Below are 123,397 nucleotides of genomic sequence, written 5' to 3'. Positions count from 1 at the left end.
TTATTATCATTATTATCATTATTACAGATGCTATGGAAGTACAGCACTATTTAAATAATCTCACTCTTCCAAAATTAACACCAGATCACCAATAATATATGGATAGACCCTTTTCATCAGAAGACATCCAAGCTGGAATAAACAGAATGAAACTTCATAAACAGCCTGGTATTCTTTATAAGACCTTTTCTGAACAACTGGCTTTTATTTGAAAGCTTTTTTAAGACGTACAAAACAAGGGGCAAACCCCAGAAACATTAAAAACCTGCACTTTAAGAGTGTTGCCTAAACCATATCAAGACTGTGAACAAGGAGGTTCCTTCTCTGTTGTCCTGGACTCCCTCCGAAGCGAAGGGTTATGTGAGGATGTATGTGCTTGGGTAGAAAGATGAGAAGTCTGCCACTCTATTGGGCTAACATGTGTAATGTCTGCTCCCTGAAGGCCTTAGAACACAAACTGGGTAAACGGGAAGGGCATGGAATCGTGAGAAGAAAAGTAAGAGCAAAACCCACGAACTATTGACACGTGCTTTGGATAAGACCTGGAAATGTGGGTAGAGAAAGTCCAAGCCATTTATTCTTACATCTATAGACAGTTTAAACCATGGGTAGGCAAACTAAGGCTGGGGGGCCGGATCCAGCCCAATCGCCTTCTAAATCTGGCCCGCGGACTGTCGGGGAATCAGCATGTTTTACATGAGTAGAATATGTTATGTACTGAAGTTCTCACCCTGGGTCAGCAGGGGGATACTGTAGATAGTTATGCAAATAAAGGATCGAAAGTGACATTCAGTGATTGGATAGTTTTAGAAAATTGTTACAGTTACGTTGTACTGGAGCTCTATATAAGCAGGCTGGCTGAACCCTTCAGTTCAGTTCTGTCCTGGCCTGTGAATAAACAAGAGCTGTTTGAAGAATCGCTGTGTCGTCCGATATGTTCACCCACAACTTAACAGAATGTGTCCTTTTATTTAAAATGCATCTCTGGGTTAATTGTAGGGTCTGCCTGGTGTTTTTTACATGAGTAGAATGTGTGCTTTTATATAAAATGCATCTCTGGGTTATTTGTGGGGCATAGAAATTCATTCTTCTTTTTTAAAATATAGTCCGGCCCCCCACAAGGTCTGAGGGACAGTGGACAGGCCCCCTGCTGAAAAAGTTTGCTGACCCCTGATTTAAACTGACACACCAATTTAAAGCAAAATCGTAGGCTGAATCCATGGGCTGAAAACCTGGCACAATGTTTCTTCACAATTTGGGGCTGCGTTACTGGGTGTTTAAACATTTCTGACAAACATTGTTGAGAAATTATGGATCTCTTTTGCCTGTTAGTATTAAGGAGTCAACTCAAAAAATATCAGAGTCATTCATTCTTATGAAAGTATGCTTGTTGGTTTAAAATAAAATAAAAAAAGTTATTGATTTATGCACATTTGCTTGCATGGAGAGCCTTGAATGTATTTCGGAAAATAAATCAATATATTTCTGCTCCCCATAAATATATGAAAATGTATTCCAGAGCTTGATAATTCACTTTAATCGACAACTCAGGGATGCAGAGTTAATAGTTTAATAAATACTGTACTTTGCCGTGTATAAGACTAGGGTTTTGTTTGTTTTTACTAAAAAATAATGTTAAAAGGGGGGGTTAGTGTTATACACAGAGACAATCTCCCCCCATTTTCTTGAGTCCCCCAAAATAGGGGGCATCTTATACACAGAAAAATACGGTAATTCAGGCAGCTTATTCATTGCTTGGGTGAGACTTTGTGGGGAACTTTCTCCCTACTTTGGATCAATATGTGTAAAATAAACCATACTTCTTAAAGACCCGGCAGTCTCTAACCACATCACTGCAAGCCTCTTGCCACCGAATCATGACACAACAGCTTGAGCATTGAGTTTGCTTTATGATCCTGTAAAATCTGCTCCTTTTCCCTTTGGGGGTATCCAAGAGCCCATATAGAACCCTTAAGTGGGTTCCCTATCAGTAGGAGAAAATAACAGAGGCCAATCAGAGTATATTGAGAAGCAAAGCGGCTAGTCAGCCTGATCTTTATTCAAGGAACTGTTGCAACAGGGTCCCCACTCCCCACACGCAGGAGGAAGGAGAGAACCCAGAACAATGGTGTGCAAGCCCTTATATAGGCTTTTGAAACTGTCCGCCCTGTAGCCCAAGACCACCCCCCAAAACATCATACATATATCGCAGAAGGAGGTGGGTCTACAGCAGAAATCCTGTCTGCCAAGTTACCTGATAATGGTCACTGATTGCGTAACCTGGGTAGCCTGGCCATTCTTTTGTGATGGTCAATACTTTAGTTGCTGAATCCAGGTCACAGGCTCACCCTATTCATGCACAAATATGCCCTTAAGACAGGATTTGTAAGCAAAATGACAATGGGAAGCCTTTCCCCATTTGCCTCCCTTACTGCAGAGAAATATCTGAGGTCATTGGGAGAGTCAAAATGGCTTCAGGATTGCTCTTCTGTACTATTTCAGACACGTATTTTATATAGTTATGTATGTGTTTGCCTTGTACATTTATGAACATTTATTTTATATTTGAGACCTTAGAATTCTTAAAACAATCCAAATGAAGGTTCAAGCTGATGTTTGTTGGTCACGGACAAGGAGACCTCTAGGAGGCTAAGGCATGTCAAGGAGGTCTACTGATGAGTAAATTATTTATTCTGTCAATAGCTTCAGGGAAGGGATTGAAATTACCAGCTTTTCTGTATCACAAGTAGTTTTCATCCAGTAAATAAAGGACTGCTAAAGAAATGTGTTCTGGCACATCACACCACTGACTTTATGGCTTCTGTAGCCTCAAATGTGCATTAGGCTATTCCAGGCGATCTGTTTCCATGAACTGAAAAAAACAAAGCCCAGAACAGTCTACAGGGAAGAAAGACCTTCAAATAGTGTAGGGTGGGGCTGAAAACTATTATTAATTATTATTAATAATAATAAGCTTGTGACTTCCCTCCTTCCGTTCAACTGGTTTTCTATTTTCGAGTCTTTATATCAGACTTTAAATTTTTGACTTCTGACCTGTAGGTATGATCGCGGGGTCCGGAGGGAGCAAACTCCCCAACCACAGGCAGCCAAAGTCTGCCTACACGCGTGACCTTGGGGTGCGGGGCACACACCCCCCCCTCACAGACAAAGCCACAGCTGTCTGAACATCGTACCCTCTGTCTAACCTTTTGCGGTCTCAGTAGTCTGTGGTGTCCTGTCTGTGACCTTTGTCTCTGAGACCTTTTGTCTCCTTCATCATACACTGTGCAAGGGGAAAATTTCGTGGTGGAAACAGGTGCCAAAATAACCTTGTACCACCCCACGATATTGGGACTGGAAGATGTGTAAAGGTCACAGCCCAAAATGTATCTGCCTGGGTTTGCATATTTGTGTCAATAAAAGAAGGCTCCACAGAGCTGGCCAGCAGCTTGCATGCAGCCCACCTGTACGCAGCTCACCTGCTTTATCAACTCCTGCCTCATGTCCTTCACTTCACTGACCTTTGTATCCTTATAGGTCACTTCACTGACCTTTGTATCCTTCACTTCACTGACCTTTGTATCCTTATAGGTAATCAGCTCTGTCTCTTGGGTCTAAAAAGTTTTAAGATTTTTTCGTTGGATTTATTTCAATCCCGCTAGTGTCTTCGCATTTTTACAGTAATTATTCATATACCAGATAAATTTCCTCTAGTCCCTTTGAAATTTTTGGTCATCTTGGTTTCCTGATTCTACCGGTCAGCTTGGCTAGTTCCGCATCGTCCATCATCTTCGTATGCTACTCCTCAATCGTTGGTAATTCCTGCAATTTCCACCTTTGGGCTAATAAAGTTCTTGCCGCCATCATGCCGTACATAAATAATCTTTGGACTACCTTTGCAATTTCCTCTTCCATCAAACCCAACAAAAACGCTTCTGGATTTTTGGGGAAGGTATATCTAAACATCTGTTTTAACTCATTGTAGATCAGTTCCCAAAATGCTTTTGCTTTATCACAAGTGGGTGGGGCTGAAAAATAAGTTTCTACAGGTTTGCCATCCCTAAAAGTTAAGTTCTTGAGCTGTATGTTTTTATAGGATTTATTCTACTGGATTTAGCTGCTGGCTTACAATCCCATGTCCTTCTTATAGTATTAGCCAATGCTTTAGTAAATTAAATAAACAAATGGGTGGTGATTATCCTCTCCTAATCTTTTGTTAAAAAAACTTTGACACTTTGTCACTGGGGTGGAGATGCCTTGTCAGCTAAATAAGCCTCTCATACCTGACTAAACTTCTGGTTTTCTCAAGGCCTTCAGAACTGAAGGCAATGTTATGCCTCCCAAGTTGAAAAGGGGCTTCTGAGTCCTTAGGCAAACATCTTTGTGGGAACCACAGCAGGCCTGTAGCAAAGCTCTTCTCAACAGGAGCTTAACAAGGCCAAGTGGGTGTGCGCATGCAAACATTTGCAGATCTCCTCTACAATACACTTGACACCTTCTTTAATACGATAAACGTTTTGTTTTGACAAGCCTATTTTTATTATCTGCTTACATGCAGCTTGCTGACAAAAACTCTTGGAGTCGGAACAAAATTCCCTATCAAAATCTAAGCGGTGAAAACATTGACGTACATGTGCGAAGAAAGGCTGGCTCCTGTGCTACTCCCCTTCTTGTTTCTTGCAAATGCTGATCCATCATTCTTGGTAGCTCGGCTATGCGGGAAGGAGGTGGGGTGTAAAAGAGTTGAGGCAATAGCCTCCTTCTCGGAAGAAACTTGCCTCGAACATGCAAATGGGGCTGCATTGACCAGCGGCCCCTTTGGCATTGCCTAGGCCAGCTTGCCACTGCTTCTGGACACCTGCACAGAGAGGAAACCTTCCTAGAAATGTCAGGAATTGAACCTGACCTCTCTAGGAAACGTTGCTCCATGTGCAAGTGCCATGTGTGATGTCAAAGGTGGGGAGCACTAGCCAATGCAGCCCTGCTCATTGTGGGAATGTTGAGGACAGTAGGAGAGGAGAGGACATTCCCCTGTATATTGCAGGAAGCTAGCTGGTAGATGTGGGAAAGTTCAGGGATGCAGGAGAGGACATATTGTCTGATTATATCCTTATCCAACAAGTTATGTTAACAAGTTCCACAATTTCAGCAGAGTAACATTCCCCTTATTTTAAACTTTGCAACGGATTTGTTTGCTCAGGCTCGCTAAAACCTCTATAATAACTGTTCTGGTAATTTCCTCTTATTCCCTCATAAAATATAAGAGACGACACCGTCTTTTACAAAAGTATAAAAAGAGTTTACTCACGTTCTGTTCACAATCTGATCCCAGAAGGCAGACTTAGCTTAATGAAGTAACATACACTTAGAATCTATCTTATCACAAGACAGTCCCTTTGTCCTCTCTTGGCTGGAAGCCAAGAGGACCTCTTTGGCTAAGCAGATGTTGCTTCTTTGGCGAAAGTAGTCACAGAGAGAGAGATGGCTGCCCTGCGCTGCGCTTTTGTCGTTACCTGCACAGGTGAGGCCACACCCACCTCTAGTCACATGCAGAGGAAGTCTGTCCCAGCCCAGAAGGAAACAGGAAGTTTACCTGCTGGCTGGACAAACCTTTATCCCCATGTGTAAACATGTTCACTCTAGAAATGTTGTACTTGACTGCTCTTGTGTTTCACATCCTACAGTAGATTCGTTTGAATCTCTTGAGTTACGCAATCCAGTGTGGCTTGTCCAGATTGGATTTGTTCCTGTTAAATCCCCTTTATTCCCTCTTTAAAAATAAATAAAGACACAACAGTCTTCTCTTAAAAGTAATAAGAAGTTTACTTACCATATGTGGTGGACGTGTCCAGAGATCTGAGAGTTCTGGGACATGATCCACAAAGAAATAAAAAAGTTACTAAGAACTTCACATAACAAAAGACCAGAAACATACCTTTTGGGAACATTGAATAGTGATATTTCTAGAGAAAATACTAAATTCTTTCTGTACGCAACACCAGCGGTGAGAATCCTGGTGGCTAAGTACTGGAAGGGTATCCAGGTACCGACCAAAGAGGAATGGTTATGTAAATTAAGTGAATATTTGGAACTGGCCAAATTGACGGATATAAGAAGACTAAAGCCAGTCAAGAAGGAATGGAAGTGCTTGAATGATTATTTAGAAAGACAAGGTTCTAATGTAAAAATCTAGAATGACCTCGTGAATGGAAAAGGGGAAACATACATATATACATATCTATATATTAAGATGAAAATAATACTGAAATACAGATAAAATATGAAATGTGAAAGGAAGTGTTGTGAGAGTGATGGAAGTCTATTATTACTATTTTTTTGGTAAAATAGTGTTTATTGTATTGAAATATTATACTTTACTGTCTACTTTTCTTTGCATTTTTTCTGTTTTCTTCTTTATTCCCCCCCCCATATATTATTCTTTATGTATGGTTTGGTATTTATGTATTTACTTTCCAATTATATATATATACAGTATATATGTGTGTGTGTGTGTATACTTACATTCAGTTCACAGTTTGATCCTGAAGGCAGGCTTTAGCTTACAGTTACAGAAGAGAGTGTGGGTTCATCCCATCCTCATCATCATCATCATCATCATCATCATCATCATTTTATTTGTATGCCGCCTTTCCACAGTTAAAACAATGCTCAAGGTGGCTTACAATATGAAAAGATTTACATAGTTACAAACATAGCAAAGTAGTCATAAAAATAAATAAAACACATCAAAAACTACATAACCAAACTGAACAATTTCCACACAAAAATAAAGATACAAAAAATTAATATCAATAACAGCAAAAACGCCCAACAAAACTTTCCCCAAAATACCCCAGTCCTTGCTGGGCAGCAGCAGCAGCAGTTCTTATGAAGCCTGTCAGGCCCCGCTCTAGGCCAGATGGAGAGAGGCAGGAACAGGGCCCTCAAGCTCCCAGCAGGTCAGACTTCCCAGATGGGGACTGAGCCCATGTGCTGCTGGCTGAGAGCCAGCAGACAGCAAAAGCATAAAGAGAGCCAGCAGACAGAGAAAAGGAATGGCTTCAAGAGAAGATGGCTGCACGACCAGCCCTTTTATGGGGTCTCGCAGGGTCATGCCCATCTACCCGGTCATACGCAGGGGGAGGATGCTCCAGACATGAAGTCCTCCTGGCTGGAGCAACATCCTCCTGTGTGTCCACTCTGGGCAAACAGGAAATGTTGTACTTGATGTTACATCCCACGCCCACATGTTGATTCAAGGCATGTACAGATTGCATGGATGTCTACCTGCATGGGTGATGCAAGCATGGATGCCAGGGGATGCAGCAAGCCAGCATGTGTGATGATGGAGACAGGGATTCTTTTACACACACTAATGGAGTCATTTGCTTCTTATAGGAGAGGCAAAAGAGGCTGGGAGGACAAAGAGGGGTGGTTTGGGGTGGTTGGGAGCTCACCCACTGTGGGTCCTCTGCAGAAGATGGCCTACTGTTTCGCTGTTCTTGCCCCTGAGGTTTCTTTATTTCCCCCTATCATAGCTGTCAACTTACAGATTTGAAAATAAGGGACCAGCAGCCTCGAAAATAAGGGATCAGCAGCCAAAATAAGGGATTTTCAGAACACAGCTATGTTCAACTTCTGAGCCCCTCCGAGCCAAAGGCAGAAAGCCCAGCCAGCAGCCAAACGAAGCCTCAAGTGGTGGTTCCCACAGCACAGCAACCCGGCAAAGGGGATGCAGTAAGGAAAACCACCGTCACCTCTCTGCTGGGAAGCGCTGATCAAAGGCGAGTCCCCAGGCAATGCGGCCAATTTGATCGGCACAAGGCATGCAAGCTCCACCCCCCAGTCATTCTTAGACTCCTTATTGGGTGAGCAACGCAGCCAAGCAACACAGTTGGAGCCTCCCTCCTCCCTGGCCGGCAGGGAGGGAGGGAGAGGAGCTGCTTCCTTTGAAACCCGGGAAGTTTAAGGGACATCATCAATAAGGGACAGCAGCGGGACACAGCGCTGGGATAAGGGACTTTCCCGCCAAACAAGGGACGGTTGACAGCTATGCCCCCTGTTAAGGAGCAACGTTGTAAAGGAGCAGCATCGCTTTCGTTGCTCCCTCGGAGCAATGTTTATCTCCCTCCCCCGAAAATGCAAGTGATTTATTTACACACCCCACTACATCAATGAATTATCTGGTTTGCCTCAAGTTCATGCTCTGAACAACGTCGTTTGCAGGCCAGAAAAAAATTAGGGGCTAAAGCAAGTGTACACAGCGATTCACTAAACCGAATGCATCTCTCTAACCAAGTCAGATTCCTGACATATCCACTCACCTACTTTGTTTTTGCTGTCCCAGGCAAACAGCTAAAGCTAGGTGTTTATCAAACTCCTGATAGCTAGAATGGCTAGAATGCTGTGCTGAGTTCGTTGTACAATCTTAGATTGATGCCTCTTCATCCCCACCCCAGGGCCCAAATAGCATCCTCCTGTGCAGCTCTGTGAGGGCGTGGAAGGCAATGTCCCACTATATTTAAAGACACATGCTACAAAAATACACACACTGGAAATCAGCAACAGCTAATCTGAAGGTGAAGTTGTATTCTCAGATTTGCTTGTTGGCCTTTATGTCTGAATCTACTTGCCAAATGAGGGAATGGCAAACTCTGAGGAAAAGAGAGAAAATATGCTTTATGTGAAATAGTTTTGTTTTGTTAAATATGTTTCAGTAAAAGAGTACAACTGGCTTCCTCCATCAATTCATTCAGCTTTACGCATGTGTAGGGATATTGAAGGGGTTGCCTGAGTTAATTTGCCCCCTCTTCTGTTTATATTTGGCAAGCTGGATACTTCTATGGTGGTTCCCTGATTGCTTCACTTAATGTTTATTTCTATAAGCATTAGCATTGTATATTTGTGGGAGGTGTTATGTTTTTGTATGTTCTGAGTTTTTGTTGTTTCTTTGCTTTCACTTTTTTTACATGGAAAGTCTTAATAAACTGTTCTTAAATAACATTAAGTACTGGCTGAGAAATGCCTTTCCAAATAGAGGCACAGTGGTACCTCTAGTTACGAACTTAATTCATTCCAGAGGTCCGTTCTTAACCTGAAACTGTTCTTAACTAGAGACATGCTGTTATGTACTGAGCTAATAATAATAATTATTATTATTATTTATATCCCACCCTTCGCAGCCAAGACCGGGCTCAGGGCGGCTAACAAGTTAATAAAAACAAGTTGATTGAAATACAGCTTAAAAAACAAGATTAAAATACAACATTAAAACATTAAAATTAAAATTAAACTTTAGCATATTCAGGAAGTTTTGCGTCTCTTTTGTAGGAAATGTTTGCTTTTGGTGCCTTCAGCAATTTCCTGACTAGTAACTTGCATTGACACTAGAAGTTTGGAGATATTCCTTGTTATTCTGCACTGTTCATTATTGTTCTGTGGGCTTGCAAACAGAACAAAATCTGGTGTAGCAACGAGGACAGAAGAATGCTGCATCACTAAGGCATTGGTGTTGCTCCAAACCCCACAATCAGGTAATTTGGACCAGGGTCCCTGGAAGAAACGTCACATACTAAACACACCAACATCTTTGCCTTTTTGAGACAGCCCAGTCCTGCACATATCCCAAGATGGAAAACAAATCTGAAAAGGATATATTTGTAAAGCCAATTTGCTTCAACAATGTCACAGAAAGAAAAATGTTTTCTTTCTTTGATTCCAACCTACTTAAGGACAAATCTGCTTTTCATAAGATCCATAACCGCAAGCAGAGAGGGCCTTCCCATTTGGAAGCAGACAGCGTGTGGGTACTGTATAATTCATATATACACTACACTACAACACACACACAAAATAATTAAAGAAATATGTGCTGGCATCGTCAAATGCTGTTTTCAATTACAGCCGTGGCCAGGACATTAAGGAGAAATATTTTAAACAAGGCCACTGCAAAAATAGATTTTGTTTGTCATTAGCTTTGAAACAACGTTTGAGCTAAAGGGCTGAAATTTCCATAGGCCAAGTTTCCTGATTGGCCATCAGGAGAATGTGGTTTGTTCCGGTACTGAAGTTCTGAGCAGATCTTCCTATATAAGGACTTATTTTTGAGACTTGCTCAGTCTTTCTGGGTCCAATGGGAATTAAATTATGGCCCTGTGATATTATTCTTAACTAAGCAGTTTGGCTAGCTAGTAATATAATAAAAGTGCGGGTGGGTTTTTGCCTCCCCCCCCCAAAAAAAAACCCCACAGCCCTACCACAAGGCAACATGAAATGGCCTCACCTCTCAGGGAGCAAATTTGGGCTGTATTAAAGGTGAGTCAATGGGAGACTGGTCTGACCTGCTAGGATGGAGGTCTACAATGCAAGCCCCATTTAAGTGACAGGGTGCTGTGCAAGAGCATGGCTGTACTCTTGTAGAACATCACCCCAGGACAGAGAACAAGTGGTGCTGGCAGTGGTTCGTCCTCCTCAGTGGCAGCAGGTCAAGGGATGGCAATGGATGTCCTCATTGTACAGGAGCCTCAGCTATTGCTTGAGAACCCCAGTCCCAGACTCCAAATCTGGGCCAGTTGTTTCCTCCTTCCCTAAGGATTTGTGCCTAGAGGTTGTGGGACAAGCAGAAGACCTTGTCAGACTCAGAGCCTCTAAGCAGTTACTTTACGATCCATTCGGCCTTTAGCCCCATGAGATCCTTGAGTTTATTGTGAATCGTCTCCTCTCCTTTACCAATGGGTTAGATTCCGAATTAGTGTAAATTTGATGTGATATGCCTTTTCTCCTCCTGGTGGAGCTCTGATAGGATTTCCTCAGCATTGTTGTTGTTGTTGTTTAGTCGTTTACTTGTGTTTGAGTCTTCATGACCCCATGGACCAGAGCACGCCAGGCACTCCTGTCTTCCACTGCCTCCTGCAGTTTGGTCAACCTCCACCTCCCCTTATGCCCTCAATCTTTCCCAACGTCAGGATCTTTTCCAGGGAGTCTTCTCTTCTCATGAGGTGGCCAAAGTATTGAAGCCTCAACTTCAGGATCTGTCCTTCCAGTGAACACTCAGCTCTGATTTCCTTCAGAATGGATAGGTTTGATCTTCTTGCAGTCCATCTCAAGAGTCTCCTCCAGCACCAGAATTCAAAAGCATCAATTCTTCGGCGATCAGCCTTCTTTATGGTCCAGTTCTCACTTCCATACATCACTAATGGGAAAACCATAGCTTTAACTATACGGACCTTTGTCGGCAAGGTGATGTCTCTGCTTTTTAAGATGCTGTCCAGGTTTGTCATTGCTTTTCTCCCAAGAAGCAGGCGTCTTTTGATTTCGTGACTGCTGTCACCACCTGCAGTGATCATGGAGCCCTCAGCATAGCTATGGCATTTCAGCACGCAGGCATCTCCATCCCGCTATTTTCTGGTTCTTTGTCCACAGGGTGGTGCTGCAGACTGTCACTGCAACCCTGCAGAAAAACAGGAGATCTAAGTGCTTCCCTTGACGCTCATTCAAAAAGCAGTTCTCCCTCCACACAACTATTAACTTTTGTAGGATAAGCACATAGGCCAGATGCTTCTCTCTGGAAAGTCCACAGGCAGGGTGCAAAGGCAGCAGCTTTCATCTTCCACTTGCATATGATATTCAGCATATGATATTCAGGGGTGTACAGCCTCTTAATGTGGAGGTTCTGGTTAGCTATTACAGTATGGCTAATTGGCGTGGGTAGATCTACTTTGCTATACAGTGGTACCTCTGGTTACAGATGCTTCAGGTTACAGACTCCACTAACCCAGAAATAGTACCTTGGGTTAAGAACTTTGCTTCAGGATGAGAACAGAAATTGTGCTCTGGTGGTGTGGCGGCAGCAGGAGGCCCCATTAGCTAAAGTGGTGCTTCAGGTTAAGAACAGTTTCAGATTAAGAACGGACCTCCAGAACAAATTAAGTTCTTAACCCGAGGTACCACTGTATTAATCTGCCTGTTTAAAGCCATCTAAGGCATCAACCTTCACCTCATCTTGCAGCCATGAACACCAAACATTGGTTGTATATTGTGCGAAGGAAATACTTTTATTTGTCATACCTGGATCTACTGCTAGTCGTTTTCCTTGACAGGGTGATTTCTGGTATGATGAAATCACAGAGTCTTAAAATTGTAAAGTTGGAAGGGACCCTGAAGGTCTTCTAGTGAGTGAGGGGGAAAACTCCCTCTTTCTCTTCATAAGGGATAGTTTTATGCAGTGCCCTTTTTCTTTTAAAAAAATGTACTCTCATCTTAACTCAAGAAAATCACCGTTTTATAGTTCAAATTAGGGAAAATAAACACAGTAAATGGACAAAAGTACAAAGATTCACAAAATGTTCAGGGGTTTGCGTATCCCTGCGTCCCCCCCAGAAAAAATAACCTGGTTTTCTAAACCTCTTATCAATTTACACCCTGATCTCAAAAATTCATAAACCTCTATTAAATCCAGAAGCTTTGATTCAGCACCAATGCTTCTGTATCTCATCTCCATGAAATGTAATGAAGAGAAGACAAACATTCTCCACGTTGGGGGCGGGGGGGGGGGGAGAGAGACCCAGACACGGAAGGTAAACTTGCTAAGAGATGGTAGTAAAATGCTGCTGAAATGTCTTTGCTACCGTGGTTGCCAGCTGGGTGGGACAACATGCATTCCCCCACATAAAAGAGTATTCATCCAGGATAAGAGTTTGTTTGTTTTTGAAGCAGGTATAAAGATGGGGAGCAAACTCTGGTGCATCTGATCAAATGTGATCATGGAAGGTGGAATATAGTAGCTTAAGGTAAAGGGACCCCTGACCATTAGGTCCAGTCGTGACCGACTCTGGGGTTCCAGCGCTCATCTCACTTTATTGGCCGAGGGAGCCGGCGTACAGCTTCTGGGTCGTGTGGCCAGCATGACTAAGCCGCTTCCGGCGAACCAGAGCAGCGCACGGAAACACCGTTTACCTTCCCACCAGAGCGGTACCTATTTATCTACTTGCACTTTGACTTGCTTTCGAACTGCTAGGTTGGCAGGAGCTGGGACCGAGCAACGGGAGCTCACCCCCTCGCGGGGATTCGAACCACCGACCTTCTGATCGGCAAGTCCTAGGCTCTGTGGTTTAACCCACAGCGCCACCCGCGTCCCTATATAGTAGCTTACATAACACAATTTGGTGCATTTGTGACAATGGAAAGGTTTGACCTATGGGTGTTGTGGTTTGCGGTCCTGTTTCTTGACCGCTCCATTATAAGAGCTCTGTAACTAACATAGTTAATAAAGCTCTCCCAACAGCAATCAAGCTACAGTGGAAAACACAGCAAATGAAACATATCGGTGTACAGAAACACCAGCAGTTCCTGCACTCAATGCGTCTGGAGACGGCATGATTTTCAATCTGATCCAGGTCTCGCAACATCTCTCCCAGACGCTCGCTGTAACCCTGCCTCCCTTGGGCCAAAGAAACTTTTCTCAGATTGCCGTGGGACATAAATCTTTCTGAGGAACCACCTGACACTTAAGGAACATTATTGTATTATTAAGGCATAAATCCCATGTCATCGCAGCAAAAAGTCTCTGGCTGTTGGGTTAAATGAATCAAGATGGACACTTAACTATTCCCAAACATGATTGGAGGGAAGTTGCACATGATAAGCCAAAAGAAGGGAGGGTTCTGAACAAGCAGTTATCATGTTTCCTCACATCATAAACTGATCTGCTGAACTGTAAATCAGAAAGTTGACAGTGGTCTCAAAGGTCGTCTAGTCGAACGATGCCTCCCTCCAACTGTGGCATTATTTTCCAAATCAGAGGATTTTTTTTCATTGCATTCTGTGGGAATATATTTAAGGGCTCAGCGATGGTTGACCACTTTCCTTAAAATTCAGCTCCCCTTCCCTTCTCCCTGCCCTGCTATTGTGCCTCCCATTGGGCTGAATGTGTACCTTCAAACATTTCCCAGAATTCTCTGCAGTACACTGTGGTTCTGTGGCAACTGTATAGGGGTTTCTTGACAGATAATTTGACATTGAGTCTTTGGGGGCAGGATGTGGGTGGCACTGTGGGTTAAACCACAGAGCCTAGGACTTGCCAATCAGAAGGTCGGCAGTTCGAATCCCTGTGACGGGGTGAGCTACCGTTGTTCGGTCCCTGCTCCTGCCAACCTAGCAGTTCAAAAGCATGTCAAAGTGCAAGTAGATAAATAGGTACCGCTGCGGTGGGAAGGTAAACGGCGTTTCCGTCTGCTGCTCTGGTTCGCCAGAAGCGGCTTAGTCATGAACTCACCCCATCGCAGGGATTCGAACCACCGACCTTCTGATCGGCAAGCCCTAGGCTATAAAACAAGGCTTTGTGGGATAAACAGCCTCATATAACTAACATGCTTAAGTCTACTTAATGCATGAAGGGGTTAATGCCATAGAGTAAGCTGTCCTGAGACCGCATGGCTTTTACAAGCCATTCTTGTGTTCCTATACCAGGCTGGCCAGGCTCCTCCCCACACACATTTGGGGTGCCCAGTGTGTGTGTGTGACATCGCACACATCGCACGCATGACATCACACAGTGTGGTGCAGCCAGACGTGTCACGCACATGATATCTCATGATGCGACGGAGCCCGTCAGACCCTCTCATGGCTGCAATGAGCCCCATCAGGCCCCAGTGCATCATGTGAGCTCATACACATGATGTGTTGTGTTGCCTAGCCAGGAACCCTCAATGAAAAATTTGTGGGTGCCTTGGTACCCAGGGCACCCCATAGATGGCGCCTATGTCCTAAACCAATAATTTAGGAACCTTCACCACTGCAACCAAGCCAAGTTTTTCGGCTTGCACAACTTTTTCTGAATGCAGTATGGAAAAGCACATGAATCGGACCTTTGGAGAGTTTGTAAGTCAACCATTTTTAACTTGATCTTTTTCTATGCTAGGGGAAGAGGGAAATTTTGGAACTCACAATGGCATGTTTTAAAGGTCTAGCAGACTGTATTTCCACACTTTACTTTGCGCATGTTTTGTGATTTTAAATCTCTGCTGGGGTTCTCTCATCCAAGTGTACCTGCCCCAAACTTGGATCTTGGCATCCAAGGAATTTCCTTTTAATACCTACCGTATTTTTCACTCCATAGGATGCGCTTTTTCCCTCTTAAAAACTAAGGGGGAAAGTCTGTGCGTTCTATGGAGTGAATGCAGGGGGGAGGCAGGCAGCCCCCAAGAGCTGCACACAAGCTTCGCCTGGCTCTTGAGGGCTTTTCTCCAGGAGGGAGAAGGGACTAATACAGCCAGTCAGTCCCTTCTCCCTCCTTGTAGAAAAGCCCGCAGGAACCGTGTGCTCCTTAAAGTGTGCGCGGCCCCTGTAGGCTTTTGTGGGAGGTGGGTGAATTGCCATAGCCACACGCAGCCTCTCCAGCCAGGAGAGGCTGCGCAAGGCTAAAGAAGCAAAGGCAGCGAGCACGATCCGTCCCGCTCGCTGCCTTGGCTTCTTTAGCCACGCTTCTGTAGCCACGCTGGAGGGGTTTAGCTCCCGGCTGGAGAGGTTGCGTGGCTATGGCAGAAGGCAAGACAGCCAGTGGGATGGATCCTGCTCACTGTCTTGGCTTCTTTGCTCTTTGGGGCTGGGGGGGGGGATATTTTTTTTTCTTGATTTCCCCCTCTAAAAACTAGGTGCGTCTTGTAGTCCGGTGCGTCCTATAGAGCAAAAAATACGGTATTTTTCCCCTTCACACCAACCGGCTTGCCATGAAGCTCTCATTCCGTCGATTCCAGGCGATTGTACTGCGTTTCATCTGTTACATATTTAAGTGTACACTTAAAAACCATAAACATATGCCCCAGAAACATAATGTATAAAGCGATGCTCTTGTGTCCTGAGAACACTGGTCCATTTCCTAACGCTGGTGTTAATGTCTTCATATTGTGATGGGAAGCATGTAGTTGCACTGTGGAGCCAATATAAACCAACATATTTTCACTAATACGAAAGTTCCTATTTTAATAACCTTTTCACATTTGTGGTGTTTGGAGAAGGTCCTTGGGGAAATGGCCTGCCAGTTGAAGCACAGTTACAGCTTCATGTTACACTTTACTTTTGGGCTCATAGAAGGTTAGGGAACTGTGTGTGAGCTTCAGGGCCAGTCCTTGCCATTTTTGCAAGTGTCGTCTCCTCAGTTTGTTCTTCCTTGTTTCCACATTAACATGCATTTTTTAAAAAAATCCACATGAAATTTTGTATTTAAATGAGGGTCCTCAGCAGTGCCACCTGCCAAGAACCAACAGCCAGTAGAGAAAACATGCACCCCAGACTACAATTCATCTGGTGTGTTTTATTTTCGTTGGCTCATTAACATTCTGCGTCCTTTTAAATGTGTTTGGGGGGCGTGGGTACAGTGGTACCTCAGGTTACAGATGCTTCAGGTTACGGACACTTCAGGTTACAGGCTCTGCTAACCCAGAAATAGTACTTCGGGTTGAGAACTTTGCCCCAGGATGAGAACAGAAATTGTATGCCGGCAGCGCAGCAGCAGCGGGAGGCCCCATTAGCTAAAGTGGTACCTCAGGTTAAGAACAGTTTCAGGTTAAATACGGATCTCCGGAACGAATTAAGTACTTAACCTGAGGTACCACTGTACAGTCATACCTAATGGTCAGGGGTCCCTTTACCTTATGTCCCATACAGTGGTACCTCGGGTTACATATGCATCAGCTTACAGACGCTTCAGGTTACAGACTCCACTAACCCAGAAATAGTACCTCAGGTTAAGAACTTTGCTTCAGGATGAGAACAGAAATCGTGCTCTGGCGGCGCAGCGGCAGCAGGAGGCCCCATTAGCTAATGTGGTACCTCAGGTTAAGAACAGTTTCAGGTTAAGAACAGACCTCCAGAACGAATTCAGTTCTTAACCTGAGGTACCACTGCATTGGCTTGTTTTTGCTTTTGTTCTTGTTTTTATGCGGGGGGGGGGGGGGCGGTGACCCATCCTGTGATCTTCAGATGAAGGGTGGTGTCGGGGCTGCCTCTAGGTCCCAGCTCACAGAGGACCAATGCTAGGCTGTCGTAATGTACAAAAGTCTTTATTGAAGTTCAGTTTCCATTTCAAAGCCGCAGCGTGCAGCCCTACGTCTTAAACTCTAGATCGGCGAAGTCCCGTCTGAGTCTCCTCCCCTCTGACACCAGTTTAAGATCCTAGACCTGCTCCACCTTTTCCGCTGCTCTCTCCTCCTCTGGGTCCTCCTGCCCGCTGGGGCATTGCCCTTTCTGGACTCTTCCGACGCTGAGTCGCTTAGCTCCTCCCCCTGCCTCCGTCGGGCTTTAGGACCCGGTTCCCAATCCTCATTCTCTGCTGTCCCGCGCTCCTGTACATTTGAACTTGCCTCTCGCGCCAACCCAGTGACCTTTCTCCTAACCGTTACACTACTTCTGTCACTGCTTCCCTCTTCCGGGACACTAGCCGGATCTGACCTCCCCTCCGTCGCCCGACTCTCCGACGGAGGCGTGGTCAGCTCTGCCTCGTCTTCTCTCCCTGGTGGGGAATGCACTGTTCCCGATGCTTGGGACTCTTCCCCCCCACTCTGCTCTGGTGGGGAAGCTGGTCCTGATTTCCAACTACTGCTCTGGGAGTCCCTGCTGCCCCCTTGCTCCTGGGGCGTTCCCCCTGGGAACCCCCTGCCCCTGGCCACTGGCGCCCCCTTCTGTGAATCTTCCGATTCGCTGGAGAGGCTCATGGAATCCCTCGGACCACTGTCTTCTTCTCCTACGCTCCCCTCGGATTCTTCCCCTTCGCTCTCCATTTCCCCTCTTCGCTGTGCCTCTGCTCCTGAGCCCCTGACAGGTGGTATACAACTTAAATAAATAAATAAATAAATAAATAAATAAATAAATAATCCCATAATGCGCTGAGTGCAGGGGCAAGACACCCTGTATCGCTGCTTGAGGCAAAACAGGGAATGTGTTGCGCTAGATGACTAATAATAATATATCATTTTATATCCCGCTCATCTGGCTGGGTTTTCCCAGCCAGATGGGCGGCTCCCAACCGAATATTAAAAGCACGATAAAACATCAAACATTAAAAACTTCCCTAAACAGGGCTGCCTTCAGAAGTCTTTTCAAAGTCAGATAGTTGTTTATTTCCTTGACATCTGATGGGAGGGCGTTCCACAGGGCGGGCGCCACTACTGAGAAGGCCCTCTGCCTGGTTCCCTGTAACCTCCCTTCTTGCAGTGAGGGAACCACCAGAAGGCCCTTGGAGCTGGACCTCAGTGTCTGGGCTGAACGATGGGGGTGGAGACGCTCCTTCAGGTATACTGGGCCGAGGCCGTTTAAGGCTTTAGGTCCATTAAAACTCGATTCTATGATTCAATGACTATAGGAATCTTTCCCCTGATCCAGCAGGGATCTTCTTGTGTTCTTTAAAATGTCGCATCTGGGTAACATCAGGGCTTTCTGTTTTCCAGATTGGGATCTACCGTTGCTTCTTGGTGTAACCTGATACCTGCAAGGGGCTAATCCAGTCCGCAGTCTCCATCCTCATACTTAGGCCACTTTTAGATTGTTGCTCTTTTGCAGGTAGGGTTCAGTCTCATGCCGGCAAATTCAGATCGTGCCATCAAAGTGGATTTGATACTGTTCCAACCAAGGTTTTCTATCTCCTGCTCCACTACACTTGACCATGATTGTATTGTGATACTCTTTTGAACTCCTTTGAGAGACTCTTGGTGCTCTAAAGAGGGATGTCAAGTGTGTGTGTGTGTGTGTGTGTGTGTGTGTGTGTGTGTTGGGAATTGGGTAGCAGTGAGATCACAAGAGGAGAAACTAAATACCGTATTTTTTGCTCTATAAGACTCACTTTTTCCCTCCTAAAAAGTAAGGGGAAATGTGTGTGCGTCTTATGGAGCGAATCCAGGCTGCGCAGCTACCCCAGAAGCCAGAACAGTGAGAGGGATCGCTGCTTTCACTGCGCAGTGATCCCTCTTGCTGTTCTGGCTTCTAGGATTCAGAATATTTTTTTCTTGTTTTCCTCCTTCAAAAACTAGGTGTGTCTTATGGTCTGGTGCATCTTATACAGCGAAAAATATGGTATATTATATTTCAGAATGTCCTGAAGTCTAGAATATTTTATTATATTTCATACCTTCTGGTTAGCTGGAATACTAAAAGGGCAGGAGAAAAATCACCACAATTCTCTAATTGTTACTTGGCATCCAATCTTCATCCCATGTCATTATATGAAGAAAAATACACGGGCCTCTGATTCTGGGTAGGTTTCTGTTTCCCCGCTCCATATTATTTATATGGCTAGTTTTATATAAAATAGAAATGCACTTACTGAAACGTGAAGGCTCTTTTTCTCATATTCTGCCTGGGAACTTCTAGCTTTCAAAAGCTTTAGGGTATCATACTAATTCATTGGCTTTGGAAATTTCCCTCTATCACTGCATCAGGGGAATGATGATTAAAATAGAAAGAGACAACCCTGTCGCAAGTCTGCAGTCCATTTAAGTATTCAGAAGGTAATGGAAGAAGCTTCTGGAAACTTAAGATTAGGATTTTGCCTTGGGCAAAGGATCTCAGGTTACATAGAAACATAATGGGACACATAAGCAAACGGAAAATCCCCTTCTGGAAACAAAACAAAACAAAATATCCATCACGTCGCCAAGCCAGTCTCCAGTAATCTTGGCTACCTGCTGGAGTTTGTATTTCCAAAAGAAGATACAGGAGAGGTAGGCAGGACCAAGGTAAAAGATAAAGGTACCTCAGGTTACAAACACTTCGGGTTGCGAACACTTCAAGTTACAGGCTCTGCTAACCCAGAAGTAGTACCTCGGGTTAAGAACTTTACTTCAGGGTGAGAACAGAAAGCACACACCAGCAGAGTGGCAGCAGCAGGAGACCCCATTAGCTAAAGTGGTACCTCGGGTTAAGAAAGGTTTCAGGTTAAGAACAGACCTCTGGAACGAATTAAGTTCGTGGCCAGAGGTACCACTGTAAAGGTAAAGGACCCCTGAATGGTTAAGTCCAGTCAAAGGCGACTATGGGGTGAGGCGTTCATCTCGCTTTTCAGGCCAAGAAAGCCAACTTAAATGAAAGGGGTGTGTGTGAAGGTTTTATAGTCATATTTGCAGGGCTGGACTCGATGACCTTTGGAGTCCCTTCCAACTCTACTATTCTATGATTGTATGGTATTTTGGGAGGAGGGGATAATCCTGATGTATATTTTGCTCTAGGGGTTTGGTCAGAATTGAGCATACACATGGCAGCTGCCATGTTTTTCAGTTGTTGTCATCATGTTGTTGATTCAAAATGCTTTGGAACCCTGCTGCATCCAGTCATTTTGGAGTGAGTGAAGAAAGAAAGAAAGAAAGAAAGAAAGAAAGAAAGAAAGAAAGAAAGAAAGAAGCCACCCCAGCCACTGGTGCAAAACATAAGGGGTAAATTTTTAGCCCCCAGCCTCAGAGAAATAGCCCCCCATTTTGGAGCCTGCAAAACAGGGCTGCAATATATACCGTATTTTTCGCCCTATAGGACGCACTTTTTCCCCTCCAAAAATGAAGGGGAAATGTGTGTGCGTCCTATGGGGCAAATGCAGGCTTCGCGGACCTCTCCGCAAGCAGCGGGAGTGCTCCGGCTGCTTGCGGAGAGTTGCCTGCGTGCTGAAGCCTGTGCGCGCTGAGCTCAGCGCGTCCAGGCTTCGCGGACCTCTCCGCAAGCAGCAGGAGCCAGCGCTGGGCTCCCACGGCTTGCAGAGAGCTGCCTGTTTGGGGGCTGGGGTTGGGGGAAGCTCGGGCGGGCCTCCCCCACCCCAGCCCCGCGCCTGGGGGGGGGGAATAATTTTTTTCCCTTTATTTCCCCCCAAAAAAACTAGGTGCGCCTTATGGGACGGTGCGTCCTATAGGGCGAAAAAAACGGTATGTTGGCAATTGTAGCACAACCGTCATATTACAAAGACATTCTGTTCTTGCACCATTGTGACCCCAAGCCAGCAAAACCAGGGGAGGGGCTGAAATTCATATTTATGTTAATTAACCGTCCAGTTTGTTTGCTGCTGGCTTCTCAATTTGGGGTGTGTGTGGTTTTTAGGGTGTGTGTGTTTGTTTGTTTTTGGCATGGGCCATTCCCAACATATGTGATAGAAGTTTCTATAAAACTTTAACATCATGGCTGTGCCCAGGATTCTGTAAATTTCTCCCAGGTTAAACTTATCCATGCCTTGTGGCTAGGCATTGGGAGCGAAAGTGTGCAGCAGCTGTGTACAAGAAAGGCCCAAATGGTTTTTTCTCTGTTCCAAAGCAGGTTGGAGAGGAAGCACTTTGCACTGGGGAAGGGGGGAGGAAGATGTTAACCCTTCCCTTGTCCACTCGAAGTGTTTTTCACACACACTTACACTCCCACCAGTGTCCTGGACTCTCTCACCTCTCCCCCCCCCCCTCGCTCCAATGCAAATCACGCTCTCCCATGGGCTGCATTCCAGGTATGGGATGTAATAATTTTAAAATGCATTGCTTTTCCTTCTTCTGGAATGTTTTCCCTCTTGTATTCCAAACAAAGTACCCTTCCAGTTCATTCCAGCAATAGATTTGATGAAGGATGTAGAGGCTGCAGCCCCGCCTATTCCTTCTTCCTTGTCAAACAATTGCCTTTCACACTCCGCTTTTCTCTCTGGTGAGAAGAAACGGAGCCTTTTGCAAATTCCTTCATGAAAGTGTTAGCTGAAAGCTTCTGCAGTCGCAGCAGCGAAAGGGAAATAGCTCAGGCTTTGATGTAAATGTCTGAAATGTCTGATGACAGAACAGATTGACCAAAAGTATTTCTTTCAACAATAAACTGTAGGAGCTTAGAAAAAACTATACATTTTAGAAGTATACCATCGCAACCTTTGGACACAAGGAACCTGTTGCAGATGTTGTCTGAATAACTCCAAATGACTTCCACTTGGAGCACTAGAAACTAAAAGTCACGTGCCACAAATGCCTATGATTTTCCATTCCCAAACTAAAAATGACTGCTGTGGACGAGTGTCCCAAACAAACTACAAATCTGTGAATAGTTTGCACAGATCACAGGGCAGGGAAAGGATTGGTGAGTGAGACGCTGAGCAGTGAAGGTAGGCCTGTGGTTTTTAAAATAGGGAATAATGTACAAGCGAGACAACCATGCCTTTGATGTACAACACATATTCATAAGAAATTAGGAAATGACTTCACGATTTAATTCATATGTATTTATTTCATAAAAATTACACACCACTTGACTGTAAAACAACTCAAAGCAGTTTACAAAAGACAAAACAGTAAAATCAAGGGGGGGAATCACAAGCCTACTTTAAAGCATACAGAAGTTAAAATACTAAAATGGATTAAAATTACCTCAACTATCTAAACATCTTAGCGGGCTTGTCTGAAAAGGAATGTTTTTGGCAGGTGCTGAAAGAGTACCATGAAGAGGCCCGCTGGATCTCCACAGACAGGGAGTTCCAAAGTGCAGGCGCTGCCACACCAAGTAATCGAGTTATGACAATGTGGAACAGGTCTTATGTGGCACCTGTAGCAGTGCCAATTTCGACAATCAAAGCAGTCAAGAGTGTGGGATGAGACCCATGAGAGGCAGTCAAGTACAACATTCCTTGTAATGCTAGAAAAGACATGTGAGGGAATGTTTGGTCCAGCCAGTCAAAAACTTCCTGTTCCTCCTCGCTGGAGCATCCTTCCTTTTGCATGTGGGCGTGACCTAACCTGTTCAGGTAACAAAAGGACGAGTCACACAGCTCACCTCTCTTTTTGACTTCCTTCTTCGTTTGACCAGCTTTTAGCTAGGACTGCTCTGCTAGCTCTTAGCTAGCAGAAGCACTGGGATTATTTCCCCATATGGGGTAGATCCACATGTACATATTTGTAACTAAGTCTGCCTTCAGGAATTCAATTGTGAACTGATGTGAGTAAACTTCTTTTATTGACTTTGAATAAGATTGTTGTGTCTTTATTCTTTTAAGAGGGATTCAAGGGAACTTACCAGAAATGTACAATTCAATCTGAGACAGATTGAATTGTATAATAGTGAGAGGCTCACACGAGCCTGCAACCAGGTATCTGCTGTGCATATAAAAAGGGGGAATGTCACTCTGCTACATAAAGGAACTTGCTAGCACAAGTTAGGAAGGATATTAATAAACGGTATATGCTCTCCTGTCTCCATGAACATTCCCACAAAGCGGGTACAAGTTGGGTGAGACGATCTTGCAGGCAAACTGGACCCAAGTTGTTAATGGCTTTGTACAAATAGTAATACCTTGAGCCTGGTCTGGTAGCAAATCAGTGCAGATCTCTGAACCCAGGGATGGGCCTACTGTACCCACATGTTTTTCAACATTAAGGAAGGGTATGGAATGGTTTTCATAACACAGATGGACACATGACGTCCTAAATCTAAAAGCATTGGAGCAGTCCTTGCACTCAGCTACACAGGTCCATTTATAATGTTATAAATGCGTTATAAAAATGTGACACCAGATAGCACTGTAGAGCAGCAAACTGAAGTCAATGAAAATTTCTATTGGGAGCTGTATTTTTATAGTGTTTTCTTTCATGGTTTTTTTTTATAGATCCTTGTGTAGATCCTTGTTGAAGCTGATGTGACAACACTGGAAAACCAAACACCACAGGCAAAAATATAATAAAGGCAGAGAGTTATGGTGGAGCAGTCCATGGACATAAATGGAAGCGTTCCACACATTTCTACCAGAAATGTTCTGTAAAAGACAAGCTAAGATTCTTGAGATGCTTTGTTCCATATCAGGGGAGGGGGGGGGGATGCACTTGGTTCACATTAAGCCAGCCAACTGCCCTGAGGATAGAGGATCATCCTCTAAATGTGTTGTAAAATAAAAGCCGATAAAATGCTTTTGTGCAGTAAGAGGACAGGACTCGATATGGCAGTCAAAGTTTCTTTTCATATTATGGCTTAGAGCTCTCCTGATGTGCTCCAGAGAGCAGCACTACTTCAGCCTAGCAGAGAATGTGCTCAGGAACTCAGCCAAGGTGGTAATTGGCAGTTTGGCAACATCTCAACATCTCCAGAACATGCTGAAGCAACGCTAGAGCCACATTTTGTTTCCTAATCTCCATTTGTATAAATGTCCTACACTTTTCCATTGGCCCCAGAGGTGAGGACAGATATACAGGCCCAGAGACCGGGGTTAGTTAAAAAATACACCCACCCCAGAGTCTCAAGTAGATGCCAAACCATGGCGCCTGGAATGGTTTCAGCCTCCTCCTTCCATTTCCCCCAAAAGCTTCTTCTCTTCTTCATTTCAACTCAGAGGCAACAAAGCCAACAGGAGAACAAACAAGTCTCTTTGTCACGCTAGGCTGTGCCTATTATGTCCTGTGATTTTGGGTCCTGAACATAATTGATCCCCAACTAAGAGGGGGTTCACGCATCTGATCTCTGAGCACCCTCCTCTTCATGCTTTGTAAAGTCACAGTTTGGAGTCATTTTTTAGTGAAGATTTTAGAAGGAATGTACATACAGTGGTACCTCGGGTTAAGAACTTAATTCGTTCTGGAGGTCCGTTCTTAACCTGAAACTGTTCTTAACCTGAAGCACCACTTTAGCTAATGGGGCCTCCTGCTGCCGCTGCCCCGCCGGAGCATGATTTCTGTTCTCAACCTGAAGCAAAGTTCTTAACCCGAGATACTATTTCTGGGTTATTTCTGAAGCGTCTGTAACCTGAAGCATCTGTAACCTGAGGTACCACTGTATATGATTCCCATTAAGTTTATACTCTGCCTATTTGAATGATACTAATCAGCTTTGTCATATTGCTCTCTCCTGCAGCCCCAGAAGACATTTAGGATACATACTGAACACCAGTTTTATATTGATTCATCACCCTTTGGCTTAGCCCCATATATTTTTTTTAATTTTAATATAAAAAAGGGAAGGGAAAGAAAGTAGATGGGGAGATTTTATAACAAGCAAACTCCAAATCTGCACTCAAGATAAATTAAAACAAATAACCATTCAAGGACTGATCGTGTGTTACAAACTATGCCAGAATGAGTGATACTTGATGGTGGAATCTGCTCTCCAGAGAGGGAGCTTTTCATTACTGGGACTTGTAATTTAACAGGCGTGGGAACGTTATGCTGCGGCCTGGTCTGCCCCAAGGGGGTGGGGTGTCCCGTTTTGCCGCTTGAGGTGAAACGGGAAGTTCCACCGTACCCCACCACCAGAGATGTGGTGTGGACGCCGGTGCTGATTTCTGGTAAGAAGGCTGGGGTCTTCAGTCCTCGCAGCTGCTTCACTGGGGCAAAACTTACTGGGAAGAGGTGCTGGAGTTACAAGGCCTGCACTGGTTTGGTTGTTTTGAACGAAGAGTTAACTTCACTGGCACCATGTTTTTATCGCTGATCTACACTTGACTCCAGCTCCTGACCCTCCAACCAAATGAAAATCCATTTTCAATTTAGGACAGAGGAGAAGTAATCTCCTGATGTGGAGAAAATGAGGCATTCGCTGTGTGCTCACTCAGCGTTTATCTCCACTTTCCAAACTTCATATTTCCATGCCAGGGCTTGGATTTTTAGGACAATTTACAGGAGGCTCCTCTCCAACAGCAACAGGAAGGCAAGAAGAATTTGGCATCGTCCCTCGCTTATCTTGGAGGCTGTCTGTGCTCACACAATGCGGTCACCCCGCCCCAGTTCACACATGCAGGGGGTTGAAAATGGGGTTGTGCCTTAGAGTCAGATCCAGATCAAATCCTGCCTTGGTGCTTCACAAAGCAGGTCAGTTCAGTTTGGACTGCTTTGGAAAACATCCACTTTTAGACTCAGCTCTACAGTAGAACTGTGCTCTGGAAAATCTGAGGCTTTGTACATCTCCTGTTAACGTACATGGGAAAACGAAGAAATGGCTCTATGACTTATAAATTTCCAGAAGGAATTACATGGAATCTGCAGGCATCATGTGCCCCGGTGGGTGAATGAAGGCTGCCAAATTTCAGAGAGACAGGTGCAAGGAAGGCTGTTAACATTGTTTGTGTGGGAGAGGAGATATTGTTTAATAATATCCTTCCTAACATGCATTAGCAAGTCCCTTTACTTAGCAGAGTGCATTCCCCTTTTAAACACACAGTGGTTAGCTTGTTGCAAGCTCGTTTAAGCTTCTCAATATAGGATTCCTGGTAATCCCCTTTTCTCCCCCTTAAAAAGATTAGACACTGCACCATCTTGTGTAAAGTATTATAAAAGACGTTTACTCACACATTCAGTTCACGGATGGATCCCTGAAGACAGACTTAGGTTACAAAGTATATACACATGGAACTGCCCCATATGGAGGTTAGTTCCAGTGACTGCAGACAGGCAGTCACTGCTGCTCACACGGCGAAAGCAAAATGGAGAAGAGAGAGAGAGTGGCGCCTGCCTTGCCCCTTTTGCCACCTGGGCAGGTAAGGTCACGCCCACCTCTAGTCACATGCAGAGGAAGTTTGTCCCAGCTCAGGAGGAAACAGGAAGTTTTCTACTGACTGGAGCAAACATCCCCTTTCATGTCCACTCTAGGAATGTTGTACTTGACTGATATCTATGTGTCACATCCCACAGTTTGTTTGTTTGTTCACTTATTTGCCTCATAAACTTTATGTATCACTTGAGTGTAGCCCTTTGGTCACCTGAACAGTCCAGGTTAGAGCTTAGTAAACAGAACACATTGCTGTGCCTTGAACAGCCATTTGATCTGCAAGAATTACCATATTTTTTGCTCTATAAGACTCACTTTTTCCCTCCTAAAAAGTAAGGGGAAATGTGTGTGTGTCTTATGGAGCGAATGCAGGCTGCGCAGCTATCCCAGAAGCCAGAACAGCAAGAGGGATTGCTGCTTTCACTGCGCAGCGATCCCTCTTGCTGTTCTGGCTTCTGAGATTCAGAATATATTTTTTCTTGTTTTCCTCCTCCCCAAACTAGGTGCGTCTTGTGGTCTGGTGTGTCTTATAGAGCGAAAAATACGGTAACAGCTGATGTGATGTTTGCCTTGATTTTATGGAAAGCTTCTCCGATTGATTTGTGCATCTCATGTGGCTACTAAGAGTGGACCATGCAGGGTTTATTTTCCTGGTCAGCTGGCAATTCTGCTGCCAAGTAATGTTGACCATGGGTTGACAGATCTCCAGAGGCTCAAACACTGAGAGGGTGGAGACTGGCAAGACAGGAGTGATGCCGAGAGATACTTGATGAGGGCAGAAGATGGTACAGGACCAATCAGAGGAAGAGCTTAGCTTTGCCTGCTGCCTTGGGGGCTGAGCCTGATGGTCATAGGCTGGTAGGAAATCAAATAGCAGGAAGCCAAGCAGAAAATACCCTGCGCCCCTACATTCTGACCTTGAGCTGTTACTTCTTCCTCTGGAAATCCCAAAAACAATGATGCTGAAACCCTGAACGCCTAGTCATTAGTCACCTTTTGACACCAACTGCAGGCACTTTTTATTCAGGCTTATGGGGAATAGTAATGGGAGCCATCGCTGTGAAGTTTTTACGCTGTTCATTGCATATAATGTTTTGATTCTGCTCTAGATTTTATTGCTGTAGATTTTAAGAGTCCCTCCACATTGGTGTGTTTTTTTATTGTGGGTGTATTCTTCAACATTCCTGAAAGTTGACACAATAACAGGGCATTAATGGTGGATTTATTTTGATTTGATTTGTTCTGCAATGCTTCCCCCAATACAACCCCATCATGACTGCCTAGAGGGGCTATGGCACCACAAAGGCAGGAGAAAACAGGAGAAAACAGAACATTAGTGATATAAAAAGTTACAGGATTTCAGGAGAACGTTACAGGATATGAACTGATTAGAAATTTGTGCTGGTCCCAAAACCTTTGTAGGCACATGCGTTATTAAAAGTGGGATGGCATCATGAACAAAAATCATCATGTGCATAAAAAAGGAGGGACCTTGTGCTATATTTTATGAAATGCATCTGAGGGATTGGTACTGTAAGCCTCAATGTGGTCTGGTGAAGCATAGCATAGAAATAATACTGATGCCTCTGGCCCAGGTTGACACACATTTCCTGTCCTGCCCCCACCTTTGACTCCCAGGACACGTCACCCAATAACCCATTAAGCTTTATGACATACATATTGGACCAGTTCCTCCACCCACCAGTACCAGATAGCTGTCCATGAAAGGTGAGTCTTCTTCACTTGTTGATCCTCATGCTGCTCATTCACCAACCTCTTGGTACACTGGGTCAATCATCTGGGGTTGCTGATTTTTTAATTATTATTATTTATTTTTGATATCCCGCTTTATCACTACCGTAAGGAGTCTCAACGCGGCTAACAATCTCCTTTCCCTTCCTCCCCCACAACAAACACTCTGTGGGGCTGAGAGACTTCAAAGAAGTGTGACTGACCCAAGGTCACCCAGCAGCTGCATGTGGAGGAGCGGGGAAGCAAACCCGGTTCACCAGATTACGAGTCCATTGCTCCTAACCACTACACCACACTGGCTCTCCTTTTTGATGGCATAAATATTTCCTTGCCCAGACAGGACACAAATCAGAGCCTGAGGGTCCAAGGCATAGCCATAATAGTACTTGGTGGTCTGTAGGTATCTCAAAACGTGACTCAGCAGTCTCTAGTAATGCAAGGGAACCAATAAAGGGAACCCTATAAATCCTCAGGTATGCGGGTGGTGCTGTGGTCTAAACCATTGAGCCCAGGGCTTGCCGATCAGAAGGTTGGTGGTTCAAATCACCGCGACGAAGTGAGCTCCCGTTGCTGTGTCCCACCTCCTGCCAACCTAGCAGTTCAAAAGCACGTCAAGGTGCAAGTAGATAAATAGGTACTGCTCCGGCGGGAAGATAAATGGCGTTTCCATGCGCTGCTCTGGTTTTGCCAGAAGCAGCTTAGTCATACTGGCCACATGACCCAGAAATACTGTCTGTGGAAAAACGTCAGCTCCCTCAGCCAGTAAAGCAAGATGAGCGCCGCAACCCCAGAGTTGTTCATGACTGGACTTAACTGTCAGGGGTCCTTTACCTTTACCTTTTTATAAATCCTCAACTTCTGGCCTGTTCTGGGCAATTCAGCTTTATTGACAAGAGCATGTTGCTGTCAGAACATATTTCCCGCTTACCTGTCAGAGATTAATCTACACTTCTTTGACTACTAAGTGAAACCTTAATGGGTCCTCTAGATACATGATAAATGTGGGGTCAAGGCTGATGATATCTGGCTTGTCATGCCTGAATCCTTGGGGATCTGAGGATGGGCTCAAGAGCAAACAAACAACTTTGCTGAACCAGCTCTCAACTTTTGTGGGTTCTAAACTTGACCCCTATACTACATATATTTGCTGCACACAACTTACTAAAATAATAGATAGCTCGCAGTCTTGCCATCTGTTTGCTTAATGCCTTCAGATTTCTTATAAAATTCAGATAATTGTTTATTTCCTTGACATCTGGTGGGAGGGTATTCCACAGGGCGGGTGCCAATACTAAGAAGGCCCTCTGCCTGATTCCGTGTAACCTCACTTCTCACAGTGAGGGAACTGCCAGAAGGCTCTCGGAGCTGGCCCTTCAGGTATACTGGGCTGAGGCCGTTTCCCTTGAGTGGTAAAAATGACTGTCTTAGTCATCGCAAAGCATTGGAAGACACAAGATCTACCCACTCTGGAAGAATGGCAGATGCAAGTAATGGAATATATGGAGATGGCGGAAATGACTGGCAGAATCCGAGACCAGGGAGAAGAGTAGGTGGAAGAAGATTGGAAGAAATTTAAAATTTACTTACAGAAATATTGTAAAATTTTTGAATGTTAATGGCATTGAAAGGAACTGAAGGGGTTCTAGCAACGAGGTTAAAAATAAGATTGGATGGATAATTAGACAAATTAATTGGATATGAATTTGCTGAATTAATTTTTAACAGGGATACAAAAAAGGGAGATGTGAGGAAGTCAAGAAAATAAGTGAATCAAAGATGAGAAGTAAAAAGAGGGATTTTTGTGGGGGTTTTTCTTTTTTTAAAAAATGTGTTTTTTCTTTTCTTTTTTGAAACTATATTTCTTTCGTATGTACTTTATAACTTTGTATTTTTGTGTATTCGTTTTTCTTTTTCTTGTTTGTTGTCTTTTCTAAAACTTAATAAAAATATTTATAAAAAAAAACAAAAACAAAATGACTGTCTTAAAATTTTAGAATCATAGAATTGTAAAGTTGGGAGGGATCATGAGACTTATCTAGTCCAACCCCCTGCAGTGCAGGATTTTCTTGCCCAACATGCATTCTAACCCACAACCCGGAAATTAGAGTCTCACGGTCTACTGACTGAGCATCCTTAGTGCTAGACTGGCATGTAGCTTAGTGCTCCTGTACGCATGCTCTGCCATAAGGAAATACCATGCTGGGGACATTGTGAACATCACAAACATGGGATGACCTCTACCAGGAAATCAAGTCAAGAGTAAACCAGCAGAGCAGCCCTATATGTTAATAAATGTGCTAATTGAAAGTGTAAGTGGAAAAGGAAGGCATTTCTTCCCTGGGACATCTGATGTGACCTTCAATAATAAGGAACGTGCAGTGTGACAGTGAAGATCTCTCAGGCAAGCTCCATTATAGTTGGAGTGAACTGAATGGCCCCAAAGGGGAGAGCATTTGTTTTGTCACCTTACACAGAGGGAAATTTGAGGTCCACAGAGGGACTGCAGGTGAGCAGGGGAAACGGAGGCCTGGTAGGAAAAGTCAGGAGATGCAGAAAGACAGGCAGAGTTACAGAACTGAGTAAGGCAGGGAGTCAGGGAGCAAAACCTTCTAAGAATGGGAGGGCTGATGAACCCAGAGACATCAAAACATAATCTGAGCCACTGGCTCCTTCGTCAACATATGAAACTGAGTTAGACCATCTGGTCTGGATTGTGCCGTGTGCTAATATGGGTTGAACTAGTGGCATTGATTTAAAACAAACAAACAAACCAGCTGCAGAGCAACAGAAGGAGTGGGAGAGATTGGGTGCAATGGAAGGCAATGTTCCTTTATATAACTAAAGAAGAACAGCTGATAGCTGCACCTGCCAAAATTCCCCCTTTGGAGAACCAATAGAGGTGAAAGGTGGTCGGCTGCTCTTCTCCCTTGCAGCTCATCACCCTGGAGCAGCGAATTCATTCACACCTCTTCATTCACAAGAAGCCTGTCTTTCCACCAGCAGAGGTGGAGAGGTAAGGGAGTTCCAGAAAGTTCACTATTTGCTCTGGCCCTGCCCATCCCCAGCACATGGCCCCTAGCAGATCATCCTGGAGGGAATGCAGCCACCCATAGAAAAAGGTTGCCCATAGCAAAGGATGGACTTAACTTGGAAGGTGGGTGGAATAAAAGTGGGTCTCATGTTACAAGATGGAGTGGAGGTTGGATCTGAGAAGGCTGAAGGCCTTGCACAAATGTGTCTTCCTTCCTGGTCCTTAAGAAGATCCTTCCTTGAAACAGATGCAAAAAAGGGACTCAGCCTGGGGGTTCCTACATATAAAGCATGTTCTCGTCCACTGAACTACAGCCCTTTCATGGTGTGGAGCGATGCACTCTCAGGTAGGTAGTGAGAGCACAGCTGACCGTCTCTCCTTTCTTCTTGAGGAGGGGAATCCCCAACTCTTCAGCAATGTCCTGAAGCCATGTTCAAATATATAAAAGGATGTCACATGGAGGAGGGAGAAAGGTTGTTTTCTGCTGCTCCAGAGAAGCGGACACGGAGCAATGGTTCCAAACTACAAGAAAGAAGATTCCACCTAAACATTAGGAAGAACTTCCTGACAGTAAGAGCTGTTTGACAGTGGAATTTGCTGCCAAGGAGTGTGGTGGAGTCTCCTTCTTTGGAGGTCTTTAAGCAGAGGCTTGACAACCATATGTCAGGAGTGCTCTGATGCTGTTTCCTGCTTGGCAGGGGGTTGGACTCGATGGCCCTTGTGGTCTCTTCCAACTCTATGATTCTATGATTCTATGATTCCTCACCTCCATCCAGGGCGAATATTCTTCCAAAACAGGCCTAAAAGGATGGGAGTCCCAATGGTCAGGGTCCTTGGGTAGAAGAAAAGTATCTGTTGATAGGAGCATGAGGGGTTCTTGGGGAGAGAGGGACAGCCTGCAGAACGCCCTGCTATGTTTTGCAGTTTGGTGCATGACCACTTACAACCAGAATGCTCTCTCATTTCATTTTATTTTGTTTAATAAAAAAAAAGAAAACTCACAAAGCTTGCATGTATATTTTATATATATAAATATATACAGTATATATAAATCAAATGATTCTGGACAACACTGTTGAATGTGGCGAGAAACAGAAGTAGCAAGAAAGTTACGTGGGGCCACAATCCAACAGAGGTGCACACATTTAAGCCCACTGAAATCCAGGGATGCAAGCATGTGTAACTCTGTGCCAGATTAGGCTTCCAATTTTTAAACAGAAAACTAATTCCCATGGACAGCACCTGCAAATCTGGACTCTGCTCTTCTTTGGGTTTTCCAAGAAGCTGGAAGCATACACAGGCTTTTGAGTGCCTCAAGTGCACACACTTACATTCTCATAAAATGAGTTCTGTGTGACTTGAAAACTTGCATATTCCTACATCTGTAAAAATGGGTTCAAAATAACATACTTTCATATCTGGCATTTTTAAATCTCCTGCAACCAACATAACAGTATCAAACAGACTGTGGCAGAACAAACGGTGACACAGACACACAGACACACACACTTCTAAATCAAGGTTGGCCTCAAATTACTAACAAGAAGAAGTAAAGAAGAAAAATAATTTCCAGGCAATGGATATAAAGACTTGAACAAGAAGGCACCCAGGTGTGTGCTGGCAGTCACAACTTTAAATGTGATCCACTATTGCTTTAGAGTGATGGAAGTGATGATGAACAATGGGGTCTTTGGTTCCAGAAATCCATTTTTTTCCCCAGAAGGCCTATGAACAAAAGGGGTGAGTGGCTGGCACAGAAACTAATGGTCCATGGGTCAGGTGGGGGAAGGAAATGGATAAGTTTAAGTGCAGTCATAAGCCTTGCATCCTTCACTGAAGAAGCTCGTACTATATTGAGCTACAACAGACTTGCTGGTACTTTAAGTGGCAATATTTTCCAGGAGAGAGAAGAGTCACCTTCGAAGCTATTTCCTTTGAATTTGGATCCTGCTGTTATTCCCAATACTGAGTCCTAGTTTGGGCTGACTGGCTTTCTGGGCATGGACAAATTGCCAAGCAAGATGGCGGCCCTTTGACCTGTTGCTTTCCTTTCGGCAACGGGGGCCACACTCCTCTGTTGTCTCTAATTCACTGTTGGCACCTGGTTCCTCTGTAAACTGTATTCCTTTGCCTTCAGTCTCAGGTTAGCAATGCTGTTGGCCATATTCATGCCCTGAGCAGGGCTGGCATTGGTACAGGAGGCAGAATAAGAAGCCATGGCACTGCTGGAAGAAGAAGAAGGGGGGGGGAGAGAGAGAGAGAAAGACATCAGAATATGGCCTTTGTAAGCCACCAGGTTGCATTAGATGTCTTCAGGTAAAGGAAAATGCACAGCTAGCCTGATCTTGTAACTTTTAACTGCAGTTTGAATTTTCAGCAGGCCCAGCTTTGTGATGCAAATAGTCATAGATTAAGCTACCGTATTTTTCGCTCCATAAGACGCACTTTTCCCCTCTTAAAATCTAAGGGGAAATGTCTGTGCATCTTATGGAGCGAATGTGTGGTTCCTGGGGCTTGGGGGGGACCCGGGCTTCCCCCCCCAGCCCCACAAGCCCTGGGGAGGCTTTGCGTGGCTATCCCTGGCTTTTGCGGGAGGTGGGGGAAGGGACAGAGCGAGCCTCTCTCACTTCCCCCACCTCCCGCAAAAGCTCCCAAGAGCCGCGCTCCCTTTAAAGAGCCGTGCGGAGTGTGTAGCTCATGGGGGCTTTTCCCTGAGGAGGGAGAAGCCTGCAAGTGCCGCACACACACTCCACGCGGCTCATGAAAGGGAGCGCTGAGCAGAGCCTGGGATGCATACAGGCTCCGCTCAGCACTCCCTTTAAATAATATTTTTTTCTTGAATCCCCCCCCCAAAAAGGAGGTGCGCCTTATGGTCAGGTGCGCCTTATGGAGCGAAAAAATATGAAAGGCTAAAGACCAGGGGCAGGTGGAAACGTTTGCAGATACTTGGCGATTGTATCTGCCAATATTTGCAAAGCTTGGAGCGGGCTCATGATTTGAAGCATGGAAAGCAACCCTGGAAAAAAGTAAATATGGTTTCTGGGACACTTTACACACACACACACACACACACACACACACACACAACTTTTCACCATGTCTCGGTCTCAAGGCAACTACCTGAGAGCAGGAATAACTGAAGTGGTCCTCTACAGGTGTGGTGGACTATAGCTTCTATCATCCCTGGACCCTGGACCATTGGCCCTGTTGTCTGGGGCTGAAGGGAGTTGGGGTTCAAAGCATTTGGAGGGTGGGTGCCACATTGACAACCTCTGTTTGAGAAGGTGGGGATTTCAGGAAGCGGGCTTCATATACTGGGCCTCTATCTTTCTGTGTTGGATAGTCAGACCAGTGTGGGCTAGAATGGGACCGGTCACTTACAGGTGTGAGGCTGAGATTTGGGAGCATGGAGGAGCACACTACCTGGGCACACCTGGAATGAGAGCTGTCGGGCAGCTTCTGTCTTCACTTGCTGAATATAAGGGCAGCGAAGTTGATTAATCTCTTTTAAGGGCTCTCTGATGCCATTGCTAGGGCAACAGTAGGAACAGCACAACTCCTGAACAGGTAGGATGTAATTTAAATAACTACTGGGGGGAGGGGGGAGATATCACTGAACCTAAACAACTGCCACTCCTTAGACTCAGTGACAGCCTTCTTCTCCCACAACACACTTCCATGTGGTAAGGAAATGCATATTGTTATAAGAGTTGAGATGTTCCTGCTGCACATTCAGAAGGATGACACGGGGTCATCTCTCTTGGGTCTGCCTGATTTGGGAATACACAATACAGATGGTAGACTCTTCTTCCTTGAAAGCTTTTAAGCTGAGGTTTGATGGCTATCTGACAGGGATGTTCTAGTTGAGATTCCTGAGTTGCAAGGAGCTGGACTACGTGACTCTTGTGTCGGGATTCACAGAATGCTGTGTGAGATAGTAAGTCTGCAGGCTTGAGTTTGCTAGCTGATGCAACGGGCTGATGCAGTCAGCCTGCAATACTTTCTATGGAAGTGCTGGGTCAGAAAGACTCAGCAGTAATGTGCTGTCAGTTGATTGGCTGTCATCGGTTTAAAGGGGAAACCTATCCAGCAGTAAATGGGTGGTACAGAGGAGTGTGGTCAGAGAGATAGAAAGGTCTTCCTATTTGCCTTAAGGTGCAGCCAGGTACTCTGTTTGACTGTATGAACTGCTCATGTATTATAGCCTGTAGATTATTGTATATACAGTGGTGCATCGCAAGACGAAATTAATCCGTTTTGCAAGTCTCTTCGTCTAGCGGTTTTTTCGTCTTGCGAAGCAAGCCCATTAGCGGCTTAGCAGCTTAGCGGCTATTGGCTAAGCGGCTATTAGCGGCTTAGCGGCTTAGAAAAGGGGGGGGAAGGGGAAAAAACTCGCAAGACTCGCAAGACGTTTTCATCTTGCGAAGCAAGCCCATAGGGAAATTCGTCTTGCGAAGCACCTCAAAAGACGGAAAACTCTTTCGTCTAGCGAGTTTTTCGTCTTGCGAGGCATTAGTCTTACGGGGCACCACTGTACCGTATTTTTCGCTCTATAAGACGCACCAGACCACAAGACGCACCTAGTTTTGGGAGGAGGAAAACAAGAAAAAAATATTCTGAATCTCCGAAACCAGAACAGCAAGAGGGATCGCTGCGCAGTGAAAGCAGCAATCCCTCTTGCTGTTCTGGCTTCTGGGATAGCTGCGCAGCCTGCATTTGCTCCATAAGATGCACACACATTTCCCCTTACTTTTAGGAGGGAAAAAGTGAGTGTTATAGAGCAAAAAATATGGTATTTGTGTATATATAGCTCACAATAAATATACTGCACTGAAGAACCTGGAACTCTGAGTAGTTCTGCTAAAGTGCCACAGAGAATTCGCGACAGGGTTGCGGGGTCCCTTTTAACTGTACAGTTCTATGACTCTATGTTCCACTGTTGTGTGTTGACATTGAAAATCAAGTTCTAAAGCAAAGCTTTAGTAGAGGTAATCTATCAATCAAAGAGAACAGAAGTTGCAAGTAAGTCACTGCGGAGTCCATAGATACTTACGGACTGCATTGTTTAATTCCCCCTCCCTTGCTGATTCTGTTGCTATTATTTACTTTCTTTATTAAATTCAAAGTATGTCATGGAATCTTTCAAAACAACACTTTTAAAAATGAAAGGATCAAGCCACTAACAACAACAACAACAAAATTAAACCAAGCACTAAGTATCACCTTTAAGCATGGGCACTGATTATAGTCATACCTTGGAAGTCGAACGGACTCCATTCCAGAATGTTCAAAATGTTCCAAAATGTTCCAAAACCAAAGTGTTTTCCAAAATATCACTGTGTGGCTTCTGATTGGCTGCAGGAAGGTCCTGCAGCCAATCGGAAGCTGTGGAAGCCCCGTTGGACGTTCGGCTTCCAAAAATAGTTCGCAAACTGGAACAGTCACTTCTGGGTTTGCGACATTCGGAGGCCCAAACATTCGGGAACTAAGCTGTTCAACTTCCAAGGTACGACTGTACTAGGAAAATCGCTTCTTTCAGTTTGTACATGGAGTTTGGCTAAGTATTCTTCAAAATAGCCCTATTATTCAAATTTTATAGATCAGATAAGATGAGAAATGATTATTTGCACCTGGCTATTATAAGACAGGAAGACAGATATCACATATTAGTAATATTCAGAGTTTCACTCAAGCACCTGCATGTTAATGCATAGTTTTTTAGAGCACCCCCACCTGCTTAAAAAAAAAAGTTAAGAAGGTGGGAGTTACATTCTTGGCTCTAGGACAGGCACCCCCAAACTGCAGCCCTCCAGATGTTTTAGCCTACAACTCCCATGATCCCTAGCTAACAGGACCAGTGGTCAGAGATGATGGGAATTGTAGTCCAAAACATATGGAGGGCCAAAGCTTGGAGATGCCTGCTCTAGATCTTTCCCAATAAATTTATATCTACAGTGCATTTAGCCAGGGTAGCCCAAAGGAACAGGTGAGAGTTGATGAATTTGGGGTGATATCAAACACGGTTGATGAGGATATAGAGAGATTGTCCACATGGCAACAATCTGCAATTTGGATTAATGATGTAATAAAACATTTAGAACTAAATTGGAAGGTATTGGAAAAAGCAGGTGTCTTCCTTTTCTCCTGGAGCAGCCTTCATCAATGTTCTGCAAAGTGTACAGACCCATAATTGCTGTCTTCAAATGTGTGGATTGGTATGTGTTACAAATCAACACTCGCTGCAAAGTTGGAGATGAACTAGGTGTGCACATCAGCTCTGTGCAGGTGTTGGAAGATAATTGTCTTATAACTGGATATCTGGTGGTGTTTCTAGAGTCCTCTATATTTTAGACCAGGAATGAGGAATCTGTGCTTCCCCCCCCCCCATGTTTTTGGACTCTGGTTCCCATCATCCCTGACCATTGTCCATGATGACTGGGGCTGATGGGAGCTGGAATCAAACAATTTCAGAAGCAGTGCTTTTTTCTGGGGGGACGCATACCTCTAAACATTTTGTGAATCTTTGTACTTTTGTCCATTTACTGTATTTATTTTTCCCAATTTGAACTATAAAATGGTGATTTTCTTGAGTCAAAATGAGAGCACCCCTAAACATTTTTTTTTAAAGAAAAAAGCACTGATCAGAAGGGTCTAAGGTTTGCCACCCCTGTTTTGGATGGTAGAAGGTTCCGATGGTATCTATGAACCAGAACTCAATCAGAAGTCCCTTCCCCTTGCTCATTGCAAAACTGTTTTTGGAATACACAACCTCTTTGGGTAAGAGTGGCCATTAAGCTGTGATGCTTTCTGAAGCCAATATGGAGCTGGGCTACACATTCATAATATAATCATTCAGTTGCTCTCCTCTGAATTCCACAATGACTGGCAAGTTGAACATGTCAGCTGTCTCCATTTTGAAAAGCACAGAGTCTTGAACTAATATAAAACTTCTATTGCCTGTTTGTTCTGTGATGACTCAAACACATGGAAAAGAATCTTAACTCCACAAGTGTCTTAAAATATTCTGGGAAGGCTTCAGTAACTGAGTAGCATTTTGCAAGGCTGAATTTAGGCAGCCATCATTGGAGGGAAGGGTTTTGATACAGAACGCTTTGACTGCCACCGCTGCCATAATCCTTTCATATTCCACAAAGCAGGGGAATCAAAGTACAAAGAGGTGAAGGCTGCTTCTACAAAGTTCTCAGAAAACTGAGCTAAGCCTACTGCCATTGACCTAGATAGGAACTTTGACGCAGTCTAAGGACAAAACAAAATAAAAAAATTCCTTCCAGTAGCACCTTAAAGACCAACAGTCTTTAAGGTGCTACTGACTGTTGAACCAGAGTCCAACAGTCTTTAAGGTTGGTCTTTAAGGTGCTACTGGAAGGAATTTTTTTATTTTGTTTTGACCATGGCAGACCAACACGGCAGTCTAAGGACTCGGCTAGATTGGTTTTATATGCATTGTATATGCATATACACCACCAGATGGCACTGTGGAGTCTTGTCTTTCCCTACTGGATTCCCCTGTATGAGTTTACAATGCTTTTAACTGAATCACTTCTTTGACATGTCTAGATCCAGCCTAAGAGACTAGCAATTTGTAACGTAAACTGGAGTTGATGTCTTCACATACATGCATGAAGGACCTAACTAGTGAGTTAGAAGCTTGCTGGTGGTCCGGGAAGGGCAAGGGGGGAATCGTTCACTAAACCCACCCTCGGGGGTCATTTTATTAGGCTTTTTCCTGCTTTTATCATTATTGTGCGCTCTGTTGCGGTGACTTCATTGGAGGCTAAGGCAAAGAGGAGGTAAGCTTGAGGCTTCTGTTACACACTCCTCTTTTGTATCTCCTCATCCTGTCTAGCACCTGACAGAGTTGAGAGACCCTACAAAATTGGCCTGGGAGTGGAGTTGGCACCCTTTTCCCAGAAGAACTCCAGGCGACTATGGACAGCCCCACAACCATGACACTTCTGCCCAGAAAGTTACCTTTGTAGAGTCTTCGCTTAGAATCCATTAGGGACCCCCTCGTGCAAACAACATCTTAGGAGGGATGAGGAGCTATTTTAGAAAGTGTGAAAGGAGGGAGAAATAATAAGGCAAGTGAGTTCATCAGATACCTTGTACTTGAGGGCTCACCCACCGTGACATTAAGGTGCCCTTGCAAGATGGTGGCACAGTCCAATGGCATTAAAGTATGATGATGTCACCCACCACTTCTCAGTAGGACTTGGGAGCAGCCAAGATGGCACTCTTTAGATGTTGTTTCCCACCATCCTTGACTATTGACCATGCTGGCTGGGGAGGGTGGGAGTTTGGTATCCAGGAACTTCTGGGGGGGCACCAAGTTGGCTATTCCTGGTCTAGCAAGAGAGTGTTGGAACTATATGTGTTATGTACTGAGTTGAATAGGATCCAAAATGCAGCAGTCTAGAACAATAGGATTCAGAATGCAGCAGTCTGATTGGTCCACAGGAGCCACCCTGTCCAGCTCCAGGTGGAAGTGAATCCGCAACCTGATTGGCCTACAGGAGAATCCTGGAATTAGCCAATCACGTGGGGCCCATTGTGTAAATAATGTATATAAAGCAGACAGTCTGGGGGGACTTCCATTCCTCCTCACCACTATGAGCTGAATAAAGAGCATGAAATCCACTCTTGACTCCGAGTACCGTATTTTTCGCCCCATAGGGCGCACCAGCCCATAGGGCGCACCTAGTTTTTTTGGGGGGGGAATAAAGGGGGGGAAAATATTTTTTCCCTAGGCACGGGGCTGGGGTGGGGGAAGCCCGAGCTTCCCCTGACCCCAGCCCCCAGAACAGGCTGCTATCCGCAAGCCTAGGGAGCCCAGCGGGAAGTCGTGCCGGTCTCCCCAGGCTTCCAGATAGCTGCCCGAAGCCTGGAGAGCAAGAGGGGTCAGTGCGCACCGACCCCTCTCGCTCTCCAGGCTTCAGTGAAAGCCTGCATTCGCCCCATAGGACACACACACATTTCCCCTTCATTTTTGGAGGGGGAAAAGTGCATCCGATGGGGCGAAAAATACGGTATATTTCAATATGGGAGGGAGGTACTGAACTGGGGCTCTGCAGAGGGCAGACTTTAAATGAATTGGCCGTGCTTCTCTCTTGGCCCAAATTAAGGCCAGGGCCGTTTCACACCAGCTTGCTGTCAAGGGCTTCAGAGTTAGGACGTAGCTTGTTGAAAATAAGCAAAAGTGAGCGAAATCAACATAGCACACAGGAGCCTTTTGCTAGCAGAAGCAATGCGGAGAGCTGACAACAATTTAAATGAAATCAGATGAGTCTGTTTGAGCTCAATGACTGTTGAGTCATTCTTTCACTCCGTAATGCTAAGCAGGTCCCCAAGGCTTCTTCACTAGGAGCACATGAGGCCCTGCAGCCCAGGGCCTCCCTTTGTTACTGACCCTGGTCACTTTTTCCTACATCAGCCCAAAGGTGGATGGAGGGCTCCTGTAACTGCCATTGAACATCAACAGAAACCCTACGATCCACTGTTCTTTCCAACACACAAGCTAAGCCACTAGCAAGTGGAAGTGAGAAGCTGAGAGGCACAAAGGGAGAGCTTCTCTGAAGTCTCTTGTTGTGGTTTGCACTTAGAAGAAGGAGGTTATTTGACTGTCTTGGCTCATACAGAAGTGATGAGATGGAGCCAATATCGATGGCTTTTCGGTCATTGCTCAGCTCTAATTATGGCCTCTCTCAGATATGAGTTGCTCACCAGGGTGGTGTCTCTTTTGTAAAATGGCTATTCACTATCTTACTACAGTGGTGCCTCGCAAGATGAAATTAATCCGTTCCGTGAGGCTCTTCGTATAGCGGTTTTTTCGTCTTGCGAAGCAAGCCCATTGACAGCTTAGCAGATTAGTGCTATTAGCAGTTTAGCGGCTTTTAGTGGATCAGCTGATAAGCGGCTTAGCGGCTTAGGAAAATGGGGGGAAAGGGGAAAAACCCTGCAGGAACTCGCAAGACATTTCGTCTTGCGAAGCAAGCCCATAGGGAAAATCGTTTTGCGACGCGCCTCAAAAAACGGAAAACCCTTTCGTCTAGCGGGTTTTCCGTCTTGCAAGGCGTTTGTCTTGCGGGGCACCACTGTATATAATATACAACATTATAAAGATCCTTGTGAAACATCCTGCCTGAATTTAGCTGCGGGGAAAATATTGTTACATCAAATGAGTGTATCTTTTTGCTCTTGGACCAGGAAAATTAGGTTACCTTGTGTCTTTCTCTATTCGTGTTGGCTGCCAGGAAATTAAAGGCCAAATTTGAGGCTCAACTCTGGATGTTTTTTATCTTTGCTATGGCTTACAGCTAAACAAATGAAATAACTACTACTATTAATGGTAACACTTCCTACATCAAATGAGTGTATCTTTTTGCTCTTGGACCAGGAAAATTAGGTTACCTTGTGTCTTTCTCTATTCGTGTTGGCTGCCATGAAATTAAAGGCCAAATTTGAGGCTCAACTCTGGATGTTTTTTATCTTTGCTATGGCTTACAGCTAAACAAATGAAATAACTACTACTATTAATGGTAACACTTCCTAAACTGCCCAACTCCAGCCACTCTCGCAGACCAGATTCTGGTCTGTGTGGACCATTGCTTGACTCATTAGAACATCCTTACATCCTAAGTCAAAAGCTACTATTCATATATTGAAGATATCCCCATCCTCTTTGACCTCAGTACCCCAAATTGTACAACACTCCTGATCACAGCCTAGGACCCTCGTACCTACGGGACTGCCTCTCCCGGTATGCCCCATGGAGGACCTTAAGGTCCATAAATAGCAACACCCTAATGGTCCCGGGCCCTAAAGAAGTTAGATTAGCTTCAACCAGAGCCAGGGCCTTTTCAACACTGGCTCCGGCCTGGTGGAATGCTCTGTCTCATGAGACCAGGGCCCTGCGGGATCTGATTTCTTTCCGCAGGGCCTATAGGACAGAGTTGTTCCGCCTGGCCTTTGGCTTGGAGCCAATTTGATTCCCTCCCCCTCTTTCTTTTTTCCTTTCTCCTCCTGTGAAGAGGCTGAATTTTAATATTTTAATGTTTGAATATTTTAATGTTGTATTTTAATCTTGTTTTAAGTTGTATTCATTCAATTTGTTTTTATTATTGCTTGTTAGCCGCCCTGAGGCCTGGGGAGGGCGGGGTATAAATAAAAATTATTATTATTATTATTATTATTATTATTATTATTATTATTATTAGACATCACAGGGCTATTGTAAGGATAACTTGTGTTGGGGTATTGTTAAGGGTTTTGGTTGTGGGGCAGTTGTTGCTGCTGTTGATGTCAATTTTTTGCAGCTTTGTTTTGGATCTTATTATTTATATGAAAATTGTTTTATTTGGTTGTGTACTTTTTGATGTTTTGTTTATGAATACTTTGGTTATGCTTGTAGTTATGTAATTTTTTAATACATTGCAAGCTGCCTTGAACATGGTTTTTACTTTGGAAAGGCAGCAACAACAACAACAAAAATTGATTGGTTGGCTTGCAAAGTCCTTTGTATACTAAAAATATTATAGAAGTGAAAATGTGGTTTTACATCAAGTAGATGGTGGACTCATTGCCTCGTTTTCTAATGGAATTGCAAGAAGCCAGATTGGATAGAAAGCCTCCGTCTGCTTAGTTCCACAGAGCTTTGCTCCTATGCTTGAGACATCTGTAAATGGCTAGGGGGAAAGTTTCATATCTTGCAGCACAACTTGTGTCTCCTTCCCTCTCCCTCTTGCCTATGTTGTGAGGTCCCTAGGAGTCCATCATGCTGGTTTAGATCAGGCATAGGCAAACTCTGGCCCTCCAGATGTTTGGGACTACAATTCCCATCATCCCTGACCGATGGTCCTGTTAGCTAGGGATGATGGGAATTGTAGTCCCAAACATCTGGAGGGCCGGAGTGTGCCTATGCCTGGTTTAGATCAAGCTTATACATGTGATGTCTATGCATACGAAATATCTCTGGGAACTGGTGTACTGAACTTGAGTTTCAATGGTTCAGGGTACTTCTTTGAAGAGGAGTAGCCATTAAGTTTACAATGCCCTCAAAATAAACCATGTATTTCAAAGAGGCTGGTACAGGAGAACTGGTTTCTTTTTCTTTTTAAACATTTGGATCCTGTCATTCTCCAGTATAGAATACAAGAATAAATCTATGTGGACCTTTAGCCAGTCACCCATTCCGGCACTGACAACAGCCCTGCTTCGCTTCTGCAAGACAGTGGAACCCAATGAATTTAAGCCCTCTGTTTGATTGGCCCAGCCAATGCAACTTTAGGAACACATGCCTTGTCTTTCCCCATTCTTGCTGGAAATAAAAAAAAAAAAAAAGGTAATTACGTACCAAGCAAAAGCTTTTGATTTCCCACACGGTCCACATTTGTTATGTTTCACTCAATTGTACAGGGTTTTGCCAAGAGAGTTTCCCACAAGTTTTGCGCAATTTTCCCATTGACTTTTTTGTGTGTTGTTTTTTTGGAAGAAATCAGAAAAAGTATTTCAAAGGATGACCTACAATGGTGGCTGCCAGTGATGTGGGAGGAAAAAACAACAATGCTTAAGCCTGGGAACAATCTTCCTTTTGGCATGGGTTGCCCATTGCAGTGGACATAGGGAATTTGCTTATAATTTGGCAGTAATTAAAGGAGATTGTCAGATACAAATATGATATTGATGCTGGGACCAAAAGAAAGAAGGAGCCGTTTTGGAAAAAAATATGTTGATGTGAAATGAAAGATTGTGCTCCCCATCTTTGCAATTTGCCAAGGGTTGTTGTAAAAGTACTGAGAAACCGATTCTTAGAGTGTGCTCCAACTGGCTAAACTCATTTACCCTCAGCAATGTTGGCACATAGCTAAATGTTTTTAAGTGATTTATTGGTTTATCTTTTTTTGTAAACCACTTTGAGGTATTCTACAATCAAGTGGCATATAAATTTTATGAAACCAATAAATCAATCTGATTGGCGGTGTTTGATTCAAGTTTTGAACTTCCATTCCCACTCTCTACAAGCTGCTTTTCCCACACTGAGTTAACCTCTACACGGCCATTATCACCAGTTACCCCTCCTCTTGTTCCTCATCACATCTACCACCGATTGCTCGCTAGCTCAATGCAGCCAGATGATCATGAACTACAACTCCCATAATCCCTCACCAGTGGCCATGCTCACTAGGGAGGATGGGAGTTGTAGTCCAACAACATCTAGGACTCAAAACATTTAGAAAGGCTGAGCTAGAGAGTCAACAGCCAGCCAGACCATGATGTGATCCCCTGATTCTGCTTCTCACCACCACTGTCGTCTGGGCCAGAGCAAATGGCGGGTGAACAAGCAAGCAAGCTCCAAAGGTCCAGGAAGCTCTTGCCTGTGGCCCCCAGCAGATACTCAACCATGCCACCCTTTGACAGCAGCTCTGCTGATCGTCTACAGGGCAATGTGGTCTAGTCTTGCCCAGGATGAAATTCCTAACTGGCTGGGATGAATTGAGGATGGATAAAATTGTGGGAATCTTCAGGGAGGCAAAAGAGGGTATATTGTTTATTAATATCCTTCCTAACTTGGCACTAGGAAGTTCCTTTACTTAGCCGAGTTTCACATTCCACTTTTAAACACATAGCGGGTAGCTGGTTGCAGGCTTGTGTATGCCTCTCGTTATTAGGTTCCTGGTAAGTTCCCTTATATCCCTCTTAAAAGAATAAACATGCCACCATCTTGTGTAAAGTATATAAAAGTAGTTTGCTCACATTCTCTTCACAGTTGGATCCCTGAAGACAGACTTAGTTACAAAGTATATACATGTGGAGCTATCCCATATGGGGATAATTCCGGTGTCCTCTATTGGCTGAAACCCAATAGAGAGCATCTCTAGATAAGAGCTGCTTCAACGACAGAGGAAGTCAGAAAGAGAGAGGGTGCTGCGTACCTTGTCCCCTTTGTTACCTGGACAGGTAAGGTCACATGCAAAGGAAGTATGTCCCAGCCAGGAGGAAACAGAAAGTTTTCAACTGGCTGGACCAAAAATTTTCCTGCATGTCCACTCTAGGAAAACAAGGAATGTTGTACTTGACTGCTACTTACGTATCACATCCCACAAAAACAGGGAAATGGCTGCCAAAGCAGCAATGGGGAAATGAGTGGCTATGAACAGCATTCCAAATTCTCCCCGCCCCCCCCCAAAGGTAGGACCAGGTGTTTTTCAGAAGATGGCCCCCCATTTCCCCCAAACCACTACTTCTAGAGGGGCCGGAAATAAAATATGGAGAATGTATCTTAGTATATGGCAAAGTGACACTCATAGGAGGTTATATATGTGAATAAATGTTTTTCAGCCCCTGTTATTCATCTCTAGCAGCTTCACCCTCCTCCCCTTGGTGGCTCCAGTGTCTGAGGTGAAAGGCGGGATTAGCCACCTTTCCACTCTCTCCTGGATGGTAGACGCTTGACTTTGTCTCAGATGGGATTCACTGAAAACATACCTGTCCATTTTGGCTTCCCTCCATTTCTCATTTTTCCAACATTACATTTCTGCACTGATTTGTGATATACGTTTTTAACAAGTCCTCACAAACCATCGGCATTTTAGCACACATTTCTCCCAATATTCACGACTCGTTCCTAGTATTTCCCAATATAATGTGTTTTTGTTCATTCTTTTCCCAAATACATGCATTTTTATGCATAAAGGTAAAGGAACCCCTGACCATTAGGTCCAGTTGTGGCCGACTCTGGGGTTGCGGCGCTCATCTCGCTTTATTGGCTGAAGGAGCCGGCGTACAGCTTCCGGGTCATGTGGCCAGCATGACTAAGCCGCTTCCGGCGAACCAGAGCAACGCACAGAAACGCCATTTACCTTCCCGCCGGAGCAGTACCTATTTATCTACTTGCACTGTGTGCTTTTGAACTGCTAGGTTGGCAGGAGCTGGGACCGAGCAATGGGAACCCACCCCATTGCGGGGATTCGAACTGCCAGCCTTCTGATCGGCAAGTCCTAGGCTCTGTGGTTTAACCCACAGCGCCACCTATTTTGTATACTTTTTTCTAGAATTGCACTTCAAAATTCAGATAAGTACAAATTTTGAAGGATAGCTGTGATTTCGGTTCACATGTTAGTTTGGGACGTGTGAATTAGATTGCACTGAAGTGTGGACTGAACCTGCACGACCCTATTCTTTGTTTGTTCTCTTTTTCTGTGTGTGTGTGAGAGAGAGTGAGTCATGATGAAGTATGATCCTTTCTGAAGAAAAAGTCTCATCATCAGGAATGTGTTTATTTCATCCACAAGTAGTAAGAATGGATTAAAACAAAGTCATTTACTTAAGCAAATGCACATCATGTCAAGTATTCCGCCTGAAGCTCCAGCTCTGCCACCATCTTGTCTCTGCCTTCTTGGTTTTCCAGAAAAGGCTACCAAGGCTCCTTAGAACCACATTTCTTCAGGGGTGATTCTTTCACATGCACAGAACAGATTTGGTATCTAGGATACCATCTTTTTCTAGCTGCCCCAGCTGTATTGGGTTGCTTTGTTTTGAAGAAATGCATTTCCTGATGCTTTAACCACCAACAACCCAGCCCTCCGGATATAACTAATCTACAAACATATGCTGCGTTGAAGCTAGTTTGTTAGCCATGACTTTCTCCAAAGAATCCTGGGAATTGTAGTTTGGCGAGGGTGCCGAGAAGTCTGTCAAAGATCCACCTTCCCCCTTCCCCATGCACATACAGAGAACAACGTCCCAGGGCTCCCTGGAGAGAGAAGGAATGGTTTGTACACCAGGTTGACAATGCAATCCTATTCACACTTCAAGAAGTAAGTCCAACTGTCTTAAATAGGGCTTACTCCTGTGAGCAAGCATGGATAGGATTGCAACTTTGGTGTGTCCCTGTGTCTGCATTGCCTACTTGCTCACAAGAGTCAAGGAGATCAGATCTAAATTGTTCCGAATAGTTTTCTTCTGAATAGATGAGAGGCAGTGGAGAGTCTTGGCTCAGGCCTTCGTTCCATTCCCTTTCCTCCCCAGAGGAAACCGGCCGGACATGGCAAGAGAAAAACTGGCAGTGTAATATGGATGTGTTAGGGTCACCTGTAAGGAGAGGCAGTCCCCCAGGAGAGATAGTCGGTGGGCCTTGGAGCAGGTCGTGGTACAATCGGCTGCTCCACTGCGGTCACATCTCCAGAGTAGGACTTGAGGAGGGATGCGTTCTTGTTGGCCAGCATGGCTCTCTCATTCCTGCGAAACTTTGCCCGTCTGTTTTGAAACCACACCTAAGACAGGAGGACAAACAGAGCAGTGTCAGCACCACAGTCAGTGTCAAGTGGCAGAGGGACCCGACCCCCAAGGCAGGTTGCCAGGAACGGAGAAGACAAGGAAAAGTCCTTACTGTTATGTACTGAAGTTCTCACCCTGGGCCAGCAGGGGGATACTGTAGATAGTTATGCAAATAAGGGATCGAAAGTGACGTTCAGTGATTGGATGGTTTTAGAAAATTGTTACAGTTACGTTGTACTGGAGCTCAATATAAGCAGGCTGACTGAACCCTTCGGTTCAGTTCTGTTCTGGCCTGTGAATAAACAAGAGCTGTTTGAGGAATCGCTGTGTCGTCTGATATGTTCACCCACAACCTAACACTTACCATCAGCTTTTTATTCAATATCTACAGAGCGAGAGGCTTGAGAATGCAGTCGCTTGGATTAATGACGTTGTCCCAAGTAAATCTCCACCCCCCTTTTCTCCCGCTTCCTCATTCATCAACAGCACCCCCACCCCTACAGTTGCCTCTTATAGTCATCTGTCTCCGAGTTCTTTGCTCTCCTACTTTTATTTTTATATATATATATATATATATATATATTATTATTATTTTCTTTTTTAAACATAAAATATACGAACATTGCAATAACAATTCATACACTTTTTGCTCCGCCGAGCTTGTGACTTCCCTCCATCCCTTCAACTGGTTTTTTATTTCCACATAGATTATATGCGCACTTTGACTGTAAGTTCCTGACCTTCTTTACACTTGAAGATACTATTTTCACATTTCGTTCCAAGGTTTATTTCAATCCTGCTAGTGTCTTCATGTTTTTACAATGATCATTCAAATACCAAATAAATCTACTCCAGTCTCTTTGGAATTTCTGGTCACTTTGGTTCCAGATCCTACCAGTCAGCTTGGCCAACTCCACATAGACCATCATCTTCATCTGCCACTTCTGCTCTCCTACTTTCAAGGCTCGCCAGGTTCTGGGAGATGGAGGGTCTGGAAGGCTTTCTAGTGATAACGTGTCAGCCAGCTGCCCTGGTTCTGCCTCCTCCTCCTCTCCCATTATTTCCCAACTTTCCCCCTCATCTTCCCCTGAGTTTTGACCTCCCTCAAACCCCTGTTGTAATTCTGAACTGTCTTCCTCTTCTCTGGAAGGGTCAGGCCGGGGAGGTGGTCTCCACCATCCCTCTTCTGCCCAGTCCCTGACATTCTAGTTCTATGACATGAGCGGGGCTTCTTGAACAGCCAGTTATTTTAATTATTTCACCCATCAGTCACAAGCAAGAGATAACAGACCAAGGCAACAATTAAAAGGCGAATAATGGCAGAACAAGAACTAATTACAGTGGTACCTCGGGTTAAGTACTTAATTCGTTCCGGAGGTCCGTTCTTAACCTGAAAGAGTTCTTAACCTGAAGCACCACTTTAGCTAATGGGGCCTCCCACTGCTGCCGCGCCGCCGGAGCACAATTTCTGTTCTCATCCTGAAGCAAAGTTCTTAACCCGAGGAACTATTTCTGGGTTAGTGGAGTCTGTAACCTGAAGCGTATGTAACCTGAAGCATATGTAACCTGAGGTACCACTGTATAACAAAAACCCTGCCTAGAGACAGCGGCATAGCTAGCCGCTCAGGTGCCTGGTGTGGGGGCGTGTCCTGCAGCCAGGGGCGGGGCTAGCTGTCTGTGGGGGTGGGGCAAGACTTTCTGGTGCTTCAAGCCTCTCCACCGTCTCCCCCTGAAGCTGCAGGGTGGCGGAGGGAGAGGCAGTAGGCAGATGCAAATCCCACTTTGCCGTTTTAGGCACCTAAGCTACCGCATCACTACTAAAAAGTTTTGTGAGCCCAATTTTATTTTTTTAAAAAAATACATTTTGTCACCCCTTCAGTGATGACACCCGGGGCGGTCCGCACCCCCACCCCACCCCTTCCTCCGCCACTGCCTAGAGAAGCACATCCTGCAACTGAAACTCAACCTGAATTCAGTTAGCATCTAGCCCCAAATGCCCAGATTGCTCTCCGCTACACACAAATCAAAACGGTTCTGTTATCGCTTTGAAAGTCAGCAAGGCAAAGGTAGCTTTGGTTCAAGTGACCTCTTTGTTTTCACTGGCCACAAGAAAATGCTTTATGTCATATCTGACTAGAGGTGATGATCTTTAACGATGAGTAAAGAGATCCTGTACATTCATTGGGCCAAATTAGATGTGCATGTGCTGGTCAATTGGACAGTGTTCTCGAAGCTACCAGCATGAGCCTGACCAAACTGCGGGAGGCAGTGGAAGACAGGAGTGCCTGGCGTGCTCTGGTCCATGGGGTCATGAAGAGTCGGACACGACTAAACGACTAAACAACAACAACAACGTGCTGGTCAATGCGACTATAAAGCAGAGATGTGGCTGTGCTTCTTCTATTGCACTGAGCGAAGCCCACCTCCTCCCATCCTCTTCAGCAGGTCTACTCTGAACAGGGCTAGAACTGAATACAACCTAACATGGACAAATATACCAGAGGGCATGCCTTGTTTATTATGCAGGTATGCTTCTTGTCACGGAGTTGAGAATTCGCAACAACACGCTGTTTAATAATAATAATAATAATAATAATAATAATAATAATAATAATAATAATTTATTATTTATACCCCACCCATCTGGCTGGGCCTCCCCAGCCACTCTGGGCAGCTTCCAACAAAATATTAAAATTCAATGTTTATCCATCAAACGTTAAAAGCTTCCCTAAACAGGGCTGCCTTCAGATGTCTTCTAAAAGTCTGGTAGTTGTTGTTCTCTTTGGCATCTGGTGGGAGGGCGTTCCACAGGGTGGGTGCCACTACCGAGAAGGCCCTCTGTCTGGTTCCCTGTAACTTGGCTTCTGGCAGTGAGGGAACTGCCAGAAGGCTCTCAACACTGGACCTCAGCTTCCGGGCAGAACAATGGGGGTGGAGACGTTCCTTCAGATATACTTGAAGTGTGTGCTAAGAGCTTAGCTACACATTGCATACAGCTGGACTCACATACAGCTCCTTATACAAAGGTCTGCCTCGTACAACTACCCCAAAAAGGGGGCTCATCTAGACTTCCTTTTGTGCTGCGTTTCTAGGCACAGGTCCGGATTTTAAAGCTCCGTGCCCAAGCAGCTTCGTTGTTTGTTTTTGTCTGGGAAAACTCACATTTTGCTGCTCAATTGGAGCAAATGGCAATCAAGTTTCCTGCAGATTGCTGTTTGCTCCAATTCAGTAATAAAATGTGGATTTTCCCAGGGAAAACCTTCTCGAGCAGAGAGCTTGTCCATGTTTTTCTGCAGGTCTTGTTGGGTTTTCTGCTTCTCTCGTGTTGTCTAGAGACAGGTCCAAGCCTTTGCCCTGGAAACCCTGCTTTGTGGCCGCTAAATCAGAACCAGCAGCAATCTGCAGAAAACCCAATTGCCTTCTTTTCCCTGATTCAGCGCTTAAACTGCAAGTTTTCCCTGGGAGAAAATGTTGGGACAAGAGGAAGTGTAGATGAGCACACAGCTTTAAAGTGTGGACCTGGAAAAGGTAAAGGGACCCCTGACCGTTAGGTCCAGTCGTGATCAACTCTGGGGTTGCGGCGCTCATCTCGCTTTATTGGCCGAGGGAGCCAGTGTACAGCTTCCAGGTCATGTCGCCAGCATGACTAAGCCGCTTCTGGCGAACCAGAGCAGCACACGGAAACGCCGTTTTGCTTCCCGCCAGAGTGGTACCTATTTATCTACTTGCACTTTGACATGCTTTCGAACTGCTGGGTTGGCAGGAGCAGGGACTGAGCAACGGGAGCTCACCCCGTCACGGGGATTCGAACCGCCAACCTTCTGATCGGCAAGTCCTAGGCTCTGTGGTTTAACCCACAGTACCACCCGCAGCCCTGGACCTGGAAAGCACGGTGCAAAAAAAAAGTCTGCATGAGCCCAGGCAGGGAAGGCTAGAGTGTCTTGAAGTCTCACTCTTCACGAAGGAGAAATACTCTTGGTTAATCAAAGGAATAATAGCTCATGGCCCAAGGATTAAAGGAACTATGCAATGATATGGTTGCTTGTGTGTGCACACACACATCCTTACTGGGGAAGATACGCAGTTTGAGAGTTAACCACTCCTTCTCTACCAAGTTATGGAAAGCTTGACTCCTTCCCTCAAGCAAGTGCCTATTTCTGCTCTCTTGAGTTGCTGGGGCTTTTCCTGGAAAGAGAAGGAGACAGGAAAAGCATCAGGAGTGAGCCATTTCAAGCCTCTCCAGTCTCCCCTGTCAGGTTAGCGGTAGGAAGGGGACTCTTGGATAAACAGTCAACCCTGTCTGCTTTATACATGAGCAACTGCAATGTGTAGCTAACTTTTGGCATACGCTCCATCTACAAGGAGGCACGGCTAATACCTGCTCCCAGACAACTTGGACTTCCCTGCTCTCCCGTTGTCACATGAGACTTCAAACATCAGAACAGGGTTGAAGTGTGAAGTAGTCAAAAATACCAATCTATGACGGGTGAGGGGTTCTGTCTCTCTCTCCACCCCCGCCCCCTGCCCAGGGTAGTTAGGAAAACGCATCTCTTACCCCAATGCATCAGTTGCTATTTTGACTGCTGTATGGATTGTTCCTCTTGGCCCCTGTCCCAATTTCCTAGCAGTTCCAGAATGTTTTCCTGCTCCTCAAAGACAACCGGTATACCATTTCTCCAGCACATTCACGAGCCTCTGCTACCTACTGCTACTTGCTTTAAATCTCCTAGATGACAAGCCAGCTGCGATCTGTTCAAGTCCATGTTAACACTGCATTGACTTGGGAAGCAATCGGGAATTATAAAGCCTTGAATGGTGCAGGGGCACAATATCTCAAGGACCCCTCACTTCAGATGAACCTACCCAGACTCTGAGATCATCCTCAGAGACCCTTCTTCATGTGCCTCCTCCACAAGAGGCTCGGAAGGTGGCAATACAACAGCGGGGCCTTTTCTGTGGTGGCTCCCCATTTGTGGAATAGCCCTAATATACATACTAAAGGACCCCTGACCATTAGGTCCAGTTGTGGCTGACTCTGGGGTTGCGGCGCTCATCTCTCTTTATTGGCCAAGGGAGCCAGCATGACTAAGCCACTTCTGGCGAGCCAGAGCAGTGCACGGAAATGCCATTTACCTTCCCGCTGGACCGGTACCTATTTATCTACTTGCACTGGCATGCTTTGAAACTGCTAGGTTGGCAGGAGCAGGGACTGAGCAACGGGAGCTCACCCCGTCGCGGGGATTCGAACCGCTGACCTTCTGATCAGCAAGTCCTAGGCTCTGTGGTTTAACCCACAGTGCCACCCGCGTCCCTAATATACATACTATACCGTTTTAAATGTGTTTATAGGAGGGGGGTGGGGGTTATTGGATTGTTTAAAAAAAATTATGTATTTTTATGTTTTGAAGTGCCCTGAGATCTACGGATGAAGGGCAGTGTCTTATTATTATCATGGAATAGGACATCCCTGTTTTCATTGGAGAAATGTTGGAGGGCGTGCAGTTATTAAACGATGGCTGCTGGGTCAGGATTCATGCTGCAGTGGCAATCTACAGGAAATAACTCCTGTAACCCACAGAGATGCTTGCTTGTCTGCCCACACCTGCAGGCAGCCTTCGTCCCCCTTCTTTAAAATATAGTTGACAGTCTAGGGAGGCCCCTGGCTCTCACCTTTGCAAGCATATGTTTCTATGATTAAAAATAGATAGGGCACCTCTATGAGAACTCCAGCAAAGTCCATGGCCCTACAAGATTTGTTTTGGCAGCCCTACTTGGCTTAGAACTTTGCCTATGCCGTAAATTCAACTCAAAAAAAAAGGAGGAGGCATAAATTTTCTATGCATTTTTCCTATTTCCACAGAGTTTCTTCTGATTGTTAAAGCAGAGAAAACCCGCAGCTGCCTCTAGACTTTAATAGCTATCCCCCCCCCCGCGCCAACTCTGGAATTTCATATGTTAGATTTAAGTCTGCTGCAGAAAGAACACACCTCTCTGAAAAAACATCAGGGTTGTCAGTTCCTGAGAACAAAGACTTGGAGCGCAATTCAGCCCAAACTGAAGCCCTTTTCATTTCCAGTGGGACTGATCTAAGCATTGTTTGATTTTGCCTCACTAAAATCACAGGGGACTTGGGTTGGATTGCATCCTCTGCAAGCCTTGCCCATTTACGCATGAGACCTCCCTTCTAAATGGGTCTTAATTGTTATACAAATTCTTTTTTATTATTGTTAAAACAATTCTTTATTACAAAACAATTTACATATAACATAGATGATGACAACACATAAACAAACATAGACACTAACTAACAACATATCATTAAGTTCCAATTCACCTAATTGTACTTTTTACACCTTATTAATCTATATGCACTTCATTATTATTATTATTATTTCTATTACTTATCACAAGAATTTTTACTTTTATAGTTTCCTTATACTTCAAGATTCAGTCTAAATCTGTCAGGAGATTTGCATTAGCATAATACTTTCTAAGGTATCATCCAGTCTTTGTTGACTTTCTCATTTGAGTTTCCTCTTATTCTCCCAGTCATTTCCGCGAGTTCTAAATATTCTATCACCTTCGCTTGCCAATCAGTTTTTGTGGGGATTAAGTCTCCTTTCCAATTTTTGGTTATCAAATCCTAGCTGCCATGGTTATGTACATAAAAAGGGTTCTTTTTTTTTTTGTATTTCAGTGGACATAATACCTAACAGAAAGGCTTTGGGTCTTTTTTTAAATGAGAATTTAAAGAGCTTTTTGAGTTCATTATATATTATATCCCAAAATTCTCTCCTCTTAACATAGTCCCACCATATGTGCATAAAGGTACCTATCCCTTTTTTACATTTCCAGCAGGCATCTGAAATTTTATTGTACATCTTAGCCATTTTGGCTGGAGTCAGGTACCATCAATACAGCATTTTCATTACGTTTTCTCTCACATGCTGTGAGCCTTATGTCTTTTCTCCACAGCCTTTCCCATTCATTCATTCATATACGGTATATATTATCCAATGTCTTGGGCCCAACAGACCATAAACGATTTTACCTCTTCCTCCTTGACTTCCCAGTCAAGGAGGAGATTATACATCTTAGGTGGATATTTTCCCTAAGTCTGTATTAGATTTTCCTCTAGTTTTCATATTTCTCCAGCAATCCCTTTCTTCTTGTCTGTACTTTATCTTTCATTCAGTTGGAAGTATTGTAGCCAGGTATACAAAATTGTTATACCAATTCATTGGTTAGGATTGGGCTGGGCTGGTATCGACAAAATGCTATTATTTTTTTAAAGAAATTTATCCCTTCACTTCCAGGTGGCCCATCCCGCTTTGCCACTTGAGGCAAAATGGGACTTTGCCACACCATGCCCTCCCTTCCCCTCCCCTCCCCCCCGCCTCCCCACTTCCATCACCATCGAACTTGCCCAGGGGCCAGGAAGGTGAATAGCAATACAGTTGTACCTCGCAAGACGAATGCTTCGTAAGACGAAAAACTCGCAAGACGAAAGAGTTTTTCATTTTTTGAGTTGCTTCGCAAGACAAATTTCCCTATGGGCTTGCTTCGCAAGACGAAAACGTCTTGCAAGTTTGTTTCCTTTGTCTTGCAAGTTTGTTTCCTTTTTCTTAAAACCGTGCATTCAGGGGGTGCAGTTGCGACTTGACTTCGAGGAGCAACTCATAGCACGCGGTGTGGTAGCCTTTTTTGAGGTTTTTGAAGACTTTGGTATTTTTGAAGCTTTTCCAAAGTCCGTGCTTCGCACGACGAAAAAATCGCAAGACGAAAAAACTCGCAGAACGAATTAATTTCGTCTTGCGAGGTACCACTGTACTATGCTTCCTTCTCACTGAAACTCACCAAAGTGAGGCATCCCAGCAGCAGCAGAAGCGCTTCTGCCACTGAGGCAACTTGCTTCACCTTGACCCATGGGTCAAGTATAACTTTCTTGATTTAAAATAAATACATTTATGGGAAAACAGACAAACGAACAAACAAGCAAACATACAATCAAACAAATAACCACAATATAAGAAACAACAAAATTAGTATAACTAACATCATTTATACTCCCGATACTGAAATCAATTAGAAAACTTATAAAGAAAGAAATTAAAAATGACTTCCAATTAATCTCACTGTACTTTATCTATCCTTATACCGCACAGTCTCTTTTTATCTCCCTACTAACTTATATTTATACAATACAAGGATCAGTCTAGTTCTGCCAAGATGTTTCCTTTTATACCATAGTTTTTAAAGTATTCTTTAAAGATTCTCCACTCCTTATAGACTTTTCATTTTGGTTGGCCTCTTATCCTTCCCGTCGCCTTTGCTAGCTGCAGATATTCTACCATTAGGTTTTGCCAGTTTGCCGTATTGGGTATTGTTGTATTTTTCCAATTTCTTGCTACTAATATTCTGGCTGCCGTTATCCCATACATGAACAATGTTCTTTTCGATTTCCCTATTTCTTTTGGCAGGATGCTTAATAAAAATATTTCTGGCCTTTTTAAATGTAAATTTAATTAATTTTTTAAGTTCTCCATATATATTATTCCAAAATACACAAATGACTGTACACTTCCACCACATATGCAAATAAGACCCAATTTCTCTGTTACATCTCCAGCATATCACTTCAATACTGTTTGAGAACCCACTTTTTTGGATACCATTTTAATATGGTAGGATTTGGGGGGTTTTTATATAGATTGGACACTGCCAGCTATAAGCTGGCCCTAGAATCCTGTAGGGTTGAAGATGCAAGGCATAAATGTGAAAAACAAGCGAGTAAATAACTACAGTGGAACCTCTGGTTTTCGAACGTAATCCGTTCCGGAAGACCGTTCGAGTTCTGAAATGTTCGAAAACCAAAAACTCAGTGGCAGACAGCTAGGCCTCAGGATCTTGCACCCAGCGGAAGCCGCGTGGCATGTTCAACTTCCAAGGCTAGTTCGAAAACCAAAGCATTTACTTCCAGGTTTACGGCATTTGTAAACTGAAATGTTAGTCAATGGAGACATTCAAAAACTGAGGTACCACTGTAAATGGATGGCTTTCAGTCTCACTCAGCTATACAGCTGCAAACAAACCGTTTTGAATGTGTTGCATAGTGCAATATACAATTGTGACACTCGGTGGTGATGGCGAGCTATGGCAAATTCAATGCATTTTTCAAAACCATTAAAACAAATAAAGCATTTTCATAACGTTTTTTAACGTGCCTGTAGATTCTACCTCAGACCCATTCCTGACTGACAACGAGTTCCTAAGCCAAGAAGAATGGAGACAAAAACTTATGGAATATGCAGAAATGGTGAAACTTACTGGAAAAATAAGAAATCGAGATAACAAACTTTTTATAAAACAATGGAAATGGTTTATTAAATATTGACAAATAACCTGTAAATAAGGTTATTGTAATAACCTGCAGTTTTGTAAGAGTATGTATTTAAAGTAGATGAATAAATGAACAAATTAAGTTAATTTGGATATGCAGAATTTTTTTTTTAAAAAAAACAAATTTAAGGAACCACAGACAGAGGGGGAAGGAAGTCAAGTTTTTAATTGTTAAAATGATTGTAAAATTATTGAAATGTATAAAATTGAAAATAATAAATAGGAGGAGGAGGAGGAGGAGGAAGAGGAGAAGAAGAATTTTTAAAAAGACAAAGTTCCAAAGCTAAGTGTCCTTTTGAAAGAGTGGCTTTTCATCTGTGAAAGGGGGAGGGAGGGAGGGAGGGAGGGAGGGAGGGAGAGGGGGGGGGGGAGACTAGGGAGAATAAGATCCATCAGATATGTTACTTTCCAGCCTCACAATCCAGGCTTAAAGCAAACCCAGAAAATTACCATCAATAGCAGCCTTGAGCAGAGAAACTAAAATTATTTTTATCCTTTATTTTCTAAATTGGCATATCTGTAGCTCAGGGCTTGTCCATGCTTCCACTTCCCCTGGGGAAAGCTGCTTTTTACTGCTGAATCAGAGCAAATGTCCATCGGGTTTCCAGTGAACTAGCATTTTCTTCAATTCAGCAGTAACTAGCAGGTTTCCCGGGGGGGGGGGGGACAGAAAACCTCTTGGCAGTGACGGAGGAACCCTCTCTGGCAACCAGGGTGGGACACCGAGGGCCGGGGCAAACCGCCCGGTGATGCATGTGCGACGTTTGTACACACTGCGCATGTGTGGCATCCCATACGGTCGCCATGCGAGAGGCAGCCCATACAGACGCCGTGAGAGCAGTGCCCATACTGACTGTGCGTGCCCTCGCTCTACAGCTGGGGGGAGGCAGAGTGGCACCCGGGGAGGACTGCCCCCTCCACCCCCTCCCCACTTCGTACACCCCTGCCTCTAGGACCTGTGCTTTCTAGGCATGGGACAAGTGTGGGTGAGTCCTCATTTGCCAGGAGAAGAGCCCTACTAGAACGGATCACAGGCACACGCAGTCCAGCATCTTGCTTTTCCAGCGGCCAATCAGATGCCTCTAGAAAGCCCAAAAGCAGGACCTGCGTACCACAGCCTTTCCTTCCTCTTCTGATTCTCAGAAACTGGTATTGGGAGACACAGTGCTTCCAAGAGTGGGGCCATTGCAGCCAGTACCAATGGACAGCCTTATCCTCTCCTTAACACATCCACATATATAAAGGTAAAGGGACCCCTGGCCATTAGGTCCACTTGTGGCTGACTCTGAGGTTGCGGCGCTCATCTTGCTTTACTGGCCGAGGGAGCCGCCGTACAGCTTCCAGGTCATGTGGCCAGCATGACTAAGCCGCTTCTGGGGAACCAGAGCAGCGCACGGAAAGGCCGTTTACCTTCCCGCCGGAGCGGTACCTATTTATCTACAGTGGTGCCTCGCAAGATGAAAAGAATCCGTTCCACGAGTCTCTTCATCTAGCGGTTTTTTCGTCTTGCGAAGCAAGCCCATTGAAGGCTTAGCGGATTAGCGCTATTAGCGGTTTAGCGGCTTTTAGCGGCTTTTAGCGGCTTTTAGCGGCTTTTAGCGGCTTTTAGCGGCTTAGCGGATAAGCGGCTTAGCGGCTTAGAAAAAGGGGGGGGAAGGGGGAAAAAACCCGCAGGAACTCGCAAGACATTTTCATCTTGTGAAGCAAGCCCATAGGAAATTCGTTTTGCGAAGCACCTCCAAAACGGAAGACTCTTTCGTCTAGCGAGTTTTCCGTCTTGCGAGGCATTCGTCTTGCGGGGCACCACTGTACTTGCACTTTGATGTGCTTTCGAACTGCTAGGTTGGCAGCAGCAGGGACCGAGCAACGGGAGCTCACCCCATCACGGGGATTCGAACCGCCGACCTTCTGATTGGCAAGTCCTAGGCTCTGTGGTTTAACCCACAGCGCCACCTGCGTCCCTCCACATATATGAGATTGTTCAAATATGGTACTAAATTAAATGCAAAACATTTCTAGTTATTAACAGCATCCCCCTGAGGGTTCTTTATCTATGTTACCACAACTGTTCCTATAGCCTATAGCCCTGATAAGCTATCTCTTGGGTCATGTGTGTTGCGATCAAGGCAAGATTCATTACCTGGACCCTGGCTTCAGTGAGGTTGACCCGGCGCGCAAGGTCTTCTCGTACAAAGGCATCCGGATAGTGTGTCCGCTCAAAAACTCTCTCCAAGGCCTGCAGCTGACTGCTGTTGAAGGTAGTTCGGTTCCTTCTCTGCTTTCTCTTCTTCTTCTCTTCAGAATTTAGCTGGTCACCTGGAAAAACAGAGAGAAGAGAAGATGGTTATCCTGGAGGGGATTTTACAGGCCGAGAGGTCTGTCTTCATTGGGAGCAGATGGTTCATCATCCCTCTTAATTACTTTTATTTAAATACATTCGCCTGTGGCTTGAATAGAGACAACAGCTCTTTTTTTCTCTACAGCTTTCTTTATTTCTGGTATCTGAAGAAGTGTGCATGCACATGAAAGCTCATACCAATAACTAACTTAGTTGGTCTCTAAGGTGCTACTGGAAGGAATTTTTTTATTATTATTATTTTATTCTATTTTATTTTAGTTCGACTATGGCAGACCAACACGGCTACCTACCTGTAACTTTCTCTACATTTGTTAAGTATCCTAGCATTGGGAAGACAATTGCATGTTGAATAGACACCACAGCAATGTTTATGGAATTATTACAGGCTGGACTTTTTGCATTGCCCTCTAACCTCACTGCTTTCGATGTTCTGCCCCCACAACCTTGTATAGCTATTTCTACCAACTTGGGGCAACACATGTATCTCATGAAGCAGACTGTTCTCCACCCAGCAGCGGGGGGAGCCTCTCGGGCACCTGGGGTGGAGCGCCCAGGGGCGGGGCGAACCGCCCACAGGGACAGCCCATCCCTATGGGCACCATGTGCCCCATCCCGTCCTCTGTCCGCCCGCTGCGTCCCCCCCCCCAAGCTGTAGGGCAGCTGAAGCCCCGCGGTGCACCCCATCCCTATCGGCCCAACGGCGTTCTGCCCAGAGGGGGATTTTGTCAACCCACCCTCAGGGATGACACCCGAGGTGGACCGTCCCCACCACACACCCCTTTCTCCACCAAAACTGACATTGTTAAAAAATGGTTAGACTTCAAGGTGCTGCAGAACTTTTTGCTCTTTGTATGTGCATTTAGGTTCTCTGATTTTTTGCATGTTCCTTGACTGCAGCCAAGCTGGTGCCAAACGTATTGCTCTGCTTTCCTTTGGACCACATCAGCCAGGCCAAGAGTCTTGTCATCTGGGCAGCGCAGGATCTCCATACACATTGGCAAAACCTACTGATGTTTTGCAACTTTCTGACTAGTTACAGGACCTTAGCCAGACCTAGCAGAGTACACGCAGAATCCACGGAAGCAATTGGCAACTTGGCTGCAGACAAGATAGACAAAGCAGGAACCAGGAACTTGTAGTCAGGTGTTTATTATATACAGTGGACTATTTACAGGTACAGAACACGGATATTTAGCTTACTCTCCTATACACGACTCACAACTCCTACACTGACACAGAACTCTGAACACTGAACTCCAAACACTGAACTAACACATTCCAGTTAGTAGGCCATTAATTATCACTCCCTTGAGAGAGCATGACCAGTCAGGGAGCTGTCTCCATGCCTCTGTTATCACCAGGCAGACTAACTCCTTCACATGACCTTCTGGCTGGCTGCCAAACCTTAATTGACTCTGTGTGAGTAGCTGCACGTACACAGTTTCCCAACAATACATACTGCCCAGGCTTGTGCCCCAGGGAGGTCACTTCAGTGCTGCTAGCCCAGTGGTTTGACTTCACCCTCGGAGGTGCACTCCATTGTCTTTTGAGATAGATGGATGCCAACAACTCAACAAGCCAGTAATGCAGCATACGATTTGGCTGATTTTTCAAGTCATTGTGTCAGCTTGAACCTTCTGTCGGCATGCAGAGGGCTGGGAGGCCAGCTGGCTAGCCCCGGCTGAGCCGTCTCCTTCCAGCGGCCCTCTGCGAAGACCATCACCTCTGCTCCAACATAAATCAGCGACCCGGGCTTACTCAGTCAGGGCACACTATCAGCAGATCAAACTGTGCCCACAGAATAGGCGTGAGGCTTATGGAAAGATACTACAACTACAGATTTATTAATCATAAATCAGGACAAAGAAACATGTCGTCTCTCTCTCATGTCATCTCAGAGAGAACAGCTAAAGCAAAAGCTATACACACAACAGAAGTTCCCAGCATACTGTGCTGGAATGTAAACAGACATGTGACACATAACAATCCCATGTCTGTTCCTTAAGGTGGAACAGAATTCTCAACACCTTCCTTCCCACTCTGTTCCTTTTCCCTCTGTCCATTCTCTCTCCCATGGCTAATTTCTCACCCATGACTGCATTGTAGATTTGCCCTTAGAAGTCATGAGGAATGCACTGAAAGCCAGATTTTATACCATGAGTAACATCATTGCTACTTTCTCGGATGCTCATGCTTTGTGTACTGTAGTCTGACATAAGGAACCAGGAACATTTATGACAGGGGAGAATGCCTAGAGAGGGCAAGAATTAAGACACAAAAAGGTAGTGGTAAAAATATATATGTGATGCTTATTTAAGCAAGTGCCTTTGCTTCCCCACCTCCCATAGTTAATTTCTTACTCTGTTGAGATGCAGGTGGCACTGTGGTCTAAAACACTGAGCCTTGGGCTTGCCGATCGGAAGGTCACGGTTCGAATCCCTGTGATGGTGTGAGCTCCTGTTGCCCTGTCCCAGCTCTTGCCAACCTAGCAGTTCAAAAGCACATCAAAGTGCAAGTAGATAAATAGGTACCACTCTGGCGGAAGGTAAACGGCGTTTCCGTGCACTGCTCTGGTTTCTCCAGAAGTGGGTTAGTCATGCTGGCCACATGACCCAGACAAACTGTCTGCAGACAAACGCCGGCTCCCTCGGCCTGTAAAGCGAGATGAGCGCTGCAACCCTAGAGTTGTTTGCGACTGGACCTAACGGTCAGGGGTCCTTTACTTTACCTTTGAAAGAAAAGAAAAAAGCCTCTCGGATACAGACACCAGCTGATCTCAGTGGGAAAGCAGAATCCCATTGCTCATTCATTCTTCTTTTTGCCAGTCAACTGAGAGCAGATACCAAAGCACGTCGTTGTGGGTTATTAGTCTCAAATAGCATTTCCTGGCTCATAGCTATACTGTACACCTGGGAATTTTGATGCATGCAACATGTGAAATATAAAGGTTCTTTCTTGTTCAGTACTGTGTACTCAGACTGGTGGTGACTTTCCTTCCCAGTCTTATCATTCAAGATTCTTTACCTGGAAAATATGGATTCAACCCAAGGCTTTTGACTTGGAAAGTTTCCTAACCAATGCAAATACTAGCTTCAGAGGAGGAATTTTCTTCAGGACCAAAGCAGAGGAGGGAAGAGTTAAATTTATTCTCCATGCCTGTTCTCATCCTGCTATCAGCCACCCAGCCCAGATCCTGCCACTGATGAAATTTGCAGTTTTAAAAAACAAAACAAAAAAGAACACCTGCATGTTAAATGCAAAGATGCAGATTTGGTGTCATGTTTAGTTTGGTCTTGAATCATACTCTGTAAGTCTCAGGTTGTCTTTTGCTGAATTGAGTTTTCAAATTCTTCCAAAGAGGAAGATAGCAGAGGGATGAAAATAAATTTAAAAAACACAGAGAATGCCTGCCTTGGAAGAGTCGCCAAAATTCTCCAGCTGTTAATAAGCTTTGGGTTTTTTTAAAAAAAAAAAATTTAAAATCAACTGCAGCTTCTGGGGAAAGTATCATGTTAAAAAGGCACAGATCCCTGAACTGATGAAAGCCTTATGCGGCTGAAAGAAATTACTAAGAAGCAAAATATAGTCAATTGGCCACACATTTGCTAGCAGAGAGGTGTCTCATCTATTAGGCAAATGGGACATTTGTCCTTGGCATCTGTTTCATACCCGCAAGTCAAATCCAAGTTTCAAACTGCAGAGACATGTTCTGCAAGCTGCTAAATAAAATACGAAAATTATACAGTTCATGCAAGTGTTTGGTCTTTTAATCTAATAAAACTACCACAGTTGATTTTTCCAGACCTTTTTTTTTTACTCTCATCGTCAACACTGCTGGAGTGAATGGAAGTGTTTGAAAATCGTTTGGGTGGCTTTCCTTTCCTTTCCTGCTAGAATTTTTCACATGGATATTCTCTCTGGGAGGGGAATAGCTCTAAGGGAGAAAGTTTGACTAGGAAGGCAAGCAACCAGTGGCGTAGAGTGGGGGTGCAGGGGGGGCGGCCACACCGGGCGCAACATCTGGGGGGGTGCGCTCGCCGCCTCCGGAGTCGCCGAAGAGCCTCGGGCGCAGGCTGTAGCAGAGCCCCATGTCTTGCGGAACCGACGAGCTGTGAGCGCGTCCGGGCTGAAGGCGTCCGGCAGGCAGCGGCTCTCAGCGCTCGCCGCGGTCCCCGCGCGTCAGGGCCGCGGAGGGCGCGCCAGGCAGCCCCTCCTCACAGCCCCGCCGCCGCTGCTGCTGCTGCAGCTGCTGGGCCATGTTGCATTTTCCTCGCTTCTCTGCCCTCCTCCTCCTCCGGGCAAGCGGCGTCGTTTGGGCGGCAGCGCCAGCGGCAACTCGCCTCAGATCACCTGACACGGACCCACCCCCGCCGCCATGGCTACCTTACCGTAAATACCCCAGCCCAGGCAGCAGCAAGAAGCGGAAGCGGCAGCAGGTTAGGGGCGCAAATTACTTGCCTTGCCCCGGGTGCTGACAACCCACGCTACGCCGCTGCAAGCCACTAGGCACATTATGTAAGCCAGCTGTTTCTTTCCCTGTACATCGGACACTGCCTATGCCGCTCAGCTCCACTGGAGAGTAAACCCGCTCAGCTAGAATAATTGGAAGAAATATATGAACTATTTGAAGAGCAACTGTAATCAACCAATTACACTAGTAGGACTACAAGAAGTTTTGTAAGGAGAAATATATGAAATATTGCAAGGCAGAGAAAGAATAGAGGTATTAGTTATGAGACTTAAAGGTAATAGTGAAAGTAAGAAATGTATATTGGAAAATTTTCAGATGTGATTGATGGAAGTCAAAAAATTGTATAAGATGTAACAGTATGTTTAACTATTGTTGAAAATGATATGTTTAAAAAACCTAATAAAAAATTATATTTTTAAAAAAGAATCATTTCATTGAAATGGTGGCTTTCACATTCTAAGGGACTTAAATCCGACCACCACACAACTTTATCACTTCCCAAGACAGGCCAACAAATCTTTGATCGATCTTCCCATTCACCCCCCCCCCCCATCTCCACCACTGCTATGTCCCAGACACACGTTTATTTGCGGTTTTCTTAAACTTTGATTGGATTTTATTTTATTTTGAAAATTATCATTTAAAGATTTGACTTTATCAGGTAGGGCAGAGTGTGACTTGTGAGATGGGAGGTGTTATGTACTGAAGTTCTCACCCTGGGCCAGCAGGGGGATACTGTAGATAGTTTTTTACTCAGGTCCACATATGCAAATAAGGGATCGAAAGAGACGTTCAGGGATTGGATAGTTACAGAAAGTTGTTACAGTTACGTTGTACTGGAGCTCTATATAAGCAGGCTGGCTAAACCCTTCAGTTCAGTTCAGTTCTGGCCTGTGAATAAACAAGAGCTGTTTGAAGAATTGCTGTGTCATCTGATATGTTCACCCACAACTTAACAGGAGGAAAAATACAGAAAATGGTTGAGAATATTGGAACACTTCCAGCTAAGTGTAACAGAACCTTTTGACCTTGCTAAAACTTGCCTGGCACTATAACCAGCAAAGAGGGTCATAAAGATTATCCCAGGAAAAATTATACAGGTATCCTGAAATTGGGAAGTGATGTAGCAGTTCAAGGACTGATTTATTGATGAGTCTAACTTCCAAATCAAGGGTGGGGAAACTTCATTTCTGAACTGCAGGTCCCATCATCTCTGGCCATTGGCCATGCCTGCTGGGGCTGATGGGAGTTGTAGTTCAAGAGCATCGAGAAGGCCAAAGACTCCCCACAAACCTTCACTAGAACAGGCTCTGCTGGAACTTCTGGTTTCCTCTCGTGATGCGATTTGCAGACCCCTCTGTTGATTTGTATATTTTGTCAGAAGCACTGACATTCACTTTTCTTGCTGTCAATTTAGGATATTTTTCACGGATTAGGAACAGTGATCATATGCATATACAGTCATACCTCTTGTTACGTTCGGTTCAGGTTACATCTTTTCAAGTTGAGTCCCGCGGCAACCCGGAAGTAACAGAATGGGTTACTTCCGGGTTTTGCCACTCAAGCATGCGCAGACACTCAGAATGACGCCACGCGCATGCTCAGAAGCGGCGAATCGCATGCACAGATGCACAGACACGGGTTGCTTTCTGCTCATGATGTGAACAGGGCTCTGGAACGGATCCCGTTCGCAACCAGAGGTACCACTGTTATTTGCCCTGAAAAAAATCTCAAGTACACTTTTTCACAAGATTAACTTTTTTAAAAGTTCTATCAGAAAAAGGGAGGCACAGTTGGTTGCATCTTTCAAAATGGCATGAATGTTGGGGGAGCAGTGGATGGTTTGCTTTTTGTGGATACAGATGTTGCTCTTTCCCAACTTACGGAATACAGTGGTACCTCAGGTTACAAACGCTTCGGGTTACAAACACTTTGGGTTCCAAACTCCGCCAACCCGGAAGTGGTACCTCGGTTTGAGAACTTTGCCCCAGGATGAGAATGGAAATTGCGTGCCATTAGCAAAAGCACACCTCAGATTAAGAACAGTTTTGGGTTAAGAACGGACCTCCAGAACAAATTAAGTTTGTAACCCGAGGCACCACTGAATGCAGAAATGGCTAAACATACTGGAAAAAGAAGAAATCAAGATAACAAACTTTTTATAAAAGAATGGCAGTGGTTCATGGAGTATTTACAAATAATCTGTAAACAGATAAGAACATTGGCAGGATTATTGTAATAACCTGTGGTTTTATAAGAGTATATATTTAAACTAGATGAATAAATGAGCAAATTAAGTTAACTTGGATATGCAGAAAACATTAAAAATAAATTTAAGGAACCGCAGAAAGAGGGGGAAGGAAGTCGAGCTTTGAAATGTTAAAATGATTGTAAAATTATTGAAATGTATAAAACTGAAAATCATAAATAAAATATAAAAAGGACATTGCTCTTTCCCTGTAAAATCCCCCCCCCAGCAGTTGTTACAAAATGAATGTGCTTCCTTTGCCCCAGGAAATGGAAAAAAAAGACTCTGTAACTACTAGAAATGGCTGGCTATAAACCTAGCCATGCTTTGTGCATTCCTTGATCATTATAATGCAATTTCCCTGTTTTCCAAAATCTTGCTTGCTTTATTCAGGTTGCAACAAAGTCATTTGTATCATTTAGGCTGATATCGATCTATTCAGTATCTCTGCTTTTTCTAAACTCAACATCAGCTTTTTTGATAGCCATATTGATTCGTCCCCCAGATTTTTTCGCTTCCGAGTAATGGGTTATGTCTTTAGCACTTGGATTTTTTGTTCTCCAGGCATCATAGAAATTAAAATTATCAATTAAGTGGAAAAAGGCGAGTGGTAATCTACCTGAACTTGACATTTTGTCTCTTTACGTTCTGTCCATTTCTATCGATGTCACCCCATTAAAATCTCCCATAATTACTATATTTTCGTCGACATTATCCCATAATCTCTCTTCCAATTTTCTAAAAAATTCATCTTTTTTACTATTCAGAGCATATATTCCCACCACTATGATTTTCCCTTCTTTTGTTTGTATTTCTACTCCAAGTACTCTACCTTCATCATCTTGGAATAACATTTGAGATTTCAACACTGTATTTACATAGATGACCACTCCCCTCTTTCTTTCCGGACCAGATGCTATATATTCCTGTCCTAGTCTCATATTTTTTAACACCCTTACATGTGTTTTGGATATATGTGTTTCTTGTATACATATGACATCCATTTTTTTCTTCTTTAATATACATTCTAACTTAGGCTGATTTGGGCAAATGAGGTTTGGTTCACAGGCAGTGATAGACGGACAGATGGAGAGACTAGCGAGTGCATGGAACATGCCACCATGGGCGTCTAAGGGCTGTTCACAAAGCCCCATTGTGGCATCCCATATGTTCACTACAGCTGCCTACTTCTGCTGGCCCTGTAGATCACTCTGCACCAGATGATCCACATGGCTGATCCCACATCACAGGACTGAACACAGTGCCCCTGCTTCCAGAAGAATGCCCTTGATTTACTGGCTGTTTTAACGCTAGGGCAAGCTGCAGTGACAGAGATATGATAAAAGCAGCAATATGAGAGCGGAGTGGGGATGAACTGAGAGGAATCTGGCAGTCGGTCATGGTCAAAGTCCAGATGTGCAAAGCTGTGCCTGAAAAGATTCACTCACAAACTACAGAAAGATCTGTTAAATTCCTTCACCAAGTGCGTTTCCTCCCATAGCTTCCTCCTTTGCGGCAATTGTTGTTGTGGTCGTCACAATTTTCCAAGGGCAGCATCCCATTCCTATTAAAGCCGTTATAAAACGTGAAGTATAGAGCATATAAAGAATTCTGGCAAATACCGCACACATGATTTTACAATCTGCAAGATGCGCGCAAATAAATTATGACATTCTGGGAACATGGTGACCTCATAACCCAGAAGGAAATCTCTGTAGAAAAGCAAGGCTTAAGATGTAGGATGGAAGCAAAGTCGAGGGACACATAATGCTAATCAAGCTTCGGCTGAAGGTGGGGGGGGACAACCACGTCAAGTCATAATTTCAAATCATAATGGGTGGAAATGATTAATTGCCAAGCAAAATTCTCCAGCTGAGCTGCCAACTTTTTTCTGGCAGGGCTCCTGTGCTTTTAATAGCTACAAGACTGACAGTAACTGGAACAGGTCCCTATATTCAGGTTTTGGTAATATGTACATTTATTTAATCAATCAGTTAACTGATTAATTAGTTAAAAGGCTTTAAAATCTTAAGATGAGAGCCCTGTCTTGTATATAGGTTTTCTATCCAGTCATCTTATGACAGGTACTACCAGATTTTGCGGCTACATCTGACAGGCACATGACTAAATTAGTCCATGGAAACAAAAATGCTTTTTTACAAAGCTATTGTACTACCAACCTTACTATATGCTTGTGAAACTTGGACCACTTATAAACGACATCTCCAACTCCTCGAAAAATTCCATCAGCGGTGTCTCCGAAAAATTTTACACATCACTTGGGAAGACAGGCAAACTAATATCAGTGCACTGGAAGAAGCAAAGATCACCAGTGTTGAAGCAATGTTTCTTCAACATCAACTTCATTGGACTGGTCATGTTGTGCGGATGCCTGATGATCGTCTTCCAAAGCAACTACTCTACCATGAACTTAAAATTGGAAAGCGTAATGCTGGTGGTCAACAAAAGAGGTTTAAAGATTGTCTCAAGGCAAATCTAAAAAAATATAGTATAAACATTGACAACTGGGAAAACACTGGCCTGTGAGTGCTCCAGTTGGAGAACAGCCTTTACCAAAGGTGTCATGGGCTTTGAAGACACTCAAACTCAGGATGCAAGGGAGAAACGTGCTAGGAGGAAGGCACACTTGGCAAATCCACACTGTGATCAACTCCCGCCCAGAAGCCAATGCCCCCACTGTGGAAGGACGTGTGGATACAGAATTGGCCTCCGCAGTCACTTATGGACTCATTGGTAAACCCGTGTTTATGGAAGACAATCTTACTTGGCTACAAGTGATCGCCAAAGAAGAAGAAGAAATGCCTTTGGTCATTTCATCCTAGATCTGCCTTTGGGATGTTCCCTTATTACTTAGACCTGGGTTAACTGTAGCTGGAAATTCATTTTGACTTGTTTTGTAGGAACCACCAGGGACATGCATGTGTCATACAGAAAGCAGTCTTTGGAGTGCCATTGCCAGCTGGATTCGCAGATAAACAAAAACAAAATCTCATTTTAATAAAGATTCCATCTGTATGTCATTCAAATGCTCAGTTCACAAATGCAAGAATGTTTGGCTACAGATCGCCTTCCTTTGCCAACTCTGCAAATAGCCAGGGAGAGAGCGGCAATGCTGTAATTCACCAGCTCTGATTGGGTGTTACAGGGTAATGAAAGACATAAATACGAGCTGGAGCAAAGGGTCAGGCCACCAAAGGCAACACTCTTATTATATAAAAGAACAGAAATGAATCTTATTTGCTTAAATGAGGCAGGTTCCCAGGATAATACCAAGATCTTGTTGGAACCATAAGCGGATTTTCATTTAGAAAGTGAGCTCTGAACCACTAATATGCTTTATGGGTCCCTTTGGCAAAATCTGTCTTGACTAGGACTCAAGAAATGAAGGCACGAGATCCAATAACAACACAACCTGAGACTGCTTATTGCATTCCAGGCTCCATTAGTCTTTCAATGCAGACAAGCAGCTCAACACATTCCACGGATGAAGAATAAAGACTCTTTCATCTCGTGCTGGTATGGTGGATCTCTTTAGTTTCTTTGAAATTAGAGCGTTCAGGGCAAAATCCTATTTGTTGCTTTCCTGCAGCTTAATGGCCTTGCCATTTTCAGATAAATAGTTCTGAGACTAGATGGAGACCGTTCTGCTTCTTGGCCCTTTGCTGCCAAGGTCTCCTGTTCCCCCCTCCCACATCTGCAATCTAGAGTCAAGGACACTTGGAAATCGTTTGACTAGTCCCAAAATAGCTCTCTGAAGTTTGAAGGGTGAATGAGCTATGCAGAGATTATTAGCCTGGTGTCAATGGGTATGACCAGTGCTTTTTTTCTGGGGGGACACAGGGGTACGCAAACCCCTAAATATTTTGTGAATCTTTGTACAGTTGTACCTTGAATCCCAAACGCCCTGGAACTCGGACGTTTTGGCTCCCGAACGCCGCAAACCAAGAAGTGATTGTTCTGGTTTGCAAACGTTCTTTTGGAACCTGAATGTCCGACGGGGCTTCATTGGCCTGTGATTGGCTGCAGGAGGTTCCTGCAGCCAATCAGAAGCCGCAATTTGGTTTCCGAACGTTTTGGAAGTCAAATGGACTTCCAGAACAGATTCCGTTTGAGTTCGAAGGTACGACTGTACTTTTGTCCATTTGCTATATTTATTTTCCCCGATTTGAACTCTAAAATTGTGGTTTTCTTGAGTAAAAATGTGAGTACCCCTAAACATTTTTTTAAGGAAAAAAAGCACTGGATATGACTACGCCTAAGGCTGCAATCTTACATACATTTCAGTACACTAACTCAGACATAATAAGCCCCACAGAACTGGACAGGCTTCCTTCTGAACAAAATCACTCAGCTTTATCAGCTGGCAGTTGGAGAGGAGGGAAACTTCTAACATAATTGTGTCATGACCTGGAAGACCAGGGTTCAAATCCCCACTTGACCCTGAAGCTCATTGGGTGACCTTGGGCTGGTCCCTTGCTCTCATCTTAACCTACCTCACAGGGTGGTTGTGGGGATTAAGAGAGTAGGGGGTAGAACCATGTAAGCCAAAATGAGGGAAATAAATGCAATCAATCAATCAATCAATCAATCAATCACATTGAGGAGAGGTGAAAGTCACATGGCAGTTGGTAAAGGGATGATTCAGAGACCTCAATATTGATGGAATACTGCGTGAATGTGGAAAGTGTAATTTCCAGAAAGAAAGAAAAACACAGAGAAATGATATACGTAGATATGAAAATTAATCATGTCAGCTAGTGGTGAAAGCCAAGCCAAACCTGAATATGAAGCCCTCCACAGATATGAAAGTCGTTTTTCAATCTGAGGCAGGAATTAATGACAGTCCAAGGTCAAGACCACATCTAATCCTGGCTTATTTGAGTCAAATGCCACTGCCACCGCTAACACACCAGATAGTGATTGGTCCAGTGGTTGTAGACTGAGCAGATCAAATGGCAAGTGAGGTTATCAGAATACAGTGGTACCTCGTGTTAAGAACCTAATTCATTCTGGAGGTCCGTTCTTAACCTGAAACTGTTCTTAACCTGAAGCACCACTTTAGCTAATGGGGCCTCCCGCTGCCACCGCTGCGCCACCGCCGCGCAATTTATGAAGCAAAGTTCTTAATCCGAGGTACTATTTCTGGGTTAGCGGAGTCTGTAACCTGAAGCGTCTGTAACCTGAAGCGTCTGTAGCCCGAGGTACCACTGTATGCCACAACCATTGGTTTATTGATGTGTGCGCCAGCAAGTAAGTTCCCCACCCAAAACCATGTGCACACTAATTTTGGGAAAGGCAGGCTGGGGCTGCCATCAGCTTGGCCCCACAGAGCCGTGGCATTGTTTGGGTTCCCATCAACACATGTGCTCCCACTTACGCACGTGTCAAAAATGGCGCTGAAAAGGGGTGGGGCAAAATGGGGCAGGGGCAGAACGGGCAAATCCTCACTTGCGCATGTCCTTTACTGGAAGTCCAGGGTAAGTGGTTTCCACAGGGGAGCCGCAGAAAGAATGTGGTCGGTCGAGGGAGCTGTGGACTTGGAAAAGTTGAAAACCACTGGGAGAGAGCACAGCAACTGCTGTGTCCAAATAACATGGCACATTATTGTGGCGCGGCAAACATTCATTACTCCAGCATTGCAATCAAAGAAGTTCTGTACAGATGAGTAAGACTGGAGTGAAACTTAACATCTTTTTGAAGTCAGTGTAATTCCTTGGGAGTAAGCAAACAGAGGCTTTGCAAAGCACTTTCTCTGGAATGTTACCCCAGAGATGGAAACTTTAACCCATCATGAACAACAAATGGATTTCACATTTAGCTAATACACTCACATCTCACATCTCTTAACCTTTTGGTATGACGAATATTTGGAACGTATTGTTCCTGGGTTCCTGCCAGAAATCTAATGACCATCTTGAGATTCGAAATCTCAAGGATGAGTAATATACGTTTCCAAAGACTGCTGTTTAAAACATAATTCCCTGTAGAAAAATAGATGGAGTAATTATTATTTGTATTAATTTAATTTAATTTATATGTTTCATTTATTTCATAGATTTATATGCTCCCCTTCAATATGACTATTTCCAGAATGGCTCATAATAATAGTACTGTTAAGAATGGTCTGTGCTTTTTCTATGCAATTCCACAAACAACTGAGGAATAATTTCAGAGTAAAAAGTGGGGGCATCATCCAGGCAAAGCAGAGCCTGGATTCTGAGTCCCATTAATTTCAATAGCACAAGTTGGCATGCACACATCTCTTCCTCTGGAATTCGTGGCACCTCAAAGTTGGATAGTGCCCTCTTTGATATAACTGCATGTTGCCACCTTGCAGAAGGGCCAAACATCACCACAGATTGTGAGGATTAAGAAACTGGCATTGAATTTATATCTGCTTTTCATCTACCATTTCCACACAAGGGCTTCAAATTCTTGCACTCTACATACAGATCTCCCTCCCTGTTTGAGTGATCCATACCATTAAAAAATAAACAAACCAACCTTAGGTGACCAATTCATTAGTAAAAGCAATCGTCTTCTAATCTGTTCCCTGGATATCTTTCCATTGAATCACATATATACTGCAGAATTGTGTGGGTTTTTATGCCTGTGTACTGCCTTTTCTGTGGAAGAATAAAAGCATTAGTCCTGATAAGAGTGCTGGTAGCTTGAGAACTGAGAAATAAATGAGGGGTGATGAAGAAACTCGTAGCTCCTTATTGCAGCAGTTTCTCCTAGCTTACCATACAATTCAGAGGGAATGAGGGGAGAAACAAGCACGCAAAAAGATTTTTCAGTGTGCTGGAGTCAGGGAGCACACGTTATTCTTAAAGGAAAAATGTATTTTAAAAAAGAAAATGGGGTCTATAAGAATTCTGATGGGAACCACCAATTGCAGGGGTTGGGGTGGAGAGATGTAATATTATTGCAGAAAGGAGACCTGGAAGAATAAGGATAGAATAAAGAGATCACTTTGACACTAACTGCAAGCCCACACTATACATTTAAAACATATTCAATAGATATTTAAAATGCATTACATCCCCCAAAGCATCCTGGGAACTGTAATTTTCCCCTCACAGAACTACCATTTACAGCAGCCTTAGCAAACTGCAGTTGCCACCACCGTTCGGGCAAAGTTGTGTGCTTTAAATGTGCATCATGAATTGTCTGGGTCTGCTCCTGAGTGGGTCAAGGGACGAGACCAGCCATGCCTGGTGCCTCTGGGGCAAGGCTGGCCCAATACATTTTGGCACCAGGGCAAACCACAAAATGGCGCCCCTCTCTGCCAGGGAAGAAGAGGTGAGTGAAGATCTACATTGGGAATGAGGGGGAAATAAAGATCTACCGTACATCAGCAACAAGGATGTGGAGGAAAGCAGTGACTCCTATTCTCCAGGAGGCCACTGAAGAGGTGGCATTGAGGGGGGAGCTACAGCAGATCCAATCTGCAAGTGAGCCTCAGCTCTCAGTGGGCAATGCATTCATTGGAGGCCGGATCTGCTGCTCATGTGGATCTGCCGCCCAAGGCAGTTGCCTCACCTCGCCTCATGGGTGAGCCGGCCCTGCCTCAGGGAGAACATGAGGGACACTGCAGAGGCAGGAGAGAGAGAGAAGCAAAATATTTCCAGCCCAAGCAGAACATAGCCTGCACCCTCACATTTCCGACTCCTTGTTTACTCCTTTCCCTGGATTACCCTGAGGAGGAGACTGAAAACCCGAAACTTCAATTCACACATCCCAAGGCCTGGCAGCCCCAGCCCCCTACTCTGTGCCAATTGGCATGGAGCCCATCCTTCTGCACCAAAAGATCAGCACTACTGGAAGTAGTGGCAGCAGCAGGGAGAACAGAACTGGATGGTATTTGGGGTGTATCTTGTTGGTATCAGGACAGTTCCCTTCTCTGACGTACAAGCACAACAAAACTATAAATCTGTGATGAAAATTTCAAGCTTCTGCATTCCTCTCAGATTCATGAGTATCCTGGGTGTCCTTGTTTTCTCAACTATCTGGGAACGTCCCTCAAACTTATCCCCACACTCTCGTATTCCCCTGGTCAAGAACACAGAGGTTCAGATTCTGGCTGAAACAATAACCGATATTCTCACTTGAAACTTGTTGCAATCCCAATTCTCTCTCTCTCTCTCAATTCTCTTCCTTCTCGTGTTGTTTTTAGCTAAGGGTTTCAAATTCAAAACGAAATTACTCTTGTCTACATATTCCTGTCTCCTGCCAACCTAGCAGTTCAAAAGCATGTCAAAGTGCAAGTAGATAAATAGGTACCACTCCAGCGGGAAGGTAAACGGCATTTCCGTGCGCTGCTCTGGTTCGCCAGAAGCGGCTTAGTCATGCTGGCCACATGACCCGGAAGCTGTACGCCAGCTCCCTAGGCCCATAAAGCGAGATAAGCGCTGCAACCCCAGAGTCATCCGCAACTGGACCCACTGGTCGGGGGTCCCTTTACCTTACATATTCCTGTAGCATATTTCTTAACTTGGGGGGGGGGATATTTCTAAACTTAGGGGGTGTTGCATTTAACCTAGAACAAGATGACCAAACTTTTTTGCCCTAAGTTCATGTACCACACTGGCCCCAGATCAAGATGATACTGGTCCTAGAAATTAAAGGACAGGGTTTCCAGTTAATTGCCTAAAATTAAAAGTATTGTTTTGAAAGGAAAGATATTAGAGGATGAAGAGGGAAAGGACTTCTTGTGTAACAGCTCACTCACACACTGGAAAACTGTACAAATATAGATGCTTTTGCATAATAATTTATGCCCTCCCAATCTAGATCTCCCTACGTTTGCGTCAGGAAAACTCCTTACTGGTGTATCTCATCTTCCTCCCTTCTCTACTGGGACAGCTCAGAGAGACGATTTGGGCAGGACAACTTAAAGCAAAACAACACACCTTGTGAAATTCTAAGAAAGTTTTTGAAACATGTCTCGGCCTAGTACATGGGTAGGCAAACTAAGGTCTGGGGGATGCAGCCCAATTGCCTTCTCAATCCGTCCCACGGACGGTCCAGGAATCAGCATGTTTTTACATGAGTAGAACTTGTCCTTTTATTTAAAATGCATCTATGGGTTATTTGTGGGGCCTGCCTGGTGTTTTGACATGAGTAGAATGTGCCATTTTATTTAAAATGCATCTCTGGGTTATTTGTGGGGCATAGGAATTCATTCATATTTTTTTTTCAAAATATAGTCCGGCCCCCCACAAGGTCTGAGGGACAGTGGACAGTGCTGAAAAAGTTTGCAGACCCCTGGCCTAGTGCAACCATCTCTAATGTGGTTTTGCCCTTGTTCTCTGCTTTCATACTGTATCTTGTTATTACATAAATATTGTTTGATATTACCTTTTTAAATAAATTAGTTGATAACCTAGCAGCGGTGCCTTGAATAAAATATTGGGGGGCAGATAAGCCCTGCCCTGCATAATTGATCACATGACAATGCGATCAATTGATGGGCAATGTGTACACCGTTTGAATAGCAATGCCTATCAGCTTTGGCAAGGCCTGGCTCTCTCAAATATTTTAGGGGGGGGGGGACGAATGGACCTCAGCCCCTAGAAGTTGGCTCCTATGTAACCTAGAGTTATCAAAATACTGGGGATATGAAGCATTCCTCAGAGGAATGGCACTGTGACAAAGCAAAATGTGATATGCTGCAGTTGTTGTTGTTATTCTAAACTTTTATGGTCATTTTACAGCTGTGTTGCAGAAACAAAACAAATAAGTGTGGATATATTCTTTACCCTTGTGATACTATCAATTCCTGCACAACAATGGCAGATGTGTCTATAAACAGGAAATGTTGTGGGGGGTGGGGATCTAACACATGTAGAGCTTTTTAGTTTTTTTAAAAAAAATCAGATGGCAATGGGATAAACATGTACAAAATGCCACATGGAGTGGCAATGGTTTCTGGCTCTGCTGGCTTTTAAGAGAGCTATTAGATCAATCTATCATTGGTTACTGGACATGACAGTCAATAATAATAATAATAATAATAATAATAATAATAATAATAATAATAATAATATATTATTATTTATACCCCGCCCATCTGGCTGGGCTACCCCAGCCACTCTGGGTGGCTTCCAACAAAATATTAAAATACCGTAATACATCAAACATTAAAAGCTTCCCTAAACAGGGCTGCCTTCAGATGTCTTCTAAAAGTCTGGTAGTTGTTGTTCTCTTTGGTGGAGGGCGTTCCAAAGGCCGGGTGCCACTACCGAGAAGGCCCTCTGCCTGGTTCCCTGTAACTTGGTTTCTCGCAGTGAGGGAATCACCAGAAGGCCCTCGCAGCTGGACCTCAGTGTCTGGGCAGAACGATGGGGGTGGAGATACTCCTTCAGGTATACTGGGCGGAGGCCGTTTAGGGCTTTAAAGGTCAGCACCAACACTTTGAATTGTGCCTGGAAACGTACTGGGAGCCAATGTAGGTCTTTCAAGACCGGTGTTATATGGTCTCGGTGGCCGCTTCCAGTCACTAGTCTAGCTGTCGCATTCTGGATTAGTTGCAGTTTCCAGGTCACCTTCAAAGGCAGCCCCCCGTAGAGCGCATTGCAGTAGTGCAAGTCAAGCAGAGCCTCAATGTTCAGAGTCAATATAGCACTGAATGCCCGGTGCTGAGTGCAAACAACAGCTTGGCTTCTTATTCTCCTTACAGACTTCCTGCAAGCATCCAACTGACTAGATCAGGGGTCAGCAAGGTTTACCTCACCTGAGCTGGTTAACTCCAGCAGAGATCTCTCTATGGGCCACATCGTGTGCGCACCTGCAATTTCCGGCATCTGCACAGACACCCTGGGTCCCCGTGCCATGCTATGCCAGTTTAGCGCAGTGCACTGGGACTCACCAAGCGGGCAGCTTGGTTCGAGGGTGGCTCGTGGGCCGGTTAAATGACCCCCGTGGACCGCTTGTGGCCCATGGGCCTTAGGTTGCTTACCCCTGAACTAGATGGACCTTGGTCTAACCTGGCCCTGCTGCTCTTACGGTCTGTAATAGCCAGATGTTGCTTACGCTCTCCCTGTGAAAAATGTATCATTTTCAATACTTTGTGACATAGATCAGGACAGAAAGAGAGATGTTTCAAATGCCTTAGGGCCAGTTTAAGACAGCCCTTCTAATAGGTTTGTAAAACACAGCTCATTAAATGTTTGCTGGGGGAATGAAAACAGGAAAGATTTTTCCACCCTGAAAAGAATGTCGAAGAAAAGGCTCTTTTCAGTGAACTTGGCAGGCAACTTGGAGACATTTATCTTCCCTGCCGAATGCTTTCTGTCACTCAGCCTGTAACTAACAATATGCTGACAACTGCACCACAGACTTACTCTGTATTTTATTTGGCATGGAGGGATTATTCCTTAGCACCAAGTACTTGCAACTGGCATTGGTTAAATGAGGAATTACAGCCTTTCAAAAGCTCTGCGTATTATTGGCAGCAAATTTGCCTTTGACTTCAAAAAATGGTATTATGTACCTTCACACACTCATAAGCTATAATGTGTTTGGCATCAGGCAGTTAATTTAGGATGGAAAATTGAATGTCTCATGGTTAGTCTCTCCTCCAGAGAGATTTTAATTTGTTACATGTTATACAACTAGGGTTCTCTTTCATCTTTCAAACCAAAGGAGCTCTTAAGCACTCTAAATGAAACAAATAATGGGATAAGTTCATTAGTTACACATGCTGTACATTTGTCATTCCCACGTTGATTTATGTGAGAATAACATGTACAGCCTGCGAAATGAGTGGCCTTATACTAATACATGCTCAACATTTATACAGCAGTTAAGAATGCTCAGAGTGCTTCAGATACATTATCTCAGCAGCTCACGGATCCACAACAACCCTTTGAGGTTGTACGTCATATTGCATATAGTCATATACCGCAGAGGCTGAGGTTGAAAGACGATGGCTCACCTAAAGCCACCTGGTGAATTCATGACTGGAGTGAGTTTATGAGCTGCAAACACCTTTGTACAAAAGCTCAGTCTCTTAGTCACTAGCAGCACAGGTATTCGATAACAGGATGGTCGTGTGAGGGTAACGAGTTCAAGAGTTGTTGCAAGTCCACGAACCAATTGCTGAGATGGGTTTCAGTCATCTGGGAAGCTCTGCAATTTAAATTTGAAAGGAACCAGTGGCAAGAGTCTCACAGCAGACCACGACCTTGGTGAAACCTGGCCTCAAAGAAACTGCAACACCATGTCCCGTTTCTGAAGGCCAAGTTCAAGCAGCAGAATAATTTTTCTCTGTTCATTTCCATGGGAGACTTGGATCTACACAAGTGCCTGTTGGATGTCAGTGTGAGATCTTTTGGCTTGCTACCACAAATGGAGGTTGTAAAACTCCCCAAGATTTTTATTAGGGAGGCATAAGGCAGGAAAGGGACACAAGCACAGGAATTAAAAAACAATGACTAAAGCATAGAGAATTGTTGTTGAATTAATCCAAGAGAACGATACAAAATGTACTGTGATATCTCCTGCTTGATCAGCGGATACTTGACTGGGTAACGCAAAAGTCTTACTGGGTAGGTTTCCAGCAACAACAACAACTTTGCAACTCAATAGCTTGCCTTTTCTTACACCAACCTTTCTATTTCCAAAACCTTCCTACGCTCCAACCAGGAACTTGGAATACAATTTTATTTTTTTAATCAGATACTATACATTTTGCTCCATCTATCTTTCTGTCTGTGTAGATTCATCTTTTCCTCCTTCCGATTTGTCTTCTTTTTTGTTGTTATGCTTTCTCTATCTCCTTCAGTCTCCAGAAAATTAACCTAGTATCACCAGCACAACTCAAATTAAGTAAATTGTGGGTCAAAGCCCATCAGTTGCAAGCCAACATCTTACACCTACAAACAAAACATCGCCTGAACCACAACTCAAAAGCATGTATCATTTTTTTAGTGTAATGTGCACATCAGTGCAAGATTTCAGTTACATGCCTTTTTTGTTACGATAAAAAACAGTCACTATTTGTACTAAGTGATGAGTTGTGAGAAGGCAGAAATAGTATAAAATCTGAGCTAAAATAGGGATCCCTCTGGCTTGGTGTGAACTTGACTTTCTCCATGTTAGCAGACCTTGCAGCTTGAGTGAATTAGATCAGAATAATCACTTACAATTTATAGAGTTCAAAGGCTTTATTCATGCAGGAAATATTTACAGGGTGAATAGTAATGAAAGCAACAGCAGACATCTTGTCTCAACAAGTTGGAAGAGAACAATAAACAAAATGGCTCAGCTTCTAGGGGTGGAGTTAACTTAGAGGCTTACAAACAAGTGTTGGCTGGATTGCTACACAAGGATTGCCCTCTGGTGGTTTAAAGTAACACAAGCATTTACTAGAAGCTTCAGAGAAGGAAATATATTTGCTTTTCTCCAACACTCCAAACTTCACAGTTGAAATGTCAGATGTGCATACCAGTGAATCAAATGCTAACTCAGCCAACAAACTTGCATTAGTGAAGACTAATAGCTGAACCTGCATTCTCATTCTTTGTTGTTGATGTTGTGTGTTTTTAAATGTCATATGTATGTGTACAACTTATTTGCTTGTCTTGATGGTGCTGATTATGACAATAATAAATGGAAACTTTCTTTTTTAGGAGGAGATTTTGTGATGGCAACAGGGTTGCCAGCCAATCAGCACCATGCAGAACTCTTTCTTTCTTTCTTTCTTTCTTTCTTTCTTTCTTTCTTTCTTTCCTCAACCCTGGAGAGGAAACATTGGAGTAAAAACAACGATAATTCTTCCAAAACACCCTGCTGCTGGGAATTTATTGTGTCTGTTTTCAGCCTAGTTTTCTAACAGACTTTGAAGGCTGGGGTGACCACCTCCAAGCTAAATGAAGTGGTCATGCTCAGAGTATTTGGAGATGATTATGTATCAAAGGGGAGGAGAGAAGAAAAAGTGGAAGGGCTGAGTATTGTGTTTGCTTCAGATCCTAGAAACCTGTGGAGACAGGCAACAAGGGAAGAGCCAAGTTCCCTCTCTCTTCCAGCACTTTTTACTATAAAAGGTTTTATTGAAGAGTCCAGAAACAGCTCACCATGGAAGATCCTGCTTTCTGTATTTCCATGGGGTACCCGTACAACTGTTGAACATCTGTAGATGTACTTGTGACTGGTTTGAGATTGCCATTTCTCACTAACCATGACAGACAAAAATAGCAAAGCTACTTAAGGCCTGGAGGGTGTGAATCTGTTTAATTGGAAAACAAAACCCTGACATTCCTTGCCAAGAAGGCCAAAAATAGCTTTGAAAAAGCAGCAAGATGGAGTGAAATCAATGGAATGCTTGAATGGGGGAAGACTATAAATATGTCCTCTTCTCTGTCTCTCTCTCTTTCCTGTGTGTGTGAGAGAGAACTTTATGATTTCCCTCCTCTGCTGGAGTTTGCCCTGAGATGTAGAGAAAGCAGCTCATAGCCAAACTGGAGCAACTAGTTTCATTGGACAGCTCCTTTCTGTTTCACCTCCTTCCTTGGTGGGGTACTGAAATCTCCACAGGGTTCCTTCACTAAGCAGTAAAGATCATTGTGTGACATTCCATCCCCAACCCCACACACTTAGGACCTAAGTATACATTACATGATGGTGTGATTTCCAATCACACTGAAGATTTTTTTTAAAACACCAAGTTTTTTAGGAGGGATACATTATCCTAAGCAATGCATCACATGGAACAAGGAGATTCACAGCTTCCCTCCCAAGCTGAAATACTGGTGAAAATCTCCCAGTGTCCCATCCCCCCATGGCAATTAGGGCGGGGAGAAAGAGAGAGAGAGAGAGAGAGAGAGGCAGGCAGGCAGGCAGGCAGGCAGGCAGGCAGTATTTAAAACCTACGACATGATTTCAAATCATGTTGTTAACTACTGCAGAAAACCCTTTTTCTGGCAGTAGGAAGTGGCTTCATAGAGGGAGGTAGTTCAGGGAAACACTGGCAGAAAATTGAAATTTAGGGCAGCTGCCATGCTCAGTACAATTGTAGTAAGAGGTCCACAGTTTTGTGTAAAGTTCAGTTCCTGTTTCATCATTTTATAAAGTTTGCAACAGCAAACATTTCAACTCTAAACACTCCTGTGATGACCAGAAACGACTTATTTAATTAGATTGAGAGATGGATGGAAGGATTTGTGTGATGGTAAAGGACCCTGGACAGTTAAGTCTAGTCGAATTTGACCCTAACTACCACTGGCTCCATCTACCACTGGCAGGGTCCCCCTGACATGGTACTTCTGAGGGTATGTGGTCCTGGGAAGTGGGATGTTCCAAACCCCTAGTAGAACTTCGTGGGTCGTAAATCTCCTTGACTGCAGCAGGAGCTATTTATGAGGAGACATGTGCAGGATGCTACAGCGTAAATTACTTTCCCTTTATTTATTTATTTTTAAGAGCCAAGAGCACAAGTACTTCTCGCTCCTTCTGCCGCCAGTCTGGGGTGGCACAAGAGGTTTTGCTGCCTGAGGCGAAAAACAAAATGGCGCCCTCTCATGGGTCCACTCCCACCCCCAGACAGAAGTTGGCTAGTTTAGAGGGCACAGAGCTGGTGGCATGGTGCTCCCAGTTCTGTCCTCCAATGGAGAGGAATGGCAGGAGGGGGCTGCTACTGCTGGCCCTCAGCGCTGCTGCTTGAGGTATCTACCTCACTCTGTTCAATGATAGAGCCAGCCTTGTTGCACTGGCATTCATTGCCCCAAAACTTGGAAGGTGTAAATGTCCTGTTTCCTGGGAAATCGGGCTGAATGCTGGCTGTATGTTTCCCCATATGTTCCTGCCTGTAAGGGGACTGAAAACCTTATTTTAAAAAATAAAAGAAATTGGAATATTCAAGGAAGAGGCCTGGCCCAACTTAGGGCAGGTTGGGCCCTGCAGACACTTCTCCTGAATGGCTTATATAGCCCCCTGGCTCCGTTCAGCCTCATCCCACCCTCTCCTTTCCTATTGCCTTGAGGATATTTTTCTCCATCCTTGTTAGGTAAGGAAGGAGAGGGGCTGGAGGAAACCAAAGCTATCCATTCCTGTAAGAAACTGTTACACAGGAACAGCACATAATTGCTTAGGGAGTTGTTGCAAAGGACCATTCCTATATAAACTGGAGCTGCTTTGAAAGGTTCGCAAGAACGTGGACAATGTATCCTTTCTCTGGTATGTTCAGTTTAAAAGATCTGTCAAAAACTCAACTTAGGCAAACACTCTGGTTGTTTTGCTAAGCTGCGCCACTTCCGTTTTCCTGCAATGATCCCACTCTCTTCCATAATGCCCATTTAGCGACAACTTCTGATATCCGAGCCCCAGCCCTGTTCTCTTTTCAGAACATATCAGTTGAGAGACAAGCTGCGGACTTTTCCCACTCACCTTTCACTCAAAAACCCTGACATTGTTTTTGCTCAGTCTTTTCCCCAATGTTCATCTTTAAACCAGGCAACGGGCGTCTGGGAAATTTCAGTGTAATTGGTAGATAAATGTTTCAGAAAGGCAAGGAGCTGAAAACACTAGGTATTAAACGGAACCCTTTGCATTAGGGTGACGAGTATGTAACAGCTCCTTCCTATTGGGAGGAAATAGATTCTCTATTTAAAGGGGGGGAATATTTCAAGAGTGTACTGAGCAAATACTGAGCAATGCAAAAAAAGTTATCTATTTCTCCCTTCTACTGTACACCCTTGTGCAAATTAATTGACACAAAGCATGTTTTCTATCTTACTCGTAATCCTGTACTCAAAACAAACACAAAAAGTCAGCTGATCATTATAGTGTCAGAAGTCTGCAGCCAATAGAAGGAATGATGCGCTCGCCACAATATATTGAGGTTCAATGAAAGAGTTATTCCAGAGCTGGAAAAGAGGTATCCTGACGGTGCTGGGATATAGCAGGAGGACCTAGCCCCCTGTCACACATCGAAAGTGCTGAAGAAATTCATGACAGAGCAGCAAGTACAGTTACTTGATTGGCCAGGGAATTCCCAGGACATAAATCCCATTTATGACCAAACTATGGGAGGCAGTGGAAGACAGGAGTGTCTGGCATGCTCTGGTCCATGGGGTCACGAAGAGTCGGACACGACTAAACGACTAAACAACAAAAAATCCCATTTATGCCCAGGATAGAAAACGCTAGGGTTTTAAATTAGATCAAAACAAGAGGAAAGGGGGGAAATAATTGTGAGCTTGTTTAATACTGTATCACTGTAATATCTGTACTTGTTAATATCTATGCTTGTAATAAAAGGCCAAGTTTCTCTATCCAGCACATCGAATTAAAACCTGTATTTTATATGAGCCAGGCGTTGCTTTGGAGTCCAACAATGCTATGATCAAAATCTCTGCAGCTACTTTAAATGGTTTTTCATTATTGCTCTATCTTCTCCCCCCTCCCCCCGCCCCATTGTTTTTAGCTGTTCTTATATTTATTTGTGATCTGCCTTGAGTCCCTGTCAGGGAAAAAGGCAAGGAATAAATAAATATATAATAATAATTTAAAGTGAAGAGGGATTGTGGAATCTACAGAGCCACTCACTGAACCTTCATATCATATCTGTTTTAGCCCTACATTGAGTCCAGAAAAGAATTGCTTTAAGGGCCAAATCAGACTCCTAGTCTAGGAGATTTACTGTCCCTTATTTAAAGCATCTGCAGGGACTCTGGTATTGTTTGGAGCTATGATGTTGGCGTATAATGTCTGTTTCAACTCTAGGAGTCAACAAAACAATGTGGCCATTTCCTTTCTCCATCACAGAGAAGCACTCTTGTGCTTTGCAACTACCAGCCTTTGCTTCTACAAAGTTCTGGGTAATTAGACTTCAAACAAGTGATATTGTCTCCTGCCTTGAGTGCGTTTATAGACAGACAAACCGATATGCTGAATTTCACAATTGCTCCCCTAGGAACAATATACAGATTATACAGAGCAGACGTTATTCAGCTCTCATGGCCAGAGTTTTGGTTCTATGGTCCTGTGTCCTGGAAAAGCTCTGTATAGTTGCAAAGAGATGTGGTTTCGTTATTCTTGCAATCAATTAGCTTGTTCAGGAAAATACGAACTAGAAAGCTGAGAAACATGCTGAGAAGCATGCCCAACGGTGCTGAAAGAAGTCATCTGAGAATGTGGCAAGCACTTTGCAACAGGGCATAGGATGTAAATCAGATCAACCGAAGGCTTGGTTAAAAAGGAACGATTTTTGCCTGATACGTAAAGGTGTATAATGAAGGCGCCAGGCGAACTTCCCTGGGGAGAGCATTCCACAGACAGGGAGCCACTGCAGAGAAGGCACTGTGGCAAGACTCTAAACAGAGTGACATCACCTATTGGCCCACTTCTTTGTGGGGTGATCATATTCAAGGTTTTGAGTTATATAGAATGCTTCATTCTATATAAGTGAGCCAGCGTGGTGTAGTGGTTAAGAGCGGTAGACTGGGTTCACTTCCCCGCTCCTCCACATACAGCTACTGGGTGACCTTGGGCTAGTCACACTTCTCTGAAGTCTCTCAGCCCCACTCACCTCACAGAGTGTTTGTTGTGGGGGAGGAAGGGAAAAGGAGATTGTTAGCCGCTTTGAGACTCTTTAGGGTAGTGATAAAGCAGGATATCAACTCCAATCTCTTCTCTTCTTCATCTGGATTGATAAGTGACTGAGGAGACTCAAGAAAGCCACTTTTTTTCAGCCTCACCCCCCACTTGAAGATAATAATAATAAAAGCGATCTACACGAGAAGGATGCTGTAATGTAAAAGACTACTAACACAGGATAGCTGGATAGCTCAGTTTGTTAGAGCGTGGCGCTGACAACATCAAGGTTGCAGGTTCAGTCCCCGTAAGGGACTGCTGTATATTCCTGCATTGCAAAGGGTTGGACTAGATGGTCCAACTCTGTGATTCCCTATGAAGTGCACCGGACACTCTGAGCACTGTCTGAATGCTGAACATTACTCCCGCAGCAACGGTAGTGAGCCCAGTGAAAGAAAAAGCTGGACTTTTTCTGCATCCCTTTTTTCCTGGGATCCAGCTGAAAATGAGCACAAATGTTTTGCATGCAGACTGTTTTGGATCCAGCTGCCGCCGCTTTATTCCTCTTCTCCGCCTCTTCCCCGAATTTTGTCTTCTTCTTCTTCTCTCTCTCCTCCTCCCTCCCCCCTTTCCTTATGCTTCATTGTGTTCCATCATGACATCATGCAACCCTGGAGCCTCCCGGGCGCCTTGCTTCATGCCACATTGCAGCTTCTGCTGTGTCCAAAAGGGAAAGAAAAATATTCCATGCTGGGAAAAGAGCTCTGAGGTTTTGCTGGAGAGAGCACTTGGAGGCAAACAGTTTGTGCAATTTGCTTGCTAAGGAGGAATCCAAGCACAGGCCTCAGCGCAAACATGGCAAACCGCAGAGATCAGGGAGCTGCTCTGTCACCACTCCCTGAGATATGGTCTCTCAGCTCTAACAAATCCCCTTAATAACCCCACCGTCTCTGCCCAGTGCTAAATAAACAGGCTTTGGGCCAGGGCTGGAGGCCAAAAGGGCATGACCCATCATTCCCAGACAGGAAAGAGCTCCCAGGGAGCTCAGGAACTTCAGCAGTGGGTTAGACTATCCCCAGATATGGACTCAGACCCCTTCCATCAAATATTCAGTAGCTGCAGCTCATAATTTTATTTCATTATCCTGTGAACCGCCCGAAGACCTGTGGGTATTGGGAAGTATATTTATTAGTAGTAGTAGTAGGAGTAGTAAAAGGTAAAGGGACCCCTGACCATTAGGTCCAGTCACGGACGGCTCTGGGGTTGCGGCGCTCATCTCACTTTATTGACCGAGGGAACTGGCGTGCAGCTTCCAGGTCATGTGGCCAGCATGACTAAGCCGCTTCTGGCGAACCAGAGCAGAGCACGGAAACACTGTTTACCTTCCTGCCAGAGTGGTACCTATCTACTTGCACTTTGACGTGCTTTCAAACTGCTAGGTTGGCGGGAGCTGGGACTGAGCAACAGGAGCTCACCCCATCGCAGGAATTTGAACCGCTGACCTTCCAATCAGCAAGCCCTAGGCTCTGTGCTTTAGACCATAGCACCACCCGCGTCCCTATTATTATTGGTAGCTCTCACTTTTTTCCCATCACAGATAGGTAGCCGTGTTGGTCTGCCATAGTCAAAACAAAATAAAAAAATTCCTTCCAGTAGCACCTTAAAGACCAACTAAGTTAGTTCTAGGTATGAGCTTTCGTGTGCATGCACACTTCTTCAGATACATCTTCAGTGTATCTGAAGAAGTGTGCATGCACACAAAAGCTCATACCTAGAACTAACTTAGTTGGTCTTTAAGGTGCTACTGGAAGGAATTTTTTTATTTTGTTTTTTCCCATCATGTAACATGAATCATTTTGCCCCAGCTTTGCTACTGGACTCCCAGGTGGCCGCTGTGGCTGTGAGCTACTGTGCCCCCCAAAAAACCATACGTCTGCATGTTGGCATTGCTTTTGCTGTGGCACACCTTAGATCAGGCCATGACCAGGTAACAGGTCCTGACCCTACAGCTGGTAAGGTAAAGCTGGTAAGGTAAAGGTAAAGACCCCTGGACGGTGAAGTCCAGTCAAAGGCAACTATGGGGTTGTGGTGCTCACCTCGCTTTCAGGCCAAGGAAGCCGGGTGTTTGTCCACAGACAGCTTTCTGGGTCATGTGGCCAGCAGGACTAAACTGCCTCTGGCGCAACAGGACACCGTGATGGAAGCCAGAGCACACGGAAATGCCATTTACCTTCTTGCCTCAGTGGTACCTATTGATCTAAACTGCTAGGTTGGCAGGAGCTGGGACAGAGCAACGGGAGCTCATGCCATCATGCAGATTCAAACCACCGACCTTCTGATCGGCAAGCCCAAGAGGCTCGGTGGTTTAGACATCAGTGCCCCCCATGCTGCTAGACTTTGCTCCAGAGAATGTCATCTTATTGGTGGTTCCAGCAGAACGGTTTCAAGGATCAGTTCAAAGTTTTAAATCTTTTTTTTTTTAAGGAAGATTTCATTGTTTTTCATTTTGATGCTAGCCACCTTGAACATATTTGCAGAAATGGAAAGGTGGGATAAAAATACTCTTGCAAATAAAAATAAATATTTTCTCGCCCGTTCCTTTGTTAGCATAGTTGCTGGACAATAGTATCCCAGAATGATAAATGAAGGTTTCAGCAGGAGATGTTCTCCTGATCAGTGGAGAATTTATCTCCAGCTTTTGGAATGCAGTGCCCACCCAACTTGAGCAAGGTGATAACCCTCTGGCTGTGGAAAAGGTGCAGAAAGATTTCATAGAGCACCTATGTTCTCTGTATTCATCTGGGTTTGTCAGGATTCAACAGATGATTTTTTAAGAATACAGTATGGATGAAAGCAAGACAGATGGACAGAATGTTCAGCTGGACTTGGCTAGAGAAAGGTGGCATCTTTGAGTAGATGACACAAGGTCCCTTCCGAGAATCTGAGGCAGGCAGACATGCCATCTGCTTAGAAAAGTCTTGGCTTGCTACTTCTCTGCTTGCAAATTGCTAAGCAAAGCAAATATTACAAAGGTACACAAGACTCTTCTCCGAAAATCAACTTAGGCTACACTTTGCAGGGCAATCCTAACCACCTACTCATAATTAAGAACTATTGAATTCAGATAAGAAGGGCCAGGATTGTTGCCTTGGCCAGGAGTCAGTTGAATGCAATGGAATTTATGTCTTACGATGTCAGGTGGCAGAGGAACCAACCCCCATGGCAGGTTGCCAGGAACGGAGGAGACATGGAAAACTCTTTATCATCTGCTTTTTATTCAATATTCACAGAGGAAGGCTTGGGAATGCAGTTTCTTGGAATAATGGCATTTTCCCAAGTGAGTCTCCACCCCCTCCATCTCTCCCAATCCCTCAGGCATCATCACTATGCCTGCTGAAAAATGCCCTCTGCCTTTGAGCTCTTTGCTCTCCTACTTTCAATGCTCACCGGGTTCTGGGAGAGGGGAGGTCTGGAATGCTTTCTAAAAACACTGTGTCCATCAGCTGTTGCCCTACTTCTTCTTCTTCCTCCTCCTCCTCTCCCATTATTTCCCAGCTTTTCCCATCTGCCTCTGAGCTGTGATCTCCCTCAAACCCCTGTTGTAATTCTGAACTGTCTTCTTCTCTGCCTAGTCCCTGACATACTGTGCTGTTAACCTACTAGTGTTGTCTCTGAAACTTTGCAGTACCCGAGGAAGCAGGAAGCACAGAACAATATGATGCCAGCTTTTGAAACCAGACATTTGTGCATATGACAAAAAAAAAATGCTATCTATGGGAGATGAATAATACTGGTGATATTTACTCCCATTGTTAGCATGGGAGTAAATTGTTAGCATGTATCACATTCACCTGGTGCTATACCAGCTGCACTGGCTCCCGATGGAGTACAGGATCAGGTTTAAGGTGCTGGTTTTAACCTTTAAAGCCCTATACGGCCTAGGACCCTCGTACCTACAGGACAACCTCTCCTGGCATGTCCCACAGAGGACCTTACGGTCTTCAAATAAAAACATCTTGGAGATCCCGGACCACAGGGAGGTTAGGGACGCCTCAACCAGAGCCAGGGCTTTTTCGGCCGTGGCCCCGACCTGATGGAACACTGTCACAAGAGACTAGGGCCCTGTGGGACTTGACATCTTTCTGCAGGGCCTGCAAGACAGAGCTGTTCCACCAGGCCTTTGCTCAGGGCACAGTCTGATCCCCTCCTTCTGTAAACCTCATAGAACTCTATCCAATGGTTGCCATTAATTTGATTCTGAATTGATTTTAGAATGAATTGATTTTAGAATGTATTTTAATTAATTGACTGTGATTTTATGTAAACTGTGCTATTTTGGCTGGGGAGGTCGGGGTATAAATTAAAAATTATTATTATTATTATTATTATTATTATTATTATTATTATTATTAGTTATAGTGATATGTATGAAATTTGGTGAATGTTTACATTCACCTGCAACTCCTTCCAATCCCAGATGAATGCCAATAGTAGGTGTATATTTTCCCACATTTTGGACATGTACATCAGTGATGAAGCAGCTCTCGGTGACTGTTCAGCAGGCATTGCTGGATCTCAGAGCCTGGGATTGTCATCATTTGTTTGAAATCTAATTCAGGCATGCACTGCAAGGCATACACTTCAGGTGGAGTTAGTGAAGAGAATAAGAATTCACACCAAATCATATTCCACCAGAGACACAATAATAAACCAGATGTCTATATCTGACTCCTTCATTACATAAGATAAGCTCACTTCTAAACAAATTTATCTGAAAGCAAATTCCTGGGGATTTTAAACAAATTCAGTTCTGAGCAAGTGTATTAAAAACTGTAGTAATAATTCCAAATGCTTCACTCAGAGCTCAACAGCCTGAGGTCAGGGCTGCAATTTCCTCTCCCTTTCGCCCCTCCTAAACCATTTGTATAGTTCTTGCTGCTGTTGAAAGAAAGAAACCATTGGTGTAGGACTCAGTGGTGTCCAAACTTTTTTTCAAAGAGGCCCAGATTTGATGAAATGAAGGGCCATGAAGGCCGACCAAAGACCAAAGTTGTTAACCTTTTTTTAGGATTGAATTTGTTGAGCTTTTTTTAGGATTGAAGTTTTTTTCAGGATTTTACCCCAGGAAATTAGGGTTAGGCCCCCCAAAACGGACATGCCTGGTGTAGATGGTGTTTGGATTTTGACAGTAAGAAAAGTAGATGGCCATCATATCAGTGGCGTAGCGTGGGTTGTCAGCACCCAGGGCAAGGCAAGTAATTTGCACCCCCTAACCCATGGATTTGTGCCCCCAACCCGTGGATTTGCGCCCCCTAACTCTAACCCCCAGATGTTGCGCCCGGTGCAGCCGGCCCCCCCTGCACCCCCCACGGTATGCCACTGCATCATATACCCGGATTTGGCTAAATTACAGTTGGGAGAAGAGACATGGGAATGCAGCTTCTTGGGGGGGAAATCCACAGAAAATACAAACTCTGAGAAGGGAAGGTGAGTCATTGAGACAGTGGACCCGTGATTTACCTATCCAAACGTTTTCTGCCTCTTAACTAACAAGTTGCTTTGGTGTGTTTCCTTCTCTGCAGTCAGTATTTGCCTCTGAAACCTGCTATGTATTTCAGAAAAAGGAAAATGCCTGGTTTGTTGACTGAGTAATGGTTACACAACTTAGCTTTTTTAAAAGGACATTCCCATGGGCTCCAATCAGGGTTTCATACCTCATTAAATTACACCATTTGGAATGAAAATTCAGTGCAAATGACAGACTGTTGATGGTCGTGAAAGGCAATCTGTCAAGTCACGTCGACCCAAAGTTTTATCTTCCAAAACCTGATGTGTTAACAGACATTTATTCATTTGCGCTCTTATTTTAAATAGTGATGGTACAGTCTACTTGATGCCACATTAAGGCAAGCAAAGTGGACTTAAGAATCCTACAGTTTGCAAAACTAAAAAGACCATCAAATTCTCTCTGTGTGTTTCTCTCTGTCTCTCCCCATCATATGTTGAAGCAAAAAGATGGAAATGGGGAAATATCCTTTATTGAAGACAGAATTCACTGGCATTTTAAGACAAAGTATAGCAGTATAAATATTTATAAGTAATATAAACAATCTTTTAGAGCAAAAAAAAGAGGCTTCTCTATCTCACTAAATATAGTGATGAAGGAAAATTTATTCAGGTCAGGAGTGCCAACTTGTCCCCACAACTGGGTGCCCAGAGCCATGGGTACCAAGCAGCATGCATGGCCCTGGCACCAAAATTTGTGGGTGCCCAACCCCTTCATGGGGAATTTTGTGGGTGCTCAGGCACCCAGGGCCCCAGGGAGTTGGCAGGTTATGTTTCAGGTTATGTACCAATAATATTAAATCCCTGCACCTCTCTTTTTTTAAAAGATGGGTTGATGTTCAACTGCCCCTTACTCAGAGTAGACCCATTGAAATCTATAGGTTTAAATTACTGAGGTTGATTGGTTTTAATGGCTCTACTCTGGGTGTAATTGACAATGGATATCTGCCTTTGTTAAGAATATTTCTATTGCTGGAGATGTTTTACATCAGATTTTATACATATCTGGTGGACAAAATAGAAAATGGTGCAATGGTTAGGAACAGAGGGTTCGATTTCCTGCCCATGAGAGAATAGAAAATTCAGTTTGCCAATGATGTACCACTGTAGTTGTCGTCGTTGTGGAGAAAGAGGAGGAGGAGCCAGTGGGTGGATACATGAGAGGTAGATGGCAAGTTCTTCCTGGAAACTAATTGGCAGGCCCCAAAAATATATCAGATTAAATTATGGGGAGGGGGGGGATAGAAGGCATTCTGGGGAATCCAAGACCCAAACAATTAGATACAGTGGTACCTCGGGTTACAGACGCTTCAGGTTACAGACTCTGCTAACCCAAAAATAGTACCTCGGGTTAAGAACTTTGCTTCAGGATGAGAACAGAAATCACACGGCGGCAGCGGTGGGAGGCCCCATTAGCTAAAGTGGTACCTCAGGTTAAGAACAGTTTCAGGTTAAGAACGGACCTCCAGAACAAATTAAGTTCTTAACCTGAGGTACCACTGTAAATGGTGTTACTGGCCTACTGATGGCACTGGTCACTCAGATTGGCTATGGCACTTGGAAGACCACATCCAAGTTTGAGTTGGATCCTCACATATGCTAAATATGTGGTGTTTCTCCGTATTCAGGTCCCACAGTCCTGGTCTATATGCCTGGATCTATTGGCTGGACCCCTAAAACTGAATGTGCAATGAGTCATTTCCATTCTGTCCAACGCAACCCCAAGATCTCTTCCTTGGTTGCCCCGGCCATTTCTGACCCTGTCACTTTATCAAGTGAAGTAGGAGAGAACATTAAATTAGAGAGCTACATGGTACCTTTAATGGAGATCAGCCATACGTAAACATGTATATTCAAAGATACACGCTTTCAGCAGTGGGGCTCCTTTGGGAATGCACTCACTGGATTTTGTCCGTACGTATAGAATTGGCCTGAGCAGTGAGCTTAAGGAAAACTGGTGTGGGGGTTGGGGTGCGGACGGAGGCCAGCCCCCTCTCTCACTGGCCCTTTTGAAATTTGGTGGTGGGGGTGTTAAATAGGATAAACTTGCAATCAGAGTTCCTTTTTAATTTAAAAGATGGTCAGAGCACAGGGATAGTGGGATATGTGACTCAATAACTGTTTGATCAGCTGATAAAAACACTGAAAATGTGAAGACGCTGGGCTCAGTGGAAGAAAAGTCATGGTTTGTCTTCTTTTTAAGGCGTTTATTTTAGGGGAAGGGCTGTCGCTCAGTAGGAGAGCACCAAGGTATTTTGCATGCAGATGCTTTAAGGCAGGGACACAGGTGGGGCTGTGGTCTAAACCACAGAGCCTAGGGCTTGCTGATCAGAAGGTCGGCGGTTCGAATCCCCGTGATGGGGTGGGCTCCCATTGTTTGGTCCCAGCCAACCTAGCAGTTCGAAAGCACGTCAAAGTGCAAGAGGATAAATAGGAAACACTGCGGCGGGAAGGTAAACGGTGTTTCCGTGTGCTGCCCTGGTTCGCCAGAAGCGGCTTAGTCATGCTGGCCACATGACCCGGAAGCTGTATGCCAGCTCCCTCGGCCAATAAAGTGAGATGAGCGCCGCAACCCCAGAGTCGGCCACGACTGGACCTAATGGTCAGGGGTCCCTTTACCTAGGCAACCTAAGGCCCGGGGGCTGGATCCAGCTCAATCGCCTTTTAAATCTGACCCGTGGACGGTCTAGGAATCTGTGTGTTTTTACATGAGCAGAATGTGTCCTTTTATTTTAAATGCATCTCTGGGTTATTTGTGGGGCATAGGAATCCGTGCATTTCCCCCCCAAAAAATATAGTCTGGCCCACCACAAGGTCTGAGGGACAGTGGACCAGCCCACGGCTGAAAAAGGTTGCTCACCCCTGCTTTAAGGTTCACTCCCTGACATCTGCAGGAAAGGATGAGGTCAGGCACAGGCAAACTCGGCCCTCCAGATATTTTTGGGACTACAACTCCCATCATCCCTAGCTAACAGGACCAGTGGTCAGGGATGATGGAAACTGTAGTCTCAAAACATCTGGAGGGCAGAGTTTGCCTATGGCTGGATGGGAATGTCCCCTAACTGGACCAAAGTCAACTTCCTGTGCTCTTCCTGTGTAAACAGTAACATTACAACAGGTGAGGGCAGTGGCGTAGCGTGGGTTGTCAGCACCCGGGGCAAGGCAAGTAATTTGTGCCCCCTAACCTGCCGCCGCTGCCAGCTTCTTCTTGCTGCTGCCTGGTCTGGTCTGGTCTGGTTCTCTCCTGCGCTCAGCGCTGCGCTGGGCGGCCGCTGCACTGTCCCTCCCCCAGATAGTTCCTCGCTCTCTCTCCGCACCGCACGCCTGGCACCCACCCCCTCCACAGTGGGTGGCGACCCAGCGGCTCGGATCGGATTTGCACAGCCAGCACTACAGTGATAGAGAGTGAGTGAGCCAGGTAGGGGCAGAGAGCTGCGAGTGCGAGCACACCCCCCCCCCAGATGTTGCGCCCGGTGCGGCCGGCCCCCCCTGCACCCCCCACGCTACGCCACTGGGTGAGAGCTTCCTGATCAACCCCTCCCAGGAAGCCTGCGGAAAGCCCAGTGTAAGAGGAAGATGCAAAATGAACCAATGTTTTAAAAAGAAAGGGAACTTGCTGTACAACCAGTGCACCTCTGTTTCATAAAGCTGGCCAATAAACATTTGTCCTTTCTACACCGTTCCAATTTAGAAGCACAGTTTTACCTTTAAAACGTATTTCACTATAAGGGATCTCACCATCAACACCCAATAAAATTTTACTACAATCCGAAGTAACAGATTTCAATTACCGTATTTTACAAAGAGACTGCAGGAAAACAAATCAGGCACTAACAGTCTTGATACCTGCAATTATTTGCCAAAGTCTTCGCTGGTCTTAAGATAATGCCTTTAAAAGCCCAGCCATGGATTTTTACAATACGTTCGCTGATAAATGAGCTTCCTCGAGCCGTTACAAATGAATCTGGATTTTATGAGGTTGTTTACAAGATGCATAAAGCATTTTCTGATTAAGTTCCTGTAACAGCAGCTTTCCTTCAACTGCTTTTGGGCACGGTTCCCACTTCTTATCAAGTTCATCAATCCAATTCAATAATTTCATAAAGGATGTTTCCTGTTGGTAAGTCCTGCATCTAAGTCTACTATCTGTACTTTGTCAAAGCGATTAAATTTGGCTTCTAAATGTCTAGCTTGCTGTCAACATTTTCTCCTCCTGCCTCCTGCTTTCTTGTCCAAAATGTCAATTTTTTTATCTATGATGCGCAACCCTTTTCATTTTGGAAATAAATGTTATACTATGCAGGAGTTTAATAATGCTGATCTTAATCCGCCAGTGTTTTCATAAGCTAAAAGAGGAACGGAATTTTGGGAGTAATCTTTTTTATGATTCTGAGCTATGTCAAATAGTAGCTAAGACTGGAATCTTTTGGGTGCAAACTTGAGAATTCAGACTTGTGTGATCAGTAAGATTTACTTCTGAGTAAACATGCATAAGAACAGGCTGAACACCGTGAACTAGGAGGTTCCTGGTTCAAATTTCAGCCTTAACTCACTTAGAGACCTTAGGCACAGCGCTATATTGCAGACTCAGCTCCCATTCCTATCTGCATTATATAAATACTCTGGTCTGAACCCAATTGGACACTACACATTTCATTTATATATTTAGAAATGTATATGGCACTTTTCACCCAAAGGCTACAGGGCAGTTTACAGCATGCATGCATAGACAGATAGACAGACAGATATAGATAGATGATAGATGATAGATAGATAGATAGATAGATAGATAGATAGATAGATAGATGATAGATAGATGATAGATAGATAGATAGATAGATAGATAGATAGATAGATAGATGAGATAAATGATAGATAGATAGATGATAGATAGATAGATAGATAGATAGAGATAGATTTTATATACCGCCCCATACCCGAAGGTCTCAGGGCAGTTCACACAACAAAATCAAAACATAAAACCACAAAATACATAATCAAAAATAGCCAGACACTGGAGAGACCCGTCAGGACCAATGGTATCAAATAGTATGGGAAACAGCCTTATTAGAAAACTATCCAATAAACTGAAACTGACACGGGGACAAATAGAAGAAGACTCCTTCACCCCGGTATGGCTCCTCTTTATCACATACACAGCCCAACAGGACAACAAGACAGCATACGAATCAATCTGGCTAACCTGAATCAAAAATACATCCACACATATCCCACACACAAAACAAATCTCACTACAGCCAACCAAAGACAGCCCGGCACACTCTAGGTCACCTCCCAATTTCCCTCACGACCAAAGGAACACAAGCGAATAGTGAAGAGAACCCGCACAAGCGACACTGACACAAAACCGCACACATACACTAAGTAGAAAAGAAGGATTGCCACCCCACCCCACCCCACTCACCATTCCCCCTCCACCTCTTTCCCCCTTTTCTTGCGAATGTAGCACCAATGTCTCAACACATGAAACTGATCTGTAGAACATGTAACTTAAAAAAAGAGACATTGCACATACTTTTGTAAACCAAGAAACTTTTAATAAAAATATGTTAAACAAATAAAAATAAAAACAGCAACCCAAAAACGCCCTCCCCAAAAAACACACATAAGAAATATAAACCAACATAAGAAATATTCCTAATATAATACGCATGCCATAAAAAAACCCACCCCATTTATTTCAGTGCAATTAATAATAAGCAACAGAGTCTAATTATTCGTAAATTATTTCAGACCCTGAAAACCTGGCAGAAGAGGCAGAGGCAGATATTAAGAGCTTAGTGTGCTATTCAAATGCTAAGTGTGTGTGTTTATGGGGACATGCATATGTGTGCATCAGAAAAAGAAATAGATTGTAGGCTTGGGGTGGTTTTAGAGAGAGCCAGAACATCATAGAGAAGCATCAATGGTTAGAGTGTAGCAGAAATGTCCAATGTGATCTATTATCATCAACATGCCCACCCTTCTATCGGATGTCACCAACAGATAAACAACTAGATTCAGGTAGGTAGCCGTGTTGGTCTGCCGTAGTTGAAACAAAATTTAAAAATCATTCCTTCCAGTAGCACCTTAGAGACCAACTAAGTTTGTTATTGGTATGAGCTTTTGTGTGCATGCACACTTCTTCAGATAGATTCAGGTAGGTAACTGTGTTGGTCTGACACAGTCAAAATAAATTAAAAAATTAAAAAATTGTCCAGGAGCACCTTAGAGACCAACTAAGTTTGTTCTGGATATAAGCTTTCTGGTATACCCAGAACAAACTTAGTTGGTCTCTAAGGTGCTACTGGACATTTTTTTAATTTTTTTGTTTATTTTGTTTATTTAGATATGACTTTTAGAAGACGTCTGAAGACAGTCCCGTAGAGGGAAGTGTTTAATAATGCTGTTTTAATATTTTGCTGGAAGCCTCGCAGAGGGCCAGAAGCAACCCAGTTAGATGGGGGGGCATACAAATAATAAAAGTATTATTATTATTATTATTATTATTATTATTATTATTATTCATCATCATCATCATCATCATTCTCCAACTGCAGGATTCCATACTCAAATGCACTATGAGGAATGTAAGGATTCACCCAACCAAACCAGTGAAAACAGTTAGAAGATGCGGGGTATTGAATGCTGGCCAAATATTGTGGATATAATTCAGGCAATGTTAGACACTTTGGAGACCCATTGATTTCAATGGCAGAATTAAGCATGTGCGGTACTTAAAATCTCTCCCAATGAACAAAGGGAATCTAAACTTTTGCTGGATGGGGTTGGTGGGTGTACTCCACTGTCATTACCAAGATGAACCCCTAATGATAATCAGATGCAAATACACAGTTTGCTCCCCAGCTATGGCTCTTAGCAGGTGTAGATGGTAACAGAACTGAATGGGCATTCTGGCTCAGAATCCTCTGGAAGTTCTCCCACTCAAGCAGCCATACTGGAATTAAAAGAAGCCCTGCAAGTACACAGCTATGTGTTCCTGCCTGTGGCCACATCTCTGGTCAGAGAGGAAAGAGCTGGATGGAAAAGTTAACTCCTAGGCACAGAATTCTGCTTTGGCCAAGGAGGGCCAGTTCAGGCAAATGAATGGGTGCTCACCTTCATGTAAGGAAGTATAGTATGCTGAATACCTAAGATGCAGTCACCAAGTCATACTCGGAACCAATGGATTTTGAAATGGGCTTCAGTTGGCCATGAATAACCAGGTCCATTGATTCTGACTTAGCTGAATACCATCAAGAATGACAAATTACTATATACACATCTGAATTCTGATCATATTTGCTGGAATTAAACCCCTCTGGCAACTGAAGGATGTTAAATACTAAGTAACAGGTCCACTGTCATGCCGGTTCAAATAGAGTAAAACGTAAAATACAATATAAAATTAATTTGGATATCAAACTTTATATCCCACCTAGCAAATACTATCAAAAATTGCATTTCCAAACAAAGTGAAAAACTGTTAAATTAAATTGAAGCATTCAGCGCATACTTAAATGTGTCCCTTTTGAATCAATATAACTTTTAAAGTGTTTAATTTTTGGCTGTATCGTACACAAAAGTGTTGAATAAAACATCAAGGTAACATTTTACTCATCAAATCAAATAAAAAGTAAATATCCAGAAAATACCCAGTGGGTATTCAGCCTCCAAGTTCACACAGGAAACTTTTACAAAGCAAATTCATTTTAGCTGTAAAATACTGTAGTTTGGCTTCCGTTGTGGAAAGCTATTTGGGCTCTAATACTGACGATAATTATGATGATATACTGCATGCAACATTAATGTCTCACTCCAAATGAAACTGATCTGTCAAAAACACAACATGACGATGTTCATTATTTATGTGGCATCACCGGTGTGCATGTTTACATTAACTTTTTAAGAGTTTAAACCTATGGCATATTTGGGATGCAAGAATGGAATAATTAAAGACTTTTTCTCCAGTGTATGGAAGAAATTGAATGTGCCTTAAGTGGGTGATTTTCAACTGAGAGATAAAGGCCTCTTTCAAGAGACACATTAATTTTTATACAGCAAAATGCATCATAATTAATTCTTCATGAATATATGATTCTTAAATATTCTGTCTTAACTGACGGTGACCTTTTCTGGGAATTAAATCTTTCTGTGCTTGCAGGCATCCTACAGACAGGCACACACATTTGCCTTGATTATTCCTGAGAGTTGCTTTCTAGATAGGAAACCCCACAGATCTAAGACTACAGGAGATTTCACACTTACTGCCTCGGATTAGGAAGCAAAGCCCAAGTCATTATTCGAGCAAAACCTCTCTTTTTGTCGCGGCAGAAGGACAGGAAATTATTTCCAAAACTCCACACATTTGCAAATACTGCCTGCCAGAACTCTGGAGGGAAACAAACTGCAGCTCTGTGAAGGCTGCTCTGCAAACCCTGAGCAATGAGTAGATTAAAGGCAAGCAGTGGTCCTTTTCAACATGATATCGACGCCGTATGTAGCATCTTTGTGGATCTTTCCGGATGTTTACCAAATATTGTAAAGAAGTACATTCTTATTTATTTCTTTTTTTGAGGAAAAAGTCTCCAAATTGAGGCGACCTGCTCTCCAGATTAAGAGTCGGACCACAAACGAAGGCATGAGCGTAGGGTAGTAAATAAATCAAGGACATAAATAAAATTAGTTAACTAACTGACCAACTGCGTCGCGGATACCTTTGTTCTGGCCCCCCCCAAAAAAAATCCTGGCTACGCCCATGGTCGAGGGGTTGACGTCGTCAGGCTACCGGGGAGCCCTGCTGCCACTGGCTTTCAACGAATGGGGCTCTCGCACGGCTCTCCTTCGGGTCCGCGAGGGCTTCTCGCGTGCCCTACATTTACGCATATACTGATTGCATCAGTGGCACTGCCTCCTAAACAGCGATAGTCGATTGTCGGATTGCAAAGATGCAGGATTGTCTCACGCCCTAATCCTTTCCGGCACACCTCCACGCCCGTGGGGATTTCCCAGCATAGGTCGTGCTATGATTTAGCATTTATAACCGGTTTAAGGAAGCAATCCTATTAAGCCGCCCGCTCCTATGCGTGCTTGCACAGGGAGCTCAACGAGGTTTACTTTCAAGTAAATGTGCACAGAATTTCAGCCTTACTTGGAAGTAAATTGGTTCTACTAAAATCACACTTATTTCTCAGCAGTGTCGCGAATGCTGTGGTGCTAAAGAAAGTTTACTTGTAAGTAAACTTATTAGGGAACAGAGCTGTACCAGGAAGCAGATTTCATTGACTGATTTCCAGGAAACGTGATTCTAAAAATGATGAACCTGACTTGGTCGGACTATTATTATTTTTTATTTAAAAAAACGTGCAAACATTCCAAAATAAACAAATTCCCCTACTCTCTTTAGAATTACCCAGCCCATTTTAAAGTCTCTTTAAGACCGGTTGCCTTTATCGGGGAAGAGGTGCGCGCTTGACTCTCCCACTGAAACAGGTGAGACTTTCATGTCCTTTGTCGTTGGTCCTGTGTGGTTCAGATAATCATAGGTGCCCGCCCCCTGGGTGCCCGAGCACCCACAAAATTCGCCATGAAGGTGCCGGGCACCCACAAATTTTGGTGCCAAGGCCATACACACTGCATGACACCCACAGCCTCGGCCCGGGCAGCCAATGTGCCACTCCTGCAGAAAATTCACATTGGCTGTCCAACTGATATGATCTTTATGACCATGGAACCCGATGAAGTCAATTCTGGAAGCGCCTAAGGGCATTTATCTGGTGGGACTTACTCCCTGGTAAGTGTGCTTAGGACTTCAGCCTTGTATCTCTAGGATTTTGCTGCCAGACACTTCAAACTCCTGCAATATATCGGCAAATTGGCAAGAGAAACGGAGGGAACCTGGGAAAGCCCAGATAACGACCTCGCTTTTTAAGCCACCCTAGGAAACTTAAGTTTTTGAATTATGGTGCTGGAGGAGACTCTTGAGACTCCCATGGACTGCAAGAAGATCAGACTTATCCATTCTTAAGGAAATCAGCCCTGAGTGCTCACTGGAAGGACAGATCCTGAAGCTGAGACTCCAATACTTTGGCCACCTCATGAGAAGAGAACTCCCTGGAAAAGACCCTGATGCTGGGAAAGATGGAGGGCACAAGGAGAAGGGGACGACAGAGGACGAGATGGTTGGACAGTGTTCTCGAAGCTACCAGCATGAGTCTGACCAAACTGCGTGAGGCAGTGGAAGACAGGAGTGCCTGGCGTGCTCTGGTCCACGGGGTCACGAAGAGTCGGACACGACTAAACGACTAAACAACAACAACAACAGGAAACTAAGTGGAGACGGGGGTTGGTGGTCCCGGAAAAGAGGCTTCCGATCTTGCGTCTGAACTAGTCCCTTTTGCTAAAGAGATGCAAATGGATCCAGCTGAGGACGTTGATGCGCCACAAGAAGCCAAAAGGATGCGAATTTGGGGGACGCCGCCACCCACGTGAAACGAATGGGATTTCCAAATGGAATGGGGTGAGGAAATGGTTTGCGCTTTGCACGAAGCACAGACTCACAGACCGTCGGGTTCATTTTGCGTTCATTTCCATTAACAGGCTTGTGGCAAGGCCACGGTGTGAAAATCGAATTGCAAATAAATTATCTCTCTTTAAAGCAACAGCAACAACAGCGCTCGAGCCTTACGCAGGAATCTCTTGCTGTCATCTTCTGACTGACATGGCATCGGTTTATATCATCATTACATTATAGTGGTTTCATTGGATTTTTAAAAAACAGCAACAATTTCTAGGACGACCTGTTCGCTTTTCTTTTTAAAAAATAAAAAAGATCACTGGCGAAACACCGCCTTTCGAAATTCTCCTAGGAAAACCGACTTGTAAAATTTATCCAGATCTTATTTTATATTTTAAGAACGGCTGGAGCCGCTGCGTTTTAACCGGCTTCCCTTGCTTGGGCTGAGAAGCCAACACAGTCAGCTTTCAGGAGATGGCCTGTTGAGGAAGTTCCAGTGGAGAGGAACTACTGTTTCTACTGCAGGCATAGGCAAACTCCGGCCCTCCAGATGTTTGGGACTACAATTCCCATCATCCCTGACCACTGGTCCTGTTAGCTAGGGATGATGGGAATTGTAGTCCCAAACATCTGGAGGGCCGGAGTTTGCCTATGCCTGTTCTACTGGGTCTTGCAAGTCCTCCTATGGACGCTTCCCTGGGAGGGAGGGAGGTCCGGTCCACTGAGCCCCGTGGCACTTCCTGCCAGGCGAGCGTGCCCGAGATCAGGTGGCCCGTCCTCGAGGTACCGAACAAGGACTCGGTATAATTTGGGCGCCTCTTGGCAGTGCGCAGCATGATCTCGAGCTTCTTCTCCATTTCTGGAGAGCAACGGAAGGGCAGGATATGATTCTCTTAACTGAGAGCTTCCCATGGCTGCTAGCTTTCCCTTAAGCACGCTTCACAGATTTGTAAGAGGTGGAAAGAATTCAAATCCTAGCCTCCTCTCTTCAGAAGTACAGTGGTACCTCGGGTTAAGAACTTAATTCGTTCTGGGGGTCCATTCTTAACCTGAAACTGTTCTTAACCTGAGGTACCACTTTAGCTAAGGGGGCCTCCCGCTGCCACCGCGCGATTTCTGTTCTCATCCTGAAGCAAAGTTCTTAACCCGAGGTACTATTTTTGGGTTAGCGGAGTCTGTAACCTGAAGCGTCTGTAAGCTGAAGTACCACTGTAAGTGCTTTTGAATTCCACGGGACTTACAGGTAAGCGGGGTTTTAGGACTGCAGCCTAACTTGTAGTACTGCAAGCAGAAAACTGACGCAGAGGTTTTTAAGCAGAGGATGGATGGCTATCTATCATGGATGCCTTTGTTGCGATTTCTTCAGGGGGTTGGACTAGAGAACCCTGGGGGTCCCTTCCAAGTCCGCAATTCTGTGATTCCACCGGCCTCACATTTATTCCAGCCTATTTAGCAATCTCTGAGGTGACAACAACCCCCCCAACACACACACACACACACACACACACACACACAGAGCGGATGAAGTCCCTTTATTGCCAAGATTCTGGGTGCGTAGCCTATGGCCGTCATGGAGCTGGGACTAAAACCGCTGCGAATCCCTCGGCTGAGAGATTCTTCTTGGCCACCCGCTCTCAGAAGCTTCTCCCACTCGTTTTCAGCGGGCTGTCCCCACATCAGAATTATTAGGGTGGGTGTGCTCTTCATTTGTTAACCTCGATTTACCTGTCCAGCTTCGCCAACGTTGCTCTTTGACGCCATCCACACCCCGAGCCCCCTCACAGGACTCGTTTTTGACGCACCTGTCCGGAGGAAGTGGGCTGAAGAGCGCGTTTCCTTTGCGCGCAGCGCTTCGCGCGGCCAAGTCTATTTTGTCCGGCAAACGACAAGTTGGAAAGCGGGAGAGGGGATTCACCGGCAAAAACACTCTTCTCCCAGGCTTCTGGCTAATTAAACCGTCTACAAGCTTTTTAATTGTAGGGTGTTTTTTAGTGCTTTTGTTATGTTATTTTTTTGTGCTTCTGTATTGTGAACCTACAGATTGGGCTGTTCTCCCGCGCAAAACGCTGTTGCGCGGAAGGGAGATGCGCAAGAGCAGAATCAGGCCTCGGCGAGCCGGGCTGGTTCGAGGATCTAGCTCTCCTAAAGGAGCGAAAGATCCGCAGAGTCACAGAGCCGTGGAGTTGGCAGTGGATGAGGGAAGGAGCGCGCCTGAATGTCCAGAGACTATTCTGACCCTGCGATTATCCCGAACATGTTGACAATAATAATGTTGGAACATCCAGAGTTGGCCCGTTGCGTTTTCAAAGGAATAATGCTTAGGGCTCATAAGACGTCGGCGATCTTGCGTCAGACCACATTTGGTACCCATCGAGGCCCTGGAAAATCCCAGATTCAACGTCACATTAGCTCATACCTCTTCCCACCCACTCCTGCCCAGGCAGTAGCGAGAGAAGAATAATACTGGTGTTTTATGGATTGTTGAGGTCTTTGAGCCCGGAAGTACATGTTCCGTGTAGCTGTTTTTTTCTTTAAAAAGGCGCTTTAATCCTTCCTTCCCAAAGTTCCCAACGCGCTGTGCGCACAAGCCCTCCTAGTCCGCATTCAGTGAGCTTCCCTCGCTGGTTTGGGAAACGGGTAGGCACGAAGCTAACCACGATCGTTATCTATCTTGTCCTTTCTGAGGACATCCTGCGTACCCATGCGTTCCCAAAGCCGGTTTAGATCCGAATTTGCGGGGGGGGGGAGGCCGGCCTAGCTGCATTTTTTAAGCCGGGAATGGGAACGCGCCCTAAGACTGCCGCCCGAAATAAGCTTACTAAACTAGAGAGAATTCCCATTGAACACAATAGAATTTACTGCTAGGTATAATACGTGCGCTACATGATAAGATAATACGATTCAACACAGGATTTCAAAGAAAGGAATTTCTATTTTAAAACATCTCCATGGTCACCATGTTTGGGATTCAGTACTATGCCACCGGGACTGCTAAACAGAGGGTTTAGGAAAGGGGTGGAGGATTTAGGAAAGGGGTGAAGAACCCTTCTGGGGCCTCCATCTCCCACCTGTCCCAGGGTCCATACAAGGCGCGCGCGCGCGCGCACACACACACACACACACACACACAGAGAGAGAGAGAGAGACCTTTTTTTTTTTTTTTTTTTACCTTGCCATCGCGACAATCTTTGCTGGGCAGGCTATCTGTGAAGTTCTACAACTCCTGCTTTCAATTCTGCTTCCGCCTGCAAACGTTTCCAATCAGAGAATATCCTTTTCCAAGACCACAAATGGGATTTTTTTGGGGGGGGGGCGTTGTGTGCGTCCCATTTTTGTTGCGCTGCAGCCTCTCCGCACAGCCGAAACATGGTAGTACAGTGGTACCTCGGGTTAAGTACTTAATTCGTTCCGGAGATCCGTACTTAACCTGAAACTGTTCTTAACCTGAAGCACCACTTTAGCTAATGGGGCCTCCCGCTGCTGCCGCGCCGCCGGAGCCCGATTTCTGTTCTCATCCTGAAGCAAAGTTCTTAACCTGAAGCACTATTTCTGGGTTAGCGGAGTCTTTACCCTGAAGCATATGTAACCTGAAGCGTATATAACCTGAGGCACCACTGTATTGGGGAAGCATCGCAGAACAACTAATAAAGCGGAATAAATCCATCAGCAGCCGGGGGTGCTGCTTCCAGACGACCTATTTAAAGCAAGTGTTTTCCCACACTCTTCACATCATTTTCCTGCTCCTTTCCCTATCATAAAAAGTCTGGTTGAGGGGGGAGCGGTTTGCTGTGCAAGAGCCCCAAACCAGCTTGTGAATTGGATCCCACCCGAAAATAACATCAGTCTGGAATGGCAATACAATACCGGCCATCATAGCCAAAGATTAGGAATGAGGTGAACTGGAAGCTACTGGTGGAAGCTACTGGTCAGCAAAGTCCAGGGCCCCACAGCCAAAGACTCACCCCAAGTCACCACCTAGAGCAGTGTTTCCCAACCTTGGGCCTCCAGCTGTTTTTGAACTACAATTCCCATCATCCCTGACCACTGGTCTTGCTAGCTAGGGATGATGGGAGTTGTAGTCCAAAAACAGCTGGAGGCCCAAGGTTGGGAAACACTGACCTAGAGGGACCCCGCTTCAGCATTGGGGGGCCGCCAAGATGGACGCTGGGACACCGCCTCACTCTTCCTACTTGCTTGCTTGCTTTTATATTTAAAAACCATTTTTAAAACAAGGGCCCACAAGCCAGCGTGTAGGAGGTTAGAGATGCCCATATTGTTATTATTTTTATTATTACTCTGGTTTTACTTTAAAACGTGTGATCCTTTTAAAAAACAAAACACTGTTTTTATTCCCCCCCCCAAAAAATATTTCGCAGCAGATCAGCAGAAGCAAACCCCGGTTTATTCCTGTAGTCGCGGTAGTGTCATAATTAAAGTACTTTAAATTATGTGATTAAATAATTATCTACCCTGCTTAAAATATCCCATTCACTCTCTTCCCCCCTCCTTCCTCCCGCCCCACCCCGAGTTATCGGGATTCTAGAAGCAGAGAAAAGAAACGTGTTAATTAGCGTGTTAATTGTCTGCTTCACAACTGAAACGATACCTCTTCCATCCGAAGGCGGGGACCCATCGTATGAGGAAGACAATGGCCTAGCCACATAGGAGCCAACTGCTAGGGACCGAGGGGTCTTTACCCCCCCGTGCCCCCCCCTAAATATTTAAGGGAGCAGGGCCCTTCTAAAGTTGATGGGCATTGCCATTCAAACAGTGTGCGCGCCGCATCATATGATCGATTATGCGGGGCAGGGCTTACCTCCCCCCCCCAAAAAAAACCATTTTATTCAAGATCGCAGCCCTGCCTGCCACGCCACCACATTCTGCCGCAAATGCTCTTACTGACAGCCCAATCCAATGCACGGATCATCCTCAAAAGGAAATCCCCCTTGAGGCAACAAGGAGCAGTCCGAAGGGCGCGCAGTTAGATCCTGCCCCATGTCCACTTGCCCACAAACGAGGCAAGCAGGCAGAAACCCACAGGTTTCCGCGCAGGCATGCGCGCCTTCAGCGGCAACCCTTTGTTAAGGGTTACCTCGAGAGGAGTAGATCCCTCGCCACTCTTTTGAGCAATAATTCACAAGATCGGGCTGGATCTCTCTTATACAGTGGTACCTCGGGTTACAGACGCTTCAGGTTACAGATTCCGCTAACCCAGAAATAGTACCTCGGGTTAAGAACTTTGCTTCAGGATGAGAACAGAAATCGTGCTCTAGCGGTGTGGCGGCAGTGGGAGGCCCCATTAGCTAAAGTTGTACCTCAGGTTAAGAACAGTTTCAGGTTAAGAACGGACCTCCAGAACGAATTAAGTTCTTAACCTGTATTTAAATAAAGCGGAGCTGAGTAGGGTCTATTATTCTCTGCAACAGCTTCTCCTGCTGACGCACGTGAATCCTCATTCGTACATTTCAAGAAGGAAGGCCTTTGAGAGCACACAGATGGAGAGGTTGACATGACCGCCACCATCACGGGGCAAGACCCCAAGCAGGGAGTTTCTCCTCTCCCCTTTTGGACACCGAACCCGTGCCAATTCACTTTTTCGGATCCCAGCACCCATGCTAACTGCATTGTGAATCGGACTCTAGAGGCGCCCCCCCCATTAAAAAACTAAAAAAAGAAGCCAGAGTCACAATTCCTTTTCGGACAATTAAAAAAAAACAAAAACGAGAGGGTAAGACTGCGTCCCTGATTCAGAAAGATTATGCGGCGCCGGGACCCTTACACGCCTGAAAGCTCGCGTTGTTCGCAATCCTAGGCTGTCGGAATCAAATGAGGCGAGTCCCCAATTGATGCGCCTTTCGAAAAGGAAGAACATGCGTAGACCTGGAGCGCTTGCCTTCCTGTGCTTTGAGTGAGAAATGCGCGGCTGCGGAGCGCACACGTGCGCCTGTCCGTGGGCTCTGCGGCGTCTCCCGCTGTCCCTTCGCTCCCAGAGGCTCAACAGAGATGCCCCGGTCTTGGAAGGGCCTCTGGAAGGAGAAGGCGCCTTTTGGACCGCTGGAAACCTCCCGAGGAAGGGACCGCCGCAATGCCAAGCGAAACGAAGTTACAGATAGGTAGCCGTGTTGGTCTGCCATAGTCAAAACAAAATAAAAAAATTCCTTCCAGTAGCACCTTAAAGACCAACTAAGTTAGTTCTTGGTATGAGCTTTCGTGTGCATGCACACTTCGAAGCCATTCATAAATTTTCAGGTGGGAGCAATTGGCTTTGTAGACAGCCCCACGGATGAATGAATGGCACTGGCTTTCAAGGAACTACTGTAGTTTTAACGCGAAGGAAGCCCAGTTCAAATGGAGGGCGTTGTCAAACAAATTTAGGCAGTCAAGTTTTATTCGAAGCCTAACTGAGCGACCCAAGCCAGGCTTAAGCACTTTTAAGGAGCGCTCGTTCTAAAAGAAGAACTGTGCGGATGCTTAAGGCAAAAATCTTATCCGTTTTTCCTTTGGGAGAAGCCCCACTGGAACTCCTTTATTTACCTTGCTTGGCAAGGAAGCAAGCATCGGCTGCAACTGTCCCCTGTTGGAATACGTGGAATTTCGAGGTGCTTAATTCAGGCTGCGTTTATGTTTCAATCTAGGTGCTGATGCGTTAGAGGTTAGTTATGTCAGCTGCACAGGCATTCAGAAAAGAGAAGAAAAGGCAGGAAATCCTCTCTAAATTTAACCAGACAGCAAAGAAACTTTCGAAACATCCGTAACGGCCAGCTGGTAACCAAACAGTCGTGGGCCACGAGGAGACATTTTGGAATCAAATGATTTCGCTTCGTGCCCTAACTGCTTGCGGGGACCCTACCCCCCCCCTCAAAAAAAAAAAAAATCACAGGGCATGCTGCATTTCCAGTTCCCCTTTACCAAGCTCACTTCAGAACAAAATTCACAGTAGAATAGCTTCCTGAATAGGACCAACCTATGCTCACAAGGTGAGGCGCAAACTTTCGAGTTACACAGAACTCTTCTTCAAATCGGATGCTCAATAACGTTTCGATTTCTGAGGGAGGAAAAGAGACTAGCGTTTGGACAAAACAAGTGAGAAACCTCGCTGATCTTTGTCTGCAGACTGTTAGACCCTTAAGATGGTAAAAGAAGAAGCCCTTGCGAATTGTAGTATCCTCCTGGCCCCTTTCCTATTGTGGATAGATTTATGGAGATCGCCCTTGAGTTGCCTTTTATATTTCGAGGGTTCCCTCTAAATGTGTTCTCTTCCTTTGGATTTGTACCCAAGGTGTAGCCTCATCTCATTGTAGTCTCACAATTATGCCAGTACAGGCAAGCTTTCGAACTAGACAGAATTTTTCATCAGGCACCACTGAAAAAGCAAGTTCTTTCCTTCACTTCTGTATGTCTTGCCCAAAGCCCCCCAGCGAGCGCTGAGACGCAGGGGGGCTTACTTGCCCCCCTCTCCCAGCACTCCACCCCCAACTGAATCGCAGCGTATTTGCACCAGGGTTCTCTACCCCCAGCCACCCGAGGGACATAAAATAAGCTCGGATAAATTGATTATCTGTCAGTCCCGAAACTTATATGCCTGGTCGTTCTCTTTTATCCGACCAAGGGTGAGAGAGCAGGCAAGCTTTGGGGCAAGACAGAATTCTTCGTCAGACAAAATGGGAAGGGAAGGTCCTTCCTCAAGCAGAGCTATTATTGAGCACTGAACGGATGGTTGACACAAAACCAGGCAGTTTCTTTAAGAGGAAGGCGTCGTTTGTCAACAACTTCTTTATCACCACAGTTGGGAATTCGCTAATTTTCCAACTCAGCCTCGTGACGAAATCTGTGCAAGTGGAAAACTTGCAGCCCAAAGTGGTTAATGAAACCGAACAGCTTGGGGGGGGGGTCCCCGCATCTTATGTTTGGGGACAACCAGTTGTGCATTTTCCAGGTCATTAAACTCTGTGGGGATTGAAGTTTACATCTCCTTGGTGAGTGAGTCTTCCGGAAAGGTCTCCCGGACTTCTACATGAAAGTAAGTCACAGTGAAATGGACAGGTCGTCTTCTTCCCAGGCACTTGTGCTTGTGGTGCAAATCTTTGCTCGGGCCTACCTCTCATTAACTTCGCTGTCTCTCCCTTCCCCGCCCTCTCCACAACTTTTCAGGGTGGAGGGAGCTACGAAGCTCAGCCCGACACCCGTTCATATTCTCTCTATGCTCTTGGCCAAGGCGGACAGAGTCAGCTAGCGGGCTAACCCACCTACAAGAGGGACCTGGAGCAAAGGCACATTTCAGAAAGAACCAAACGCTTTAAAGACATACGCACGCAGCATCGTCTCCTCCCTGCCCTCGGCAGCTCTTGGAGGAGCTCTGTGGGTTAGTTCTGAGCCCGGCGCCCCCTTCTGCATTGCCGGGGGAGGGGGGGCGGTCATTGTGATGAAGGGAGAGAATCGCCTGCCCGGGACTTGGACGGGCGCAAGAAGTGCGCGCGTGTTAACGGCTCCCCTGTGCAAAGCAGAATCCGTTTTAGACAAACTGCCCGAAGGAGGGAAGCGCGCGAGGGTTTCCTGTTCACCGCGCGCTTGAACGCAAGGGAAAGACGCGGAGGGTAAACCCACAGCCACCCACTGAATTCAGCAGAGCTTAGTAGACGTGGCTAGGATGGCCTGTAAACACGATCCCTCCATTTCTTTCTGCCAGGGAGCTCCCAGCTCCGCTCGACAACTGCTCACTTTAAATTTCTCGCCTCCCCAAAGCGGCCTGGTTCACAGTTGCAATTGCAAAGTCATTTGATTTTTCTTGGGGGGGGGTGTAAAAGTGTAGCCAAGGTGGCTGTTGTTGTTTTAAAAACAAGGGCAACCACGCCCTGATTTCCTTACAAAAAACACACCCATGTGGTTATTTTTTTGTAGGTGGACGGCACAGCTATAGGGGAACACGGAATGCGTAAATATTGCGCGCCTTGTCTCCCGCGTCGGAGCCACTTCTCCGCTCCAGCAGCACCAGCGAACACCCAAGAGACGCCTGGATCGCAGAGGGTTGGAATACATGGCCCTCTTGGTCCCGTCCAACTCTACAAGGGCCCTCGTGAAGCTCCGAAGAGGGTTCAGGGCCCCGGGAAAAGACTCCCGGCGGCCCTGACTCTCCCGCACGCACTCTTTCTTCCTCGGCGGGTACAGGAAGGAGTCGGGTCCCGAGGAGAAGGCTCCTCTTCGCCTTCAAGGGACCCCCTTCTCCACCTTCAAGCCACCCCCTTGAAAATGCACCCCGGGACAGCTCTGCTCCCTGTCGCAAAGAGGAAAGCTCTAAGCAGGAAGCTGTGTCTCCCCAACCCATTCGGGCCCGATTTCCACCCCAAAACGGATGGCTCCCTTGTGGAAGGGAGCAGCGAACCAAAGCGGAGGAGTTGAGGAACTTGAACCTGCATTCCTCCTGTTAGCTAGGGATGATGGGAGTTGTAGTCCAGCAACGGCTGGGGAGTCAGGGTTGAGAAACATTGGAACCCGTTGGTACCCAGCCTGGTGAAATCCCGCAAGGCTGACCTTCCCAAGCGCAATCCGGGCCTGGCTCGTTTTACGGAGGACCCTCGGGGAAGGATGACTTGCTGTTTCGCCCCTTTTAGCCGCGACGCTGTGCTTATAAGGCTACCAAGCTGAGCGCGCTTCCTTGGAAGTCAGTCCCACAAGCGCATTTACTTCCTAGGGGTTAGACCCCAAAAGAGGACGAGAGGGCGCGACATGGAAAAAAATCTGAATTTAAGCTCGCCTGCATCCAGACCCCGAGGCAGGTCTTTGGCTGGGCAGCTAGCTCCACGCCATGAGCAGGGAACTCGGGGCCAACGCCATTGCCCGTTGGAGAGCGCGCCCCAAATGCTCGCCAAGGTCTGCGCCCTTTCCGCGACAGAAGCATTATTTGCCCGTTTAAGATGCTCAGCATGCAGCTCAACGCTTTTCTCTTTCTCAGGAGTCCTGTACACGCACTCGCGGGATTTCTTTAGCTCTTCCGGCAACTTCTGGCGTGAAAGGAACGGGGCAGGCGAGGGAGGTTTGGCTACGGATGGAGCCAAGAAGGGACCCCGCAGCTTCAATGGCTTGCTGGTGCGACGGCCGATTTCACACGTGCAGATGAAAGGCAGGCCGACTCGGAAGTCCGTCCCGCTGTCTCCAAATAGGTTTTGTTTTCAAGGAAGCGGATACATGACTCCTCGGGCCTAAAATGCAAAGGAATAGATCCGGGCTTCCTCGGAAGGTGCTTAGAACCTGGGCGAAATGCTTTAGAAACAGGTTAGAGCTAGCAAGTCGGACGGCCTTTACTTCTGGGCTGAGCGTGGGCTCCAATAGCCCGAGATAAAGTGGTTTGGAGACCTCAACGAGCAACTCCAGTCCGATGCAGAAAACCCTTAACGCATCCATGGGCGTAGCCAGGATTGGGGGGCAGGCTTTTGTTAGGGGGGGCAGAACCTCAGATTTGTATTGATTTTTATTGATTAAGGTTCCCCCCACCCTTTGCTACGTTCATGAACGCATCTTTCTTCCTCGACAAGCTGCATTTGAAAAAGGGGAGACTTAACTTCTGAGTTCGTGTTTCAAGACTGCGCTCCCAAAGCAGTCTTAATCGGATGATGTCCTTTGGCTTGAGTGATTGAGGGCTCTCTTCGATCGTGTTTCCGATCCACGACGTATTTACTCACCAGTATACCCAACCGACTTGCTCCTAGCCCTAAACCGCTGTAAATTAGACTGGCTATAAATTGGTGGTCCCGAGAAATTTCGGGACGATTTTGATACGTGAGCAATTCTGATCAAATATGAGCCAGTGTGTCTTGGATCGGAATCGAAGAGAGCGAGGCGATCCTAAATCCAGTGAATAACATCGGGATGCGTCTGCATTGTGAAGGCAGCTTGTTGCGGCCCTGTTTTTCTTGTATTATACTGGAATAGCTCGTTTGATTTACTAGGCAGAGTGAGAGTCTGGGTCCGAAGGAAAGGGGATCTTTTTCGCCCTGCGTGAATTCTGCATAGGCCGGCGGAGACCGGGGGTGGGAAGTGGGGCGGGTTCTACAGCGTCGATCCTCGCTCGGCTCCTACAGTTCGCAATCCGGAGCGAATTATTTCAAGTGAAGCCGGACTCCTAAATAATCAGGCTTGGATAGCATCTCGAAGCAAAGTCCAAAAGCTTTTAGTAAAAAAAGAGCTTCGGGGAAATTGCATGAGATGCAACAGCCATCAACAAACCAACCAAACAACGGGCACACTCCAGTCCAAGCCGAGCAATTGTGAGTCCCATTGCCTCCATTGCAATGAATGAGACCGGAAGCCTTTGAACGCCGGCTGGATCTCGCAGACCAAGTCACCCACATCCCTAGGAACGGACTGCAACCTCCAGCCTATGGGGAGTCAAGCCCCGTCGGAAGGATGGGGGAGAAAAGGCGCACCTGAGAATCTGTACCTGATGCAAAGGTTTAAAGCAAAGGGGGTCCCGCTAAGTTCTACGGGACTTGCTTCGGAGTAAGCCTGCCTAGCACGCCTCCCTACAGAGCCCCTGGGTGTGGCTGGCCCAACACTTGTTCCCAGACTGGCCCAGCAATCTTTCCCCAAGACTCATTCCTGGAGACAGACTTAAGCAGTTGCTGTTGTTATTTATCGATCCCAATATTAGAAAACTCTGCAAGGCCGTCTTTCTTTCGGAAAGATACACAACCTGCTACCTCCCCCTCCCCGCGCGCCCCCCACAACAGATGAGGAGGGGAGCCTGGGTCTCGGCTGTACCACATCAAACTGCAGGAGGGGCCCCACGTGACTGACTGTTCCTCTTTTATAAAATAACTTACCATCCCTAGAGAACTAGGAGAATTCCCTGCGGAAGGAGTATTCAATCCGGTGGCATGCTGAAGACCAACACAGTTTAGCTATTGTTTGTGAGAATTAGGCCTTGATTCTCTGGTAGGGTTTTGTGGTGTTTAAACGTGTTTGACCAGTGAGGGACCGAAGGATAAAAGGAGCTTAATGAAGAAGGATTCCTAGATGACGCTACTTTCAGTTATCTTTAAAACGAGTGTCTGTATTTAGCTTAAAATAAACCAGACTTCCAAGTATCTTGGAAGTATCCAAGGCTCAGATACCGGCATCACCGCCTCGTTCTTCTGCAGTTATGGAAGGATCCATAACTTCCAGAGTTAGCTCTTCCAACCAGGGGGTGGGGGGGGGACTGAAAAGCATTTATACTATTATATTGTGCGTTTTATACAGACGTCCTTAAGACGCACACACACAACAGAAATCTGTGCTCTTTCTGAACTGAAAATAATCCCAGCAGTGACGCTGGTAAGATTGGAACAACCTGGACGGCGGAAAATTAAAATCCAAATCGCAGAAACCTCTCCGGGAGGCAAGACGCCGGATGGGGATTGTGGAGCTCCCAGTTTTGCTTGCGTGCGCGTCCCTGTCTTGGAAAGTCGCTTAGAGAATTAGACGCGAGGGCGAGAGGCTTTGATCGACGGACGGCTCAACAACCCACGCCTGCTTTCTCAGAAGCCGATGCTGACATCAACAGGACCTCTTCTCAAAAAAGTGTCCGCAGGATTTCAGCTCTGGAGCAGGTCTAGGGAGTTCTCCTGCGTAAGTAAGCCCCGGGGAAACCGCGCGTATCTGCCCTGCTGTTCGTTTCAACGAGACTCGCGCAGCGGAACTTTTTGGTGGATCCTGCGCGGAGCAGCGACGCTTTTTCCCCTGCTACCCTATGATGGCAGCAGAGATGCTCGCAGAGATACAACACTAGATACAGTTCAACCGGAGGCCTCGCCAGCTCCCGGGACCCGCTTCCCGGTCTCTGGCAGTGGTCGCTCCCTTTGCCGTCTGCCTCTTTGCCGGACGCATCTCATTAACCCGGGCATCCGAAGACGACCCGCCTCAACCGCACGTGTTCACCTTCCCCTGCTCTTTACACAACATGTAGTAAAAGGAGGCGGTGGGGATTCTGATTTGCACCGACAATTCGTCTACGAGAGGCTGATAATATGAATTAAACTGATCTGGACTAGTGGGTCCGGAACAAAGCCGAGTAGGACCGGTTTGGTAAATGTTAAGCTTGGTTCTGGGTGTGATGCGACCATGCCTTGACTACCGGCACAGATCTTCCCCTGCATTAACATACATTATTCCTCCGTCGTGTATTTTACTTTACTTATAATTTTACCCATGTTTATCTTTGCACATGACTTTCAGAAACCGAGGGCCCAGGGAGGAGTTGTTTTTAAAAAAGCGCTGGGTGTGTTTAGAAGGCGCCTAAGTCTATTTAGAGGGCTATTTCACACCCGTCCTAGTTCCCCACTCCGGCTTACTCTCCGGGAAGGCGAGGGCTGACCCTTCAGAAAAGACCAATCCAAGTCTCGGCGACTCGCAAGTCGAGAGCCTGGGCAGGAGGAAGCCGCTGCTTCGCGGCGCGCCACTTACCGTCCTGCTGCTGCGTGTCGCTGCCACTGGTCAGGCCCGGCGATTCCAGGAGGCTGCGGCCGCTTTCCCCGACGCCCTCGTCGGTCTGCGCTGCCACCAAGTCTCCGGCTTCCTCCAGATCCAACAGGTGGCTGACAGAGAAGTTCTTTTTCGCCTGGAGGCTGTCGAGGTTCCCGGGGCTCTCCAGACGCGTGGGCAGGACTGCCGGTTGCCTCTCCAGAACGTGCACGTAGCTGGAAGTCATGGCTTTGGGCCCCCAGGCCAAAGACGGGGTGGGGTGGGGTGGGGAGAGAAAGGAGAAAGGGAGCCAAGGAAGAAGAGCAGAGCCTGAAGGGGCTCCCCGGCTACGCACGTTCCCCCAAACCCCGCAGCAGCTGCCGCCTGTTCTCCGAAGCGCCGTCGAGTAAAACTCCAGAGGGGAAAATCCACACCAAGCGCGCAAAGCGGCCCAAACCCGGGAGGCGGCAGGACCTGGCCGGCGATCCAAAGGGTGCCTTCTCTTGCTGAATCGCAGGGCGCCTCCAATGGGACTGCCGGTGGTTCTCGCGACCCTCTCGCGTCTCCCTGACTGGGCGCGCTCCTTCGACGGCGCGCTTAGAAGTGAAGGCGGGCCGTCGGGAGGGGCTGAGGTCTTGCAGATGGAGTGCTCCGACCGGCTGACAGACGGACGCAGGAGCGCAACTCCAGATCCCCTCTCTCTCTGCTGCCTGCCTGGTGAAGGAAGAGGAGGAGGCGGCGGCTGGTTGGGGAGTTGGAGCGAGTTTCTTTTTCGCTTGCTGCGCACCCGCCCCTCCCTCTCCCGATCGAGCGGCTCTCTGGCACTTCAAAAGGCTTAGCCTGGCATGTGGGTGGGTGGAGCTGGGGGAGCTGGAGGGACCCTGGGGAGGGCAGACCCAGACTTAATAGGAGCCTCTAATTACGTGGCAAAGGCTTTGTGCTGTTTCTGACGTTTTACAGACCTCCTTCCTCCACCCACCCCGGGCAGGCTCTCTGTCTCCCCACCCCCACCCCCACCCCACTTTCCCCTACCAATCCAGACTCACCAAACCCGCACTCGGATTTAGAGACCCACTTCCCCACCCGCTCGCAAGCATCTGATCCCAGAGAGCGCACGTGAGAGGCTTTTTCTTCAATAAAGATTGAAGCTTTGCGCCCCCCCTCCCCCTCTCCAAATGTCGGGTCGAAAGTTGGGAAGCCCAAGCGGACGCAGGCGGTGACTCCCAACACGGTCTGCTTATTTGTTTTTCCAATTAACTGCTGCGGATTAGTTTAAGGTCCTGCTGGAGAATCTCATTTGCATGGGGGGGGGGGGTTTGCAGAAGCACTTTAGGAAACGGGGCACGTCCAGCCTCATCAGCTCAGCTTCTGCTGAACGTTACCAAAAAAAAAAAAAAAAAAAAAAAGTTTCCTGCAGTTGCAACATTTTTGGTTCAGACGCGCACATCCTATGCATTATTCCTATTGCTGTGCATCAATTTGAATAAAACACGTTTGATTAAGCTCTCTGTCCATCACTTGGTCACTCAGCAATTGATGAATGAACCAGCTCCAAGGGACGGTCTTGTGCTCCTTGTTGTTGTTGTTGTTTAGTCGTGTCCGACTCTTCGTGACCCCCTGGACCAGAGCACTAGGCACTCCTGTCTTCCACTGCCTCCCGCAGTTTGGTCAGACTCATGTTTGTAGCTTCGAGAACACTGTCCAACCATCTTGTCCTCTGTCGTCCCCTTCTCCTTGTGCCCTCCATCTTTCCCAACATCAGGGTCTTTTCCAGGGAGTCTTCTCTTCTCATGAGGTAGCCAAAGTATTGAAGCCTCAGCTTCACGATCTGTCCTTCCAGTGAGCACTCAGGGCTGATTTCCTTAAGAATGGATACGTTTGATCTTCTTGCAGTCCTTGGGACTCCCAAGAGTCTCCTCCAGCACCATAATTCAAAAGCATCAATTCTTCAGCGATCAGCCTTCTTGATGGTCCAGTTCTCACTTCCATACATCACTACTGGGAAAACCATGGCTTTAACTATACGGACCTTTGTTGGCAAGGTGATGTCTCTGCTTTTTAAGACGCTGTCTAGGTTTGCCATTGCCTTTCTCCCAAGGAGCAGGCGTCTTTTAATTTCGTGACTGCTTGCGCCCGCAATGGTTCATTGACATATGCAAGCCTCACTAGATGATGATGATGAACCTACATCCACGAGCCAGGTCTTGTGTTTGTTTGCTTTGCATATTTTCTTCTTGCTGCTTCCATATTTCAGTATGCACATATTTCAATAGTTACATAAGGTAGACAATAAAATTCAGTATTTTTATTTATGCTGGGTTTATGATTTAGGTGGGGGGCTGGTGTCAGAGAGAGAAGGGTAGCCACACTACAGCTCCTGTGCTTTCCCAGAGGGTTGGCCAAGACTGAATGCAGTCTTTGGGATGAGAAAGAAGTAGCCGCCTCCAAATTAAAGAGAATCAGCATGAGCATTTTAAAGCCTTGTAAATATCAGTGGGAGGGTTAAGTGTGCTTTGAATCTCCCATGGAAACCAATTAGACATCACCATTCTTAACCGTTGCTGGATCAACCATAAAACCCCCACTATTTTTCTGTCCACCTAGAAAGCTAAGAGGCAATGGACAACCTATTTAAGGCTCGTTGTTTCCAGTATGAGAAAGTGAAGGAAATGGTTAACTCGGGCTTCCTCAATCTCGGCCCTCCGGGTGTTTTTGGCCTACAACACCCATGATCACTAGCTAGCAGGACCAGTGTTCAGGGATGATGGGAACTGTAGTCTCAAAACATCTGGAGAGCCGAGGTTGAGGAAGCCTGGTTTAACTCTTCCATTAGAATCAACGGAAGTAAAAATCTCCCAACTTTGGCTGGATCATAAGCTGATCTGAGAAACCATTTCAGGGACTGTGATTTCCTAGCAGTTTGACTTCACCTCCAGAGGCGCACTCCATTGTCTCCAAAGACAGACATCCATGTGTGGTGTGTGTGAATTTTCTCTCACTGCTTTGAACATGTACAATATATACCGGTAAATGCAAAAATACATTGTGCAAGCACCTTACACAATACAACATTAGATGATGGCTTGCTTAGTCCTTCTTCCTTCTCAGGAGACCTTCAGAGTGAAAACTTGGGAAGGTTTGCTCAGGAGTGAGGAACAGATTGCCCTTCAGATGTTGTTGTATTCATCAGCCCCACTCAGTGTTGCCAAAGGCCAGGGGCGGCAGGGATGTAGTTAACCACTCCTGATCTAGACCATGGGTAGGCAAACTAAGGCCCAGGGGTCGGATCCGGCCCAATTGCCTTCTAAATCCAGCCCACGGACAGTCCAGGAATCAGCGTGTTTTTTCATGAGTAGAATGTGTCCTTTTATTTAAAATGCATCTCTGGGTTATTTGTGGGGCCTGCCTGGTGTTTTGACATGAGTAGAAGGTGTGCTTTTATTTAAAATGCATATCTGGGTTATTTGTGGGGCATAGGAATTCTTTTTTTTCTTTCTTCCAAAATATAGTCCTACCCCCCACAAGGTCTGAGGGACAGTGGACCGGCCTCCTGCTGAAAAAGTTTGCTGACCCCTGATAGACATTTGCCCAAAGCCATTCAAAGAGAGTTGGGCTCAGCCTCAGTAATACAAGCTAAAAGAAGTCACTAAAACAAAACAAAGACATTTGCACAGTTTGAGGAAACTGTTTATCAAAGGAAACTTCATAAATGAGACACGTTTTTCTGCTGTGGAAATCCAAAAGTTGGGAACGTCACAGTCCTTTGGATCCCATTCCATCACAGAGATGTCTGTTCTCCCATGGTGTCTGACTGGGCCATCATAAATGTAATACCACAGGCAGGGAGAACTTGACATTTCAGTTTCCAGCTGAACTCCTCTTGCATGTTTAGCTGCCAGATATCATCTGAATGGCAAAGGTGCGTGTTTCCATTGGGTTACATTTTGAATTTTAAGGTTTTTAATGCAGATGAAAAAGTTTGTGTGAATTGTCCTATGGGAGGAGAAGTAGGCAAAACATGAAGCCCTTGTTCACAAGACCTGTGTGCCTCTCTGAGCGGGGGAAATAACAGGACTGAAGCGGGGGTGGGGGTGGGGCTGAGTGTGGTGCAGGGGTCAGCCGACAGCAGGGGAAGGAGAAGGGCCCCTGGGGTTCAGTGACAGGAGCCAGCCTGGGCTCCAGGCTGCCACAGACAGGCCAGAATTTCCACACACCCTCCGTTAGGGAAAAGAACATCTGATGCCATCAAAGGGCCCGTGCAGATTGAAACCAGATGTGCTTCTCCCGGTTCTTGCCATGCATTTAATTAAGGAGCTGGGACTTGGGAGGAGGCCGTTTTATCCTGACTTCTCCTTCTCTCACACACAAGCAGCTGTGCGGGATGGTGCCAGGGTATTTTACCAGGCTGGAGACAAAAGTTCTGGAGACCAAGCAAAAGCAAGAGCCTCGCAACTCTCTTGTCTGCCAGAGTGTTCGGCTGAAGAATGTTCTTGCAGACAGGCCCGCCCATTGAGCCCTGCACCCTCTAACCATGCCCCTTCTTTGAAAACACCAACCCAACCCAGAAAAGTAGGAGATAAACATACTTCTGGGCATGCATGGGGTGTCTTGTCCTCGCGCCTCCACACATAGCAGTCAAACAAGAGCTTTTTTCCAGAGCAGATACAGAGCTTTCCACACAACTGGTTAAGGGTGAGTGTAGAATTTCAGAGCATGTCTGCTTGATTCCATCCAGCAAGGATCATCCTAGTTCATGCTCCTTAATTTGTAAAGGTAAAGAGACCCCTGACCATTAGGTCCAGTCGCAGACGACTCTGGAGTTGCAGCACTCATTTCGCTTTACTGGCCAAGGGAGCCGTCGTACAACTTCTGGGTCATGTGGCCAGCACGACTAAACCGCTTCTGGCAAACCAGAGCAGCACACGGAAATGCTGTTTACCTTCCCGTCTGAGTGGTACCTATTTATCTACTTGCGCTTTGACGTGCTTTCAAACTGCTAGGTTGGAGCTGGGACCGAGCAACGGGAGCTCACCCCATCGTGGGGATTCGAACCGCCGACCTTCTGATCGGCAAGTCCTAGGCTCTGTGGTTTAACCCACAGCGCCACCCGCGTCCCCCTAAATTTGTATCTTCTCCTTATTGCTGGATTAGGTGGGACTTGGTATGGTCCCACATGGCCCTTATTATGTTCTTAAACATCCCAAGTATCATCAAGATCACTTAACACAGGTTCAGTCTGAGGAGAAGAGTGACTGTTCATCTGTCCAACCATTCAGGAAGTTTCTGGACTGATTCCTGTTTCTTGTCCTAAATCCAAACCTTACCCTTCTGTCTGCAACATGGGGGTGATAATCACATTGACCTACCTGAGAGGGTTTTTGTAAGGAGTACAGCAAAATAATGCATGCTGGCGATTCACAATTGTTATATAAAATGCTAAGTGTTTATAATCTGCCATAAGAGCCATCAATGGCTTGGGGCCAATTTACTTTTCCACAGGCACCCCTCTTGGAATATTTTGATCTGTGGATCTATTGCTTTTATAAGTGCCACATCCTGTTGACTCTAGGTTTGCAAGGAGTTGATCTTTTATGTCCTTTGGAAGGTGCTCTCGTTATGTTTTAGATGACTGCTGAAAACTTGTTTTATTCCAGCAAGCTTACCCAGGCATTTAGTTTGCTGTATTTTTTTGAAATGTTTTGCTGTTTCCGTATGTGGTTTAAAGATAATTATTTGATGTATATTCGTTTTTTAAAGAGTTTTGTGGATTTCAGCTTGTGTTTTATCTACAATTTCTTAATGTGCATTGTGTGGAGAACTCTTTGGCTGGCTTCTAAATCTTCTAAATCTAAATCTTCTACATCTAAATAGAGAGAGCAATCCCAGGCATTTGCTATTGCTTTGTACATTTCCAACCACACAGCCCTTCACTTTGGCAACTTTCTTTTAAAGAAATTAACTACAACTTATGCCTCCCGTGACCCGCATTCTGAGAACTGCCAGAATGTTAAAAGAGGCTAGTATCTCGCACCACCACTCTGACTGCTCTTGTTTGTTGTCATCCCTGGGTGCCAAAGACACAGCAAACTCCTGGCACTCTATGCCAACCCTTACCTTTTTAAAGGTATTAGCAGGGCACTGGCACACAGTTCCATAAGCCCTTCAAAAGGATGTGTGCACATATAAACAGACACAGGTAAACGTACAGAGAGAGGCCCGGTCTCATAAACACAGACATGACGGATGTGTCTTTGCACATTACATTCAAGATAAGGATAACCATAGCTAGATCAAGGGAAACCCGGTGGTTTCTGCCACAATTGGGGGTGACTCACACATTACTGATAGCCATGCGAGAGCTTTTTCCTGCAGCGTGCCAATTCTATTTGGAATATACCATTTTAGACTGTAGGTGAGGTTTGTGTGATTGAACTCTTGCCCACAAACATCTAGGCTCCTGAAAACAGTGCATTCAGAAGAAGGTTAAGCTAGCACCCCTCTTCCTGGTACCCTGGATTTTCAAAGCATGGAGTATTTGATGTGCCATAGCATTTAATAATTTGATTCTTCCCAAAGCTGGTTTAAGGGATGCAGGTGGCGCTCTGGTCTAAACCACAGAGCCTAGGGCTTGCCGATCGGAAGGTCGGCGGTTCGAATCCCCACGATGGAGTGAGCTCCTGTTGCTCAGTCCCAGCTCCTGCCAACCTAGCAGTTCGAAAGTATGTCAAAGTGCAAGTAGATACTAGCAGTAGTAGGTACTGCTTCAGCGGGAAGGTAAACGGCATTTCCATGCACTGCTCTGGTTTTGCAGAAGCGGCTTAGTCATGCTGGCCACATGACCCAGAAAAACTGACTGTGGACAAACGCCAGCTCCATCAGCCAGTAAAGCGATATGAGCGCCGCAACCCCAGAGTGGTCCGCAACTGGACTTAATGGTCAGGGGTCCTTTACCTTTACAGATGGTTTAACCACAAGGTGGCCACTTAGGGCAGCTCAATTCTAGGGGTGGCAAAATTAGAAGGGCAGAATAATTCAAAAGGCATCCCCAAAATGTGACCTTCTCAAAGGCCTCTCCCCACTCATCACTCATGTGCAATGTATCCTGCATTTGTCACAAGTGCCTTCCTCATTTTGTCAGCTTCAAAGAGCTACAAAAAGCAGCAAAAAATGTTTGTATACTGAGGCCAGGAATCAATGCCCTCACTCTAAATCGACTTCATGATTTCATCATGGAACCAAGGCATCATGGCTATGACTTGAGTTGTGATTGGCTGGGATTGCTCACTGGGGAAAAGGAAGTCTGAAAGACTCCTGCAGCCAATCAGAATTCGCGGAAGCCTTGTTGGATGTTCGGGTTCCCAAAGAACGTTCGCAAACCAGAACAATCACTTCTGGATTTGCAGTGTTCAGGAGCCAAAACATCCGAACTCCAGGACATTTGACTTCCAAGGTACAACTGTATTTGGTACAGCTCCATAAAATTCTATATTTCCCACAGTTGATAGAACTGCTTACTCTAATTGTTTCACATTATTATTATTATTATTATTATTATTATTATTATTATTATTATTCCTCCAGAGCAGACCCTATGAACATGATCACATGTGAACAATCTACTGCATTTACATTTTAAACATGTAGAGTCAAGCATGTGTTTACACGGAAATAAGGCAAGGCTCCCACCAAGGCTAATGCGGACTTCTTCCATCTTGCCCTTATTTGAAGGTTCTTTGGGGCTTAGGTAGCCTACATTAACTTTCCACTGTAAATTCAACTTAAAAAAAAAACACTAAAAATCCAAACATCTTGATATCATCTAGAAATGCCACAAGCAGTTTAGAATTAGGCTTTAGAGCTCTGAATACCTCAGGCAGCTTTAGGGTGAGCAGACCATCAGAGTCCAATCAAATCTGCAACAGGGCAGCAACTTGAAACCAAAGTTTATTCTCTCTCTCCAAAACATTAAAAACTCATGTTTGAGTTCATGTCTCATGCAGTCATGTCAGTTTTAGCATTCAGCACTCACTGCATCTTATTACAAGACTGATTGAGAACATGAGAGTAAGTCGGCAATGTTAATTAAAATATTGCTTTTGGAAGAGGTATTCAAAGATTGGTATATGGAGGGTTGTTCCAGACAAAGAGGTTATGTATTCTGGACCCAGGCTAATAAGGGTGGTTCTGCACTAGACGTTTCTCTATCTTACATATTGCTCAGAATCTACGGGACCCAATTCCCAACCTGTTGCCTTCTCATGGTTACCCCCTCTTTATTTTGCGTCTTTTTTGATCTGATTTATGTCAGTAGTTATCTCTGGTGCAATCGTGGCATGAGCTTTGTCAGGTTTGGGGGAAGGATTGTAGCTCAGAGGTAGTATGTCTGCCCTGTGTGGAGCAGGTTTTGTCCCTGGTTTCTCCACAGAGGGCTGGGAAAGAGACTGGCCTGAAACTCTGGAGACCTAGTACCAGTTACAAGTTGAGAATAGTGAGGCAGATGTACCTCAGTACAGTCATACCTTGGGTTACAGACACTTCAGCTTGCGTTGTTTCAGGTTACGGACGCGCCGAAACCCGGAAGTACCGGAACAGGTTCCTTCCGGGTTTTGGGGGTTGTACATGCGCAGAAGCACTAAATTGTGCTTTGCGCATGCGCAGAAGCACTAAATTGTGCTTTACGCATGCGCAGACGCAGCACTGTGGGTTGCGAACACTGTGGATTGCGAACGTGTATCCCGCATGGATCACATTCGCAACCCAAGCGTCCACTGTATATATATATACCACTCATTATAAAATCTGCTTCCTATGTCACTGTTTTGGCAACTTCACACTATTGTCACTTGCCAGGTGTGATTCTGTCATTCAGCCGCTGGCCTCAAGAAACCACAGAAAGCCCTCTTGCTCCCCTCCCATTAACCGAAACCTGAAATAGTGCTGTTCCATGGATTAGGCAGCCTTTGTGATATTTGGCATCAGCCATACGGACAGTCAGGGATCATTCCAGCATGGACACTGTGTGACTTGTGTTTACAGGATCTGAACATGGCTAGATTATAATGGAACAACTGGAGCACTGATACCAGGGCCCATGCTGGCAAAGGGTCCCAGACTCTATCGTTTTAAAAAGTAAGTTTATTAGCCTCCTTTAAAGAAAGTTAGGAAGCAAAATGTGCAGGCAGGTAAGCTCAGAGGTTTGTGTGTTGTTGTTTTTGTAGCCCACAAAAGCTCATGCCATAATGAAAGTGTTGGTCTTTAAGATGCCATAAGACTTATTTTGTGGTTCTTTGTTTCATTTGGTTCCTTCTGGGAGGAAGGAGGCT

At 45.2% G+C, this 123,397-nt stretch overlaps 1 protein-coding gene across 4 annotated transcripts; it reads right to left on the bottom strand.

Annotated features, from left to right (window-relative positions):
• Positions 1-32,238: 32,238 nt before the first annotated feature.
• On the bottom strand, positions 32,239-114,875 carry PRRX1 (paired related homeobox 1). Of its 4 annotated transcripts, none has more exons than XM_081866162.1 (5): positions 114,078-114,788; positions 59,064-59,239; positions 47,339-47,520; positions 39,224-39,295; positions 33,318-33,456 (listed from the first exon to the last, which is right to left on the bottom strand). In XM_081866162.1, the coding sequence occupies exons 1-4, from the start codon at positions 114,319-114,321 to the stop codon at positions 39,241-39,243; spliced, it is 657 nt and encodes a 218-aa protein (XP_081722288.1). In that variant the 5' UTR covers positions 114,322-114,788; the 3' UTR covers positions 33,318-33,456; positions 39,224-39,240. The 4 variants fall into 4 exon arrangements, with proteins under 4 accessions (XP_081722290.1, XP_081722287.1, XP_081722288.1 ...); XM_081866163.1 differs by having other exon boundaries at positions 33,318-33,453; XM_081866164.1 differs by lacking the exon at positions 39,224-39,295 and having other exon boundaries at positions 32,239-33,456; positions 114,078-114,875.
• Between the last annotated feature and the right edge of the window lie 8,522 nt (positions 114,876-123,397).

This window comes from Podarcis erhardii, assembly GCF_964252035.2.
Source record: "Podarcis erhardii genome assembly, chromosome: 6".
NCBI lineage: Eukaryota > Metazoa > Chordata > Lepidosauria > Squamata > Lacertidae > Podarcis > Podarcis erhardii.
The sequence above is the reverse complement of the archived record's forward strand: the minus strand, read 5'-3'. Positions and strand labels throughout refer to the sequence as shown.

What these genes read in the sequence shown, in the direction of transcription:
- PRRX1 (XM_081866164.1), bottom strand. Translation starts at nt 114,321, where the DNA reads ATGACTTCCAGCTACGTGCACGTTCTGGAGAGGCAACCGGCAGTCCTG. An exon ending in TCACTGAAGCCAGGGTCCAG is followed by an intron (nt 47,521 to 59,063) that starts GTAATGAATCTT and finishes CTCCTGTCTTAG; the next exon opens with GTGTGGTTTCAAAACAGACG. An exon ending in GGGACTGCCTCTCCTTACAG is followed by an intron (nt 33,457 to 47,338) that starts GTGACCCTAACA and finishes TTCTTCTTCCAG; the next exon opens with CAGTGCCATGGCTTCTTATT.